The 144179-nt window shown below is 38.4% G+C and overlaps 1 protein-coding gene across 1 annotated transcript; it reads right to left on the bottom strand.

Moving 5' to 3' along the window:
* Positions 1-37005: 37005 nt before the first annotated feature.
* LOC131038233 (probable ribonuclease P/MRP protein subunit POP5) lies at positions 37006-142939 on the bottom strand. The gene is made up of 4 exons (XM_057970604.2): positions 142477-142939; positions 141808-142017; positions 116889-117026; positions 37006-37629 (listed from the first exon to the last, which is right to left on the bottom strand). Exons 2-4 carry the CDS (start codon positions 141983-141985, stop codon positions 37484-37486), a joined length of 462 nt encoding a protein of 153 aa, XP_057826587.2. The 5' UTR covers positions 141986-142017; positions 142477-142939; the 3' UTR covers positions 37006-37483.
* Between the last annotated feature and the right edge of the window lie 1240 nt (positions 142940-144179).

The raw sequence follows: 144179 nt of genomic DNA, 5'->3' as shown, positions 1-144179 counted from the left end.
AAACAGATAGGTCGTTTAGGTTTTACAATCCAATCGGTTCAATCTTGACTGTTAATCACACTACATCAAATACAACAATCTTGAACAGATCTCAAGACGTTCTCCAATGTTCATTCTTTGCCGCTTTAGGAAGCTAATAACTCATCACGCGCTCTCCACCATTTACAGAGACTTCACACATTCCCGAGGTAGATAGGATCACTCTCCATGCAAGATCCTCAAGGAAATCCTTCACGTGCATAAGACTGACGTGGCAACACTTATCTGGTCTTCATATAATGCTAAGTCATCACAAGATGGCATCGGTTGAATCGCACAAGCTTGGAATGCATCAATCGGAAACCTTGAAGCTGAGACTACCAATCGGTAGTCATGCCAAATGAAACCCCAATACAAAACTTCCATTTACCGATTCTGATACCAACATGCTGGTTCACCTTGAACAAACATACCGCTTCACTTTTTCACAAATACCAGTTTACATCATCATACTGGTTCTCTTCCAGTTTGCTTACTACAATATACCAGTTCATACTTCAGCATATTGACATCAATGACAACATACACTATCATCATGTCATCATGCTTTGCACATATGCCAACAATCTCCCCCTTTGGCATTGATGGAAATATACAAAGATATCTTTCTTCTTTTGCTTCACATCTTCTCCTCAATACTGTAGATATCTTCTCCGCTTCACATCTTCTCCCCCTTTGACAATAATGCCAAAGTGGAGGCATAGAAATCTATGTTCCACTATGCTGCTCCCCCTAAGGAGTAGCATCCTTTAACACACCAATCCTGAAAAAGATATATCAATGTAAGTCTTGACTGATGTGGAGCACACACCTTTAGTTCACCTCTTGAAGGGGAAACACCCCTAATTCACCTCTCAAATAGGTAAAGGTAGCCTTTGGTAGAGGCTTGGTGAATATGTATACTAACTGCTCCTTACTGGAAACATGTTCCAGTACAACCTCTTTGTTCTGAACCTTCTCCCTCAAGAAATGATACTTGAGCTTGAAGTGCTTGGTTCTAGCATGTAAAATTGTATTCTTGGAGATGTTAATTGCACTTGTGTTGTCACAAAATATACTTACTGGTTCAGATACAGGAACTTTGAAGCCATTTAATACATGCTTCATCCAAATTGTTTGGGTGTAGTTCATAAATGTTGCAACATACTCTGCTTTTGCTGTAGATTGAGAGATACAACTCTGCTTCTTACTCATCCATGAGACTAGTCTACCACCAAGAACGAATGCACCACCGGTTGTGCACTTTCGGTCGTCCACATTACTAGCCCAATTAGCATCTGTAAACACTTTCAGGTTGAAATTATTATTGTATGGATACCATAATCCATAGTCAATAGTTCCCTTCACATATCTCAGAATCCACTTGACTGCTACCAAGTGGGATTCTCTTGGGCTTTTCTGGAACCGTGCAGTAATACCCACTGCATGTGCAATGTCCGGTTTTCTATGTACTACATAGTGCAATTTACCAATCATTGATCGGTATTCTTTCTCATTTACCAACATTGAGTCATCCTCTTTTGATAATTTACAATCGGTCACCATCAGTGTACCAACTGGTTTACTGTCTTCCATGCCAAAGGTCTTCAACACCTCTTTGACATACTTGGATTGAGTGATAAAGATTCCGTCTTTCATTTGTTGAATCTGTAGTCCAATGAAGAACTTAATCTCCCCTATAAGTGACATCTCAAATTCCTTTTTTCATCTCATCTACAAAATCATGACGCATCTTGTCATCTCCTCCAAAAATTATGTCATCAACAAATACCTCACAGATTAGAATCTGATCTCCTTCTGACTTCAGATAGATATTGCTATCTTCACTTGTTCTCTCAAATCCAATCTTCACAAGATGGGAGTGCAAGCATTCATACCATGCTCTAGGTGCCTGCTTTAGTCCATACAAGGCTTTATGTAGCCTACACACCATGTCACTGTCTTCTGATAGGGCAAACCCATCTGGTTGCTCTATATACACCTCCTCTTCTAGTATTCCATTCAGGAATGCATATTTTACATCCATTTTCTATACTTTGAATCTCTTGAAGGATGCATATGCAAGAAGCATACGAACTCCTTCCAATCTAGCTACTGGAGCAAAGGTTTCTCCATAGTCTTCTCCTTCTTCTTGAGCATATCCTTTGCACACCAGTCTGGCTTTTTTTCTTACCACTGTGCCATCTTCATTCAACTTATTTATGAAAACCCATTTGGTGTCTATGACATTTTTATGCTCAGGTCTGGGTACCAAAGACCATGTACCATTCTTTTCTATCTGGTCAAGTTCCTCTTCCATTGCCTTGATCCAGTCTTCATCTTTATGTGCCTCTTTGAATGTTTTAGGCTCAAATTCAGAGATCATCCAAGAGTTTTCTCTCACCTTTCTTCTTGTAAGAATTCTTGCATCCTTGTCTCCTATGATCTACTTTGGATCATGATTCAACTTTACATACCTAGGAATGATCTTAGTTTTTTCCTCTTGCTTTTCTTCTTCATCCTCATCTTCATCAACATCAGCATCTACCGGTGTAGGAGCACTGTTACTAGTGCTAGGTTGTTTTGCAACTGGTTCCCAGAAGGTTACTACTAGTTCATCTCCTACTTGCTCACTGTCGGTTTCCTCAGGTTTTTCAGAGGTTTCATCAACTCTAACATTGATGCTTTCAACAATTCTCTGAGTCCTATTGTTGAAACATTTGAGAGCTTTTCTCTTTGTGGAATACCCTAGGAATATTCCCTCATCACATTTAGCATCAAACTTGCTTTGATGTTCACTCCTCTTGATATAACATTTGCTACCAAACACTCTAAAGTAGCTTACCATTGGTGTCTCACCGGTCCAATACTCATAAGGTGTTTTATCCTTACCCTTTTTGATGAGTACCAGGTTCACTGTGTAGACTGCAGTGCTCACTGCTTCTCTCCAAAAAGTGTGAGCAGCTTTTCCTTGGATCAACATTATTCTGGCTGCTTCAACTACAGTCCGGTTGTTTCTCTTTGCTAGGCCATTCTACTCTGGAGTCTGGGGGGCAGACAGTTGCCTCTTGATGTCGTTCTCTTCACAATACTTGTTAAATTCATCAGAAGTGAATTCTCCTCCTTTATCAATTCTCAGGCACTTAATCCTCTTACCGCTTTCTTTTTCAACCAAGGCTTTAAAGGCTTCAGACTTGTCCTTCAAGAATGTGACCCACATCATTCTTGAGCAATCATCAATAAGAATCATAAAATACCTATCTCCCTGCACACTCCTAGTTTTCATAGGACCACACAAATCAGTATGCACAAGATCAAGTAAATTGTCCGCAGTGAAATATTTACCTTTGAAGGTTGAGGAAGACATTTTCCCCAGTTGACACTCTCTACACAAAGGATTCTCTGGTTTTCTCAGCATAGGCAATCCTCTAACTACCTTGATCTTACTGGCCTTCATAATATTATCAAAGTTTACATGGCAAAGTCTCCTATTCCATATCCAGCTATCATCAAACTTAGCCATTAGACATGTACTGATATTAGCATTCAACTGAAATAGGTTACCTTTGGTCTGCATACCGGTGGCCATCAGTTCACCACTCTTACCTTTTATTTTACACACTCCATCTCTAAATTCCAGAGTGAGTCCATTATCATTCTTCTGGGCAACACTCAAAAGGTTGTGTCTGAGACCTTCTACCCAATACACATTGTCAACACTACTTTTTCCATTCAGAGAGATGGACCCTCTGCCTTTTACCATACATGGTGCATCATTACCAAAACCAACCACACCACCATCATACTATTCCAGAGATAGAAACTTACTCCAGTCACCAGTCATATGGTGAGAACAACCACTGTCAATAATCCACTCATTGGAATTATCAAAGAGGGAGACAAGAGCCTTCTTGTCTGACACATCTTCCTTAACTGCTACAAACACAATGTCTTCACTATCTTCATATTCTGATTCCTCATCAATGACACCTTCATCAACTGCTACAAAATAGTTTCTCCTGTTTCCTCCTTTGAACTTCTTGAACTTCTCCTTTTTTGTCCTTGTTATCACCATTAGGATAGTTTACAACAATGTGTCCTATCCTATTGCAAGAAAAAAATTTCAAAGGGAGCTTATCTCTGTATTTACCGGTTCCCTTAGGAAGTCTCTTGGCAAGAAGAGCTTCAAATTCCATCAGGATCTCCTCATCATCCATTTCTCTGCTTTGTCTTGGTTCACCACTGGTACTAGCTTCTTTTCCCTTTCTAGATGGTGCAACAAATGCTCTAAAGGTTGATTCAGTCTTCTAAATACCACCATCATAATTATTTAGCTCATAAGCTATCAACTTAGCAATGATGGAGTCTAGGGATACCTTTGTCTTGTCTATAGACCTCAACTCCTGAATAGTAGCAACCCTTATTGCATAGATCGGTAATAAGGATCTCAAGACTTTGCTAACAATAGTGGAATCATCTATTATACCACCTGCACTCTTGATGTCTCCAACAACAGTTTTGATTCTTATTCCATATTGTTGAATGGTCTCTCCTTCAACCATCCACATGTCTTCAAACTTTCCCCTAAGGATCTCTTCCTTAGCTTGTTTCACATGCTCATCATCACCATAGATAGTCTCAAGAGCATCCCATACTTCTTTGGGATTGTCTTTATCCTAAACATCAATAAACTCAATGTCAGATAAACTGCTGACTAGGGCTTCCATGACTTGCCCATTCTCCTGAATCTCTCTCTTTTGATAATCGGTGAGAGTACCGGTAGGGATAACATAAGCATTCTCAACATAGCTCTAGTGTTGAGCACCCATGCTTTTGATGTATATCTTCATTCTGTCCTTCCATATTTTAAAGTTGTCTCTATTGAACTTTGGACCTTCCCTCTTCATCATTTGAGTAGGATCTTTTCCTCAAGCGGTTAAGCTTACAACATAGAGGACCTGGAAGATTCTCTGATACCAATTGATGAATAAATGATTAACAGTTAGTATCAAACTGGTACTGAGAGGGGGGGGGGTGAATCAATACGGGCAAAAATACTTTTCCTGAATTGGTTTGACTGCAAACACTGCACTTGACTGGCAAGCACTAACACCGGTCTAAACTAGATTACTACTGGTAAAACATAGTGAGAATGTGAAGGACATAAACCGGTAACCCTTAGCTTTCCATACAATCTACTACCTCATTTCCACTTCACCCTTATGCATAAACAGGTAATCTATCATCAAAATATAATGACTGCTAGTTCAACATATTTTACCAGTTTGACATAAAACACTAAACCATCACATGAAAGCCATAACACATGACACACTGATTTTTCACGTGGAAACCTAACTGGGAAAAGCCACGGTGGGGTTGAATACCCACAAGCTATTCTTCAACTCTTTTGAAGTCAGATCTGTTAGGAGCCTAGTCCAGTTAGAGACTTTTACAATAGGTTCTACTAGGAACCGATCCTGCTAGGGATCACCCGATTAAGGGATGGCTAAATACCCGGTTAAAGGTTAGAACCCTGTTAAAGGTTACCTCACAAGAGGATTTGAAGAAATCATTGAATTGAGTCACCCTATTAAAGGATTTACACAAAATCCTGTTAAAGCTACCCGGTTAAGGGATTTTCCAACTACTGAAATGGTTAGAGTCATCAGGTAATACACTGATCTGATAACAACACTCAATGCCAAGGAAAATCCACTTTAGCTCCTTTTCTTCTGTAATCACACTCTACAGGTATCAACACACTTCTCTAGTCTGGCAAGATTCAAGTATCACTCACTGGGATACACACATACCATTTGCCAACAACTTCAAAATGAAAAACATCATCGACCTTATAGGAAACAAATAGGTCATTTAGGTTTTACAATCCAGTTGGTTCAATCCTGACCGTTAATCACACTGCATCAAATACAACAATCTTGAAAAGATCTCAAGACGTTATCCAACGTTCATTCTTTGCCGCTTCAGGAAGCTGATAACTCATCACGCGCTCTCCACTGTTTACAGAGACTTCACACATTCCTGAGGTAGATAGGATTACTCTCCATGCATGATCCTCAAGGAAATCCTTCACGCGCACAAGGCTGACGTGGCAACACTTATCTAGTCTTCATACAATGCTAACTCATCACAAGATGTCATCAGCTGAATCACACAAGCTTGGAATGCATCAACCGGAAACCCTGAAGCTGAGACTACCAACCGGTAATCATGCCAAATGAAACCCCAATACTAAACTTCCATTTACCGGTTCTCATACCAACATGCCGGATCACCTTAAACAAACATACCGCTTCACTTTTTCACAAATACCAGTTTACATCATCATACCGGTTCTCTTGCTAGTTTGCTTACTACACCATACTAGTTCATACTTCAACATATTGACATCAATGACAACATACACTATCATTATGTCATCATGCTCTGCACATATGCCAACACCATTGACTACAAGTTGTCTCTGATAGTCCCTTTCGATATTTCTCCCTTCATTAATCTCGTGCATTAATGCTGCCAAGGCATTCACAAAAGGGGCCCTTTCCATGTTGAATCTGCTCCATGTGTATCCATGAGAAATTTCTGATATAAGGACTCAAAATAACTTATTTTTTTGTTGTTGTTTGAGTTAGTGGTTTGATTTTTCATTTCTAGTTATATTTTGTTGTTCAAATGAACTATTATGAATCTATTTTCAAATTGGAATGAATAATAACCTGATTTATGTTAAATTACATTTGAATGAGCCTATATTAGAAGACTATGATAGAAGCATAATGCAACTAAGAATAATTAAAACAAAGCAATAAAATCATAATCTTTCAAGGGTGTGTATAAAATAAAAGTGTCAAACTGAAGAAAATGAATATGCAAAAGACAAGGGAACATGGCTGACCAACCAAGTGGAGGTGAAGATTCCAAGGCGTGGGAAAAATTGGAGAAACCAAAGCATTAAAAATAATATTGAGGAAAAGTGAATTATTTTTGCAAAGAGAAGAAGATAGAAGGGTGTGAGATGAGAGTGAAGAGACAAGGAAGATGATTGCTATAAAAATAAAATAAAATAAAAGATGTTAAAAGAGAGTTTCTAGATGCACACTATGAAGTTAAGAAGCCCCAAATGTTTGTTGCATACAGAGACAAAGAACATGGCTTCAACATGAAAGCAAGAAGTAGATATAGTATTATTTTGTTATGGAAATCAAGAAATAGATGAAATATATGGAATAAAGAACTGATGTGCAAGTTAGAGAAAAGGAAGAAGTTGAATGGGCAGAGGTGTTTGGTGAGGAGAATTAAAATACACTAGAAATTGGTATGACAACTATAGAGTATTCACAAGAGTTCATAGAGGAATGAGTGGAAGGTGGTGAAGAATGTAGTATTTAGACATCAAAATAGATATTGACAGAGAATTAAACTCTCTGACAAATTTGTTTTTTATTCTGGAAAATATCAATAAAACCATTTTGAAAATCTTCATTTTTTTTCCAAATCGTGTTTGAGTGAATTGAAGTTTAATTGAATCTTCTACAAATTTCCTCTGTCTGATAAGACATGGGAAGATTGAATTGCATCAAATGGTATTAGAGCACAAAAGAGCCTGAGAGTGTAGAGTTTACACTAGGACTTGTGGGTAGAGAGTGTGAAAAGGAGAATGACTCTATGTAACAAGTGTTGGACAAAATGTCTTAGAGGCAAGAAGAATGTTTGATGATGAAGAACGTGTTTTTGAAGCCACCCAAAGAGAAGAAAGAGACCATTCAGAGTAGTAATGTGTTTTAAACTATTTGCAAGTCAAGTGGAAAGTGTTGTAGAGTAATTGTGGACAACGATAGCATAGATAACTTGGTGTCATTAGAAATGGTCAAGAAGTTGAAATTGAAAACAAGGAAGAATCCTAACTCGTACTACATTTATTGGTTGTGAGGATATCACCAAATTTGGGTAAGTGAGCAATGCATTGTTGATTTTCAGATTCGTAGATACATAAATGACATTGTATGTGATGATATACCTATGGATATGTGTCATGTTTTATTGGGTCGACCATGACTCAATGATAGAGAATCTATACATAATGATAGAGAAAAACCTATAGCATATGAAAGATGGGGAAGAGTATGCCTTGAATCCATTATAGGATAAACTAGTGCAAGTGACAAAAGAAGTTGCAGCAAATACGAAGGATGAAAAGGAAGATGTGGACATCCTTGTGCAAAAGGATCGAGAGGAAAAAGAAGAGATTGCAACATAGGTTGAGAGACAAAAAGAACATGAAATTTGTTAAGAATAAAATGATTTTGTAGTAGTAGATGAGTTCCCTTTAAAGGATGTGAAGGTGTTGGAAAATGGAAGTTTAGTTGAGAGTGAAGATGAAGGAGGTGAAAGTACCTCACAAGTTGAGATAGAACATAAATAAGTTCAATAATTGGACAGAGTTGTAAATTTGATGTGAGAGTTTATGTGGATGAAGATGGTCTCCTGCTGAAAGAGTAGATGGGAAGCATAGAAAGTTTCTTTGAAAGAGAAATTGAGAAGACAATATAGTGTCATGTAGATGGTGTCAAAGAGGAAGAAATTGCAGTAGTGGTTGGTCCTTTGGAGTGTTGGTGTGAATATGGTTTTATCCTAACTAGTTCATAATTAAAACCTATTCACATATTAAGTTTACCTAGACATACATGATAGTTAGTTGTCATTAAATGTCATTTACACATTAATATTACTTAGGCTTAGGTTGTGTAAGTTACTTATTGTAAAGTTACTTTATGTAACTTGTCATTTGATATTGTTTATAGGATCATGTTAGTTATCCTAGGTGGCATTCTACAAGATATGAGACATGTCTCATTATTTAATATTTTCTTTAGGAATTTATTTATATTGCATCATGCATTTAATTTTGTATCAAGGGTAGTTGTGATTCCACCTCATCACCTTTCCTATATAAGCAAGGCTCATTTGTACATTGTATCAAATCAATTGCGAATAATTTTCATATCAATTAAATCTCATACTCATGCAAACTCATGTTGCAACATTATCTTATGAAAGATATATTTCTTGGTTGATCCTTTTAAGTATGTGCAACTTCATGATGGGTTCTTTCTTATTCCAACATGGTATTAGAATTATGGACATGTAAACCGCTTCCCATATCAAAGAATTGAGCTATTGATAGAATAGAGATTTTTTTATTTTTACCTTTTGAAGTAGGTTGTTCACATCAACGACTAGGAGTCAATCCACCTAGGACTTAATTTGCCCCCCTTTTTTTCATTGGACTCCTTATAGGTGGATTTTTCCACGGAGCATATCTTGGGCATACATAGTCAAAATTTTACAATCCATATATTATTGGAAAGTTGGTTCCACCAACTTTGAAATGGTGTAGATTAATCCACTCGATTTCATCATTTATGAGTGTTTGTTGCAGCTTGAAGTCAACCCTTATTTTTGGATCCTCGAGTTCATAAATTTTTGCCATGATCTCTGAATTTCATCATTCTTACACTGTTGAGGAGCTCTATCATTCAGTCCGCATACTTTTTCCAAATTTAAGACCAGGTACTATCTATTGAGTTTTTCCATATTAGAGCATTTCTTGATATTATAGATATCTTGACACTTGGAAATGTACAATTTGTGATGGGGGGCTTCATTTTTCAGTTGCACATCATATTTAGAGGTCTCTATAATCATGTGATGGTTATATCTTTGAGATTTTGAATAATTGTCATAGTCTATAATGGGTTTTTCATTTCATCCTTCATTGATTATCTTGAAGAGGGGGAACTACAAACAATGGAGAGATGGCATTATCACCCATTTTTTGATGGCTTGATGTGTTGTAACACTTATATAATCTTATTCATCTACTTGCACACCCAGTAAGATATTTGCTTGGAATTGCAAAAAGGGACCATGTCTTAGAAGTTATTTCTATGCATGTAGATGATGATGTTTTTTATTCTATAGTTGATTTTTAGTGTCCTCATGCTCTTTGGACTAAGCTTTGGAAGTTCTATGAATATATTGATATTCAACCATCCCTATATGTTCCTATTTCAAATTTCCATATACCTCTTCTCCCTTTAGAGAGGATACCTTATGATTGTGATACAATTAGGGAATTTGATACTTTGGAGTATTTGGAGACTTCAGATAAGGTTGTAGTTTCTTTAGAGATTCTCGATTCTTCTTCAATGATAGTTGATCCACCTTCACTTCCATTTAATTCTTATATAGAGTCATTTGAGACTTTCATCATTCTTGACCAACAATACCATCAATGTCTTTCAAATTTGGAGGACATATTCTATATTTTAGATATGTAGTTGTAGGATGGATTTCTATTTGGTATCTCAAACTTGGTTTTTCATTATTCTACTTTTGATTTGGAGGATACTTTTGAGTGGTTATCTCTCTTCCTTGATGACAACCATTGCACTCCTATTGTCACATCATATGTCTTTGTAGTTTATTCTACATCAGTTACCACATAGTTCTTGTGCCACCTTATTGTTTGATTGAGCAAGTACTTGCTTGGATTGTGGCATCATCGAATTTCATGTACAAGGAGACATACGAGTAGTTTTCGGACACATCATTATCATTCTTCATGCTTCCATATTTTCCAGCATATCCTGCATGCACAACATACTTGCATCTATACATGGTTTTGTTTATTCCTAAGGGGAGACAACTAGTTTGTAAGCATTGGATATTGTTTTGTTTTTAGACACTTACCATTATTGTAGGCAGTTATTCATTATGGGGGGATACATAGTCGCTCTCTTTCCCTCCTATTGGGGTGGATATCGATTGGACTATAATGATGGATGTAGTTCTTCGAGGGTATTGATGTTGAGACCTGAATACATCACTTCATCTTTCACTTGTACATGATTTGCATTATCTCTTTTTTAGAAGAGTTTTGTCCCACATGGTTATCTCCTTTTTTTCGTTTATGAGAGATTAGTTGTACATGGGTACCTAACATGGCATAGTTGTTAGGACCCATATTACATTCATTGTCATATTAGTCTTGCATCATTTGCATAATAATTTCACTCCCTAAGTTGCACTTAAGGGGAGGTGTTGGTGTGAATATGGTTTTATCCCAACTAGTTCATAGTTAGAACCTATTCATGTATTAAGTTTACTTAGGCATGTGTCATAGTTAGTTGTCATTAAATTTTATTTACATGTTAAGATTACTTGGGCTTAGTTGGAATAAGTTAGTTATCATAAAGTTACTTTATGTAACTTTTCAATTAATATTATTCATAGGATCATGTTAGTTATCCTAGGTGGCATTCTAGAAGATATGAGCCATGTCTCATTATTTAATATTTTCTTTAGGCATTTATTATATTGCATCATGCATTTAATTTTGTATCAAGGGTGTTGTGATTCTACCTTATCACCTTGCCTACATAGGAAAGGATCATTTGTACATTGTATCATATCAATCGAATCATTTTCATATCAATTCAATCTCATGTTCAAGCAAGCTCATGTTGCAACATCCTCTTATGGAAGACATCTTTATTTGTTGATCCTTTGAAGTATGTACAATTTCAATATGACTTCTTTATTATTCCAACATGGAGGACTTGAATAGATTGAAAGAAATAATGCAACATAATGCAAGAAAAGAAATGAAAACTGTTGATTTATATAATATTTTTGATGTAATAGTTGCAGATTGGTATGCAAATATCATAAGAGATTTGTATGATGTTAGTGAATATGCATATTGGAAAATATGGAAAGACTGTAGTGGGTCTAATTCCATAGAGGGAGGAAACGAAGATATTCTAGGCGGAGGAGGATGGATTACAGTGAGTTAATTCTCACAACAAAGAAAGATGAAGGTGGAATGTGGTGGAGGTGGTCGATTCATAGTGGATCAATTTCCACAAGAAAAAGTCCAAAAGAAGATGGATAATGTTTTGCAGAAAAGAAATTAACGAGGAGAAATTATGGCATAAAAATAGAGAGGTTGTTTCAGCTAGGTGTTGGAAGAAGAGGAAGAAGTGTTGTGACATAGTTACTTCAATGTTAGAATTCATTGCAAGTTGTCTTCAATATGAAAGGGTGGTTCAATCACCTAACTCTATTTTGTAACCTATTCTTACAAATTTCCTGCCCGGTGTGTCTGATGCGGGAGCATCTGGGTGGAGAAGCTATATGAATCAACCAAAAATAGCTTGTTTGTTTTTGTTGTTTGATTTAGTGGTTTGAATTTTTTATTTCCAGATATACTTTGTTGTTCAAATCTATTTTCAAATTGGGATGAACAATAGCCTAAGTAATATTAAGTTGCATTTGAACTCATATATTACAAGACTATGAGAGAAACATAATGCAACTAGGAAAAATTAAATCAAAGCAATAAAATTATAATATTTCGAGGTTGTGCAAGAAATAAGAGTTACAATATGTAAGGTGGTTCAACATCCCAAGTGCCCTCATAGGATCATGACTCTTCAACCTCCTTGGGTGTCCTAAACATTCAAAGACAAGTCAATAAGTCTCTCTAAGACTCTCATATGGATGCATACATTTAGAAGGAAAAACAATTGGAAATTTAGAAGTTTGAAGATAGAGAGTTCATCCACACATAGGAAACTAAGGTTGGTGCAGAGAACCTTCTACTACACCTCTATTTCAAGAACATGGTGGTGTCTACATGTTCATTTGTGATGTAATAATGGGTTGGATCAATGATCACCCTTTATGTAATTGAGTGCCTATTTGTATGGTCAATAATCTCTTGGGTGAGCATATAAACCTAGAGGTCTATTAGGCCATGAAGGCTTGGAATTTGGATTTTCAATGTTGGTGTGTCTAGGATGTTGTCTTAGGTGTTTGGAGTCTAAAAATGACAAATAATGACCTTGGATGTGTTTCCATAAGGTCTAAGTGGTTAATAACCAATGTTGTCCTAAGTTGCAAAATGTTGCATTTGTTGTCAAGCAACTTTTCAAAGTTGTCGGTAGGATGCCAACTACTTCTCCAACGGTCCTAACTATTCAAAATTTAGTTATGGACGTTGGAAAAGGTTGATATATGCTTGGAAAACCGTGGGAAAGATAGAGTAGAAATTTTTATAGTTTGGTGGAGAAAGTAAATAGAACAAGTCTGATTTTACCATAACAACAACATTTTTCCGTACTATCCGTACAAGGTATGAGATCCACTGATGAATTTTTGATTTGATTAGAAAGATCTCTGAAATAACCTTCCAATGCATTTGGTCTGACCTCTTGAAGTGAATTTTAGTGGAAGTTATAAGCATTTTACCCTCTGCAGGTCTAAAACCCTCCATTTTCAAGGGTTACAATGCAAATGGGAACCTAACTTGCAATCTACACTTTGGGATCCGATGGCCATTGGTAGAATGAAAGTTAGGGGCATGTATTTTGAGATTCCAGAGGGGCGAGGTCAGAGGAGTTGGTTGGAAACCTTACCACCAAGCCCTAGTCTAAACTGGTTGAGGGTTTAGATTAGATTAGATGAGTTTCATTGAACATACAATAAATAATGATGAGTTGAATTGATGGAATTGGAGTATTTGGACATAGAAGAAACCTCTCGAAGAGTTGGAACCTTCCAGTGATCCCATTCTCAAATACCTCCTTTGTAAAACTAGTCTAACTTGATCAATTAGGCCTGTCACCCAAGTAGGTGTTGGAGAGTGCAAGAATAGGGTGGAATTCCAATCTTTTGGAATCTGATAGTAATCCCAAAAGGGTGTCTGAAACCTAAATTTTTTTAGGGTGTTGTTTGGTATAATTTGGATAAAAATCCAAAAAGACAGTGAAATAGGGCTACTAACTGATAGGCATGTCTAAGCCTCAAAAGCCAATATTTGCCTTGTGCTCCAAAATAGCATTGTGGGAGATCTTGATAGGTCTTAGGAAGTGTGTAGAAGTATTGTGTCATCCTTGTTAGGGGTAAGAGTCTGATTTCACATTTGAGGTGTGATTGTAGCCTTGAGAGAGACTCAAGGTAAAGAAGACCAAGGTGTGTAGGTGGGTTTATCACCCTACTGCTACCAACCTCTGCATAAAAGGTTAGCATAAACCAACAAAAAATGAATAGTTAAAAAATCATTTTGGTGTTGATAATTCCTCTAATTCAAGATGCTCTTTCATCAAGTGTAATCAACATTAATCGCATGTACAAGTGAATGATGGAATAACACATTTATGGTACATGAACTATTGTACATGTGGTAGGACATGATATCATCAAGGATCAATGGATCAAATGTAACAGATTCTAAGAACACATTGAAATCCTTCCTACATGCATGAATGAGTACAAGGACAAGGGTTTATGAGAATTTCCTTCCTACATGTATGAATGAGTACAAGGATAAGGGTTTATGAGAATCTATGTTTAAGATGTAGCAATACAAAGCACACAATGGGGCATCCACAAAGTGGCAATCATCTAAGTGTCAAACCATAGATGAAGCTATGTATGACAAGGACTAATCAAATCTAAAATGATGCCCAAAAAATCAAGACATACAAATATAAAATGCACTCATGCAACATGCACCACCATCTATGTGGTAGCGTGATGCCACTAGGGATCATAAGTAATAAATTATAAGAACATGTTGAAATACTTGATATATGCATGAATGGAGGCTAAAGATGAGTTATGAAACTTCATGATTAAGATGTGGCAATAGAAAGCACAAAATGGGGGATCCACAAAGTGAAACCATTTATGGATTGAACCCTAAATCAAGCACTCAATGCATGAGTAATGAATCTAACAATGATGGGAAAAATGAAAACATACAAATCTAAAACTTAGAGAATACACAAATCTAACCCTAAATGATAGATGTGGAAGTTATGGTTTCACAAAAAAGTAAGAGAAATAAACACCCCCACATATATCTAAGCAAATAAATCAATGATATCTATCAATAGAATTTAAAACTTAGATATATAAGAGAGTTAGGAATGAATAAACTAAGATGAAAAATAAACACGTGTTTGAATAAAATTGGGAAAGATTAGGGATTACCTTGAAATTGTTACTATGGACTTTAATTGGTGCAATACTATGACAAAGACCTATAAACTAATAATTGATATTGAATTCTAGATCAAGTAGCTAAGACGTATGTGATGTAAAATTTGAGAGTTGGGGATGTTGGTGAATTCATAATCTACTCTAGTTAGTGCAATTTTGTCTCGACAACATGGGTTAGCTATTGCAAACACAAACCTTTGATACTTAAAAATGATGTATATCAATGTAATGAAATTAATGTGGTGCTAAGAAGCATCATTTGGAGCTTGTTATGTGAATGTCAAAATGTGTGACTTTTGTAACCCATAATTAAGCCCCTAAGATTGAGTTAACAATAAGAAAGAAAGATAAAGGGTGGGAATGAATGTTGTTGAGTTGATCATTGAATGTTGTTAAAGCCCGATGCAAGCAAGTGAATGTGTTTGATAGATAGATGAAATGCACTTTCAATAGTTGATTGTTGATTGTCATTGAAGCCTACTACTAGCAATGAGGACCAATGATTGATTCCTACAAAAGGAGAAGCACTTTGGTGTTCTTTTGATACTATATGATTGATATTTAATGATGTGAAAGTATCCTAGGATGATGCCTTTATATACACGACTCTAGACACACAACTTATAAAGCTCTTGATGCCCACGTCAACAAGTAATAGTTAGATCTCAAGATTGTCAGGCTTGAAAATGAGAATTTCAATTTAAAAAAGGGGGACACTACCATGCCTAAAATCCAAACCAAGGGGGAAACATGGGTGCACTTCCATCTAGGATGGAAAATTTGCTAGGAAATTAGTTAGGTTTTGAATAAAGGGATATTAGATAATAGTGTTGGGTTCAAACTTAGTGTTAGTGGACACGCTGAAAAGTGCCAAGTTATGTGCTAAAATTATGCGTCAAAGACATCCATGAAAACTCATATAAATTGAATTGGAAAATGTATAAAGTTATGCACTTTTCTCCTCTATAGTAGTACATATATTATCTAAAATTTTATTTAAGAAATAAATTTTTAATGATAGATAGTAAGCAAAGAAAACTTATTAAGATTTTTGTGAATTGAATATTGATTCCAAATATCTTGTCCATGCTTACAAGCAAACAGATTAGAAATCACTTATGAAAGATCAAGAGTCACTATTTAGAAGTCCACTTTTATTTAGAAACCACCTCCAGATTAGAAGTCAATTATGTAAGACCAATAATTCCACTTTTGACGTCCATGTAGGGAGTTGAAATTGAGTCCCCATAATGACAACTCAACATTTTAACCAATTAATCTCATGCCTTTGGACATGATTTTTATTTATTGATATTATTTGTTATTTAACATTAAGAGCTCTTCAATTAGTATCCAATTTTAGCTAAGTAGTTTTATCAATTGTACATTTATACTAATAAAAACAATATTGTTTTTTTTCATCTTATAATATTTAAAGTGGTAAACACTACCCATTTTTAAAACAAATATTAGTATAAAAATTAATATATTTGCATTATCATTATTTTAACAAGTTGAAGTTTTATTCTGAAAGCACACTATTTCAAAAAAAGTTGTATAAGTTGTATAACTATGGACACTGCCAATATAATTGATTATGATATGAGCCAAGTACAACAAACCAAATCATAAAAATATTGTTGGTAAGTTAAGTAAAAAATAAATTATTCTTGTTTAATAGCATGCTGATTTATTTTATTAAATAACTTGTGTAAATATCACACATGTTTTGATAGTCATAGAATTTACTAGTTGACAAGCCTTCATAAACACTAATTGTAGAGGGGTGATGTAAGCACCACAACTCTTCAATTAAGGACCCTTCAACAATTTAGTACATTTGAGTATATGTTTGATCTTTAGTATCATCGTTATTACATCAAGAGGCATTCTAGGAAGTCATTCATCTGTGTACACAAGATCATCTATTTAAATATCGCTTCTAATTAAAATTGTATTCATCTAACGCGAATAAACATGAATAAATGGAAATAAAGATATATTACAATGCGAATAAATATGAATAAATTGTAGATATTAACATTTGGATAGGGTGTGCATATGCTCATACTATTTAGTTATCATGAACATTTGCACAATTGTATTTGAACATACCAAAAGAAAAACACTATCTTGAACCATTATTTCGTATGATATTCAACAACTAAACTAGAGAACAAAGTGCCAAACAAATAATTGTAAATCAACATTGAAGAAAATGACTATTGCAACAAAAACCATCCAATAGCTATTCTAAAGCAAAAAATTCAATCATTTTTTCTTGTACTCTAAAATTGTGAAATAATTTTTAAATTTGTGAAGTTCAAATTCTATCATTACATTAATGTTATTAGAAAATAATGAAAAGGGTTGATTTACATTGTTGTATAATTATATGAGTGTGGATAAAATTAGATTGCTCCTATATTATTCATTGATATTGAGAACGAATGACATAGCTCATGGCAAATGAATTGTTTTTAAAAAAATCCCTCCCTTCACTTTTGATCTACAAATTGTTGGTATCATCGAACTAAATAACTAAAATCAATGAATTGAAACTTATTTGCATTCAATTCAGATTGCTCTTGAATATGCATACTTTGAATTTACCAATTTCATTCCTACCCCTATTTCTACACGAATGAAAGGCATCCCCCAAAGTTTCTATAGTAGATGATGTAGCTCATTGGCCCTTAGATTTGCTTTCAACATAGAATTAAATTATATTTTTCAAATATTTAGAATATTAAAAATGCTCTATGAGGTTAATAGTATTCTTCACAAGTGAAATATTCTACTATGTTTCACAGTAACTTCCTTTTCACAACATTATTAAAGATATATGTACTAGTTAAATTTACTTATTCAGAATTGTTATTCCGTCATTTTGATGGTTTGTACTAAAATCTGAAAGTATTGAATTGACATTACAAGAATTTGAAGAAAGTTTCACTTTCTTTGCCAATCATTGAGTGATAGGGTTCTCTCATCATAGAAAACTATTTTCTACTTCAAAAAGTTGTTAGGCGTTCCATGACTCAATAATACAAATTCCATGGTAAGTTATTTCCATTTCATCTTTCCACTTTTATTATCATTGTATGCGGGAAAATCAGGTGGATAGAACTAAAAATGTGAAAAATGGAGTTCTAGGGAGACTTGTCCACACACCCACAGAACTTCTTGGTGCAAGCTATGGAGTCATGAAGTATGGCTTAGCTTCCCAAGGTTGGTTCCATGGTTCTCTATCTCACAAGGTCCCTCAAACCAATGTTTTTGCTCTCAGATCACTGAGCAAAATGGTTTAGGGATGACAAATGCAAGAACGAGGGATGCTTTGATAGATTTTAGAATGAAATGCATCCTAAGCTATGCATGATCTTAAAATGCAATGAACTAGATTATAAGATGACAAGGTTAGTATAAATACTATCCTAACATGATATATTAGTCTATGATTGAAGTAAATGATAAAGAAAGTATTCTAAACATACATATTTAGACTAATTCCTAGTTAAAAGAGAGGCTTAATGATGAGCATAAATGATATATGAAAGCTTGAATGTATTTGAACATAAGTATGATGCTAAAGACTTGATCCTTAAAATGGAGGAATGAGAGCTCTATTTATAGCAAAAACAGGGCAATGGATGGTCAGGATTGAAAGAGTTAATCAAGGGCTAAGTTTGAAAGTTGGGGATCCATGTTTGTAATTGGCACCAATGAAATGGTGACAAATGTCAACATAGGGTGGGTTGAGAAAAGGGTTTGGAAGCATTAAATGCCTAAGAAGACCTCATGGTTATCCTAGGGGGTAAGGGTTAAGCTTAAGTTAGGGTTACCCATTGGATTAAGTTTTAATCAAAGGATAAACTCTTGTGCAAATGATTAAGGGATAACCATGGTCAAAGCAATGAATGCTTGATGAGACCCTTGGGTTACATGGAGGTTGAGTTAGAAGAAATTCTTTAATCATGCTAGAGGGTTGAGTTAACCATTAATGGTTTGGGAGACTTGGAAAGTTAAGTGGTTGAAGCCTTTAAAGATTTTCAAAGACTTTGAGGATTTGAGAAGTGACCTCCCCTTGCTTAGGGATGTGACAAAGTTTAGTAGATGGGTTAGGCTAATTAGAAGTGTTTAGAAGAGTCTAGAAGGGGGTTAGGAATAGGATTTAGGAGGCAAGTGGGAGATGTAGGATTTTGCAAGTGGATGGAGGGATAATAGGATTTAATTGAAATAAAATGAATTTACTTCAATTTGGTTGCAATTTGGGGAAATAAAATAAATTTGATTTATTCAATTTAGGATAATTATTTAATTAAATTTGAATTTAATTAAAAGTGGATAGAAAGGATTTAATTGAATAAAATGATTTATTCATTAAATAGTAAAAAGAAGTCTAGTGAATTTAATTTAAATAAATTGAGTAATTTACTTAATTTAAATAGAAGAATGTGGGTGATTTAATTAAATTAGATTTAATTAAATAGAGAAATGAACATAAAATATTCATTTAGGAATATGGTCATTTTTATACGTCTACATTTTGCCCCTCTTTGAAGTGACGTGTGTGCACATGTTAATTCAAAGAAAATGATGTGTCATTGTGATTTATGATCAAATAAAATTTTCATGTCCTTTTTAGATATGCCATGCCCCAGTTTTGGTAATTGATGTAGATAATGCCCCCTCGGGAGATGAATCAAATTTTTTTTTAGAAAATTTGTTTTAGATTTGATAATTGTTTTACATTGTAAAATTTTGACTAGGTGGAATGTGTAAATTGATTCATCTCCCGATAATTGACGCGCTTGAGGGTATGAGGGAGACCGCGAGCAAATTACATGCCCATTTCCCTAACCCTAATTTCATTTTTCTCCTATAAAAGGGGAAAAGTGCTTTGATTTGATTCATTTGTGCATTGTTGACTTTTGAGAAAGAGATTTTGGAGAGAAGTCAAAACGCCCATTCCTTATTTCAGGCATCATTTTGAGTGCGTTCGAAGGTATCGGAGGCCTGTCGCATATGGACCACCAATAGGTCAACCTTTTTGACCCCTTCTTGACTTTTTATTTTTTCGTTTTTTGTCAGGTTTTGATTTTGGAAATTCGGTTTCAACGTTTTAGCGCATAGGGGTCTTAGGTTAGCGCATACGAAAAATGTTGTAGCACATGGGGGTTTAAATTTTGGGTGCGTCCGAAATTTTAGGGTAGCGCATCTGTTTTCTAGGTTAGCGCCTTGGGTTCCTAGGTTAGCGCATGGTCTTGGATTAGCGCATTAGGGACACAGTGTAGCGCAGAAAGTGAAAAGGTTAGCGCGTCGGGTTAACCTAGCGCATAGGCTGCACAAAGGCTCGCATGGGTAGGGGGAAGTAGCGCGTAGGTTAGACATAGCGCATAGGATAGGTTAGATGGCGCATGGAGAAAAAAGGGTAGCGCGTAGAGTTAGTCTAGCGCATTGGGTGAATAGGATAGCGCGTGAAGAAAACAGTTTAGTGCGTGGATGTGTTTTAGCGCGTAGACAATCTATTTTAACGCATCGGGAAAAATTTTGTGAGATAGGGTGATTTTGTGAATGAGAAAAATTGATAGGATAAGGCCAGTTTTGTCAGGATAGGTGTAATTTGTTCGTTGTTGTGTCTGCTGTCATGGTGTTTGTTAGTTTGTCCAATATGAGTGTTGATATAACTTGTTTTGATTTGCGATATTTCAAGTTATGCATAGATATTAATGTGAAATTGATATGAATTTGTGGAGCTTGAGTTGTGTTACAAGCTGATATGGATTGGAGACTTGAGTTGTTTTACAAGCTGATGTGATGTGGATACTTGAATTGTGTTACAAGTTCGATATGATTTTTGAAAACTTGAGTTGTGTTACAAGTTGATATGGATTGAAAATGATGTAGAACTTGATTAGACTTTCAAAGTGTTCAAGTTTTTGTGATTTCGATTTTTGATATCTATGTTTTGATGAGGAAACTGATATTGGACTTGTTTTGCTATTTGACAGGAGCGATTGGGAGTGGTTCAGTCGCGCGAGCGATTTCCTAGACCTTGGACATTGATACCACGGTTGGCACAGGCTGACCTTGACATTGTTGAGAGATGCGGCCTGACTTCCCTATTGGATATGCCCCGGTTCACTGTGAACTGGGGTCTACTTACAACGCTCGCAGAGAGGTGGCACAGTGATACGAACACCTTTCACTTTGCCACCGGGGAGATGACAGTTACTCCAGAGGACTGTTACAGGATCCTGCGCATACCAGTAGTAGGTTCACTACTACCTTACGAGCAGTCGGAGGAGGGCGGGACAGAGGCACTTCGCCGTATATTCCAGGATGAGATAGTTTGTGGATATGAGATCCCCTGGTAGGAGTTCCTGGACTTGGATTATGCACCTCTTCCATCAGTACTGGCAAGGTTTATAGGTGGTTTTTTATGTCCCGACCGCAGGTCGAAGGGACTATCTGTGGGATGGGGGCTGGTACTAGAGGATATGGTGACACAAGGCCACAGGTGTGCGTGGGGATCGGCTATGCTAGCCCATCTATACAGGGATTTGCATGAGGTGGTATACCTGGGTCAGGACAGTTTGTCAGCTGGCGTGACGCTCCTACAAGTATGGTGTTGGGAGCACATTCCCGTAGCTAGGCTATTAGCGGACAGAGATAGGCTTGTTGGACGTGCCTATGCATATGGTTACAGGGGTCTAGTTGTCCAGCGGAAGCTGGGCAAATTGGAGCATTGGAGGAGGGTTTTGGATGACATTGATACGGTCATTTGGCGATCGTATACAGGTTGCAAGGTATGGGCGGAGGACAGGCTGGAGATGCCCTATGTTTTTATGACTCGATACTTGATAGGGAGGACCCCGTTTGTGATTGAGAGATTCGTGGTCACCAGAGTTTTGCGGCAGTATGGTCGGCAACAGGGTATACCACAGGGGACCTACTTGTATGCACGTCGGAGGCAGGACATACTAGATTGGGGTCCGACTATTGACAGTGCGGCGGCTGTAGAGGAGTTTGTTAGCTTAGCGGGCCAGATATGGGATTATGCCCCAGAGATTTTGGATGCTGGGATGACAGATGAGTTCGCCAGATTGTTCGCAGTGCGGGTGGTAGCGAGGATATCAGATCTAAAGGAGATGCGGCCTGCATTTGATGATGATGAGGATGAGGGAGGTGGAGATGATGAGGATGATGGAGATGGTGGAGGAGGACGATGAGGGATAGGAGATCGGGGGAGGAGAGGAGACAGAGGGTTGGAGAGAGCAGTTAGACGAGTTGTGATGGATAGAGGGAGAGGAGGGTTGACCATCAGAGCAGGTGGTGAGGGGATGGTGGGGGAGGTGATAGTTGCAGTGGGAGGGACTGACGAGGTGACATGACCAGTTCAGAGGAGGAGGACTAATGTGTTATCGCCTCTAGCACCGAGGACAGGCAGAGGGAGAGGGGATACCTCTTCATAGGTACCCCTATGGGTCCGGATCCCTACTCATGTGGAGGATGCACAGATTAAGACCCTACAGATGACGGTACAACAGCTGCAGGCATAGCTACTGATGCATCAGCGACAGATTGCTCAGCTGACCACTGAGCGAGACACGGAGATAGAGCGGCGGGGTCGAGCGGAGGAGCTTGCAGCGAGTGTGCAGAGAGCAGCAGCAGGTGGTCCGATGAGAGACACCCTGAGAGAGCTTTCTTTGAGAGCTCAGGAGGCGGAGTACTACCATCGTCATTATGAGGCTGCAGTACCTGGGGATCGCCGAGTACAGAGCTTTACACAGTCGAGATCTAGTCGATCTCGAGAGATCGGGTCGCGGTCAGAGAGCCGAGGTGTGACAGGGCCATCGAGACATGATCCTCCTGGAGATCCAAGGGCGGGGACTTCCATAGCGAGACCATCTCCGTCAGGAGATAGTCATACTTGAGAGATGTTGTCTCCGTTGTATTTTGATCATTGTATTTGTATTTGACAGAGACATGACATATGTTGTATTGTGATCATTTTTGGAGATATATATATAGGCGACACCATTTTCCTTGATCTTCATGTGATGTGTTATGGATTCATGCTTTCTATATGCTGTTTGTTTATTCTATGATGATGTAATGCTTTGATAGATGTAAATGCATGATGAATATGTGCTATGATGCTTGATTTATGAGATGTATCTTGAAAATGAGATGTATGATAATGATGTGCAACTAATGATATGCAACTATTTGTAAAATGATATGCAACTACGTTTTTGGAGCATCCTCATTCTGCATTTGTCATCCTGATATAACCATATGCTATTTGCTTTCGAGATAAGTATCATCATTGAGCATTGATTTGTTTGGGATATGTTGAAAATTTATACAAGCATAATGGTATAATTGAACCATAATGACCTGAGAAAACTTTACATGATTTTTTGATTTTGTAAGATAGCACAAGCGTCAAGGTATAATTGAACCAGGACGACCAGAGTGCGGATTGCATATAAACCAACAAGATTAAACCATTTGTATGCGTAAAGTGGAATCATGTCTTCAGTGATATTCGATGTATCACGTTTTGAGACAAGTATTTACACAAATGATCGCCTCCCATATAGAAGACTAAGAAAAATATTGGAGTTTCCCCATGATCTCTAGCTTTGAAGCATTTAGTGAGAAAATGCAGAGAATCCAATAATTGAAAAAGTTCAAATGCAAAAATAGTCAAGACTTTATGCAATAATGCAACATTTAGTACTTCAGAAAATCATCCATCTTAGCATGTTTGTGATTCTTGTTTTAGTGATCCAATGTTTTGCTCTGCGATGGAGTGAAGTTTTGGTTGTTGGATGTGATGTTTCTGAGTTTTGCAAATAGTTTTGATGTCTTGAATGTGTTGCAAGTGTTGACGATTTATTGCCCCTAGCTGAGTGTGCCTCTTGATATGGATACATTCAGTGATGACCAAGCCATGGTGGAATGTGGTAAAAGGATATATGGATAGACCAAGATAATGACTACGCTAAGTATTTTCCTGAATGGATATTTGCTAAGTGTCGGGTGATGGCTGATAGTGCTTTACTGCGAAGATAAGGATGTAGATATAGATAGAGGAGCTATCCTTTCACAATAGTGCCTGTTACCAGGTTTTCACCAGTTTCTTTTATTGTACTCTCTTTTTTCTTTTTTTTTTTGGCTTTTTCCGTACATTTGGACTACTCAAGTGTAGTATTTCTTCAGATGAATGTTGTTAGTTGGTTCTTTGAGCACATCTCCTTCTAAGGTTGTGAGCTGATAGGCACCTAATCCATAGACTGAGATGATGACATAGGGACCCAACCAGTTAGGTTCAAACTTCCCTTTCTTTTCTCGATCTTGCTGATTTCTTGGATTTTCTTTGAGGACTAGATCACCAACTTTGAAGTTGAGAGGGATGACCTTGTGATTGTAGCTCCTGCACATGCATTGCTGATATGCTTTGAGATGAGTGTAAGCATGCTGACGTCTTTCATCTAATAGTTCTAGTTCTTGCAGTCGGTTGACCCGATACTCTTCATCTGGGATTAAGCCTTTTAGAGAGACTCTAAGAGATGGAATTTCTACCTCCAGTGGTAAAATAACTTCGGATCCATAGACCAATGAGAAAGGTGTTGCTCCTGTAGGTGTATGGATGCTGGTTCTGTATGCCCAAAGCGTTGGGTTGAGTTGGATATGCTAATCTTTGCCTGCATCATTTACTATTTTCTTGAGAATCTTCAGTATGGTTTTGTTGGATGCTTCTGCTTGACCATTCCCCCATGGGTAGTATGGTGTAGAGAACCGATGTTGTATTTTGAATTGTTCACATAGTTCTCGGACATCTTGGTTTTTGAATGGGCATCCATTATCGGTGATGATGGAACTTGGAATACCATATCTACAGATCATATGGTTTAGGATAAAAGATGCAATTTGCTTTCCAGTTACTGTGGTCATTGGGACTGCTTCTATCCACTTGGTAAAGTATTCTGTTGTAGTTATAATGAACTTGTGTCCATTTGAAGATGAAGGATGAATTTTGCCAACCAAGTCTAACCCCCACTGACAGAAGGGCCAGGATGTTGTAAATGGTTGTAGTTCCTGTGCTGGTGCATGTATCAGATTGCCATGGATATGATATTTAGGACACTTCTTGGTGAAGTGGTAAGAATCTTTCTCCATTATAGGCCAGTAGTATCCCATCCTTAGAAGCTTTTTAGCAAGAGTAGTCCCACTTGAATGTGTTCCACAAATACCTTCGTGAAGCTCGTGTAAAGCAGAATCAGAATCATTACGATCAAGGCAACGAAGAAGAGTACCATCTAGACCTCAACGGTACAAAGTATCAGCAGTAAGGGTATACCGGGCGGCTTGTCGGATAAAATTACGTTTTTGGTTACGGGATAGGTCAATGGGTAAGATATTGTTCTTTAGATAATCATATATCGGTCCATATAAAGGAGAATCCGAACCAATTAAAGCGTAGATGACATGGGATTCAGAGTGGTCATAGGCTGGGGAGAACAGTTGCTCTACCAGGAACTCGTAACGACTCTGTTGCTATGGAATTTGTAGTAATGAAGTGATAGTAGCCATGGCATCGGCTGCTTTGTTGTTCAACCTTGGTATCTGCTCGAAGGTGATGTGTACAAAATACTGTTTGAAGTCATCCACCATTCGTTTGTAGGGTAGTAGCTTGTCATCCTTTGTTTGATAGTCGTTGTTGATATGATTGACGACTAGTTGTGAATCTCCATAGACCATTAACTCTGTGATTTTCCATTCTACGGCCATTTTGATGCCTATAACCAATGCCTCATATTCAACCACATTATTCGTGCATGGGAACATAAGCCTATATGATCTTGGTATAGTGTGTCCTTCAGGAGTGATGAAAAGAATGCCAGTGCCTGAACCATGTTGTGTGTAGGATCCATCAAAGTATAGGGTCCATTGTTTGGTAGAAATAGCAAGAACGTCCTTGTCCGGAAATTCAATCTCCATAGTTTGTTTTCCTGGTAGCGGTGCTTCAGCCAGCTGATTTGCAATTGCTTGTCCTTTGATAGCTCTTCGTTCTATGTAGTGGATATCAAATTCACTGAGAATCATGACCCATTTAGCCAATCGTCCGGTAAGAGCTGCTTTGCTGAGTAGGTATTTGAGAGGATCAATTTTTGCTACTAGCTTAATTATGTGTGCTAGCATATAATGTCGGAACTTCTGAGATGCGAAGACCACTATTAGACAAGCCTTCTCAATGAATGTGTAGTTGAGTTCATAGCCATTCAATGTCCTGCTGATGTAATAAATAGCCCATTCCTTTCCTTGTTGATTTTCTTGTGCTAATAGTGCCCCCAGTGATACATCTGTTGTTGAAATATAGAGAATAAGTGGCTTCCCTGCTACTGGTGGTACTAGAACTGGTGGATTCATCAGATACTGTTTGATTTGATAAAAAGATTCTGCACACTTGGTCTCCCATCGGAAAGGTACATTCTTATGGAGCAAATGATTGATTGGTAGACTTTTATCAGCTAATTGAGCGATGAATCACCTGATTGATTGAAGTCGTCCTTGTAGAGATCTGAGTTGACTGATATTCTTTGGTGGTGGCATCTCCATAATGGCTTGTACCTTTGCTGGATCTACTTCAATACCTTTAGCTGAGACAATGTAGCCCAGTAACTTTCCTGATGTAACCTCGAAGACACACTTCTTAGGGTTGAGCCGAACTTGAAATTTCTCCAATCGATCAAAGATCTTTGTTAGGATGCCGAGATGTTCTGCTCTGGTGAATGACTTAGCTAGTAGATCGTCCACGTAGTCTTCCATGAATGTGTGCATCATGTCATGAAAGATTGTTGTCATTGCTCTCTGATAGGTAGCCCTTGCATTCTTTAATCCAAAAGGCATAACATTCCAACAGTACGTTCCCCAAGGACAGGTGAATGTTGTTTTGTTTTGATCTTCTGGGGGTATTTTGATCTGATTATAGCCTAAGAAACCATCCATTAGTGAAAACATTGCATGGCCCGCTGTGAGGTCTATAATGATATTGATACTGGGCAGAGGAAAGTCATCTTTTGGACAAGCTTTGTTGACATCTCTGAAATCAGTGCAAATTCTGATACTGTTGTCTGGTTTTGATACTGGTACTATATTGGAAATCCATTTTGCATAGTCAATGGGTCGAATAAATCCGACATCTAATAACTTCTTGAGTTCATCTTTGACCATGAGTGCTACATATGGATTCATCTTTCATAGCGTTTGTTTGACTGGCTTAACTCCTGGAGAGATGGATAAGTGATGCATGATTAAGTGTGGATCAACTTCGAGCATATCAGCATATGACCAGGCAAAATTAATTTGCTTTTCTTTAAAAAAAAGGATAAATGTTGATCTTTCCTCTTCTGTCAGGGATTCTGCCAGGTGTATGTTTTTGACTGCTTCTGTGGTACCAATGTTGATTGATTGAGTGGGCTCAATCAATATGGGTGATCGCTCATGAAAGTGCTCTGGAAGAGTGTCAAGTCTCCCATCTTTAGGTGCCTTGAAAAGGTTTTCACCCTCAGATGTGTCCTTTATTTTTACTTTTTTGCGATCTAGAGCTGCCATTGATTGGTTTTCAGCATCAAATCTTTTACTTGGCTCATTTTGCGACTAAGAGACTTGGCACTCTCTGGTTTGCAGACATCGTTACTTTGTTCGCTGGTAGAGCCTATTTCCGGTTTAATGGTACATAGGTAATGGATAATAGATTTATCGTCTGGGAAAATTGGTATATCATGTATTTCGGGTTCATCTCAGTCAATGAGGTCAGGAAAGACAAGTGGTAAGGAATCATTTGGTGGATCAAGTTCTGCTACTGTAAGTGTCAAGACAGAGGTTTCATCGTAATTGGTCTTGTTTTTAAAGAAGTCAAGGATTTCGTCAAGGTCTTTGATGGTATTATCTTCCTTATAGACTTGTTCATAATGCTTTTGTTTGCTTTCCTTAGCGTCATAGATATGCTGCGGTCCAAATTCAAGAGGTCTATCTTTTGCGTTATGCTCTTCTTGAGAAAGGGGTATGGCGCCAGTATTATTAGGGATATCTGTAGTAGCATTTGAGCAGGTACCCCATTCATATTCATTGGAATCAGTTTCCGAGGCATCATCCCAGATTCTATCAGTGTTGTGAACAGGTATGTTATATGGTGAAAATAGATTTTTGATGATGGATACCATTTTGGTACTTTTTGTTGATTCGGTGTCAGATCCTGCTTCTACTTTCTGTATTTGTTCATAAACTGTGGTCCCTTGGGGAGGAACAATGGTATCAGGAGATGATATTATTAGTTCTTGAGATATTGGTGTTTGAAGATGAGCTACTACTGTAGATATGTCCTTCTTGTGGCTTAGAAGCTTTTCCTGATGTAACTTATGTTCTTGACGTTCACGTGCCTTGCGGATTGTTTCTGCTAACTCAAATAGTGCTTCCTACCAGGATTCTTCTTTGTACTTCTTCTTTGCTTTCCATTGAGGTTTTGCAGTTATGCGTGGTGTCTTTCTTAATAGGAAAGTGAATTTACAACCTAATCCGGTTTTGTCTCTATTGGGTTGTGAAGGAAGATCTATGGGTTCCGTGACTGCTTTGCGTTTTCCAATAGGTCCTTTACCGTCATATCCCATTTGCTGCATGATTAAGTATCCTTTTTCATATAGGTGTGTCGGTAGAACTATGTCCAGAGCAGCTGCTCTATTATCCTCTTCCTCATCTTTGTATAACCAGCTAAGAATGTCCTTATCTTCTGATTCATGTGCTAGAGTGCCCAGTTGGATGAAGGTACCATCAAATTTGGTGATGGGCTGAGTTACCAGATGCGTTGATGTAGTAGGCAATCCATGAGATCTGGGTGATGTTGGTAATTTGGCCAAACACAGGGGTTCCAAAGAGTATTCTCCCATACCGTGGTCTTTGATTTGCATTTGCTATTTGAAATTTCCAGATAATGATTAGGGCTTTGTTGTCTATAGATCTGATGTTGAGGATCTCTACTTTTCCCTATTATGGGGAACCAAACTGTCCTGGGCTGCCCCCATTGCATTGCAATGTTGAAATGGATTGTGATCAGCAGATATGGAGATCTCTTATCCGTTATAAGGAAATTTGACACACTAGTGATACGTAGAAGGCACTGCTTGCATTTCATGTATCCAGGGTCGACCTAACAAAATATTGTAGGTAAGATCTATATCTAAGACCTGACATATAGTATCTTTTTGCACTGGTCCAACTTGAATGAGCAACATCACGGTTCCTTTAGATGACCTTTCCTCATCATCATATGCCTTTATGGTAATCTTTTTACGGGGATCAATAGACTCTTCAGAGAAGCCCAATGCACGAACAAGTTTTAAGGTACAGATATTGAGTCTAGCTCCTCCATCTATTAATACTCTCTTGATTCTATGTTTATAGACAATGACTTCAATATGGAGAGGAGTATTATGTGGTTGGCTTAATGAGATATTGTCGTGCTCAAAAAAAGTGAGATTATGAGGCCCATCATATGAGCGACCATGGCTTGGAATTTGTCAGTATCCAAATCTTAAGGTACATTTGTTTCCAATAATGCTTGTTCCAATATGTCTTTGTGTTTTGGCGAAAGTTTTAGCAACTCTAGTATGGATATTTGAGCAGGAGTTTTGCGCAGCTGGTTGACTAGATCATATTGAAGTTTGGGTACAGTGTTTGTTGTTGACATATGTCCTTTCAAGACATATTTTTGAGCTTTGGTGGTTACGTTGACTGATTCATGATTATGTTGGTCTTGGATTGTGATGATGTTTACATGATTATCGACAGCTGATATATGATTAATGGTGTTATTGTAAACGTGATTGATACGTGCCCCACGGGTATCATTTGAAGTGGAAGCTCCATCTTTGTTATAGTTTGGAAGAGGATTCTTGAAAGCTCCATGGTCACCGTTTGTCTTGAGACCATCTACTGTTAAATCACCTCTATCAATCATGTCTTGAACAATGTTTTTCAATCTCATGCAATCATTTGTTTGATGACCTTTATTGCTATGAAAATCACAAAAGTGTGAGTCATTCCACCAAGGTGGTTTGATTTGTGGTTCGTAGTTGCTGATTACGGGCAAAGAGATAATCTTGTTTGCCAGGAGTTCTCTGAATGCTGACTCCAATGATTGACCCAGTGGTGTGTAGATGCGTTTTTTATAAGTGTTGGTAGTACCCCGTGAATTATTGTTAGGTCCTCGATTTGTGTTATTGGTATTCTGTTGATTGATATTAGGTGTGCAAGCATTAGTGTCAGGGTTAGCACCTTTGGGATTTTTTGTAGCTTGAGGATTTCCTAATAATGTGAGCACGGGCTGCTTGGATTTTGGATCATTTGGTTCATTGCTGCCTTCATTTCCATTGTTTTTATTTCTGGTCCAAAACCTAGATTTGTCTAAGTTGTTGTTGTTTTGATTGTTGTAGTTTGATGAACCTGTTCCTTCTTTGAAGAATTTTAGTGTTCCTTTCTTGACACATGCTTCTTCCACTTGAATACCGTTTTCAATCAGTTTAGCGAAAGACGGTATGCATTGGAGCTTGAGCCTGTAACTCATCTCACTATTCAAGTTGTCAATGAAAATTTCCATTTTCTCCTTTTCAGGAATATCGCGAGGATATCTTGAAACCATACGGCGCCAACGTTGAAGGAATGCCATGAATGTTTCATTGTTTTTCTGTTTGGTATTACAGACGTCTAGCATGGTGATAGCATGTTGAATGTTATAGGAATACTGTGTATAAATTTGTTGACTAGTTCATCAAATGATTTGACAAGAGGTGTGATCTTAGATAACCACTCCATTGTTTGTCCCCCCAAGCTTCTTGGGAATAACCTCATCAGATAGGTGTCATCATGAGCGAATTCAAGACTCATTGTGCAAAATTCTCGAACATGATATCGGGGATCACTTTTCCCATCGTATTTATCAAATTTGGGAACGTCTGAGTTTGGAGGAAAAGGCACCATGTTCAATCTTTTGTCAAATGGATAAGGACAGATTTCATTTAATGAGTACTGCACTGTTGTCCCTTGTTGCATGTCTTGCATTTGTCTTTGTAACATTTGCATTTGTTGAGTAAGAGCAACCAAAGGCGCATTATTTTGCCAAGGAAGAAACTCTTCCCTTGTATTAGTTCTCAGCTGAAAAGGTGTGTTAAATGGTATATTTTGCTCTGGAGTTTCTAGCTCGGGTATACGCATTTCTGGTATACGTTGTTCTGGAATGTGTTGCTCAGGTATGTGTTGTTCAAGGTTACGAGTTTCCTCTTCTCTTTGTTGTTCTTGATATGCATATTGTCGAGATCCGGTTCTAAAGATGTTTGCGTCTAAATCTTCGGGGAGTTTAACGCCTTTACTTGTGAGCATAAGTAGATACTTCTCTTTATCATTTTTCATGAGTCTTTCTACAAGTTTTTGAAAGGAAGTTCTTTCTTGACATTCTCGAAGGAGTTCTTCTGTGATCTCAGGTTCTTCTAGATGTGGTCCTTCAAATGGATTAGATAACCTTCGAGTCATGCTTGATTCTAGTGTTGCTTCGCTTTGTTTGTTTAGTTGAGAGCAAGTTACAGGCATCTCAGTAAAAGCTTTCTGTGACAAAGGGGACAAAATCCTCTTCAATATGTTGTTCTGGGGTTGGTGGTTCAAATCAGGGTGTGTTGTAAGTGATGCACTCATCGGGTAAGAATGTCGGATTGATCTTTCCTTTGTGATTAATTCGTTGATTGAATGTGGATTTTTGGCAATATGCTCTAGTCTTCAAAGGCTCCCTGTCAAATTCAGTGGATTTGTTCTCGATATAGCGTTGAACGTGATGAAGAAATGTTCGATGAGACTTGAAAAGTTGACTATTGATGTATAAAAACTTATTTCTTTTGAGGAATTTGGAAAAACTTGGTTGTTGTTTCTTCAACGTGATGTTACGATAAAGATTCTTTCTTCTCAGAATATGGGGATTAGTCATGCATAAGTGATTCAATGGTTTCCTTTGATTTGTTTGGATTTAGTTGATCTTGTTTTGAAAATTCAAGTCTTACTCTATCAAAGTGAAGGTTTAGATGCCCCTTCATGACAAAGCGTGTCAAATGATATAGATAAAAGTCTCCCGATATGGAAACTTGATTTGACAACCTGAAATTTTTAAACAAGTGTTTTTGAGATGAAATCCGTGAGATGGTAAAGGATTCTTTTGATACTTGTGATGAGATTTCCAGATTAGGATAGAATAGATATGTTTTACCGTGCGATTAGTTTCGAATTTTTACAACGTTTGTTTTGACACAAACTTTGCTCAAGAAATAGCTTTTAAAGTTTGTTTTTTGCTACTCTGCTTTGATGAAAAATGATGTTGATGGAAAAAGGCTTCTGAAGATGTTTTCCAAAATTTTAAAATTCCTCACTCTTTTGCCCCCTGTCTTTTTGCTTTTGGTCATGCGCTAAAACAAAGACAAAATGCGCTACCAAATTTACTTTACGCGCTAAAAGAATGACCACACGCGCTAGGCTGCCCCCAACCACGCGCTAAAGTTTTGACTATTTAAAAAAAAAAATTGTCTGTTTTGAAAGGCTATGCGCTAGTATGGGTCTATGATGCGCTAACTGTTCAACCTTACGCGCTAAAGTTTGGTTTTCACGTGCTAAGCTAATGCTTCAATGCGCGAGACTGTTTTCCCGATGCGCTAATTGTTTAACACTGTTTTGGAATTTGGATAAAACACTACTGTTTTGAACAGACACGCTAACTTGATGCTTGGATGCGCTAACAGAAATATCCTATGCGCTAAGGAGTTGTTCCCACGTGCTAATCTGCCCTGATTTTTCCTTTGGTTGGTTTTTCTGCAATTTTCGGATTTGATTGTGAGTTTTTCAGCCTTGATGGATGATTTTTTGAAGTAGTAAATGCAAGCACAGCACAAAGAAGACAACCATTTTTGCTTAATCTAACAAAAAGTGTATGTTCTGCGAGAATGTGTTCAAATCCTCAATGTTTTAACAGGTTTGGATACGAAAAATACACTTCAGATAGACTCTTTATTCAAAAGTCATAAATAACATCATAGCCCACTAGTTTCGATACTCCGTCAGTTCAAACAGTCGTATCACCCCCTAGAGGGCGTTCGTTTTTTTTGCCTTTTGCCAGAAATTAACTCATAGTGAGTTGCTTCACAATTGAGTAGTTATCTTGGAAGATATATGGTGAGTAATCTTGGGGGCGGATTCTTCCCCCACCCTTGCACTATGATGTTATAAATGTCTGGTTACTGACTCGGTTCAAAGTTTCTATTTCTATAGCTTTTAATCAGGCTTCATGTTCGGTCGTCAGTGATAAACTCCCTCAGGAGGCTTCCGACCTTTAGAACAAAGGTTTTACGTATCTCAAGGATACTAGGGGAAGGCTAATCGCTGCGCGCAATCGTTGAAAAGGACTTTCATCACTTTCCACTTTTGATTATAGTGGGTTGGAACACTTAGCATCAAAGTCGTTTCCCACTTAGGTCGTTCCCTTCACACCGGCCATAAATAGCTTTAAGAGTTGATTCCAACTTCTCGGGAAGGCAGGCCTACTAAAGGATGTAAATGCTTGAAGTACAGAAAGCTTAAGAGTGGTTTGGCTTTTTGATCACCCAGTTAAGGGGAGAGCATATACCTTCCACTTTCGAGACAAGGCAAACAAGGTTCTTTTTAAGCCTTCAATTTAGTGATTTGCTAACCTCTACTTGGAGATGTTGCTCCAAAAAAGCATGGTGTTAATTTTACTTCCCCAAATTACTGATTATTTAATCTAAGGAAATAACCGAGTCAACAAAGCAAAAGGTTCGATTTGGTCAACAAAAGAAAAATCGGTAAACAAAAGGGGAATAACTTCCCTCTTTGATTGCAACAAAACTTTTTAGGTGAGGTTCTTTCCTTTGCACAAAAATTGAAGATGAATCCTTTTATACACCAAAGGATGGTGAGGTTCCTTTTATAGCTCTATTTTTGCAAAAAAAAAATGTTTGTCTTGTTCTTTTTAGAGCCCAAAAATAGGTTTTCTCCTATGAAAGCAAGAAATGTTCGGTTTAGTGATTCTTTTTATAGCCCAAAGGAAATAAGTGAGTTCAATTTTTAAGAATAGAAGAAGTTTAAAAATTTAAACTAATTTAACTAAGTTAGTGAAAATCCTAACTATCTTAATATTTTTAAAATTTTAAGCTCCCATCTGCAACAGATTTGTTAGAATCCTGCAAGAAAACAATTTGAAAATGTTAGATGGTTGGTGGACTTCAACAAGTCTATTTTTTTATTCCTGGTTACAGATTTTGAAACTTTGATTTCTGTCTGTATTTGATGCGCTACAGAACAAACTGTACACGCTAAACAATAGCCATGATGCACTAAAAGGAGGTGGTGAAGCGCTACACTGTTGTCAGGATGTGCTACTCTGTGTGTCAAAAGCGCTTCTCTGTTTTTCTCTCGCGCCGAGACCTACAGGAAAATTTTAATATTCTTATGCACTAATAAACGGACTTGACACGCTAGATGATAGACCCCACACGTTGAACAGTGAACTGGATGCGCTAGGCTGTTGGCCAGATGCGCTAGGGAATGATTCCCATGTGCTGATTCTCGTTTTCCGCGGACCTGCAAAAGTGGTTATATTTCAAAACCGATTAGATATATGGGGTAATGCCCCATAGTGGGTGCCATAAATGTATGCAGGAAAATCGGGTGGATAGAACTAAAAATGTGAAAAATGGAGTTCTAGGGAGACTTGTCCACACACCCACAGAACTTCTTGGTGCAAGCTTTGGAGTTATGAAGTATGGCTCAACTTCCCAAGGTTGGTTCCATGGTTCTTTATCTCACAAGGTCCCTCAAACCAATGTTTTTGCTCTCAGATCACTGAGCAAAATGGTTTAGGGATGACAAATGCAAGAACGAGAGATGCTTTGATAGATTTTAGAATGAAATGCATCCTAAGCTATGCATGATCTTAAAATGCAATGAACTAGATTATAAGATGACAAGGTTAGTATAAATACTATCCTAACATGATATATTAGTCTATGATTGAGCTAAATGATAAAGAAAGTATTCTAAACATGCATATTTAGACTAATTCCTAGTTAAAAGAGAGGCTAAATGATGAGCATAAATGATATATGAAAGCTTGAATGTATTTGAACATAAGTATGATGCTAAAGACTTGGTCCTTAAAATGGAGGAACGAGAGCTCTATTTATAGCAAAAACAGGGCAATGGATGGTCAGGATTGAAAGAGTTAATCAAGGGCTAAGTTTGAAAGTTGGGGATCCATGTTTGTAATTGGCACCAATGAAATGGTGACAAATGTCAACATAGGGTGGGTTGAGAAAAGGGGTTGGAGACATTAAATGCTTGAGAAGACCTCATGGTTATCCTAGGGGGTAAGGGTTAAGCTTAAGTTAGGGTTACTTATTGGATTAAGTTTTAATCAAAGGATAAACTCTTGTGCAAATGATTAAGGGATAACCATGGTCAAAGCAATGAATGCTTGATGAGACCCTTGGGTTACATGGAGGTTGAGTTAGAAGAAATTCTTTAATCATGCTAGAGGGTTGAGTTAACCATTAATGGTTTGGGAGACTTGGAAAGTTAAGTGGTTGAAGCCGTTAAAGGTTTTCAAAGACTTTGAGGATTTGAGAAATGACCTCCCCTTGCTTAGGGACGTGACAAAGTTTAGTAGATGGGTTACGCTAATTAAAAGTGTTTCGAAGAGTCTAGAAGGGGGTTAGGAATAGGATTTAGGAGGCAAGTGGGAGATGTAGGATTTTGCAAGTGGATGGAGAGATAATAGGATTTAATTGAAATAAAATGAATTTACTTCAATTTGGTTGCAATTTGGAAAAATTAAATAAATTTGATTTATTCAATTTAGGATAATTATTTAATTAAATTTGAATTTAATTAAAAGTGGATAGAAGAGATTTAATTGAATAAAATGATTTATTCATTGAATGGTAAAAAGAAGTCTAGTGAATTTAATTTAAATAAATTGAGTAATTTACTTAATTTAAATAGAAGAATGGGTGATTTAATTAAATTAGATTTAATTAAATAGAGAAATGAACATAAAATATTCATTGAGGAATATGGTCATTTTTATACGTCTACAATCATCTAAATTTATAAAAGGCCAAGGTAAATATTTAATGGATAAGTGGTTTTGATCTTTTCTCTAGGGATGCAAAGCCATTTGTGAAAAAGAGTGGTGAGGGAGATAATTGTAATGATAAAGTATGCTACCTGTTCTAATGGGCCCATTAGGTATGTTTTATTATTGAGTGGTAGATAATGTCGTTCATTTGAAACTTGAAATTTTAGTTGATTTCATAATTATTTTTAAAATTTATGATTTTTTTTAGCTATTGTGCAACTAATTAAGAAATATAATTTTAATTTTAGTATCAAATTGCATGCTCAATATCATACTCACCTTTTTTTTTATCTCATTATATTAATACATTCTTTCTTGATTAATCTAAATACATATCACATGTGTATGTGCATTATAGAGCAATCATCAATGCATGTTTTCCATCAATGCAATTTGCATGCAGAGGTATTTCTTGATTTTTCTAGGAGAATGTGGTACACATGCATTTGTTGATTTTTTTTTAAGAGAATGTAGTCAAGAGTTTCTAAGGAATGTTTTTCTAGCCCAAAAAGATTTTAAATGTGTAATTATTAGTCATAAATTTTATTTCTATATTAAAATGTTTTATTAAAACCACATGAATTGCATGTTTACCAAGCATATTTATTGTACAAATTGCTTATTACACAAGCAGCACAAGGTCACAACTATGCATATACATGTTGCAATATTCATTGACCATAAAATTGCAGATCACATTATTTAGTGGTCAAATATAAGTTGGGAGTTTAATGACGGTTTAAGGGGCCTTTCATCTTTTGTTTTGAAATAACAAGTTATATACCACTCAAATAACTTGTCAATTCAAAAGCCTGCTCCAGTAAAACTTTTCAAGTGTATATGCAAGATGGTGGAAGCTGCCAAATAGTTGATTTCCTGTGTTTAATGTTATTGGTTCCAATTTGCTTCGCCGTATGTAAGAGAACAATTCTTCAAAGCTCACATGCTATTTGCATACAAAAGTATCAGAACATCCAAACATTTCTCCCCTCCTCCAGATGTGTCCAGGCGATTGTGCCTTTCGAAGATATATCTCTTGGAAAGCATCAGATACTAAACATGGCATAATATTAGAAAAATATCCTATACAAACTATAATATATGTTTCAATCTAGTCTAGGCAAGATTTTTAAGTTTTTCAAAACAATTATATACAAGTTTAAGAGTCTCCTCGGATTGTCTATCTCCCTGCATGAGCTTATACTGTTCGAATTTTGCTTTGTCATATTTAAGAGCGTATTTCCTGGATGCCCTTATGCTCCCTGCACATGAAAATATTGATAAGAAAGTTTTACTCGTAACGACAAACCAGAACTTTCTTGAATTGGTTTTGGCTTATTATACACAATAAAATGATGCATTAATACACCCTGATTTATAATCCACATTTCCAACAATGGAAAAAACTCGATCATATATATTTATTTGAGATACTCCATATGTACAAGTCAAAACATTAATAGCCTACATAAAGAGCTTATAACGTATAATGATCTAGATGCAAAGAGGGAGAGCTATGGGATTGGAAAACTATCCAAACTCTTTTTGGGCTTTTAGTGCTTCCATTGTACTCTCTGAGTGTGAATTGTGGGTCAACAGTGACTCAAAGTCGAAGCAAATTGAGAAAATTCAAAAATGCTTGATCAGAAGCAAGTTAAAAATTAAAAGTTTGGTTCCTTAAGATATCATGTTCAATGAAACAGGGACTGCTCCTATTGAAGAAATTACTATGGTGTATCTCATAAAATATTTAAAAAGAATAGAGCAATTGGAAGAAGGTAGATGACCTAGAGTTGTTTTCAATGAAATATTGTGCAAAAGAAAGAAGAATTGGATGTAGCAAAACAGTGAATGGATGAGTAAATGGAATATCTATTTGAATGTGTGCCCCACATAGTAAAGAAATAAAGGCTTTTGTTATGGATAAGTTCCACAAGTGTACATGGGGTAAAGTGTTAGAGAGAGAGACAAATTATTATATCAAGAAGTTCAATTCCACATGTTATCATCATCAAAAGCATACATAGGGGTTAATATTCCGTGAAGAGCCAAAATTCTTATTGCTCGATTAAGAACTAACTCTCATCAACTAAATTGTGAAACCAAGCAGTGGAAAAGGCCAAAAGAAGCTTTGGAAGAAAGAGTGGTTTTTTTCACTTCGATGCCGTGGAATCAGAAAGACATTTCATTTTTTAATGTGATGCCTTCAAGGACAGCAGAGACAAATATGTAAATATCTTGACAGCTGGTTCTTGGTATAAACTTCAGTGAGGGGACTGTTAAGAAGCTGGCGGCGCTCATCACCACGTTGTATAGGAAAAGGATTGAAATGAAGAAGTCAATTTGACCAGGCTGACTTTCATATAGGCTATTTTTAGCCTCATGAACGTTAAAATTTTTCTTTTTCTTCTATGTCATAAAATGATTTGGTACCATTTGGGTCCTTGATTGCGCCAAAAGGGTCAAATTCATGTTGGGATTATGCAAGATAATATCTCATGCATACAGTTACCATCAGAAGCTTTCTGTAATTGGTTTCTAAGACATTAAACAAGTTGCAGCTTGATTCCTTAGGTTTGTAATGCGATGCAATTAGAACAATCCAACCATATTGAACAAATAAAATCAATTTAGCATTGTAGGCAAGTTGAAAAACTGCTTAATGTAGAATAACAAAGCTTTATAAGGGAGGTTGTCAAAGAAACTCTAAGCAACATGAATTTATGGTAAAGTCTTTATTCACCAATTCTTGGTCCACTTTCAGAGACTTCAGGTAGGGCAGAATATAGGAATGAAAACTTATGTTTTATGGGGATGTGTTCGAGGCTTTTCCAGGCATCCCCACACCAGAGACATTTCGGAGAGAGGGAAACCTCAAAAACATCCCCAAGCCATCCCCTATTTTGAGGGTCATAGTGATAATTATTGTAATGGATGCATTATCTGATGAAACCAACACTCTGCATTATGCGTATGGGCACTTATATATATATATATATATATATATATATATATATATATCACAATAATTTTTGGTGCTATCAATTAGATTGCATCTGGTAAGGATTAGGTGGCCAAAGAGGAGGCTGGACAACAAAGGAGGTCAGAGGACTTCCACGTCTCAAGCTAGTTTCTTGCTTTGAGATGGTAGAGTGTTTAAGGAGTTCCATGACATTTATGCCCCTTCATGGAGGAAGGGGTGCTTGCCAGTTCTTAGCAATATTTGTGATAGTGTAACCTCTCAAATAGGTGGTGTTAACATAACTACACTTACTCCTTTTGTGGGTAGTGTAACTTGTAAAATAGGTGGGGTTAGCTTATCTACATTAGTTTTGTTTCTGCAGTACACTATAGGAGGGATTGGGTTCCCAAAACACTAAAGGGATATTGACACTTTTGAAGCAGAGTTGTTCTCTTGTTGTGCATTGAGGTGGGGATTTGTTCCCTCATTTAGTATCTAGAGGATTTACGAAGTTCGATGGTGAGGATATTTATTAATGCAATTAGTTTGGTGTGTTTGGATGCGTGGGAGATTTGGTTGAGGCGCTTCATCCAGTTTTTAGATGGGATGCTATGTTCAATCCATGTAGTATTCCATCCTTTGTTTGGATTGAGGAAATAAGGGTGAAAATGTTGGAAATATATTACATCTATGGTAAATAAGTTAGATAAATAAATAATAGATGTTAGTATGTTAATGTTAATTTATAAATAAATAACCATGTTGGAAAATTATTTAGTTATTTCCCAAATGTGATTGAATAGAGTAGTTGTGTAGGTGATTGTTAACAAGAATGCTTTTATAAAGCAAATAGAATACAATGTAACACCAACTTGGAGAAATCAATATAATATACAACATTCTATATCTGCAATTATGGTGTAAGCTTGTGTTTTGTGTTATCAGGTCCTTCACTTGAGGGTCTGATCCGGGTCCAAGTGCGGTGCCGATACACTCGAGTTTTCCCAAGGTATTGCCCGAGTGCCTGGGCAGTACCTTGGGTAAACCTAGGCATACCCACAGTCCGAGATGCCAATAAAGCCTGTTTTTAAACCAAAAAAAACGAACATTTTTAATTTCCTACACACCCCCCAAAGATGTAATTCACTCTAAAACTCTTCCATTTGGTGTTTAGAAGTCATTTCACAAACACAAAGCATCATAGAAAATCATTTTCTTACTCCAAGCTGCCATTGTTGGGTTTTGAAGGTTCCTTGATTTTTTTTCGAAGGTGAACACTATAGAGGAGTAAGACGCACACCAAAAGCTTAGAAATCATTGGAAAAGGAAAATTTAGCCATCAAAGGTGAGTAAATCTTTCATTTTTTTCAATAATTTCAACTGTTTTTTAAAAAATCAAAATATTTTTAGTAAGTTTTGAATTTTTTTTTTACTTCTTATGCATAACAAGAGGTTATAATGCCAATTTAAAAAAAAAATTAAAAAAATTGCATTGTTAATTTGTAATGTTTTTCATTTTAGGTTCATAGTTCATGCAAAATGGCTGGATTTCTAGATCACTTTCAAAATGAAGAGGGTTCTTTTAAATTTGATACAGTGTCACCTCTTTGGTGACATTCAACTTGAACAAATTTTTCTTTGGCGATGTAACCATTGTAAAAAAGAGTATAAGAGCTCATATTTTCGAGTGAAGGCTCACAAATAAAAGTTTGTCCAAAGCCAAATAAAAAGGGTTGCCAAAGGATCTAACATTGGCTTATATTAAAGAACAAGAGGATGGCGACATTGAGAAGTAATAGATCAAAGGGTCTTGCACATCCTCTTGCCAAGAAAATCTCACAGAATCCTCCTAGTGGCTTCACACAACCAGCTAGCCCATATCCTTTCATGCCAATGCCACCATCTTCTGAAGAAGATAATGTTTCGGTTTCACGAAAAAGAGGCCCATTGGACAAGGCCTTCAAAAATGAAATTAGAGAGGTTGTGGATCAGAGCATTGCTCATTGCATTTATACCAATGGGCTTCCTTTCAACATTGTTTAATCACCTTATTGGTAGGATATGGTGAAAATCCTTTTCAATACATCTCACATCTCCTGATTATGTTAATCTCAGGTATGAAATGTATGAACCACCTTATTGGCAAAGGAGAAAGCTTCAATAGAGACATCATTGAGAGTGATATGCATGGCCTAAAACAGGTGTGTCCATCATTTCTAATGGATGGGAAGATTGAAAAAATCAACCACTGATCAAAGTTATAACAATGAATCCTAAAGGGGTGATGTTGTTGAAGGTAGTGGATTGTGAGGGGCAAGTAAAAGATGCAAGTTTCATTGCCAATATCCTCATAGAATCCATTGAAATGGTGTGGCCTGAAAATGTTGTCCAAGTCATAATGGACAACGCTAAAAATTGTAGGGCAGCTGGGCCTAGAGTGGAGGCTACATATAGTCACATTTTTTGGACACCATGTGCAGTCTGCTCACTCAATTTAATATTGTGAAAGATTGACACGCAAATTGAATGGGTAAAACCATAGTTGAACTACTCGCGACTCGGCTCGACTTGCCAAGCCCCTGAGAAAAAAACTCGGCGAAAACTCTGGAAAAACTCGGAAAAACTCGGCAACGTAAAAACACGCTTAATTTTAATAAAAAATGCATTTTTTTTGCAAAATTTAATGAGAAGATGCATCCAATGAGTCAATAAATGATAACACAAAAGAAACAAGCTGATTCTAGATATATTTGATTGCAAAGTGTCTACAAAATCGCATCCTCATGAGAAATGCTGATGGCTGGAAGCAAAATAGTAAATAGTTTTTGTAAAACCAAAAGTAAATACAACTTCCTCTCCCCAGCTCTAGCTAAAACTACTTTCAAACTTTCATCATATTTGAAATTTCATCATTCATACTCATAGTTTCAAACTTTCAACTCAAAGTTGGGGTCAAGGGGCATCGCCGAAGGATCCTGAAATTTGACTAAGTCTGGAAAATTGAAGAATCCTCCAAAAACTAGATTTTGCATTATAACTCCTGGAGGTCCGAAACCACTCTCAAACATCCTGACAGTATATATGGAATATAACTTAAAGTATAAGAAAGAAGAAAGATATAAGGACTTATACTTAAATGTTATATTCCATATATGAATCCTGACGGATAGACCAAAAAACTCGGCGATTACTTGAGGGCATAGTGGGCTCTCAGGGTGGCCCTTCCAAGTGAGTTTCCCCCTTCTCAACCCAAAACCATATAGAAAAACAAAAAATGCATGTATTTTTGGCCCTTTTTTGCTGTTATGCTAACCCAGGCGAGTTTTTCTTTAAAACTCGCCGAGTTTTTGACAAAAACTCGCCAAAAACTCGGCGAGTTTTTGGCAAAAACTCGGCGAGTTTTCCTGGCGAGTAGAAGTCATTACTACTCGGCGAGTTTTTGTCACTCGCCGAGTTTTCGGCAAGTGTGCCATCTATGGGTAAAACAGTCTACATGGAGGCCATGAGATTCAAATGTTTCTGACTAATCATCATATGTCACAAGCTATATTCAGAACCTTCTTCAAGTTGAAGTTGTTGAAGGTAATTTATAAATTTAAATTTTATTTTTTAATATATTTTTTAAATTTTATTTTTGTATTGTTGATATGTGATGTGTATTTTTATACCATTTTAGGCTATTGAAACATGATTTGCATCTCACACAATCATCTAAGATGAATTGTGAAGGTGCAAAAGGCCTTGAATTCTATGTTCATCAATAGTTTGTGTAGTGTATGGAGGTAGTCAAGCACATAAAGAGCCTAAAAAGTAAAAGCATTGATCCTAGATGATGGGTGGTGGACATATGTGGAATATGTTTTGAATTTCTTTGAGCCCATCAAGAGCATGATTATGTATGCTATTATTGAATGCCCATGTTTGGGTGAAATTTATGATGGCATGGACTCCATGGTGAAGAAAATAAGAGCAATAATAGAGGACAAGGAACATGACCCAACAAAGACATAATTTCAAAATTGTGCAAAAAATTATCGTTGACCATTGGAACAAGATGACCACCACCTTATACCTCTTAGTGTTTGCTTTGTCACCAAAGTATTATAGCAAAGAGGTACTTTCATTGCCGAGAAGGGTGGCACCATACAGAGATGGGGAGGTTGCTACTAGCTATTGTTGCCGGGAATAATCATTATGTTATGTTGTCATATTATGTTTATATTGTCGTCGGTAATAATGAGTTACGGCGGTCAGTTAGTTAGTCGTCCTGAAGGGCAATTGGACACGACGGTTGGTCGCACCCCTTCGGGTATTATATATTGCGTACCTTTCCTTCGAAGTGGATCATGATAGTCATGTAAAATGTAATGTTATAAGCACTTGATGTACATGGACTGTTGAATTAATACAGAGACTGGTTATTTAATGTATTTCCATTATGTTCTGTGCATTTACTTTCTACATTTAACCATTCACCCGAGAGGGCAAACATTTGGCGTCGTTGCCTAGACGTACTCAGGAACGGAAGACACGGATGGCGCATAGACACAATGGGCTTACCCGTTGGTGAAATAAACCCAGAGGCCGACGACGCGCACACAGAACTTTACATAGGAGAAGACACGGCAACAAGAGAATTTTCAATTCTACTCCAGGTAGCCATCCAGACCTACGTCCGACGAGAGGCGGCGGAGGCGGAAATCCCACCAAGTGTCGTGTGGACAGCTCTGGAGGTTAGCCCAGCAGTAAACCAGTTGATGAACCACCTCCCCCGGTTGCTTGCACAGGCATCGCCGGCACAATAGGCTCACCTGGAGGAGATTGCCCAGGAAGAGCGACGCCAACAGATCCTTCGACACTACGAAGAAAACAGCCGACGGGAAACGGAACAGGATGGCGCCGGGCCAGGAGGGAATTGAACCTTGAACTTTTTATTTTCAAATAAAAGTGTCATTGACATGAGTTGTATTTGAGCAGATGAATTAATAAAGACGTGTTTTGATTTATGTATTGTGAGTTATGGAAATGTGCGACAATTAATGCCAAACCTATTGAATAAAGATAGAAATAAAAAAGCAGAAACGGACGAGTGGGAGGCCGCATAGAGGGCCTTGATTTTGGAGCAGCAAGTAGAACATAGACGGAGGTTGAGGCAACTTGCCGAAGGACGACCTACCGAAGGGTGGCCCGAGGGGAACCAAGGAGGTGTCACGGAGGGTGTAGAGGCCGACAAAAATTTCTGCGCGTGGCCAGATCATCGTAGGACATGGAGCCACGAAGAGTTTCTGGAAGAAACAAGGTTACGACGAAATCCAATCAAGGAGACTCGGGATCAGTTTAGAAGCTTATCCCTTACGCCACGGAGAGAAGATCACCAACGGGAACCAGGAGTGGTTGCGTGTGAGAGCGAAGGGGAGGGCAACCGTCCGGGTGTAGGTGCCACACACGACAGGCAAAACACCGTACCTCCAGTCGCCCACGCAGGACACACCACCGACACCACCGGAGGAAGCAGCGCAGGGTCACAGACATAGCCACAGCCGCCCCCAGGAAGACGACCTGGGATGGTGAGTAAACAAAAATTGCCATAGTTCATAGGGGACAGCAAGGAAGACCCCTTACGGCACTGCCATACATGTGAAACCATTTGGTCCGCCAACGGAGTGACAAACCAGGATGACTGGGTACAGCAGTTCCCAACCACGTTACGTGGAGTTGCCATAGATTGGTACTCCGATGTGGACAAGCAAAAAGTGGCCACGTGGGCCAATCTACAGAAGGAATTCACGGAGGAGTTTCGGTTGCTCCGTGATGACAATGAAATTGTAACGGAGATATACAGTACCAAACAAGGTACCAAGGAGACAATACGGGCATACAGCAAGAGGCTGAAGGAATTGCTGGGAAAAATGGAGAGTCAACCAGCAGATGGGTTGAAAAAGCGATGGTTCATGGAGGGACTAAAGCGTTCCCTCCGAAGGAAGATGAAAATCGTTCCACCTACATCATATGACGACGCCTATAATAGGGCGATGGACCTAGAGAGCGAATACAAAACATCAAAGAAGAAGAAAAGTAATAAATATTCATTTGATGATGATGAAGACTTTGACGGGGAAAGCAGCAACAGTGGCAAATCAAGTAAAAAGGTGCACGCTCTCCAAAAGGACATGGAACGAATGCTGAATGAATTCAAAGCCATGAAGGGGAGTACAAGTAAGACTCAAGAAAACGACGTGTGGTGTACCGACTATAGGAGTGACGGACACACCAAGGGGTCCTGCCCCAAAGAGGCTTTCTGCGACATTTGTCAGATTGCGGGACATTTGACAAAGGAATGTCCCTACAATATGAAAACTAGGAGCCAACAAGTTCTCTTCACGCAAGAGCAGCCGGCCGTCGGAACTTCATAAACCAACACAACGGCATCATCTGGAGGTTACCGAGACAACAGACGCGGCGGCAGAAGGAATAGCAACAATAACAATAACGGAAGCCGTATCTAGTATGACGCCAAGGGCCGGCCAATTATCCAATGTAGGGCCTGTAATCAGTGGGGGCACTTTGCCCGTGATTGCACAAAGGAAGCCACCCCTCAGCACCTCTGCCGATGGTGTGGGCCAAGCGACCATGAGGACGCAAATTGTCCACAGGCAGGGGTTAATCTCCTCAACATTGAGAAGACTGGTGAGAAAGAAATATTGGCAATCACCCGTGCCCAAACGAAAAAGGCCACTTATCCCGACCCCCGTACGGAGGACAGATTACGGGAGGCAAAGGCCAATATTGAACGTGAGATGACGGCCGAACGACGGGACAATGAGGTGGCGAGTACATCATCCCGTACGGAAGTGGAAAATAACATCATTGGGCAAGTACTGCAGATGGAAGTACCTATAAGGGTAAAGGACCTTCTAGAAACAATGCCACAGTTAAGAACCGCCATTTTTAGTTCCATACAAACCACTGCGCAGGCACCTTTGTGTGCCACACGAGCGGAAGTTCCGGTCAGCCCCTCGGCTGACCCAATGTTGTTAGCCTTAAATAGTGGTCAGCATCCTGTTGTAGTAGAGATGGGAATTCTCGGTGCTATCCTCAAAGACACCATCGTGGACGGAGGTTCAAGGGTGAATGTACTGCCAGAGGATACGTGGAAGAAGCTGGGGAAGCCAAAACTATGGCCACCCACGTTCAACTTGGTAGGTGCAGACCAACACGGCATCAAGCCACTCGGCACCTGATAGCCCAGCCGGTCACCATCGGCACGCAACCTTTCATACTAGATTTTGTGGTAATCCCACTCAAGAAGAAGGGGTACGACGCCATCTTAGGCAGAGGGTGGCTGGTTACAACAAAGGTGAACCACGACTAGAAAAAGAACACCCTTTCTATGGAGAAAGGGGGGTGGAAGTACACCATTGATCTGAGGACCCAGGTTGTTGACGAGGAACTGGCATCATCTTCGGAATCGGAGGATGAAGGAAAAGGCGACCCGAGGGACGAAGGATAGGGCTGCAGGGAGCCCAACGACGAAGGGATTCTCAAACTAGGAGAGTGCTCCGAGGATGAGACAGGGTCATTGAACGGGCTCTTCCATTGGTAAATGGACGATTACGAAATGTTCCAGAGCTACAGGCTAGAAGTAGAGGAACCAGAGCAAGCAACAGAGGAGGTGTACCTACCGGAATACAGAGAGTATTGGAAGGGAGACGCCCCAAACCTTAATAACGTAGATAATCCCAAGATTATTGGCAACGATTGGAACCCTGTGTGGAAGGCCGCAACCTTCAAAATCTTTATTATTCTTCTTTTTCTTATGTACAGGAAGGAGACCGTGGTCCCTGTAGAATTTGTGGTTCCAGGTCTTCGGACGGACATTGAAAATAGATTGGCCACCAACGGGTGCAAATTGAAACCCTACCACGCGAAGTGTGCAGGGGACCCGAGAGGCCGGTCGGACACTCGAGAGCCCGGAGGGGGGCCTGAGAGGATGGAAGGGGACTCGAGAGGCCGGGCAGGCGATTCAAGAGGCACAGGACCACAGCAGGAGACTCTCGGGCGAGGAAAACTGAGAAGGATGAAGGGCGATCCCAACGGCATGGGACCCGAGCCGAAGACTCTCGACAATTAGATTATAAATAATTTTTTTTAAAGACCACTGTATGGCTGCAAAAAAAAAAAAAAAAAACTCGCACACCAGGTGACCGTACAACATGGAAAAAAAAAAAGGTCGTGGGGCCACCATACGGTGACCACACCGGCGGTGGAACCACCAAAGGTGGTCACACCGACGATGGGATCACCGAAGGTGGAACCATCGTGCGGTGGTCACACCGACAGTGGATGCCACCGTGCGGTGGACACCCGCACGCTGCACTTGAAACCCGCACCACGCAGCCCACGCAAGGAAAAAGAAGAAGAAGGAAACCCCGCAGAGGTGTCAGTTCTATTGTTGACCGTACGGGGAGGTTGCATGGCCGGGATGAAAAAAACGACAACGACCAGATTGAAACGTTATTCGATGACATTTGGAGCCTGGACACGGAAAATATTGGAGTGTAGAAGAAGGGTTTTGACATCATAAAATATCACAGAAATGATGCGCGCCATGGACTTTCGTATGGTTCTGAAGGTTGTAAAGCTCACCAGACCCCGCGAGGGGCGCTGCCCCTCGGCCCCGCTAGGGGCATTGTCCCCAGACCCCCAGTTTATTTTTGAGCTACAGAATACCACAGGAAGTTTTGTGGTTGTCCATACTGTGAGAAAGAAGCCTGCAGCTAAGCATTGGAGGGGAAGCCATAAGCCGTAGAGGGAGACGGATTTGGAGGTTGGGAACAAACAGAGTTTGAGGGAAGGCATTGCAGGTCCGCGCAGTTGTATGACACCAGGGAGTTATTCAGTTCAGTTTTTAGCCTTTGGGGAGTGTGATGGAGGATTTGAGGTGTCTCCTAGCCTTTGTGCCAACGGGTTGTGGCCACCTCCAGGCATGAATGGTACGCTTTGAGGAACTTGGAGTATGTCTCAGCTGGACGTGAGGTTGCCTTGGTGGATGAAGAGAGGGCTCGAGAGGAGCTGACCACCAGGTTGGAGGCAATACTAGCGTGAGACATAGCTCAACGTACCCAGTAGTTGGATGCCGAAAGGGCAGCGTAGGTGGCTATCGAGGACAAATTGGCTAGGGAGACAGTATCATTTGAGTAGCTGTTGGTGGAGGCTGAGACTAAAAAGCGTGTTTCGCAGACAAGTTTGGTTTAGGCATAGGAGGACTTTGATGTCAAAAGAAGCAATAATGGTGAAATCCGCACTTGAGCATCGGATGGTAGCAGAAAAGGATTTTCAGGCAAGGACGCAGCAAGTGTATAAGTTCTGGGCTCCACTGGCGTCAGTAGTTCCTGCCATTCATCTCTATTTTGTATTAAGTCGTCCGGAGTCGACTTCTTTTCTTGGGGGGGATGATGTTGCCGGGAATAATCATTATGTTATGTTGTCATATTATGTTTATGTTGTCGTCGGTAATAATGAGTTACGGCAGTCAGTTAGTTAGTCATCCCGAAGGGCAATTGGACGCGACGGTTGGTCGCACCCCTTCGGGTATTATATATTGCGTACCTTTCCTTCGAAGTGGATCATGATAGTCGTGTAAAATGTAATTTTATAAGCACTTGATGTACATGGACTGTTGAATTAATACAAAGACTGGTTATTTAATGTATTTCCATTATGTTCTGTGCATTTACTTTCTGCATTTAACCGTTCACCCGAGAGGGCAAACAGCTATAAAGCTGCATTTAGAGAGATATATACATATGAAGAAATCCAAAGTATTGTCTTGAGTGAGCTTGGCCAATTCATAGCTTCAAAAAATCATGATGTTTCCGCTCTTCATATCAAATCAGGATAAGTGTTGATGATTGGTGGTATCTACATGGTCAAGGCTCCATTTTCTTGCAGCCTCTTGCAATTAAAATTATCTCCCAAGTATGTCTCTTTTTATATTTTATTTTTCCCATTTTTCATTCAACGTTATCATGCTATATATTATATTAAAATATTTTTATTTTATAATTATGTTTTAACTTTCAACTTTTGATTCTTGAATTATAAAATTAAGTATTAAATGTTGTATGCAAGCTCAACAGGTTGCAGGTTCTTCTTCAGTTGATCAGAATTGGAGTACATACTCCTTCATCCACTTGGTCAAGCACAACAACACAACAATTTGGGTGCAAAAAAAGAAGAGGATTTGGTTTACATACACTCCAACCTTTGTCTCTTAAGAAACCTGAATACAATGAGGGTTTGACAAAGAATTGAGATCTAGCCCCTAAGTGTGCTGATTTAGATGATATATTTGCATAGCTTGCTCAAGTCTCTATAGATGAGCCAACTTCTAAATTTGACGCAGCTAATGGGAGTGGCAATCCAATGTATTTTGGTTCAAATTAAATTGAACCAAATGTTCACCTTGATGCTTTCGATGAAGAACAATATGATTATTAAATATTGATTGTAATTTGAAAGTTCGTTGTACAATGACATATTGAAACTTGGGTATTATCATTTTTGCAAATTATGATATTGATATTATGAGATATTTAAATATTTTGTTTATTAGCAATTATGGATTTATGAGTAACATTGTTCTTACGATATATGATTTTGAACATACACGTGTGTGTATACCTGTCCCTATACCCAAGCGGGAAAAAAATTGTCGTACTGCCATACCAAGTTCTGGTTCTCATACCCATACCCGAATCAGCAACTCAGCTTGTGTTGTGTATGCTCTACCAATTCCAATTCAATGCAAAAACATTCAGCTTATCAAACGTAATGACACAAGAATTGAGATAAAGTTTTGTTGTGACCATTTCACACATCGCCCCATCAGGATGGGGACCCCCTCTTTTTCTTGGGTTTTGCTTTCCCGTAGCTAGGTTTTTTCTCTACTTGCTAGGTGTTTTGAGTGAGTTAGTGGTCGCCTGGGCTGGGTAGATTAGGGTTTCCTTCAAAAAGCTCATCTAGGGTTTCTTTCAGAGCTAAATTTAACCTGGGCTTGAGGAAGTCATATGTTGTTCACCTTGAACACTAGTGTTATCTTAGAAGGATCTTGCCTTTCAAGAGATGGAAAATGGATAAATTGTGCAAAAGGGATAAAAGTCATAAGTCAAGATAGGTCAAGGTTGTTGGTTTTCGAGTCAAAGTCTTGTATTCTGATGAATCGGAGTCGATTAAGCAGAGCCAGTGGCAAAGTGAGGATCCAGGAGGCGATTTTAAGAATTGTTGAGCGAATTGGCAAGGAAATGGATAAGTTATGCATCAAGGGATGAGTCTGGAGGTAAAGTCAGGTCAATCTTTAGAGGAAATCATGCCAAGGCTAGGATTTCGCTCCTGACCCTTCCAAAGGGTCCAGAGCGAATTCCTCCACAAGACACTCCATCCTGACCCAAATTCTGAGCTAGCCCATTCCTAGGCTTGGAGGAAAGAAAAAGCACTTGTTTGAATGAGTAAACATGAAAAATGAAGTCAGAATCATGGCCTAAGGGTGAATTTCGCTCCTGACCCTTCCAAAGGGTCCAGAGCGAAATCCTTCTTGACCTTCAATTTTAGCCTTGGCCATCAAAATGAAGATTTTGGAGTCAAGTAGATGGCAAATAGACTTGGATGAGGCGAGAGGAGAGCAAATTTGACCAAATTTTGAAGATGGATTGGGTGAAAGAGGTAGGAAATCAATCAAAACTAGAATTTCGCTCTTGACCCTTCCAAAGGGTCCAGAGCGAAATTCTTAGAAGAGACCTTTTTCCCCTTTGGTTGCACTAAAAACCTTGTTCCTTGGGCATAGTTGGAAGGAGAATGATGTGTCTTTGCCTTTTGTAGTAATGGAATGTAAAAGAATAGAGGATTTTTGACCAAGACAAGAATTTCGTTCCTGACCCTTCCAAAGGGTCCAGAGCGAAATTCATTTTTTCTCCATTTTGCTCTTTAACTTGACCATGTTTGGAGCTTCTAAGGAATGATTTGAAGAACTTGGATGCATATTTGCCTCGGAGAGGAGGTTTGAGGCGATGAAATGATGGAAATCAACCTGGAAGGAGAATTTCACTCCTAACCCTTCCAAAGGGTCCCGAGCGAAATCCTCCATTTGACCTTCTTTTTTGCCTTAAGCCCTAGGTGGGCCTTGTCTGGAGCTAGTTTCATGGTGGATTGCCTTGATTAGGATGGAAGGAAGTTGAATTGATTACATTTTGAGGAAGAATTGGATGAATGAAGTAGAAAATCAAGCCAAGAATGAGGATTTCGCTCCTGACCCTTCCAAAGGGTCCAGACCGAAAATCCCCATAACTCTCATTTTCTTCCTTGTTTTGGCCAAGTGTTGGTTTCTAAGGCATGTTGGAAGGTGGATTGATATGTTCTGGCCTTGAGAAGTGGTTGAAAACATTGAAAGATGAAGAATTTGCCTAAAGGATGAATTTCGCTCCTGACCCTTCCAAAGGGTCCAGAGCGAAATTCTTTATAAACCTCATTTGCTTCCCTGCTTAGGCTACAAACCTTGTTCCTTGGGCGAAGAGTGATGTATTTTTGCCTTGCAAAGAAGATTGGAGTTGAAAAGATGAAGTGTCAAGCCTAGAATATGGATTTCACTCCTGACCCTTCCAAAGGGTCCAGAGCAAAAAATCTTCATAACCACTCTTTTCTCTCAATTTTGTGCCAAGTCAAGTGTGGGTTAGGATGAATTAAGATTGGAGATGTCTTTAGGTATGACTTTGACTTGCTAGTAATCAACAAATTTGAAGGAATTGAGCAAAAACTAGGATTTCGCTCCTGACCCTTCCAAAGGGTCCAGAGCGAAATTCCTAAGATCACCTATTTTCCTTTCAAAACAAGTCAAACTTTTGGTTTTTATGGCTTAGAGAAGATTGGAGTAATGTTTCCTTGGCCTTTGAAGTGAGTTGAAGTGGAAGAATGAAGGAATGAGCTCAAGAACAAGGATTTCGCTCCTGACACTTCCAAAGGGTCTAGAGCGAAAATCCTAAAACCTATTCTATCTTCCAAAATTTGTGTCAAGACAAGCCTAGACCAAGGTGAGAGAAGTTGGGAGATGCCCCTAGGATTGCCCTTGAATGGATTTTGGCCACTAGAAATGAAGATTTTGAGCTAAAACAAGGATTTCGCTCCTAACCCTTCCAAAGGGTCCAGAGCAAAATACTAGATAGGTCTTGTCCCTGGCCATGATTTTGAGCGAATTTCCCCTTTCAGGCCTTTTGGAGGTCAAGCAAGTGTTGTCAGGATGAGAGATGGATCCAAATGAGGGAGTCAAGGGGAAACAAAGTGAGAAGCATGGAGCTAAGTAAGAGAAGACAAGCAAGGAATGAATTTCGCTCCCGAGCCTTCCAAAGGGTCCAAAGCGAAATTCTTCAAACCACCTATTTTCTCCTTGAGTGAAGCCAAAACTTTGATCCCTATGGCATGATTGGAGGAAGAGTGATGTATTTTTGCCTTGCAAGATGGATTGAAGTGAAGGAAATGAAATATCAAGTCTAAAACTTAAATTTCGCTCCTGACCCTTCCAAAGGGTCCAGAGCGAAATTCACAAAATATCATTTTTCCTCCCAGTTTGTGTTAAGCCAGGATAGTGATCAGGGTGGATTGGACTTGAAGATTGCCACAAGCTTGCATTTGAGTAGGTTATGAGTTCAAGGAGTAAGAATTTTGAGCTAAGGGATGAATTTCGCTCCTGACCCTTCCAAAGGGTCCAAAGCGAAATTCTTAAGATCGCCTAATTCACCCATGATGGAGGCTAAAAAATGAATCCCTAGGCTTTGGAAGAGCTAAGACTAGCATATGCTTACCTTGAAGAGCAATTCAGAGTGAAGGAGTGAAACAATTGAGACCTAATCATGGAAAGGGCGAAGTCCTTAGAGATCCAAATTTTTCACCTTAATTAAAGGCAAAACTCATGATGGCAAAAACATTATAAGAAGGATCAAGATGGTGGAATAATAATGAAAAATGGAGAGAATGGCAAACATTAAAAAACATCAATATCTCCTAGGCTTGCCTATACCCTCTCAAGAAATTCGCAAATTAAGCCATATTCAAGACACATTTTCCCTCTGATTAATTGCTAATCAAACCTCATTTGGATAAGTAATGCAAATCCGCCTAAATTAGACACTTATCAAATGGGTAAATTGATTTTTTAAGTCTTAAAATTAAAAAATTTATCCTTTGCCGCCCAATTATATTATTTTTTTAAATCTTATGGCTAGGTCGGCCACCTTGAAGATGATTTTTTAAATTTTATTTGTTTCTCTAAGAGGTCGGCCTCTTGAGGAAATGGAGAAATTGCCATATAAAGGGGAGGAGATTTGTGAAGTTTAATCATTCATTCATTTGTGTCTTTCCTAAAGCGAATTTTAGGAGCAGAAATAGCAGAGCAGATTGCAAAAAGGAAGGCGAATTTCTGATCCATGTAGGCTGATTAAGGGCTGAATCATCAAGGGCGAACCTGAAGTGCAGATCAAAGACTTTTCAAACTCTTGGAATACCACTTGGAAGGAAGGCGACCCCAGCAGAAATCTTCATTTTTTTATCCATCTTTTCAAATTAATAAATGGAAATCGAAGGTAAGGTGTTTAATCTGATTTTTTAGGCAAGGTATTGAAGATTTAATTCAAGTTTCTATTTTAAATTTTCTTAAGGTTAGGTCTTCTATATCTAGTTTAATTTCAAGGTGATGCCTAGTTTGAAAAATTCTTAATTTTTAAGGCTTTATCTTTTAAGGAATCTCAAGTCACTTAGATAAGATTCTACACTTAAACCTAACTGAAGCCTCTTTTTGTAGGTAGCAAATGGCGACCCCCAAAGCGAGTGGATCCGCTACCCGACAGGATCTCATCAAAGAAGTTCAAAAGAACGATGATTTGGAGACCAGGCTCGTGTCCAAATGGAGCAATATCGGAGACACCAACTTAGGGAACTTCAATGTAAAGAAGTTTTGAGAAGCACCCTACATCGGCAAGCCATCACCCATAGCCAAGAAGATAATTGAGAGTGGCATAATCAAGGCCGCAGGCTTCCCTCCTGCAGTCAAATGTCACGAGCTGATGATTGAATGTGCCCGGCACTATGATTCACATTCAAGGACAATCATAGCCGAGGATGGAACTATCTTAGCCTATCTTTCAGAAGAAGCTATAAGTGAAGCCTTTCATCTCCCGGAGCCGAGAGATATGATCTATAAGAGCTTGGAAGGAGCTAGGTCTATCTACGAAGATGATCTTGATACCTGTCTGAACTTCATCAATAAGAATTGGTTACTCAAGAGTAGGCCTCACTTGAACAAGATACCTAATACGCCACATAGAATTGATTTTCAAGAGGAATTCAAGGACTTGATAACCATGCTCAATCGGGTTATAGGTGCCTCTCAGGCCTTCTTCTTCGACAAGTGGATGTTCTTCTTTATTCAAGTGATCGTCCAAGGAAAAGGAATGCTCAATTGGGCTAGAATCATTAGCAACAACCTAGACGTGTAGATGAGGAGGCTAGTCCCTACTAAGTCATTCCACATGAGTTCATATGTTATATATTCTTTAGTCAGAAGTTTTGAGTATGCAGGGCTACCACATAGAGGAGTTGTTGGGAGAGGGACAGGAGAGATAAGAGCAGTGATTCTTATGTTCAACTGCATCATCCACCTAAGAATGACTACAAGCTAGTCAATGACACCTTCACAATGTATATCGCTAGGACATTGCAAGGAGGGATTCACCATCGACTGTCTCCGGAGGCACAGGAGCTCGTGAAGAAACATGGTGCATGGTTCATTCAATTTCCAAAATTCACCTATATCAGGGTCCATGGATGTCCTTCACCTCCCTATATGTTGCCAAGGTATCCTACAGACAAAATAATATTACTTGAAGTAACTAGACAGTTGGCAACTTATGCTAAAGCATTAAGACATAAGCATGGAAATGGTATCCCTGTACCTATTTTATTGGGAAATTCAATTAAAGTGTGTCCTAATTCTCAAGCAGCCGAAGATGCAGAAAAGGAATTGTCTCTGTATTCATTCACATCCTTTGCCTCAAGAGAAAATTTCGATCCTCATGGTCATATGGAAGAGACAGTTGGGAAGAAGTACAAACATGAGTTTCAAGTAGAGGACTTCTGGATGAATGTTCAAGATGATGTGGAGGTGAAAAGAAAGATGCATTCTAGATTACCCTTGGATCTTATTAGGAAATGTAAAGTTTATAGAGTAGTTGATCAAGCCCAGGACAATGGTAGATATCTCCAATCATCCTATGAGAAGGAAAATAAAGAAGTGAAGATAGATTGGAATGAGCAATAAGTTGTAGACCTGAGAGCATTGACGGACCCTGTTTTAAATTGCACTCGCAAATGGGTGGACCTACAGCATCAAAAATTGAAGAAGCAAAATATAGCCATGACATTCACCCTAGAAACATGAACAGAAGAAGGAGAAGCAAGTGTGAGGGAGAATACTTCTCATTCCAAAGGGTCGAAGAGAAAAGGACCTGAGAAGAGAGAACCCTCCAAGAAGAAACAAAAGGTGAATCCTGATCGTCCACTGAGTACTTCTTCTAGACATGAAAAGGAGATAAGTTAAGGAGAGGATCAAAGACAGATAGTGTATGAAGTTGATAAGTCTATGGAATCCATGGTACAGAATGATAAACAAGGCAAAGGACGAACACCTCAGCACTCATCAAGTCAATCTCTTCCTCTCCAGGTTGATGCTAATGAACAACAAGAAGAAAAGAATGATGATGAAGCAACATCTCCTTTTGGAGACGATAGACCTTTTCCTAAGGAAATACAGGTAAGGGAAAGAAAGTCTTCCATTCCAGATTGGCTAAAAGAAAGACTAACGAGGGTAGTTGTAGTTGAAGAGGAAGAACAAGTATTTGATTTGGAAAGTCTCATAGGAAATTCCCAAGAAGAAATCGAAAAGAAGGCTACAAAGATGGCAAAGGTAATTAGAGATGATGCAGGATCCAGGAAGATACAGGTAGCTACACCAGTAGTGGACAAGTATGAGGATGAGATTATGGCAGAGGAATATGATTTAGAGACATTTGATCTTGGTCCACTTACCTCCGAGCAGGCCATGCAAGAAGCGACTGATTCAGTGAGAGCACTTAATGATAAACTCAAGGAAGAAATGGAAAAGAATAAGAGGCTAGAAAGGGAGGTTAGCACTTGGAGGAATTATTTTAGCCACCTTAATCAACCATTAAGGTGACAGGATCCAGCAGTATCACCTTTGCATGCACTTCCTCCTGAATCAATAAATGAGGCAGAAAAGATGAAGAACTTAGCCCAACTCATGAGTTCATGGATTGATGAATCTTACAAGGTAGCCATTGAATTTGTAGCAAGAATAATGAAGACGGTCCACAGGGCTATCCAAGTCCTTGAGATCATTCATAATCTATTGATAACTGTGGATGCATTTACTCACACTAGAGATATTGTCATCCCGGTCTTACAAGTGATAAGAAGGACGCCAAGGCAAGTTTTAGCACAAGAGAAGATAATGAATGGAGGAACCCATAACCTTCTGCAATGGTCAACTTTGCTCCAAATGAAGGAAGTTCTATTCGAGGACATCGCTAGTAGATGCGGCCGAGTTGAGGGCACAATCCATCCTATTCAGGATAAGGTGTTTGATGTATTATGTACAATCCTTGACAGAGGGATAGAGATCGAAACAAATGTGGATGTCCAAGAATTGGAAGACAGGATAAATATTATTTTTTGCAAAGAGGAGAACATGGTCACAGATAAGCAGCGAGATCAGATGTATGCTACTATGTTCCTGATCGAGAAAACAAAAGAGCTAGAGCCTAGATGGGAGATGACCCTTCTCGCAGCTTTTGATCAAGTCCTTCACTTGGAAGAACAAATGAAAAACCTACATGAGATTCCCATTGTTGAGATTGAGGGGATTACGTCCAGATTCATTGAATATGCCAAAAAAGAACATAGAAAAGGGAACAAAATTCTAGATGAGAAGTTGTTGTAAGATGATGTGGCAACTCTATTCCCATTGGGCTATGTTTCCTCGTTATTTGTGCCAATTTCTTTTGGCTATGGATTGATAATGTTTATCTAAATGGGGTCTTTTTGGTAACAAACCCTAATTAGGGTTTAGGTGTCAAAATCTCAGCCTTTGATCTTCTTTTGATCCAAGTCGTTCATTGTATTTGAGAGTGCTATATGTTGGTTGAAAATTTTGTACACTTGGGGAGATATACAAAATTGTGGTTTCAACCATAGCGTGTGAGTAAAACTCTCCTAATTAAGGGAAGGCTCCCCCTATCTAACTACAACTTTGAAAATAAAATAGGATGAGACAACAATCTTTCTTCTTTCAAGAAAGACAATATCCTTTTCTCTTCACATAAAAGTGATAACGATTTGATATAAAACAGCAGTAACAACTTTCGAAATGAAATGAGAAAAAGGAAATGAAGTTTCTTGAAAGCTCAAAGACCTCTGTCACTTCCTTCGGGACGGGACAACAATATCAAGCTCAAAGACTTGATTATATGAAGTCCTATCTACCCTTTTCTATACTAACGCTATCAAGAACAAATTAGAACAGCTCAAAGACAGGAATATCTTATTCTTTTCTACTTAAAACAATGGGAAGTAGTATAAGCTCAAAGACTCACAGCTATTTCTCACAAAATCTGCTCCTAAATTCTCTTAAGAACAAGTGAAAGCACAAAGACTTATAGCTTCTCTCAACAGAATATTTATTTTAATCTATATTAACCTCAAATACTTGCAGCACAAAGACTGCAAATCAAATGTGATTAAGCTCTTTAAGAAACACTTGCAAGAAAGATAATATAGAACACAAACTCAAGTATATAGCACAAAGACTCAAAGCTTGAGCAATTTCCTTCTATTCTTTTCAATTCTTGAATTTACACATGAAAGCTCAAAGACTTCTTTGCTGTAAATTTGGCAGAGTTTTTTGCTTGCTTTCCAAAAAGATAAAAATTACAATAGACCCCTCAAGTATTTATAGAGGAGGAGCCTTGAGAAAAAGGTGGGAGGATCCTAACTAACTTGAGAGATTCTCTCAACCACCAAGACTTATTCAATAACTAACTAAGACTCATTCCAACTACAGTCCTAACTGAACACAACTTGTAGTTGTCTTACATGTAATTACAAACGTGCAAGTAATGACTTAACTTGCATTTTACAAAAAGACTTTTACATGTAACTTGTCAAAAGAAAAACTACAACTAATGAGGAAAAAGACAACTTAGTGTTGAAAAACACTTAGGCTGTAGCACGTGAAGACATGAATCCTTCAAACTTCTGGATGATCATTTGTAGTTCATCGGGATCCGGTTCATGGGTGTTCTTGGCAACAACCATGGTCTTCACAATGGTATCATGGCATCGGAGGAGCGCAAAGCTGTTTTTCTCCAAGATGGACTGGATTTCATGCAAAAAGATTTGGTGTTTCATCAACATTTGAATTGAAGTAGCTGAGAATTGTTCGCTCCTCCATTCATTATGAATCCTCATCTGTAAATCAGCAAGAACTTCTTCTTCTAGAATCAGTTCTCCATCCTGACTTATTATGTTGCAAGAGGCCTTTTCACAATGAGAGACAATATCTTGGAAAACTTCACCCCGTAATCTCATTGTATCACCAATCTCCTCAATGAGAGATTTAAGAACAAGGGTCTTATTCTCTAGAAGCTCTTCAAATTCCAAGTACATGACCCTGGAAGAGATGATGGCATACTCCTGTAGAACACTCAATTGTTGTTGGGGCATGGTACGCCAGATTGTCAAACTGTCTTCAACACTTTCCAGATTCTTTTTAAAAGTATCGGAAGTCTGATCCAGTTTCTCTTCAACGGTTTCCAACTTAGACATCATCTGAAAAATGTCTTTCATCACTTGTGCACATAGATCATGAAGCTGATCAACCCAAGAATCCAATGCTTGTACTTTTTGAGCAGCCCTTTCCACTCCACAAATTGATTCTTGGGAACCGGAAGAACCTATGGAATTACTCCCTTCAGCAGCAGGTTTTGTGATTTTATGAACAGCTGCCATAAGTTGTCGGTTTTCCTCTTCTAACTTGTCTTTCTTTGCTAGAAGTTGATCACACCGCTATACCAGTGAAGCTACAGAAAACTGAGCATCATGTTTAATCACCTCATGTGTTTGCTTGCCCAATTCTATCCTTGTAACTTTGTAATCAGCAGCTGACATTTCTTCAAGTGGCTTATCTGCAATGGGTTCAACAATTTCAGCTACCTTCATCTTGTTGCTGTCAACAGTTACTCTGGAGATGGTCTTGGCCTTTTTAGCAACCTTGGATCTAGATTGTTTAAGTTGCTGATAATCAAAGGCATCAGGTGAGATCTCTCGCTTCTTCCTTTTTGGAGTAAAAGAACTAGGCCATGGAGGTATAGCCATCAACTCTCCTTCAGTAGCAGTTGTAGGCAAAGGAGAAGCAGTTTCTGTTTGAATAACCGTGGTCATCCTGGGAGGAATATTTGTTTGGATGGCAACCACGGTTTGCTCAGTAACCAATGGGCATGAAGATTGCCTCATAAATTCTTCAAAACCAGTGTGATAAATACAGATTTATCACATTATGTAAATTTGTTAAATAATGTAATATACTAAAAGTAGAAATAAATCACTAAATACCGCCAATGTAGGTTAAATCATTTATTTATGTAATATTAAATCATTTATTTATTAAAGTTAAATATAAATAAATTAGAAAAGCATTATTAATTTAAAGTGAAGGAAGGACATTATATAGAAAAGCATTATTAAATATATTTAATATGTAAAAGGGCGACACCATGGTGCCCCCCCCCCGGCGGGAAGTGGTGGGACTAGGGTCGCAGCCTAGGCTGCGACCACCATCACGCCCCTTCCTGCGGAAGGGACCCCGTGGTGGGTCGCAACCCTCCCCCTCCACGGCGTATTAAGAAGGCCTCCATAAGAGCACAAAGGGGGTAGCGAAGAGGAAGGAAAGGACTTCAACGGAACTGCAGACTCCCATCTGCGGACGATGATTACAATGTGCGGACTTCAACAGCAGGCTGTGATCTGCGTACAGGTAAGAGGTTAAGAGTCATAAGGTATATATGTGTGTGGACGTGTGTACCACACACACACATATATATAATGCATATTTATGAATACATACATTACTAATGTTTACTTATATGAATGTAGCAATAAAGATAAGTACCCATGTAGAATATGTATGTATATTTAGGATCATTAAAAAGATTAAAGAATATGTAAATGTAGACGTAAATTATGGAATGGAAAATAGTAATGAATCGTAAAATGTAATATAAATGTGATTATATGATGGAGGCTATAGGGAGGAAATTCCCTTAGCCTAATGGAGGGATTATGATAATCCCTGGTAGGCGGTATATACTAAATATCTATTTGCATATATGTTATGACTTGGTTGACAAAGTTCATCCAAGAAGCGACGGATCTGGCCAGTCCTCTCTGGTAGACTTGGATGATGAGATGCATCATCCAAGGCAAGGAATTGATCGTATATGATGGTCTTCCTTGATATGACTTGGGTGTAAGAAATTACATCCAAGACAGGAATCGAATTAACCTTCGATTTCCTAGATGGCTTGGGTGTAAGAAATTACATCCAAGACAGGAATCGAATTAACCTTCAATTTCCTAGATGACTTGGGTGTAAGAAATTACATCCAAGACAGGAATCGAATTAACCTTCGATTTCCTGGTATGGCTTGGAACCAAGATGGGTTCCAAAAAGGTGAGCTTCACAGCCGCCTAAGGACATCTCTCAGTGCTGCACTCGTATCCTTTTTAAGAATTGAGATTAGTGTTAATTAAGTAATTGAACTTTAATTACAAATTAGATTAGTTATGTATATATTTTTGTTGTGTTCTAACAATCTGTTTTGCAGGACAGTGATCTCTAACTAGTAGGGACATTACAACCAAAAGTGGAGGTATCAATCTCTGATAGCTGGATACAAGCAGGAGTATCCTCAGGAACTTCCGGCACACTCTCTTGTTGATGATCAGGAGGTGGCTCATATGCCGAAATAGAAATGGCATTCTGAGGAGATTCATCCACAAGCAAGTCAGGAGGAGAAAGGGGCGTCTCAATGGAAACTGGGGGAATGATCTCATGAGGCAAGTCCGATGCTGGAGACATAGGAGCATCATCAGATTGCTGCCCTTCTTTTGGATTGTCCAAATCGATCACCTAAACATGAAACTGTGACTTTTCCTTCCCACGAACTGTCGCCTCCTCAGGAGGAAGCACTACTGCCCAACTAACTCGCAATTTGATCCTTGTGCCCGAAGATGATGCGCCTTCCTTGTTGTCAACCTGAATCTCAAACTTACGTCCAAGAGGCCCTGTAGAATCATCTTCTTTTCCAATCTTGATTTTTATGAGTCTAACAGCATTACTTTTCAGCCAAGCATTGGTGTTAGCCAAGATAGGCTGAAAACTCTCAAGAATGGATATGCACTCCTTGTGTGACCATTGGATTAAAGGAAGTGGAGCTTCCTCAACCCTTCGTGAAATATATTCAGGATCAAGTACGTGCCCATCGTCAATCATCCCTTTTGGAATATCCACCAAGTTCAAATCAATAACTTGCTCAACAGTGAGCCTACAGTAATCCATCTTCAGAACCTCGATCTCTGTACGGAGATCTATCTAGATATCCTCAATGCAATGCACGTGCACGAAGGACTTTTTGATCTTCTCCTTCATACCCCAGTAATCAAAATCAGCTCTGGACTTAAACCTTTTGAGTTTAATTTCCTGCATTTCGGTCTCCATGGCCCTGGCTTTAACGGATGTGAAAAGAGAATATTGGCCAATTTTTAATGGGTTTGTTGTAGAGATCCCCATTCCAACCTTATGTCTGATGGAATGATGAGCGTGGACAGACATAATCTGTCTTCCCAACTCCATAAGAATAATCTTATCAGTTGGGGGTATCTAGGGAGCATATATGGTTGCCCACTATAGCATCTAATTCTCATATAGGTAAAGGTCGGGAATTGAAGAAACAAGCATCCATACTCACTCACCCTTTCCCATGCCTCATCTGATACCCTTTTGTTCTTCAAAGTTCTGTCAAACTGACACATGAAGTAACCGAAGAATGCATCTTGGACTCGTCTGAAATGCAATCTGCTGGGTCTCAAAGGCAACTGATCATAATATTCCCAAACTCGTATAAGCGAGCGATCACCCTTGGTAGAAAGACCTAGAAAATGTCTAAGCGATGCTGCCAAGTACACCAAATATGAGTTCATGTAGAAAATCATGGTGGAAGAGACTGCTGAAAGTTGTTCACACAAGGCATCGCTGATGACTTCTCCCCATGATATATGATGGGACTACCTTATGAACATGATGAACTGGTACATCCAGGGCTCAAAAACAATAGAATGTTCAAGGCCCATTATCCTACTGAGGAGAGTTATGCTATCTCCTATTTCCCATTTGAAGTCACAGCGGTACAACTTAGCTGTAATATCCCAGTTTTTTTTTTTTTGAATTTTTAGGCCAACAATAACATCAACAAGAAATTAACCCGTTAAGGTTAGGAAACCTAAACTGAAACCATACTGGAAAGTAACCCTTCCACTTTCTGATCACCAAGTGCCCAATGTGGGAAGGTGGGAGCATACCGCAATATTTCAGTGGGAGGACTGCAATTACATAATAACCTCAACTCGACCGCTTATGCAACGGGAGGACCATTACACATAGCTATCACTCGACCACTTATGCAGTGGGAGGACTGAAAATTACAAAGTTGCTTGATATTAGGCAGCAAGCCAGCCTCTTCCACTTTTTTAGTGGGATGAGAGTTACAAACAGAACTGGTTAGTAGTACTACTACTTAACCTTACATTAATAGAAATAAGATGAGGAGAGAAATGCAGATTATAACACTAAGAACAATGAATTTCTGCTATATCCAATCTGCAGGCTGGAATTACAAATCAGCAGCCTATGAAAATGCTAAAAAGCTCATAACTCCCTCAATATACATCCAAATCAATTCAAACCAGTCCCAATCCCACAATATTTCACTTGCAACAACAACCAATCAACAAAGCCACAACCCAAACAACCCCTTATCAATTTTGCACGCATCCCAATGCAAAATAGAAACCCACGCTATACCTAGGAATTTCAATTTAGCATAACAAATTCAAAACTCAAACAAACATGCTATAAACTCACAAAGTTTATCGCCAGTGCTGGGAAGGAAGAAGGAGATGATACCCATAATTGTCAGTCGCTTCAGCAGAGAGGTATGATCGAAAAGGTACTTCAGCCACAGGCAAACCAGCAAGTCTCCAAAATCACTTCAACACCAAAAATGTCTAAGACCAACTCTGAGAATGTCATAGAATACAACACGTAGCTAGGTACTATATTTCAAGTACGAAACCGGGAAGCACTAGGGAGACGCACTCCGAAGCCTCAAGTTCTGTCGCCAAACCGACAACATAACATTACAATTTTTCAAGATGATGCAAATGGGAGCCCAAGGCTCTTATTTATAACTTTTCACCATCAAACCCAACTGCAAATTCCTTCAAACTCAACTCCTTTCATTTGCCTTTCATTTCACCACATGTGGACCCCAAGTGTAGCGCCATTTCCCACAAGTCAAACTTCACGCCAAAGGCATGGACCCACGTTAAACACTTTGGCAAATATTAGAGATGTAATAAAAAATAATATTCCTCTAAGTGATTTTGGCATCCCTTATCACACATGAATTTCACCAAACTTAGGAGATAATAGACATTAATCCCCAAATTCCATAAATCAGTAGCAATTAATCAGATTAATTATATATTAAACCTTAGGATTAGGAAATAATATTTAATTGTGTTACATATGACTCCCATACTGATTACTGTCAAAACCAGGATGAAACTGACCCAAGAAGACCATTGAACTGCTGCAGGATCATGAACCTGTCCAATGCCAGAAATAGAATTATGTCATACTGCCACTTACTAAAAATAGTAAGTCAAGAACTAATGCTCCGAAAAGCATGATCTTCGCGCCCAGTGACAGAGCATGGAGAGCTCAGTAGGACAGTGTCATCAAATTAGCCATTCCCTGACTTACTAAAAATAGTAAGTCCTTGCTTCATCAATGTTGGACCCTCATTCTTCATTCCACCTAGCCTACGGGTCTCAGGAATAGGCTAATGGACCACTAGAAGGTCGTCAATGAGAAGGGGACATTACAGTCCACCCTCCCCAAAATTGCTTGTCCTCAAGCAACTGTAAGGCTGGATGCAGTAAAATCTCCTCATTTTCCCACGTAGCATCCTCTGCTGGTAGATTCTTCCATTTGATCAAATATTCCCTGATCACTCTTCTCCTCAAAGATCGTTCCTTGAATTCAAGGATAGCTTCAGGAACCAAAACCAACTCTCCCTCATCAAGCGGAGGTAACTCAGCTGAAACAACAACATTATGTCCTAAAGCCTTTTTAAGGTGAGACACATGAAAAACATTATGGATCCTGCTGCTTGCTGGCAATTCCAACTCATAAGCCACTTCTCCAACCCTTCTGCTGACTCTAAAAGGCCCATAGAATCGTGGCTTCAATTTCTCAACCCCATTCTTCTTGAGAGTAGACTGTCTATAGGGTTGGAGCCTCAAATAAACCATGTCGCCCACCTCAAAAGTGCGCTCAGTTCGCTGCTGATCAGCATACAACTTATGCTGATTCTGTGCATGCTGGAGATTGCCCCTCAGATTCCTCAAAATATCCTGACTTTGTTGCATCATATCTTTTGCCTAAGGGGTTCTGCTATCACCAAACACCAAATCTGCGAAGCTAGGAGCTTCATAACCATATAGTGCCATGAATGGTGACATCCGGATGGACATGTGATAGGAGGAATTGTAACAATATTCCCCTAGTGAAGCCATCTCACCCATGTATTCTGCTGCTCCGAAACATAGTTTCTAAGATAACCTTACAACCACTTATTCACTATCTCGGTCTGCCCATCAGTTTGAGGGTGATAACTGGTGCTTGGAGTGAGCACAGTACCACACAATCTGAAAATCTCCTGCCAAAAAGCGCTTAGGAACTTGTTGTCCCTATCACTCACAATGTTCTTCGGTAACCCATGTAATCTGAACACCTCCCTAAAGAACACTTCAGCAACTTGTGCTGTTGTAAAAGAGTTGGTGATGATGAAGAAATGAGCAAACTTTGTAAGTCTGTCCACCACCACGTAGATACTATCCTTCCCTTGAGCCCGAGGCAAACCCGTGATGAAATCCATGGAAATACTTTCCCATTTTTGACCGGGAATAGGCAAGGGTTGTAACAAACCAGTTGGTAGAGTGTGCTCATCTTTGTTCCTCTGACATGTATGACACTTCTTAATGTACTTCAAAACATCACTTTTAAGTCCCTTCCAAGAGAATCTCTCCCGGATTTGCTTGTATGTTTTGAAATAACCTTGGTGACCAGCAAGGGGGATGTCATGGAAAGTCTTCAAAATCTTCTCTTTAATCTTAGATTCAGCCACTATGAAGATTCTTCCCTTGTACAGCATCAATCCCTCAACCAGTTTGTACCTTTCATCATGAAAAGTACCTTCTATAAGGCTGGTTGCAAACTGATTTTTGGCATAATCAGCAAGCAACAACTCTCTCCAATCAGCAGTAAGCTCGCAAAGTGAGCTTAAATGGGGTCTTCTGGATAAGGCATCTGCCACAACATTGTTTTTACCCTTAACATACTCAATATCAAAATCGTAAGCCTGGAGCTTACTCACCCATTTCTGTTGTCTCTCATTCAAATCTTTCTGATGCATGAAGTGTTTGAGACTGTTGTGATCAGTCTTAACAATGAATTTACTCCCCACCAGATATTGTCTGAACTTCTCAAGGGCATGCATTATGGCAAGCATTTCCTTGTCATAAATTGAATACAGTCTCTCAGGACCCCTCAATTTCCGGCTCTCAAAGACTATAGGATGCTTATTCTCCATGAGGACTGCACCAACACCTTCTCCAGATGCATCACACTATAGCTCAAATGGCTTGGTGAAATCAGGCAATGCTAAAACCGGGCAAGAACTCATGATCCTTTTAAACTGCTCAAATATTGTCTGTGCCTTTTCGGACCATTCAAAAGCTCCTTTCTTTGTAAGATCTGTGAAGGGGGCAGCCAACTAAGAATATCCCTTCACAAACCTCCAATAAAATCCACACAATCCCAAAAATCCCCTCAAATGTGTTATGTTTTCGAGAGTAGGCCAATCAATGATGGCTCTAATCTTTTCAGGATCCACCTTCACACCACCTGCACTGATAATGTGACCAAGGTAGAGCAACTCTTTCATCCCAAACTCACATTTGGACTCCTTGGCAAACAGGGATTCGGATTCCAATATGCTCAACACTTCATCCAACTGCTGTAAATGTTATTTCCAAGACTTGCTGAATATAAGTATGTCATCAAAGAATATCAAAACAAACTTCCTTAGCTGCTCTTGGAAGATTTTGTTCATGCATGACTGAAATGTAGTTGGAGCATTAGTCAAGCCAAAGGGCATGACTAGGAACTCAAAATGCCCAAAGTGGCATCTGAAAGCAGTCTTCTCCACATCTGATACTCTCATTCTAATCTGATGGTACCCCGACCTGAGGTCAATCTTGGAAAAGAACATTGCCCTATGTAGCTCGTCAATGAGCTCATCAATCCTCGGAATAGGATACCGATTCTTGATGGTTTTTTGATTCAGGGCTCTATAATCCACACACATGCGCATGGCTCCAACCTTCTTTCTCACCAAAACAATAGCCAAAGCAAAGGGGCTTTTGCTAGGCTGTATGTAACCCATGTCAAGCAATTCCTGAATTGCTTTCTCAATCTCATCCTTCTGCTTCTTAGGATATCGGTAAGGAGTAGTCATGACTGGTTTAGCTCCTTCTTCAAGCTCAATAATGTGTTTGGCACCTCTTTCAGGAGGTCTGCCAAGAGGTGGGTTTTCGAACACCTTGCTTCTCTTGGTTATCAAAGCTTGAATGGCTTCGGGATAGTTCCTGTGCTCTTTTCGTGGTTCGAAGGCATGACCATGATCTTGCTTCTATCCTTGATCATTGCTAAAATATCTGAGGAATAGCTGCCCTTATCTACCAATGGATTGGAAGGCATTATCAAACACTCTGCTGCCCACTCCACCTGATTATGGCGGATCAGCCTTTCCATTCTTTTCAAGGATACCACTTTAAGTCCCCCATGCGACATTCCTCTCAACACTACCTTCTTCCCTTTAGACATGAATTTCAGCTCCATGGTTTGTAGGTTTAGTGTGATCTCACCAAGAGATCTCAGCCATTGAATCCCGAGGACTGCATCATCAGTCCCTCCAATGCTCACCAAAAAGAAATAATCTCTGATTTCATGATTCCCCAACTTCAGAGACATGTTGGAAATCATTCGGTTACAAGATATAGTGGAGCCATCTACTACCATGACTTTGAAGCCCTGTTGATGTGTATTTTGTACACGACCAAACACAGAATAAAATACCTAAAGGTACCTTATCCTCTCTTGAATAAAGCTCCCGCTTATGTAGGATCTCTACTCGCGGATAAGCTCTTTGTGGTATGATGTGATTTTGCTGGAATCACAAGGGGACTTACCCTTGATGACCTGAACGTCTGATTTGCTAGAATCACAAGATTTCACTAGCCTAGATTTTTGAAAAAGGGAAAAAGGGATGAGGGTGAGGGAAGGATCTAATTCTGACACTAAGAATGTAGGAGCAACGAATGATCTTTGATGAAATTCTAACTAAGTCTTGTTTTGACATCCCAGGACCATCTCCACAAGATTAGTGCGATCTTCGGAGGAAAGCTTTATGATGTTCAGATCATCGCTACAGGCATAGACACCTTCAGGCTGATGCATATCAGTGAAGAAGCGACAATTGAAGTTAAGCTTAAGCTGAATGATTCCAGTTGACTACACAAGGCAAGTCTGCAATCAACAAACTGCTAGTAGTATGGATATACAAATTTCACCATCAATCAAACACATTTCTTCAACTCATCTAATAACATGAAATCAAATCTGAGAAGCATAAAGACCATGCAAATTGTTGAATCGACCCATAGATTTCACCATTTCTTCAATGAAGTTTACAAGCCTTTTACAACAACATCTTGGCAACAATCTTTGCCTTCTCTTTCTATTCTACTTTAATTACTATTCTATCAACTGACTATTCACTATTTCTAACTACTGACTAACTATTCTCTATTAGCTAACCATTGACTAACTATTCTCTGACTATTAGCCTTTACAAATGAGGAGCCAGGGCTTATATAGCGCCCTCAATACAATTCAATGGCTCAGATCCACTTAAGATCAATGGCCGAGATTTTACAATGAAAACCCTAATTAGGGTTTGTTACAACAACTCAATTCTGGCCACTGAAATAATTGCATTATTTGGACACATGTCTTCTCTAGAATATTCGACCAATGGATGATCAGGGTAGGTACATCGAAGTTTGTGCCATCTCCAATGAGAGGGGTACATTGAATTTGGACACGCTAAGGTGGACCAATCTGACTGGAGGAGTGATGACTAGGATGCCACCTTGTCTTTCCTTCAAATGTTGGACTGGAAGAGGTCGTCCTTGATGAGGCTGGGCTGGAGAAGGTCGTCCTTGTTGATGCTGGGCTGGAGAAGGTCGTCCTTGTCCTGGCTTGGTCTTCTTTCATCTGCCAAAACAAACCAAAAGATGATTAAGGACACATGATAAATTCATTTCAACATAGCATTTTCAACTTAAATCATCAACAAAAAGATATTAACATGAAACTTGCCCAAGATTTTCTCCAGGAACAGACCTTATAAGGATTTCGCCCTGGACCCTTTGGAAGGGTCAGGAGCGAAATTCCAACTTTAGCTCAAAATTCACATTTTTGAAGGTCAAACATCTTTCCAAGGCATTCCAAATAGCTTTTCTCACCCTAGTCCAGGCCTGACTTAGCACAAAATTTGAAGAAAAGGATGGTTTTAGTGATTTTCACTCTGGACCCTTTGGAAGGGTCAGGAGCGATTTTCAAGTTTTGAGCATGTTCCTCCATCCTTTCAACTTCAATTCTCCTCCATGACTAAGGACACATTGCCTCACTCCTATCTAGGCCATAAAAATCAAAATTTTAACTTGTCTTGCAAAGAAAGTAGGTGATCCTAGGATTTTCACTCTGGACCCTTTGGAAGGGTCAGGAGCGAAATCCTTGGTTTGGGCTAATTTCCATCATTTTTCAACACCAACTTCAAAAGGCAAGAACATGTCTCCTCGCACCCATCCAAGCCATGAAAACCTAACGTTTGACTAGACTTGCAAGGAAAATAGGTGGTTTTAAGATTTTCGCTCTGGACCCTTTGGAAGGGTCAGGAGCAAAAATCACTTTTTGGCTCAATTCCTTCAAGTTTGATAATCATTGTTAAGTTAAAGTCATTCCTGAGGACCTCTCCCATCAAAACTCGCCCTTGTCAGCACTTGGCTTGGCACAAAATTGGGAAAAAAGTGATTTAGAGAAAATTCGCTCTAGACCCTTTGGAAGGGTCAGGAGCGAATTTCTTAATTTAGGCTTATTCCTCCATCATTTCAAGTTGCATTCACCTCAAAAGGATAGAAAACACTTCTCCTCTCACGTCCAACCCAAGTTTAACTTGATTTTGCAAGGCAAAATAGGTGATTGAAGGATTTTCGCCTTGGACCCTTTGGAAGGGTCAGGAGCAATTTTCATCATTTGGCCTAAAATCATCATTCCTAGAGACAACAATCAACTCAAGGGCAATCTTAAGGGCATCTTTCACCTTGGTCTAGGCATAGCTTAGCATAAATTTGAAAGGAATAGGTAGATTTTAGAATTTTCGCTCTGGACCCTTTGGAAGGGTCAGGAGCGAAAATCTTGTTTTAGGACCATTTTGCCATCCTTTCAACTTCAAATCTCCTCCAAGGCATAGAACATCTTGTCTTGATTTGCAAGGAAAAAGGGGAATCTTAGAAATTTCGCTCTGGACCCTTTGGAAGGGTCAGGAGCAAAATTTTCATTAGGCTTCAAAATTTGCATCCTTGGCCACCAAAATCCACTCTAAGGCAATCCAAATGCCTTCTCACACCCTTGTCCAAGCTTGGCTTTGTTCAAAATTTGGAAGAAAAGATGATTTTAAGGATTTTTGCTCTGGACCCTTTGGAAGCGTCAAGAGGGAAAATTACTTCTAGACTCAATTCCTTCATCTTTCATGGTTTATAGCAATTCAAAGTCAGTCTTAGAGGCAACTTCATTTTGATTTTACCTTATCCCACACTTGATCTAGTAAAAACTTCATAGCAAAAGGAGGTTTTGAGAAAGATCGCTCTGGACCCTTTGGAAGGGTCAGGTGCGAAATTCTCATTCTTGACCAAAAATCATCATTTTTTTCAACTTGAAACTTCTTTGCAAGGTAGGATTTCATCTTTCATTGCCCTAGATCATTTTGGACTCTCCATCAGGATCATTTTATGGAATATAACATTTAAGTATGATTTCTTATACTTTAAGTTATATTCCATATATACTTTCAGGATGTTTGAGAGTGGTTTCGAACCTCTAAGAGTTATATTGCAAAATCTAGTTTTTGGAGGATTCTTCAGTTTTCCAGACTTAGTCAAATTTCAGGATCAGGACATTCCAGACTTAGCCAAATTTCAGGATCAAGACATTCCAGACTTAGCCAAATTTCAGGGTATTTGAAGATCAGGATGACATTCCAAACTTCATCACTCACCAACTTGACCTAGCTCGGACCTTCAAGAATGATACTCACTCACCAAGCAAGACACATTTAGCAACAAGAGCAAAACCAAGCCCTAAGAAAGACTTTCAAAGAAACCCTAATTTCGGGGCCCTGTGGACTCACCCTGGCTCAAGCAAAGCTTGCAATCCAACGATCCCCTCAATAGCACTCATCCTGCAAAGGCTAACAGACAAAACCCTAAAAGACCTAGAAAACAAACCCTAGAAAGCAAAAAGCAGGGGTCCCCATTTGCAATGGGGCGATGTGTGAATACGTCACAACAAGCCCTCAACTTCCTCTGCCACTAGTCCCTTTTTTGCAACAATCCTCTCATCAATGAAGTTGTGTGTTGCACCTGTGTTAATGAGAGCAATGACACGATGCTCTCCGATCACACCCTGAACTCTGAAGGATTCATTTTTGTGAATGCTTGAGAGTTGAGCAACCACTCCTCTATCTTCTGACCCAAATTCAGGCCCTTCAGGAGCCTCTTCATACTCGTTGTCCTCAACTTCAGTTTGCTGTTCTGAAATTTCAGAATCTGATCCATCTACAAAATGGCACTCCATCTGATGCAAATTCCCCTTTCCATGACACTTATGTCCGAGGGCCCAAGGTTCTCTGCAAGAGTAACAAAGATTCTTCCTCTGGAGCTCTTGACGGAGCTCATCATCCATTCGAGGAGGGAACCTCTTGGTCTGATTCGTGAACTTCTTATCCTTTCTAAAAGGAAAAGGCTTGGATTGAATTTTACTCTTTGGGGCAGCCAACTCCATACTTCTAGATTTTTTAATAGCTTCTGCCAGGGTGGGCGGATCAAAAGCTTTGACCCATCCTCTCAAAGGTTCCTTAAGTCCTTCAGTGAAAAGGACAACCAACCGCTTCTTTGAGATGCTACTCACCATGACTGAAAGGTTTTGGTTCAGTCACGTAAGTGTCCAATGAACCTTGTTGCCTGAGTTGCGCAAGTTCTCTAAACTTCACCTCTGGATCCCTGGTGTCGAATCTCTCAATCAGCTTGTTGGTGAAATCAACATAGGTGGTGATTAAGTTATGACCAAGGGTGACCAACCCATGGTACCACCATTCGTGGGCCACTCCATCCAAGTGCAAGGTAGCAAACTTGATGGCATCCTCCTCCAGCATAGGCCTCAAGGACAAGTAATTGTCCAATTTCTGTACCCATGCTCTAGCTGTACTCTTAGCGCTTCCATCAAAGTGTGCTAAGGTCACTCTTCCAAGAGCTTGTTGATAATCTCTTGGGGCAGCAGACTTATAGTCATTCCTCCTTCCTCTCTTCATTTTCTGATTCATAAACTAATCCAGAGTTAAGATATCTCGGATCTCACCAGGAAGAGAAGCATAATCCATGTAGTTGTTCCTTATTTCATCAGCTGTGGGTATCTCTGTTTCAGCTTGTTGTACTTCTCTTGGCAAAAATACAGGTTGTAAAGGCCTTGGGGCTGAACCTCCATTGTTACTCCCCTTGTTACGCGCATTTCCATTGCCTACAAGAGCGTTAGAAGTGTTGGCTTCCAGTCCATTGTTGGGCTGATTAGGGACCCCAAAAACATTCTGGTTGAGCTTGGCCAGCAGTAGAGACATCATGTCCATGATGGCATTGAATTGTCTCTCTGCCTTCTTATCGGGTGCCTCATTGGGTTTTGTAGTCTTATTGTTGTCCTCAATTTTTGATTTCAAAAATTGGACTATCACATGGAAATTTTTATTAAAAAATGAAAAAATTTACTCTATGGCACGCTTCTCGAGGCAGATATTCGCCTCATCCTTGGACTGGATCGATTGTTGATCCATCTCCAAGCTACGTTTCGAATTTCGTCGTGTTTCGAGTCCGTTTGCTATGTTTTTGCTTCAATGTAGGGGAATTTTTCAATAATTACCAGTAACTGGTAATTTGTTTTTCAAAACCCCCTTGAAGCTTTTGGTCTTGTAGGGGAATTTTTCTCCAATTACAAGTTTTTGGAAACTGGTAAAAAGGGTTTTAAAACCCCCTTTTACTAGTAGAATGACTTTTAAGTGTTTTGTAAAACTTGTAAATGGGTTTTTAAAACCCCTTTACATGTTTTTATGACTTAAAGTTATTTTTAATTTTAAATAGAACTTGTAAATGGGATTTTAAAATTCCTTTACATGTTTTAAGTAAAATCACTTGTAAAGGGAATTCTATTTCCCTATTACAAGTAATTTAACTTGTATTTCCTTTTCTAAAACCCGAAATTTGCCTTAGAGGCAAAAATATGAACATTTTGAAAACTTCTTGTTTCATTTCTAAAACCCGAAATTTCTCCCATGCCTTTGCAAACTGATTTGGGTTTGAATTTTTTGGAGGAAGGATAGGGATTCCTTCCAAATGCGGATTTGCTGCAACTTTGAAGGATTCAAACCCTTGTTCTAGGCATCTATCAAACTGATTTTCGCCATTTGTCTTCTTCAACGTTTTTTTTTCTGAATCATGCATTTGTGCCATTTGCCATGGTTTGGAGGTTTGAATCTACCCTTTCCTAAGGCGTTTTTGATTTAATCATAAATGTGTTGGATTTCAAGCTTCATTCAAACCGTTTTGTGCGCATTTTGGGGAATCAATTCGCAAAAACGCCCTAAAAACCAGTCACATTTTTTGCAAGTTTCGCACCTTTTTCATTCAAGGTATGTTTTCAATTCTAAATCATTTTTGCTTTCTCTTGTATTTAATGATGAATCAAATCATTTTCGAACTACTTCCTTGGCATTTTTCATGGCATTTTTATAGCAAATCGGTTTTTTTTTGGTCACCATGCGTGGCTAAGTTTCTTCCTTTGTTTAAATTCTATTTAAAGGGTTTCATCTTCTATGTTTGGTTGACTCTACAAGCTTGGATCTCTCCTCATCTTTGCAAGGTAATTTTTATTTTTGTATTTCTTTCTTGTTTCTTTCCTTGCATTTTCTTGTTTAAGTTTTGGTTTTGTTCATGTTCATATTGGGTTTATGAGAGGAAATTCCCCATTTTACAAAGAAATTTGTAAAGTAAAAGTTGTTCTTCCCCTTTGAAAATTCTCTTTCTTTACTTGCATTCGAGTTTTAGAAACCCGATTGCAAATAAGAGGAAAATATGTGTTCTTCCCTTTTTTTCTGGACAAAGACTTAACCTTCTTTGATCCAAAAGATCAAATTTCAAAACAAGAAAAATGTGTTCTTCCCAATATGTTCGTCCCAATTTGCAATCTTCCCAATTTGCAAAGAAATTTGCAAGTGTGAAAAGTTTTACCTCAAGATGTGTTCTTCCCTTTTTGGACAAAGACTTAACCTTCTTTAGTCCAAAAATCAAGTTTCAATGACGAAAAAATCAAGTTCTTCCCAATTTCGGGTTTTGAAATCCGGATTGCAAGTTGAAAGTCCTTCCCATTTTTGCATGACAAAGTTCCAAGTGATCTTCACGAAATTCATTTTTACCTATCCGCTTCCAATTCCCTCATCCGTACTTATCATCTTCGTCATTTCCCGCATGCCTAAATACCTTTTTTTCGTCCATTCCTTCAATTTTCAGTTTGTGAATAAGTTTGCATTTGGATTTAGAAAACCAATTGCAAATGTGTTCTTCCCAACTTCCAAACTGAAAATTCATTCTCCTTCCATTTATTCATGCTTCGTGTTTCGAAAGTATAATTGCATTCGGAATTTAAAACCCGATTGCACGTTTGTACTTCCCTCTTGTGTACTTGCGAAACATGTTTCAAAACCCGAAATAAGTCAAAAGCTTGTTTTTCCACCTCTTATATCTCCTCTCACAAAGCCAAAATACGAAAGTTGAACTTTCTCATTTGGAGGAGTGAAAATGTCTAAAGATACTGACTTTGATATTGCCTTGATACTTTTGGATTTACATTGCAGCATTCCCAGTTGTTTCCAGATGACAGATGTATCATCATCTCCCACTCCAAAAAAGATGAAATACAGGTATGATAAATACCAGAATGAAGTTCCGCAGTCACAGATCTCCTCCTCCCTTGATCATATCAAGGATACTGAGATAGGGCATGTTGACATGTCCGAATTCATACAAAGGATTGAAAATCCGAAGGAGGGTGATATGCAACGGTTGCTGGACAGCCATATCCATCATGCTGCATCCTTTCCAGTGGCTGCCCTAGAACCAGAATTTATTCTAGCATGTGCTCATCATTTTGACAAAGAGTCACGAGTCATTAGAAATGATGATGGGGAAGTGATCATTCACTTGGATGCAGAAGCTATAGAGAGGGTTTTTAAAATACCTTTCGAAACTATTTATATAGAGATCTCCAAGCAAAGTGCAGCTAAATACTTTGCCAAAAGGGAGAAAGACTGTAAGCATCATATCAACAAATGGATTCATGAACCTCGCACTGCGCTTACCAGATGGGCAAAGTTATATCGGTCTAATTTCAAGAATGAGATCGGTGATACTATTACTCTTCTTAGCCGTATGATGGGATTGGAGCATTCCAATGTTTTTGAACCTTGGATGTACCAATTTATTATGTTAGTAAGGCAGTCTCAGCATATCTGTTGGGGTGAAATCATCAATGATGCTTTGTGTGAGCAACTTGAAGTCGTCCCTACTACCTTCACCTTCTACATGAATTCATATCTCGTGTATATTGCTGCGTCACTTAGACATTTCCCAGGTCTTTCCACCAAGGGTGACCGCATGCTTGTACCGGTTTGGGAATACTATGATCAGTTGCCTCTAAGATCAAGTAGGTCTCATTTCAGAAGGGTTCAGGACGCTTTCTTTGGTCATTATTTGTGTCAATTTGACAAAAACCTGAAGAACAAAAGAGTCTCAGATGAAGCATGGGAAAAGGTGAAAGAATATGGTTGTTTGTTTCTCCAATTTCCAACTTTTACCTACATGAGAGTTGGATGCTATGGCGGGCAGCCTTACATGCTCCCACGGTACCCAACAGATAAGATTATTCTCATGGAATTGGGAAGGCAGATCATGGCTATGCATACACACCAGTCAGTTAAGCACAAGGTTGGCATGGGTATTTCTTCCAACAACCCATTGAAGATTGGTCAATATTCTCTAATGACTTCAATCAAGGCCAGGGCTATGGAGACTGAGTTGCAGGAAATCAGACTCAAAAGATTCAAACCTAGAGCTGATTTCGATTACCGAGGCATGAAGGAGAAGATCAAGAAGACCTTCATCCATGTACACCGGATAGAAGATATCTGGGCTAATCTTCGTACCGAAAAGGAGATTCGCAAGATGGATTACTGCCGACTCACTGCAGAACAGATTGTGGATCTAAACCTCGTGAACATGCCACAAGGTATGATTGATGATGGTAACGTTCTTGATCCTGAGTTTGTCAATCAGAATGTTGATGAGGCTCCGCTTCCTTCTATCCACTGGTCCCACAAGGAAGGCACTTCTATCTTGGATAGATTTCAGTCAGTTCTTGCCAATACCAATATCTGGCTTAAGAATAATGGTGTCAAGCTCATTAAGATTAAGGTTGGGAAAGAAGATGATTCTATAGGTCCTCTTGGGCGGAAGTCTGAAATTCAACTAGACAACAAAGAAGGTGCATCCTCTTCTAGTACGAGGATTAAATTGCGAGTCAGCCGTGCAATGGTGCTTCCTCCTCAGGAAATAACAGTTCAAGGCAAGGAGAAGCCACAGTTGGAAATTCATGTGATTGATCCTGAAGCTTCAGAGAAAGAAACTCAATCTGATAATGCTCCTCAGTCACTTTCTACAGAGTCTCCACATAATTCTCTTTCTTCACTTCCTATTGAGGTACCCATGTTTCCTCCTGTGATAGATGTGAGCTCTCAATCTACTCCTTCAGTTTTAGAATCTCTGCAGAACATCCTCCCACTTTCAGCAGCAGAACCATCTCAAGGCCATCCTCAGGAAAATTTGTTGAATATCTTTTCGGAAGATCCTTCATATGTACCTGTGTCTGATATTGATACTTCTATGACCTGTTTTGATGAGTTCATGACATCTTCATCACATCCTGTCGTCACTCAGCAGACTATGGTGGCTATCCAGACGGACACTTCTCCCAAGGTCACCACTGTTATTCAAACAGAAACTGCTTCTCCCTCTATTCCAGAATCAGAGTTAATGGCTTTACCTCCATGGCTCAGTTCCTTCACTGCAAAGAGGAAGAAGCAGGTGATCTCACCTGATCCCTTCGACTACCAACAGTTGAAACAATCAAAACCTAGAGCTGTTAAGAGGGCAAAGACAGTTTCAAGGGTGATCGTTGATGAAAACCGGATGAGAGTGGCAAAGATTGTTGAACCAATATCAGATAAACCAGTTGAAGAAATGCAAGCAGCTGATTATCGGATCACCAAAGTTCAACTGGGTAAGCAGACTCATGAGGTTGTCAAGCACGATGCTCAACACACAGTGGCTACATTGGTACAACGGTATGATGAGGTGTTGACCAAGAAAGATCAACTGGAAGTAGAGAATCAAAGACTCATGGCAGCTATCCAAAGTATTACTCAACCTTCAAGTGGAGAAGGCCAAGTACCTATTTCTTCCAGGGTCAACGAACCAATCCAAGGTATCGAGAGAGCCGCCCAAAAGGTTCAAGCCTTAGACACTTGGGTTGATCAATTGCATGACTTATGTTCACAAGTCATAAGACAGGTATTTGAAACGATGGTTAAATTGGAGATCATTGAAGAAAAGTTGAATCAAATCTTGGGTGCTTTCAAACTAAATTTGGAGAAGGTTGAGGGAAATTTAGTTTCTTGGCAAAAAATGCCTCAACATCAGTTGGGCATTCTTCAGGTGCATGACGTGATTCCTTCCAGAGTCACGTACATTGAATATGAGGAACTTCTGAAGAACAAATCTCTTGTTCTCAAATCACTCATTGAAGAAATTGATGAAACCTTAAAGTTGCGTGAAGCAGTCTTTCAAGATGTAACCTCCCATTGCAAAAAGGCATCCTGCGACATTTTAAATCAGAATGATGAGCTGCTGCCCGAGGAAGAAGCTCTTGCAGACCTGCAACTCAAGATTCATGATGAATGGAGAAGTGAGCAATTCTCAGTCGCTTCCATTCAAATATTGATTAAGTATCAAACTGAGTTGCAGGAAATCCGGTCAGCATTGGAAAAAGGGAATTCCACACTATGCTAATGCCATAATGTCATCGTAAAAACTAGGGTGGTGGCTATGAACACTCATGAACCAGATCCTGATGAATTGCAGAAAGTTATTCAGAAGTTCGAATTGTTCGTGTCTTCAAGAGTTGCAACTTAAGTTTTTAACACTTGTAAAATTTTAAAATTGTAATTTCAAAATTGTAGTTTTCCTTTCGGCAAGTTGTCATCACTTGCATTTTTGTAATTGCAAGTTGTCATCACTTGCATCTTTGTAATTACTGGTAAGGCAACTACAAGTTGTGTCCGATTAGGACTATAGTTAGAATAAGTCTTAGTTAGTTAATGAAGTCATAATTAGTTGTTGAATAGGTCTTGGTGGTTGAGGGAATTTCTCAAGTTAGTTAGGATCCTCCCACCTTTTTCTCAAGGCTCCTCTCCTATAAATAGAAGAGAGGGTCCTTTGTAATCTTTATCTTTTTGGGAAAGCAAGCAAAAACTCTGCCAAATTTACAGCAAGAAGTCTTTGAGCTTATGTATGTGAATTGAAGGTTTTGAAGAATAATAAAGAAAGATTACTCAAGTTTTGAGTCTTTGAGCTACAAGTTTGAGTTTCATTCTTTTTATTATTCTATGCAAAGTGTTTCTAAAGGAGCTTAGTCCAATCTGATTTGAAGGCTTTGAGCTGCAAGTAGAGAAGATTAATTAAAATAGGAAATCTCTAGAAGGAGCAGCAAGTTTTTGAGCTTGCATCTATTCTTGAGAAAAAATTATTGTTTGATAAGAAATAGCAGCAAGTCTTTGAGCTTGCATTAGTTCTTGTCTTTGTGTTAAAAGAATAAATTATTCCAGTCTTTGTGCTGTCGTCTTTTATTCATTGTAAAATTTAGTATAACAAAGGGTAGATAGGACTTCCAATAGTCAAGTCTTTGAGCTTGATATTGTTGTCCCATCCCGAAGGAAGTGACGGAAGTCTTTGCGCTTTCAGGAAACTTCATTTCCTTTCTCTCATTTTACTTAAAAGTGGTTATTACTGTTCATATTCAATTGCTATCCTTTTCTGTGAAGAGAAAAGGATATTGTCTTTCTTAAAAAAAGAAGGAAGATTGTTGTACCATCCTGTTTTTATTTCAATTTTAGTTAGATAGGGGGAGCCTTCCCTTAATTAGGAGAGTTTTTACTCGTGTGCTGTGGTTGAAACCACAATTTTGTATATTTCCCCAAGTGTACAAAATTTTCAACCAACACTTATCTGCCATTGAATCCACTGAATCTGAGGTATCTAGATCCTTCCCTCTGTTTCTCAGTACTTCTGAAAAAATGTCCTCTTCCGGCACTATAGGAATCTAAAACTGTTGTCTCTTCTGCTCTCTGTTGTAGTATCTGACATCTCTATCACTCATGGAGACTTTTGAACCCACTGACTCTCACAGGCTGGCAGGAAAACCAGCTCTGATACTACTGTAATATCCCAGTTATTTTTTTTTTGAATTTTTAGGCCAGCGATAACATCAACAAGAAATTAATCCGTTAAGGTTAGAAAACATAAACTGAAACCATACTGGAAAGTACCCTTACACTTTCTGATCACCAAGTGCCCAATGTGGGAAGGTGAGAGCATACGGTGTTGAGGGGATCATTAGCTTAAGAAAACTGAAACACAATGCAATGCTTGGGCAGCAAGCCAGCCCCTTCCACTTATCCAGCGGGAGAACAAGGAAACTTGGCGGTAAACCAGCCAAGTGAGATACACAAAATAAGAATCACTCAACCCCAATATTTCAGCGGGAGGACTGCAATTACATAATTACTTCAACTTGACCGCTTATGCAACGAGAGGACCATTACACATAGCTATCACTTGACCACTTATGCAGTGGGAGGACTGAAAATTACAAAGTTGCTTGATATTAGGCGGCAAGCCAGCCTCTTCCACTTTTTCAGTGGGATGAGAGTTACAAACAGAACTGATTAGTAGTGCTACTACTTAACCTTACATTAATAGAGATAAGATGAGGAGAGAAATACAGATTATAACACTAAGAACAATGAATTTCTGCTATATCCAATCTGCAGGCTGGAATTACAAATCAGCAGCCTATGAAAATGCTAAAAAGCTCATAACTCCCTCAATATACATCCAAATCAATTCAAACCAGTCCCAATCCCACAATATTTCACTTGCAACAACAACCAATCAAATCCACAACCCAAACAACCCCTTATTAATTTTGCATGCATCCTAATGCAAAACAGAAACCCACGCTATACCTAGGAATTTCGATTTAGCATAACAAATTCAAAACTCAAACAAACATGCTATAAACTCACAAAGTTTATCGCCAGTGCTGGGAAGGAAGAAGGAGATGATACCCATAATTGTCAGTCGCTTCAGCAGAGAGGTATGATCAAAAAGGTACTTCAGCCACAGGCAAACCAGCAAGTCTCCAGAATCACTTCAACACCAAAAATGTCTAAGACCAACTCTAAAAATGTCGTAGAATACAGCACGCAAGTAGGTACTATATTTCAAGTACGAAACCGGGAAGCACTAGGGAGACGCACTCCGAAGCCTCAAGTTCTGTCGCCAAACTGGCAACATAACATTACAATTTTTCAAGATGATGCAAATGGGAGCCCAAGGCTCTTATTTATAACTTTTCACCATCAAACCCAACTGCAAATTCCTTCAAACTCAACTCCTTTCATTTGCATTTCATTTCACCACATGTGGACCCCAAGTGTAGCGCCATTTCCCACAAGTCAAACTACACGTCAAAGGCATGGACCCATGTTAAACACTTTGGCAAATATTAGAGAAGTAATAAAAAATAATATTCCTCTAGGTGATTACGGCATCCCTTATCACACATGAATTTCACCAAACTTAGGAGATAATAGACATTAATCCCCAAATTCCATAAATCAATAGCAAGCAATCAGATTAATTAAATATTAAACCTTAAGATAAGGAAATAATATTTAATTGCGTTACATATGACTCTCATACTGATTATTGTCAAAACTAGGATGAAACTGAGCCAGGAAGACCACTGAACTGCCGCAGGATCAGGAACTTGTCCATTGCAAGAAATAGAATTATGCCATACTGCCACTTACTAAAAATAGTGAGTCAAGAACTAATGCTCCGAAAAGCATGATCTTTGCGCCCAGTGACAAAGCATGGAGAGCTCAGTAGGACAGTGTCATCAAATTAGCCATTCCCTGACTTACTAAAAATAGTAAGTCCTCGCTTCATCAATGCTGGACCCTCATTCTTCATTCCACCTAGCCTACGGGTCTCAAGAATAGACTAATGGACCACTGGAAGGTCATCAATGAGAAGGGGACATTACATTAACCCACTTGAGAAGGCGGCTCGTGGCTCATGGGTCCACTTGTTGATATGTCGTTTTTAGTCTTTTTCCCTTTTCACATAATACTCAGTTGCACTCTCTTTGGAGATTTCCATGTAAACAGGTGCAGGAGGTATTCTAAAGACTTTCTCAATTGTGTCTGCATCAAGGCGGATTATTGCTTCGCCATCGTTATTTTTAATGATTCTTGTCTCCTTGTCAAAGTGATGGGCGCAAGCGAGAACAAATTCAAGTTCTAGGGCAGCCACTGGGAAAGAAGATGCGTGATGGATATGGCTGTCCAACAGCCGTTGCATATTGCTATCATGTGGATCCTCAACCCTCTTGACAAACTCTGACATATCCACATGCCCAATTTATGTATCTCTTATGCAATCCAAAGAAAAGGAAACTTGGGAAGGCGCAACTTCATTTTGGTACTTGTCATATTTATACTTCATCTTTTTCGGAATTGGAGATGGCGGCAAATCAGACATTGATGGACAACCTGGAATACTGTGATGAAGACTTAAAAGTGTTAAGGCAACATCATTTTCAGCTGCAACTAACATTTTTCCTTTTTCAAATGGGAAGAACTTTGATTCTTGCACTTCACAATTTTTGTGAGAGAAAGAGGGGAAATAAATGGGAATGGGGAAATCTTGACTTTGACCAATTTCGGATCTTGGGGAAATTTTTGCAAGTATACAAGTTGGAAAGAGCATACATGCAATCGGATTTTTAAAACCCGAATGCAAGTACACTTGTAAATTTGCAAATGGAGAAATGGGTGGAAAATGAGATTTAGACTTGCGGAAAATGACGAAAATGGAAAGTACGGATATGGGTGACATGAATGGATAAAAATGGGACGATCCGGGAATGTCATTTTCATGAAAATGGGAAGAACTTTTCAACATGTAATCCGGTTCTTAAAACCCGATTTTGAAAGGAAGGGTATTTCACATTTTTTCAACTTCGAATTTTAACCAAAAATGGTTAAATTCTTTAACCGTAAGGGAAGAACAAAGATTTCCAGCCAACTTGTAATCGGCATTTAAAATCCCGAATACAAGTAAAGAGGGAAAATGGGGAAGAACAATGCAATCCAAAAATCGCTTATGAAGGGGAAAAATCTCTCTCACAAAACCGATTTTTGGGGCAAGAACAACATATTTACAAATTTACAACTAGAAAGGAAAATAGGAAAACAAGAAAACAAGAAAATGAAACAAGAAAGGAAAAGAAAACATACCTTGCTTTAATCTGAAATGCCTCTTCAAAAAGATGAAACAATCTTGGAATGAAGAAGAGAATCCATTAAATAAAGACAATCCGCAATGCCAAACCCTTGCCACGTTTTTACAAAAACGCCATTTACATAAAAACGTGGTGATCAATGCAAATAAAATGGCACGAAAAGTGGCCAAATCTCCCTCTAACTCCAACGCATAAGCAAGAGATGCAAAAACGACTTGGGAGATTGCTGCTTCGTGGAGTAAAGATCCCTCAAAAAGTGGATTCAAGGAATCACGTGGTAGGTTTTGAAGGAGAAAAAAACAGCAAACAAAAACCCCCAAATGACGTGAAAGATGTCTACAATTGCATGAGAATAGGAAGGAATCCTAAACGCCTTCTACCTCCAAAAATTTGCTTAAAATTCTCAAAAAACGTTTTTCCTTGCTGATCGGGTTTTTTGGAAAGAATAACAAGTTCAAATTTGCATGAATTGGAGAAAATCGGGTTTTGGGGATGCAATAACAAGTTTAAAATTGCACTTTATCTCATTCCTAGGCAAAATCGGGTTTTTTGGGCAACATGACAAGTTTAAAATGTCACTTTTCCCTCAACAAGGCAAAATCGGGTTTTTAAAATGCAATTACATGTTTAAAAATTCACCAAAATGCACTTTAGAGAGAAAATCAGGTTTTGGAGAGAGATGTGCAAGTTTAAAATTACTTGTAAAGGGAAAATAAAATCCCTACAACAAGTTTTAACTCACTTGCACATATGTAATAGGGGTTTAAAATCCCTATTACAAGCAAAAACCATTAAAGTAGGGGTTTTAGAAAAGAATTACAAGTTTACTTGTAACTTAACCAAAAAATCCCTATTTTAACTGAAAAAGCCAAAAAGCATCAAGGGGGAAATAAAAAGCAAATTACAAGTTCTTATTTTTAATAAAGTGCACTTGTAATTAGCCTAAAATTTCCCTACAAAGAGCAAAACAATGGAAATCATTAAAACTTGCAGTTCAAGGAAAATTCTCCACTTACAGTCAGGGAGAAAAAAGCCGAAATTGAAGGAAAGACATAGTAAACAAACCCAGAATGCGACGAAATTCGAAACGTGGTTCGAGGATGGACTGAGGATTAAGCAAGTCCAAGGATTAGTCGAAATTATGCCTCGAGAAACATGCCATAGAGTAAAATTTTCATTTTTTCACAAAAATTTTATGTAATGGTCTTTCATTTTTTAAAACAAAAATGAGGACAACACTATATAAGCCCTCACTCAATTCATTCTAAAAGGTTAGAGTTAGAGAAAAAAGAGAAAAAAGGATTAAGATTGTCAGCAACAGAAAAAGTAGTGAATAAAGAAAGTTGAACAATTGTTGTTTTATTTTGCTATGAGATCAATGAAATATTGAAGTTATGGTGTTGTATTGTAATCCCTGTGGCTATTTTCATGGTTGTTTATCTTCTTGAATTACTCTTAGTAGAGATAGTACTTAAGTTTTAGAATTAGATTGAAGGACGAATGTTGTGTTTGATCTTTGGTAAAACTCATAGTCCAAACCACTAGCTCCTTACTGATTGTAAGCACGCCTTGTGCGGTCAACTAGAGATATTAAGATTGTTTAAGAGTTCAATCATTATTGGAGATATTGATATGTATCTTAGTGATAGTATCTATCCCATTGATGATTCGAAAATCATTGAATCCCCTTAGAAGATCGCACCAATTCCAATAGAGTTGTCATCTTTTGGCAATACTGAAATTGGTAGAGTTTTATCAAGACCAGTCCTCATTTAGTCATTCCTAGGATTAGTTTAGTATCGCCTCCTTAAACCCCTTATCTTTTGCCTTTTTTTGAAACATCAAGTTGTTGTCCTCATTTTTGTTTCCAAAAATGAAGGACCACTACGTTGAAATTTTTGTGAAAAAATGAAAAAAATTACTCTATGGCATGCTTCCCGAGGCATAATTTCAACTAATCCTTGGACTGGCTTAATCCTCAGTCCATCCTTTAACTACGTTTCGAATTTCGTCCAATTCTGGGTTCGTTTGCTATGCCTTTCCTTCAATTTTGGGTTTTAAAAACCCCGACTGCAAGTGGAGAATTTTCTTCAAACTGCAAGTTTTAATGATATTCATTGTTTTGGTCTTTGTAGGGGAATTTTTGACTGTTTACATGTGCACTTTTATTTCAAATATGTTACTTGTAATTTGTTTTAAGTTTCCCCTTTGTTGTTTTTATCTTTTTATTGTTTTTTGGTCATGTTTAGTTAAAATAGGGATTTTTTGGCTCAACTGCAAGTAAACTTGCAGTTTAGTCAAAAAACCGCTACTTTAATGGTTTTTACATGTAATAGGGATTTTAAATCCCCATTACATATGTGCAAGTGTTTCTAACTTCTTGTAGGGATTTTATTTCCCTTTTACAAGTATTTTAAACTTGCAGTTTGCTCCAAAAAACCCGATTTTGCCTTGCAAGTGCATTTTTGACAATTTTAAACTTGTCATTTGTCCAAAAAAACCCGATTTTGGCTTGTAAGTGGAAAAAGTAAAAATAAAACTTGCAATTTGTCTAAAAAAGCCCAATTTTGGCTTGTAAGTGGAAAAAGTGAAAATAAAACTTGTTATTTTCTCCCCAAAACCCGATTTGCATGATTTTGGGTAATTCGAACTTGTTGTTTGTCTCCCAAAACCCGATTTGCATGAAAAATGGATTTGTTGAAGATGTCAAAGCGATTTTTTGGGGAGATTTGCTAGAGATGCAAGGCGTTTAGGATTCTATCCTATTCTCATGCATTTACAAACACATTTTTCGCCATTTAGAGTTTAATATTACTGGTTTTTGGAGCTAAATCAGCAAAAACGTGGTTCTTTCAATCCACATTTTGGGCATTTTTTACTCCATAAATCTGCAATCTCCTAAAGCGTTTTGCCCTCTCTCACCTAGGCATGGAGTTTGGGATAAGATTCGAGCCATTTAATGATCCATTGATGATGCATTGAATACCACGTTTTTAGCAAAAACGTGATTCCTTTGGTTGCAAATTTGAAGGGTTTAAATGCCACGAATCTTTGATAAGAGGAATCGTTTTTGCTTTCCAGTCTAAGGTGTTGGGATTTGAGGAAGATTCGACCTCTTCTTGTGCCTCCAAGTTTGCATTTTGCTGCCATATAAGACATTCTTGCAAAAACGTGTAAAGGGTTTGGCATTGCAATTTTGGGTTTGTTGACCGGTTTTGCTTCTTCATTCCAAGAATTGTTGCATTATTGGAGAAGCATTTTGCATTTTTAAGAAAGCATTCCAGGTTCCCAATCAATGTCAGATTTGCCGGCATCTCCAACTCCAAAGAAAATGAAATACAAATATGACAACTATCAGAATGAGGTTGCACCTTCCCAGGTTTCTTCTCCTTTGGATCGCATCAGAGACACGGAGATAGGGCACGTTGATATGGCTGAATTCATCAACAGGGTAGAAGATCCACAAGATAACAACTTGCAGCGGTTGTTGGACAGCCATATCCATCATGCATCTTCCTTTCCAGTGGCCGCCCTAGAACCTGAGTTTGTTCTTGCATGCGCCCATCATTTTGACAAGGAGTCAAGAGTCATCAAAAATGATGATGGTGAAGCTATAATTCGTCTTGATGCGGATACAATCGAGAAGGTCTTCAGAATACCTCCTGCACCTGTTTATATGTAAATCACCAAAGAAAACGCAGTAGAGTATTATGTGAAAAGGAAAAAAGATTGCAAGCGACACATCAATAGGTGGATCCAAGAGCCACGACCTTCCTTCTCAAGGTGGGCAAAGTTGTACCATTGTGATTTCAAATGGGAGATAGAAGACACCATCACTCTTCTCAGCAAGATGATGGGCCTTGAGCATTCCAATGTCTTTGAGCCATGGATGTATCAATTCATTATGTTCATACGACAGTCACATCACATTTCATGGGGGGAAGTCATCAGCGATGCTTTGTGCGAACAACTTGCAGCAGTTCCTACCACCGTGACCTTCTTCATGAATTCTTATTTGGTATATTTAGCAGCATCACTTAGACACTTTTCAGGTCTTTCTACCAAGGGTGATCGCTCGCTTATACCAGTTTGGGAATATTATGACCGGTTGCCATTGAAACCCAGCAGACTGCATTTTAGAAGGGTCCAAGATACATTCTTCGGATATTTCATGTGTCAGTTCGACATGAATCTCAGGAACAAAAGAGTATCAGATGAGGCATGGGTCAAGGTGTCTGAGTATGGGTGTTTGTTTTTGCAATTTCCCACCTTCACTTATATGAGGATTGGATGCTATAATGGTCAGCCATACATACTTCCAAGATACCCAACCGATAAGATAATTCTTATGGAGTTGGGAAGACAGATCATGGCTGTTCATACTTTTCAGTCTGCTAGACACAAGGTTGGAATGGGGATCTCTACCACAAACCCATTAAAAATTGGTCGATACTCCCTCGTCACATCTGTGAAGGCTAAGGCCATGGAGGCTGAATTGCAGGAAATCAAGCTTAAGAGGTTCAAACCTAGAGCTGATTTTGATTATAGAGGTATGAAGGAGAAGATCAAGAAATCCTTTGTGCATGTTCATCGCATTGAAGACATTTGGGTAGATCTCCGCACAAAAGCCAAAATTCTGAAGATGGCTTACTGCAGGCTCACTGTTGAGCAAATTGTTGACTTGAACTTGGCAGATATCCCACGAGGGATGATTGATGACGGGCATATACTTGATCCTGAATACATTTCACGGAGGGTTGAGGAAGCTCCACTTCCTTTGATCCAATGGTCACACAAGGAGTGCGTCTCCATCCTTGACAGATTTCGGCCTATCTTGGCCAACACTAACGCATGGCTGAAAAGTAATGCTGTTAGACTTATCAAAATTAAGGTTGGTAAAGAAGATGATTCTATGGGGCCTCTTGGACGAAAGTCTGAGATTCAGATTGATAACAAGGAGGGTGCTTCATCTTCGGGCACAAAGATCAAGTTAAGAGTCAGTCGTGCAGTAGTGCTTCCTCCTGAGGAGACGACTATTCGTGGGAAGGAGAAATCACGGTTCCATGTTCAGATGATCGATCTGGATAATCCAGAAGAGGGGCAGCAATCTGACGATGCTCCTAAGTCTCCAGTTTCAGACTCGCCTCACAAGGTCATTCCTCCAGTTTCCATTGAGATGCCTCTTTCTCCTCCTAATTTGCTCGTAGATGAGTCTCCTCAGAATGCAGTTCCCATTTCAACATATGAGCCTTCTCCTGATCGACAACAAGAAAGTGTGTTGAAAGCTCCTGAAGATAATCCCACTTGCATTCAGTTATCAGAAATCGATACTTCCACTTCTGGTTTTGAAGAATTCATGAGGCAATCTTCATGTCCATTGGTAACTGAGCAAACCGTGGTTGCTGTCCAAACAGATGTTCCTCCCAGGGTGACCACGGTAATTCAAACAGAAACTGCTTCTCCTTTACCTACGGCTGCTACTGGAAGTGAGTTGATGACTTTGCCTCCATGACTTAGTTCTTTCACCCCGAAAAGGAAGAAGCAAGAGATCTCACCTAATGCCTTTGACTACCAGCAACTCAAACAGTCCAGATCCAAAGTTGCTAAGAAGGCCAAGACTATCTCTAGGGTAACTGTTGATAGTAACAAGATGAAAGTAGCTGAAATTGTGGAACCTATTGCAGATAAGCCACTTGATGAAATGTCAGCTGCTGATTATAAGGTTACAAGGATAGAATTGGGCAAGCAAACACATGAGGTCATTAAACATGATGCTCAATTTTCTGTTACTTCACTGGTGCAAGGTGTGACGATCTTCTTGCAAAGAAAGACAAGCTAGAAGAGGAAAACCGACAGCTTATGGCAGCCATTCATAAAATCACAAAACCTGCTGCTGAAGGGAGTAACTCCATAGGTTCTTCTGGTTCCCAAGAATCGATTCGTGGAGTGGAAAGGGCTGCTCAGAAAGTACAAGCACTGGATTCCTGGGTTGATCAGCTTCATGATCAATGTGTACAAGTAGTAAAAGACATTTTTCGAATAATGTCTAAGTTGGAAGCCATTGAGGAGAAACTGGATCAGACTTCTAACACTTTCAAAAAGAATCTCGAAAGTGTTGAGAAAAGTCTGACAATCTGGCGTACCATACCCCAACAACAGCTGAGTATTTTGCAAGAGCACGCCATCATCTCTTCCAAGGTCATGTACTTGGAATTTGAAGAACTCATGGAAAACAAGACCCTTGTTCTTAAATCCCTCATTGAGGAGGTCGGTGATGCAAGGAGATTTCGGGATGAAGTTTATCGAGGTATTGTCTCACATTGTGAAAGGGCCTCTTGCAATATAGTAAGTCAGGATGGAGAGCTGATTCCAGAAGAAGAAGTTCTTGCTGATTTACAGATGAGGATTCATAATGAATGGAGGAGCGAACAATTCTCGGTAGCTTCAATTCAAGCATTGACGAAACACCAAGCCTTTTTGCATGAAAACCAGTCTATCCTGGATAAAAACAATTCCGCGCTCCTTTGCTATCACGACACTATTGTGAAGACTATGGTTGTTGCCAAGAACACCCATGAACCGAATCCTGAGGAACTACAAGCGAGCATAAGGAAATTTCAAGGATTTGTGTCTTCACAAAATGCAACTTAAGTGTTTTTCAACACTTAGTTGAATTTTCTCTCTTTTGTAATCTTTAGTTGTAATTTTGTTTTGACAAGTTACATGTAAAAGTAATTTTTGTAAAATGCAAGTTACACATTACTTGCACTTTTGTAATTACATGTAAGACAACTACAAGTTGTGTCCGATTAGGACTGTAGTTGGAATAAGTCTTAGTTGGTTAGAGTAACTCTTAGTTAGTTAATGAAGTCTCAGTTAGTTATTGAATGAGTCTTGGTGGTTGAGAGAATCTCTCAAGTTAGTTAGGATCCTCCCACCTTTTTCTCAAGGCTCCTCTTCTATAAATACTTGAGGGCTCTATTGTAATATTTATCTTTTGGAAAGCAAGCAAAACTCTGCCAAATTTACAGCAAGAAGTCTTTGAGCTTATGTATGTGAATTGAAGGTTTTGAAGAATAATAAAGAAGGATCACTCAAGTTTTGAGTCTTTGAGCTACATGTTTGAGTTTGAATCTTTTTATATCTTCTATGCAAAGTGTTTCTAAAGGAGCTTAGTCCAATCTGATTTGAAGTCTTTGAGCTACAAGTAGAGAAGATTAATTAAAATAGGAAACTCTCTTGTAGGAGCAGCAAGTCTTTGAGCTTGCATCTATTCTTGAGGAAAAATTATTGTTTGATAAGAAATAGCAGCAAGTCTTTGAGCTTGCATTAGTTCTTGTCTTTGTGTTAAAAGAATAAATTATTCCACTCTTTGAGCTGTTGTCTTTTATTCATTGTAAAATTTAGTATAGCAAAGGGTAGATAGGACTTCCAATAGTCAAGTCTTTGAGCTTGATATTGCTGTCCCGTCCCGAAGGAAGTAACGGAAGTCTTTGCACTTTCAGGAAACTTCATTTCCTTTCTCTTATTTCACTTGAAAGTGGTTACTGCTGTTATTCAATCGCTATATTGTCTTTCTTGAAAAAAGAAGAAAGATTGTTGTCCCATCCTATTTTATTTTCCAAGTTGTAGTTAGATAGGGGGAGCCTTCCCTTAATTAGGAGAGTTTTTACTCGTGTGCTGTGGTGAAACCACAATTTTGTATATTTCCCCAAGTGTACAAAATTTTCAACCAACACAAGTAAAGTTAGGAGAATTCACTTTCCTCATTGAAAAGTAGTTGCAAGAACAAGCTTTCTTCGAAAGTATGTAAGGCCCCTTGTAAAACAGCAAACACAACGACCGCCGGTGCTTATCCACGAGTAGAGAACCTCCATAACAGAACCTTGGAGTTTCTCCGATTGATCCTTCTGCGAAATCTTCAGCATTCGGGGAGCTTTATTCAAGAGAGGATAAGATACCTCTGGGTATTTTATTCTGTGTTTGGTCGTGTACAAAAGACACATCAACAAGTACCCTAACGAGGGGCTTGCAAACATGTTTTTTGGCATTTCATTTCACTCTTTTCTTGTCACTATGGAGAAACGGAACTATTTGTCTTGGAAACAAAGGATAAAGAATCACTACTTTCCATAGGATCTATTGTCCTATCTCCATGTACTTGTTCCAAAGACAAGCAACCATGAACAAAGACATGCTTGGTTAAACTACAACAACACGGTTTAGGACCAATATGTTTCATATTTTCTAAGGACATCTTACATCACATAGAGCACATTGATTGCGCTATTGTTGCCATGACCATAATCAAGCAATTGTGTGGACATATTGAACCTACAACAAACTATGATGCTCCCTATGAGAACCTTCCACATGTGGATGAAATTGAAACAATCGATCCTCTTGATTCCCCATCTGCATTCATTCATACTTACACCACAATGTAAGTTGTTCATGGGATGTGTAGCATAGTCATTCAAAATGCACTTGTTCATACTTAAGCATTTGATGTGGACGTCTTGTGGAATGAGCATTGTAGTATAACGATATCAATATGCATTATTATTCCAGCACCACCTCCTATTGACACCATAGTTTCATGTCACTTCATGGTTCAAAGGTGCTTCACTAAGGACTTCTAGTGATTCTTCACAATAGAACATCTCATGGGATGAGCATTGTAGCACACTAGCATGAATTGAGATTTCATGCTCATACACTAGTTCCTTAGCACATGCTGCACATCTATTTCCACATTCTAACATGTACATTGGTAGAGTCTAAAAGAATTTTCTATGCCATCCATGGTTGCTACTGGTGAGATTTCTACAAGAGGAAAGAGGAAGAATAATGAGTGATTGAGGACAACTATAGGGTTGTTGAATGTGCACTCTAGGAAGTGATAGATTCTTCGATTGCCAATTTTTTCTTTGTTCATGCCATCCTATTTCACATGGCATGTTCTCCCTATTTCAAACAAATGTTGAAAGATAAAAATGTTGTTGATCCCTCATATGCCCCTTGAAGAACATAAACCAAATACCAACCTCTGTGATGAGCATTGATGTTAATTTGTTGATGGAAGTCGGAAGGCAAACTTGGCTAAGCACATACAGCTCTATAATCATTGACAAGTGAACTTATATTAGACGTTGGTCACTCATCAATATAATAGTCACATGCACATCTAGCTCTAAGTCAACAATTGTAAGTCCAAACATGATGGTGAAGGGTGCTTACAAGTAAACATTTTGGACCCCACGTTGCATTCATGCATTAAACAACACATTGAAAGACGAAGAAGATAAACTGGATGAAAAAGAGTGGTGGAAAAAGCAAGAGATATACATATGTTCTACCATCCTGAAATTTTCCGAGCCAAATTTTTCGTTTTTTCAATTGCAAGTTACAAACAAAACGTACCCGTTAAGGTTAGCTCTAAACCAAAACGATGCTGAAGCAACTCTAACCAGAATGTACACCAGGATCCCGATGTGGGCAAGGTGTGAGCATTGGTCAGAGGATCTGAAAGAAATGCTGATACAAAGAACTCTAACCAAGAATGCGCCGGCGAACGACGAGCATGTGGTCAGAGGATCCCTACCAACTAATAAATTGAAATAACTCGACGTCAAGAATGTGCTTTCCAAACCGAGATGGAATGGGAGCTACCATATGACGGAGATACTAAGAATTACAATGCAATTACAGAAAATAAGCGAGAATGCTAAAAGTAACTCAACACCCAGAATGTGCTTTCTGACCCGGAGTGGGAAAGGAGCTACCATAGGACGGAGATGTAAGATATTACAAAGCGATTACGGAATGTAGAGATGAGCATTACAAAATGATAAAGCAAGATTATGAACTACTGTCAGTACTACTGCCAGCTTACAATATGATAGATAATGCCTTGCTATCAATGTGAATCAAGAGATGAATAGAGTTGCAACAATATATATTGAGTTTCCTTCACTAAGTAAATAAGCTTAAATCAAAACTCTATTATTTAAGCCAACCTAACAATCTGATTTGTGACAGCCCTGTTTTCCGCATGCATGAACAGCAGCCCTGTAACTCACAGATTCACTCACAACTCACTCCAAACTCAACCAAATTCCACCAGACGAAATGCAATATGATCCTATGAAGATGGCGACCAAGATAGGACACTGAAAGCTGATCAAAAGTCTATTTAATTTATGCACGAAAACCAAGACAAGCAAAAAGGTACGGCCCAGCAAGAGGAGCGATTTTACTTTAAAAAATCCCATGCTTCTCTAAAAAATCTGAAACTTAAGACAAAGGTGCGCCCTTCCTAGACAAAAGGATCTAAACAATACCCAGAACGATCTTTTTGGTATTTTTTGACTTATGAATGAAAAGACAACCTGCTGTAATGAAAATGCAATTTCCAGAATTTCTCTAATATGCATAAATCTGAACTAGAAAGCCATAAGCTGATTACAATGCACAAATCCCAATACAAACTCTCAAAACTACACTATCTCACCATTAGTCGCTATCTTTCAAGCGAGAAGCAATGCCAAGCTAGGAGGCGTACATTCCTCGAAGCAATCCCAAAGCCAATCCGGCAACATAACATTCCTGTAGACAAAAAAGATAAAAAAAGAGAACCAAAGGCTTCCTTTTATAATTTTCCGTTGACCTTCTCGAAACCCTAATCTTCCTTTCAGAGCCAAACCCTAATCTTCCTTTCAGAGCCAAACCCTAATCCTCCAATAGATGGCGTCCCTTTCTTCAAAGCTTCAATTTTGACTTTTTAATTAAATTCATCACTTAAGTATTGGCGTCCAACTTAAGGCTTTAATTCAACCTTAATAATTATAAAATAATCTCAATGATGGCGCCACCCCTTAAAGACCCCTTTTAAAACAACATTAAGTTAAAAGATTAGGCCAAGGGGGGAAATATAACATTAAAATATAATGTTATTTAAGTGAAATGAACTTATCTCTCCGAAACTGCATTCCCAAGGCCAAAATTGAATAAACCAATTGAGTCGACTGAAGAGGAAAGTCAACTGTGCCGAGACCAATAGGATCACTGCCAGAAATAGAATTTACTAAAAATAGTAAATTCCAGAAAGTGCTCAGAATGCCAAGAGAAACATATCACTGCGAAGCCCACAGAAAACCCAGAAGGAATCCGCAGTTCAAACACCAATTCACGACCAACTGCAACCTCCACACAAGAAACCCTAATCAAACCATCCGAGTAGCCTACGGGTCTCCAGAATAGGCCAACGGTCATCTAAGAAGATCATGCTCGAGAAGGGGACATTACACATCCCCTACCATCCTTTTCCCATCTTGGAAGGCACCATGGAATATAAATGAAAATAAATTTATTCACCTTGAGTTTTAAACTCCAATGCGAATGACAAAAATATTAGAAATAAAAAAAAAATCCCTTATTTGAGATAGAACCCTCAATATTGATAAGTGGAACAGAAAATAACCTACATACTGAGTTTATAACATAAGCATTATATATCATAACATGATTTGCTTCCATTGAGGGCCTTCGTTGGACCATACTTACACTACCAAATCCCATTATAGCAAACTATCGTATCATGAAAGGTTGAATTCAGGTTTGGATTATGCACAATAATTGATCAAAACGTTCTAGTTGTAATTCGTTTATAACACATGAATCAATACTAATATTTCACTGCTCCATTAGGTTTGAGACCCGATGCAATTATAACACTCAAACCATATTAACCAAGCAAACTTGAATCTTGAGTTGTAGCACACGTTGATATTCTACATAACATAAAATAGAGAAGCTAAATTAGGGAGTTTACGAAAGAAACTCTAGCAATATGAATTCATGAGAAAAGCCTTTGTTCACCAATCCATAGCATACTTTGAGAGACTTGACGTAGGACATAACATAGGGATGAAAAAATGATGTTTTGAATCTAAAACAAAATTATAAAGCGAAACTTCAGAAATCTGCCTAGGAAGGACATTTCCACTGCCACATTCAAGCATACATTGACACAAACCTTGATTATTTTTTTTAACTTACAAATCAATATTAGTTCAGACTGATATAACTTTCTTTTTGCATCCATCTCATACTCAAGCAAACAACATGAATACAAAACACAGGAAGCGGGACATATCAACAAATTTCAAGTCTAAAATTATATGGGTTTAAGCTACTTATCAATGGCAAGTAATATTGACGAAATGCATTATAATACAATAAAAGAAAAAATATATTATTGTAAGTATTCAAATTTGTGAAAAAAAGCTTCAGCTAATCCTTCTCTATTTAAAATTTTTTAAGCATTACTCTTATAGTCATTACACCAACACTATTTTTTTAGCTTTTTGCTTCTTATAGCTTAAAGATGTAAAAGAAGTAGAGAATTTTAGAGCCTTTAAACTCTTTTGACATGGAATATTGCACTAAATGTTAAGCCTTGTCTTTCACTTCCCATATATTGACGGTTGCTTTACTCAATGTTCGGACACGTGATTTGTGAAAAATCAATGTCTATGCAAGTTGTTAAGGTAATTGTCTTTTCTTTACTAGTGGGAAATCCAGGAACAATCCTTTAGGATCATGTATTCCAATCTAACAATTTTTGTGTAGAACTCATAGCCAAGTGATTGAGAAACCAATCATGTTGTAAAGGAATTTTTGAGCAGAGTCAAGAGGGAAATGAGATAAAGAAGTGGAAGAATGCCCATAAATGACATTTTCAGCAGTGTAGAAAATCATTCAACGGTTAACAGTGCACAAATTCAACATGATGGGAGTGGAGTGCAGCTGTCAGTTTCAAATAGTAGATGAATTCATCCCATATGGGACAAAAAAGCACAACTGAAGACTCATACAGGTATTTGAATTGGTTCTTTTGAGTCTCTGCATGGAAGACACTCCATTCACTCTTTTGACTCAAGTATCCATTCTTCATCACAAATAACCATTAGGGGTATGTGCCAGAGTATTCTTCCTTCATGGAAAAGCAAGGAAGGATTGTAGAGATAGAGTTTTCTTGAGTATGGTATTCCAGTTATACTAGCCTTAGGATTATTGGCAATTAAAGTTAGCAGTCCACTGCCATGTTTCTTGAGATTGTATGACTGGATGTAGCCACTGAAGTTCACTAAATTAAATACAAGTGAGAGGATGCTAGAATGATATTCTTGGTGGCCCAGAAAGGGAAGATTGTAAAATTGATTTTGATAGTAATTTTTTTGTTGGATTTTTTCTCAAATTGGGTTTCTCCAAGGCAATTCTTGTGTTATCTTTTGCTTGTGTTGTTCTCATTTAATTGCTTCATGCTATATTTGTACAAGTTGCTTATAAAGATGTTCTGCAGGAACTTAGTTCCATGTTATGTTGATGGAATGTTGCTTAAATCAAAAAAGATAAAACTAACAGAATTTTATCAAGAGCCATATGAAGATAGAAACAGAGTCCCATTTAGATGGAAAGATAAAACAAAGAATTGATGTTCTTACTAATATTTTGACGGATAAATGAAATTCCAAAGGCAACATGGACCCAACTAATCATTCCCAATGTGTATGCATCAGATATAACCCCCATGGACACAACTAAATATGGCATTGTTCGTTCTGTCAAACAAGTCAAGGTCCAGACGCACACCCTACTCAAGTGGCATCTCAAATGATATTCACAAGTATTCATTTGTGTGGTTGCAATTTTTATAGTGGTAACAAAGCAAACACAAAAACGAAACAAGTGAAACAAATTAACCAATGCAAATAGGTCATATCAATGTAATAATTATGCCAAAGATGTGTACTGTTGTGACCACATCACACATTGGCCCATCAAGATGGGGACCCGCCCTTTTTTAAGGATTTGCTTTCTCTAGGAGTAGTCTCTCTATGCTCTTTTCTAGGGAGTGGAGTGGAGTAGGTCATCAAGTGTTGCAAGATTGATTCGTAGATGAAGGACTTGAGTATTGAACAAACCAAGCAAAGTCAGGTGAAAGAGCTAAGTGAAGAGTCATTCATAAGGTTGTGTACCTTGCCCAAACTTGAGAGCAAAATTTTCATTAAGATTGTGCACCTTGCTCCCTCATTGGAGCGAAATTTGCCTAAGTACCTTGACCCCGCACCTTGCTCCAGTCTTAGAGCGAATTTTTGATGTACCTTCCAAAGGATCAAGAGCAAAATTCTTTCACCAAGTTGCGTACCTGTTGTGACGTATTCACACATCGCCCCATTACAAATGGGGACCCCTACTTTTTTTGCTTTCTGGGGTTTTCTTTCTAGGTGTTTAGGGTTCCTCTATTAGCCTTTGCATTTTGAGTGTCGCCAGGGGATCAATAGGATGGTAGGCTTTGCTTGAGCCAGGAGAGTCAGCAAGTGCCCCAGAATTAGGGTTTCTTTGAGAGTCTTCTGTAGGGCCTGGTTTTGCTCTTGTTGCTAATTGTGTCTTGCTTTGTGAGTGGGTATCATCCTTGAAGGTCTGAGTTAGGTCGAGTTGGTGAGTGATGAAGTCTGGAATGTCATCCTGATCTTCAAATGCCCTGAAATTTGGCTAAGTTTGGAATGCCCTAATCCTGAAATTTGGCTAAGTCTGGAATGTCCTGATCCTGAAATTTGACTAAGTCTGGAAAACTGAAGAATCCTCCAAAAACTAGATTTTGCAATATAACTCCTGGACGTCCGAAACCACTCTCAAACATCCTGAAAGTATATATGGAATATAACTTAAAGTATAAGAAATTATACTTAAATGTTATATTCCATAAAATGATCCTGACGGAGAGTCCAAAATGTCAAATTTCGCTCCTGACCCTTCCAAAGGGTCCAAATTGAATTTCGCTCCTGACCCTTCCAAAGGGTCCAGAGCGAAATTCTCCATAAGACATTCTACTTTGACCAAAACTTAGAACTAATGCATTCCTTGGCTTGAATGAAGGTAAAAACGCTTGTTTGAATGAAGAAATGTGAAAATGAAGTCAGGGTCTTGGCCAAGATTAGGAATTTCGCTCCTGACCCTTCCAAAAGGTCCAGAGCAAAAATCTTTATAACTCTTGTTTTCCTCCTTATTTTGGCTAGGCGTTGGCTTGATGGGAGATGAATGGGTATGTTTTTGCCTTGAGAGGGAGTTTGATTGATTTTGAGGAACAAGATTTTGGCCTAAAGGAGAATTTCGCTCCTGACCCTTCCAAAGGGTCCAGAGCGAAATTCATCATAAACTTCATTTGCTACCTTGTTTGACCTTGAAACCTTCTTCCACAGGTGGAAAATGATCTAAGTTTGCTTCTTGAAGTGGTTTGAAGTTTGAAAAGTGAGTAATCTAGCCTAGAATGAGATTTTCGCTCCTGACCCTTCCAAAGGGTCCAGAGCAAAAATCTTCTTAAAGCTCATTTCTCCCTAACTTTGGCTAAATTTTGATGTGTAGGGTATCTTGGAAGGAAGGTTGGACATTCTTGTCACCTTTGAAGATTTGAAAGCATGAGAAAATGAAGAATTTTGGACAAGAAGGGAAATTTCGCTCCTGACCCTTCCAAAGGGTCCAGAGCGAAATTCCCAAAAGCTCTTATTTTGCATTAAAGAAGGTTAAGTTTTTGACATGGATGGAAGAAGAATGACTTGTTTTTGCCTCTTGAGGTCGTTTTGAACCGAAAAAATGAAGGATTTAGCCCAAATGGAGAATTTCGCTCCTGACCCTTCCAAAGGGTCCAGAGCGAAAATCTCTATAAGAGACATTTCTTGCTTGGTTTGGTCAAATTGAGGTGTCCAAGACATGATGAAAGGAAGAATGAACATATTGAAATCCTTGGGCATGTTTAGAAGTTGTGAAAATGAAGAATTCTGGCCAGGAAAGGAAATTTTGCTCCTGACCCTTCCAAAGGGTCCAGAGCGAAATTCCTTGTAAACCTATTTTTAGCCTTTCTTGGACATGAAACTTTATTCCTAGCACAATGAAACATGAAATCCTACCTTGCAAATAAGTTTCAAGTTGAAAAAATGAAGATTTTTGGTGAAGATTGAGAATTTCACTCCTAACACCCTTCCAAAGGGTCCAGAGCGAATTTTCTCAAAACTTCTTTTTGCTATCAAAGTTTTGCTAAGTCAAGTGTGGGATAAGGTAAAATCAAGAAGGAATTGCCCCTGGGAGTGACTTGAAGTTGCAAGAAATCATGAAAGATGAAGGAATTGAGCCTAGAAGAGATTTTCGCTCCTGACCCTTCCAAAGGGTCCAGAGCGAAAATCCTCAAAGTCATCTTTTCTTCCAAAATTTTGGACAAGACCAAGCTAGGACAAGGGTGTGAGAAGGCATTTGGATTGCCTTAGAATGAATATTGGTTGCCAAGAATGCAAAATTGAAAGCCTAATGAAAATTTCGCTCCTGACCCTTCCAAAGGGTCCAGAGCGAAATTTCTAAAATTCCCCTTTTTCCTTGCAAATTCAAGACAAGATTTTGGTTTTTATACCATGGGAAGGAGAAAGACAAGATGTTCTATGCCTTGGAAGTGATTTGAAGTTGGAAGGATGGCAAGATAGCCCTAAAACAAGATTTTTGCTCCTAACCCTTCCAAAGGGTCCAGGGCGAAAATCCTAAAATCTCCTATTCTGCCTTGCAAAACGAAATCAAATTTGGATTGGGTGAAAGAAGAAAGATATTTCCTAGCTTTCTGAGGTGGATTGAAGTTGGAACGATCAAAAATGAGCTACAAGAGGAGAAAATCGCTCCTGACCCTTCCAAAGGGTCCAGAGCGAAAAACCCTAAAAACACTTTTTCCTTCAAGATTTGAGTAAAACCAGGCCTGGACTACAGTGAAAGAAGCTATTTAGAATGCCTTGGAGAGATTTGGAACTTCAAAAAATGTGAATTTTGAGCTCAAGAGAGAATTTCGCCCCTGACCCTTCCAAAGGGTCCAGAGCGAAATTCTGGATAGGTCCTGTCCCTGGCTAGGTTGTTGAGCGAAATTCCCAAAATGCAATGTTTCCTTCAAAATATTGTTGAGCCTAGTCAATGGTTGAGATGAATGGATCCCGGAGATTGCCTTGGAGAAGGTCAATGATCAAGCAAAGGTGAATTTTGACCTAAAAAGAGAAAATCGCTCCTGACCCTTCCAAAGGGTCCAGGGTGAAATTCTTGAAAACACCTATTATTCACCTTGTTCAGGCTAAGTTGAAGGCAAATTGCAAAATTGTGATGGCAAACCTACGTTGTGAAGATTTTGATTCATGAAGCAAACAAGCCTAGATGAGAGGTTCAAATAAGCCTTGAAATAATTTAAGCCTCCATCACTTTGAATATTTTAATGCCCAAGGAAAATGAAGATTCATCAAGCCTTAATCAAGCTTTAACATTCCCTAAACTAGCCTATAGTCTTTCACTAAATTTGCCTATTACAAGACATTTGGAAGACTCAAACAAGTTCGCATAAATTAAGGCATTCATAATTTGATTAATTAATTTCTAGGCCTTGAAATAAATGAAAAAATCCACCTTTGAGCTTTGGAATTAATTTAAAAAATTAAAAATAATGCTTGAGCGCTCAAAAATCATTATTGTGCCTTTACAAACAAGTCGGCCAATCCTTTGAGAGGAGTTTTATTTTATTTTATTCCCTATTTGCCAAGTCGGCCTCGAGGGAAATCAAGGAGTCAGCCTTGAGGGAAATCAAGGTGAGCGCCCTATATAAGGAAGGTGTATTTTAACAAATTCAAATCATTCTTTCATTATCTCTCATGCGAACTTGAAGAGCAGACTTGGAGGTGCGAAATTGAGCAAGTTGGAGGATAATTTCCAGATTTTGGAAGGTGTTTGAAGGCGAATTTCCAGATTTTGAGAAGCTCGTTGAAGGCGAAATTCTTTTTGAAGGCTGATTGAAGCTTAATTCATCCAAAGGAGGACCTAAAATTCAGATCAAACGCCCTTGTCCAGCAAATTCTCATCTCCCTTCATTCATTTTTCAAGGTTGATAGCTAAAAATTCAAGGAAGAGGTATGAAGAATCAGATTCTTGAAATTTTTATTCAAAATTTAGTTGGATTTTCCATAGTAATCCTTTGGAAAATGAAAGTCTTGTACAATCTGATTTTAATTTAATTTGAAAATTCATAATTCTTAGATTTATCATCATTTTCAAATTAATATTTAGTTATTTCCTTGAAAGGTCTTGAATCCTATACCTTAAGATATTATGCTCAAACCCTAACTTTAAGCTTTTGGTGTAGGTATCAAATGACAACCTCCACAAGACCAGACCAAGACAAGGACGACCTTCTCCAGCCCAGCATCATCAAGGACGGCCTTCTCCGGTCCAGCATCATCAAGGACGACCTCTTCCAGTCCAGCATTCAAAGGAAAGGTACACCATCCATCCTGCACATCAAAGACAAAGGAGATCAGAGAAAGGGTCCATTGGAGAAGCAGACAGTTTCAAAAGAGTTAACTAAAGTTAGCTTCTCAGTAGCATCAAATTGAGCATCAACCAAGTGTCAGACAAGGTGGCGTCCCAATCATCACTCCTCCAGTCGGATTGGTCCACTTCAGCATGTCTAGATTCAATGTACCTGATTCATCAAGAGATGGCACTAACTTCGATGTACCTACCCCGGCTATCCATTGGTCGAATATTCCAGAGAAGACATGTGTCCAAATAATGCAATTATTTCATTGGTCAGAATTAAGTTTGTTGTAACAAACCCTAATTAGGATTTTCATTGTAAAATCTCGGCCATTGATCTCAAAGTGATCTGAGCCATTGAATTGTATTGAGGGCACTATATAAGCCCTGGCTCCTCATTTGTAAAGGCTAATAGTTAGTCAATAGTCAGAGAATAGTTAGTCAATAATAGGTAATAGTTAATAGTTAGTAAATAGAGGCCAGAATAGTAGAATAGCAATTAGAGTAGATTAAGAAGAGAAGGCAAGACATTGTTGCCTTAATTGTAAAGACTTCTTTTCATTGAAGATATGGTGGAATATGTTGTTTCTTTGCAATGTGCATGGTCTCTTGTTGAATCTTCATTTTTGATGATAGATGATTAGATTGAGTGAAGAAAATTGTTGAATGCACCTATGTGGAATCTGTATAGTCCATACCACTAGCCTCTTACCGATTGTAAGTGCGCCCTGCGTGGTCAACTGGCATAAAATGAGCTTAATCTTAAGTCATTACACGTCTATTGTTCATGCATTATCTTGAATGGTGATCATTGTCGGATGGTGTACGATTTGAACGTATTGGAAGCATCCCCAGAAGATCGCACTGAGTTGGTGTTGAATTGTTCAACTTGATGGTGAGACCCAGCCCAGTAGGACTCAACCTAGTCATTCATCCATCTTCTCGCATTCTAGATAGTAGAGTAGACTTCCTGAATCTTGCATCTTTTGCCATTTGTTTGTCTTCCAGTTAGTAAATAGGACTCGTGATTCCAGCAAATCAGACGTTTAGTCATCAAGTGTAAGTCCCCTTGTGATTCCAGCAAAATCACATCATACCACAGAGAGCTTATCCACACGTAGAGATCCTACATAACAGAACCTTGGAGTTGCTCCGACTGATCCTTCAGCGAGATCTTGAGCAGTCGAGAACTTTGTTCAAGAGAGGATAAGATACTTTGGTATTTTATTCTGTGTTCGCATGTGCATAAAAAACACATCAACAGTACCTTGCTGAGGTCCTAGAGCGAAAATTTCACCAAGGACATGTACCTTCCAAAGGTCACAGAGCGAATTTCCTCCATGGGTGTTCTTAAGGGTCAAATTGATGATGCTTTCATGAGGAAAGAGTGGAGAGTTTAAGGTTAAAACCAACCAAGTGAAAGAAAATTTTGAAGTCATGTACCATGTACCTTCCAAAGGACAAAGAGTCCGCAGGACAAAGAGCGAATTTTTTTATCAAGATTATGTCCTTGGAGAGGTCCTAGAGCGAATTTTGAATTATGTCCTTGGAGAGGTCCTAGAGCGAATTTTGAATTATGTCCTTGGAGCGGTCCTAGAGCGAATTTTGAGTCATGCCCTTGCTAAGGTCCTAGAGCGAATTTCATCTCCAAGTCATGTCCTTGCTAAAGTCCTAGAGCGAATTCCATCTCCAAGTCATGTCCTTGCTAAGGTTCAAGAGCGATTTTTTTTAATCAATCCATATACCTCCCAAAGGTCCAAGAGCAAATTCATCAAAGGCAAGCATTTTTTGAGCCAAAATTCCATTTAAAATTCGAATCGCTAAAACGGAGAGCTCTAATGTGTTAAGTCAGCCAGCATTAAGGAAGGCAATTTATTATTTGCTTTTGTCAAAACAAGTCGGCCTTTTTACCCAAAAGACACATCCTTTGCCCTAAGCGCATATATAAGGAAAGTAAATTAATCATTTTAATCATCTATTCAAAACACTTTCTTTTCTCCATCAGCAGCAGGTCAGCGAATTCCATCAGAATATTGGCGAACCTCATCAAGCAATAGCGAATTTCATCAGCATAAAGGGTGAATTTCATCATTAGAGTTGCAGGTCTGATCTTTTGGAGCAGGCAAATTCATCATTTAAGCATCAAGAAGCAGCGAATTTGCTTAGCAAAGAAGCCTATCAGATAGCGAATTCATCTTGAAACAGCCCAGATTTGCCTTTAGATGTTAGAATTGCATTCCAAACAGTGAATTCATTAATTAGTATCAGTCTTTTGATTGAAAGGAAATCATCAAAATCAGAAGTAAGGACTGCATTTAAGATCAAAAATCCGGTCTGATTAGAGGCAGAAAATCATAATTCATTCAAGTTAGGATGCATGTGAAGAGTTAGATCAGTCTTATTAAGCATTTGATTATTATTGTTGGTGTAATTATTTATTCATGTTGGATATTATTACACCTTACTTAAGTTTACTTAGGTACTGTTGTGACCATTTCACACATCGCCCCATCGCAAATGGGGACCCCCTCTTTTTTGCTTGTTTTTTGCTCGTTTTCGCTTTCGTTTTTAGGGTTTTGTTAGTTAGTTAGTTGTCTGGATTTAGGGCCAAGCCTTAGGGTTTTAAATTTTGCCTTTTTAAGCCAAAATCCAGTTGTTTTTTGAGAGCTTTTCGAGCTTCTTTTCTAGAATGCAAATTTTGAATGCAATGATTTCGCCAAAATGGTCTAATTTTTCAATTGGAATGTTCATGCAGAGCTTAAATTTGTCTAAGTGTTGACCGTCAATGTGAATTTTTGTCTGATTGAATATTTTGACCAAATTTTGACTTTTTTATTTTTTGATCCCGGGCATTGGAATTGATTTGTTTTCGTCTCGTGAAGTGTTAAAATGTGAAAAATCTTGTTATTTTGGCCTGTAGGAGCAAAATCGCTCCTGTCCCTCAGTGAAGGACGGGAGCTCATTTTCAAATATCTCATCATCCTTGCAGAGTCCAGACAAATTTTACGTTTGAAGTGATGGAGAACGACAAGATCTTTCCATTGAATATAAATTGAAGATTTTCATGAGCACAGAAATGCCTCCAGGAGAAAAATCGCTCCTGTCCCTCTGTGAAGGACCGGAGCTACAATTCAGATTTCGTATTGTCCTTGCAAGATTTCGAAAACTTAATGATTTGAGGACGTCCAAGGGAAGATGCTTTGCCAAATGAATATAATTTGAGATGCAAAAACGAAGGAGAATGACCTATATTAACCAAATCGCTCCTGTCCCTCTCCAAGGGACCAGGGCGAGGTACCTTGTAGCTCTCGTCCCTCTCCCAGGGACCAGAGCGATTTCCTTCATTTTGCAAAATCCAGACAAGGGTCAAGGCAAGTTTACGTTCAAAAGCAAAGGAGAACATGAGATGAGCGCATTGAATATAAATTGAAGATTTTTGGGACGTCCATACCAGTGTTAAATGCCTAGTTCGCTCCTGTCCCTCAGGAAGGGACCAGAGCGATTTTTAATATAATTGCCTTTCTTGCAAAGTTACAAATGATGTCGAGGCATGGACGGATAGAGGGAAGAAGGACGAGTCCGTTGAATATAAACTTGGAACCTGGCAAAGTGAGATGAAGGCCACAAAGGGAGGATCGCTCCTGTCCCTCTCCAAGGGACCAGGGCGATACAATGGTGATGATACGTCCCTCCAAAGTTCAAGGTCGTTCCTCCAAGGTTCAAGGCCGATCCAAGTCAAGACGAAGGGTGGCGAAGACATTTCAAGGCATTTCCATCAAGCGCAAGGTTGTAAAGGTCATCACATGGAAGGATTTGCGCTCTAAGACCCAGATCGCTCCTGTCCCTTGGGAAGGGACCAGAGCGATATCTACATAATAGCATAAATTTCAAAAGGCGAACAAGTTTCGAGCAACCAAGAAGGTCGAAAGGACGTCATTTCACGCAATGAAGATGGTTACAAGTTGATACAAACAAGAACAAGCACATAATGATGAACTTCGCTCCTGTCCCTTAGGAAGGGACCAGAGCGATATTAGATGTATTGATCAATTCATGCAAAATTTACGTAAGGACAATATATTGCAATGTTCTGGAGGGTCCATGGTATGACAACAAGATGATAAACAAGAGTTTTGAACGTCCAAACATCGCCAAATGGTGTAAAGGCCCCACATCGCTCCTGTCCTTTGGACAAGGACCAGGGCGATCCTATCAAAAGCGCTCATATTCCTCCAAAATCGAAACAAGGCGAGGTTAAGCGAGACAAGGGACGGCGTTTGGAAAACATCACAATGAAAGATCGAAGGTCAAAAATGCATAGTGAACGTGGAAAAATCAACATCGCTCCTGTCCTTTGGACAAGGACCAAGGCGATACTATCAAAACACTCACGTTCCTTCAAAGATCAAGGCGAAATGAGGTTAGGAAATGCGAAGGACGACGTTTGAAGGACATTGCAAAGGAGATCGAAGTTTAAAAGTCGCCAAGATCAAGGAGAAATAATGGATCGCTCCTGTCCCTCTCCAAGGGACAAGGGCGATGGTCCCTTTAATACATCCAAACACATAATAAAAGCAAAGGGAAATAAGCGCAAAGGACACGAGCATGGATGTTGTTCGCCTTACAATGATATTTCGAAGGTCAAAGATACAAGGTGAACGTGAAGACATGGAGATCGCTCCTGTCCCTCTCCAAGGGACAAGGGCGATGTTAGATAAAACACATGATATTCTTTGAAAATCAAGGACGCACAGGGTTTTAAATGACATTTGGGAGATGATGCAAGGAAAGGATCGTACCAAAATGGAGAATTTCAAGCAAAAACATGGAGATCGCTCCTGTCCCTCTCCAAGGGACCAGGGCGATAATGATCATGAGATGCATTTGCTCGCACAAGAAAGAAATTCAAGTTCGAAGGACCACCAGATGATCGATTTGGGACATGGAAATGAAGGAGTTGAACGTTGAAAATGCAAGAATCTAGACCAAAATCATGGATCGCTCCTGTCCCTCTCCAAGGGACCAGAGCGATGAGGTACGTCCCTTTATTTTCATATTTTTGGCGCCAAATTAAACAATTCAAATTTTCTTTAAATGCTAAATCAATTTAAAAAATTGAAAATCCATTTTTTTATTGGCATTTAATATGGCGTTAGACATTTATTAATTATTTTGCCTTTATTAAAATCGAAATTTGCAAATTAAAAAACGCAAGGCATTAATAATTAATTAATTAATTAATAAAAAATCGATTTGAGCGCTCATTTAAGGAGGTCGGCCTTGTCATTTCATTGCAAATCATTTAAAAAATGGTTTTATTTTTTTATTAAGTCGGCCTAAGGGGTGAAGGATGCAAGCGCTATATAAGGGGGGGGTGGAATTATCATTTTCTACATCATTATTTTACCTTCCTTCATGCGAATTGAGAAGAGGCGAATATAGTGCGAGTTTCATTCATCCAAGGGTGGCGCGCTTAGTTATTAAAGGTGGTGCGATTTCAAACCAAAGGTGGCGTAGACATTCCCAAGGTGGTGCGAGGCGTGCGAAGTGTGTTTAAAGGAGGTGCGAATTCCATCCAAGGTGGCATAAGCAATCAAAGGGTGGCGAGAATTTGAAGATCACACCAAAGGCGAATTTGAAGATCCATCTAAGACCACGCCAAAGGGGAATTTGCTAAGGACTTGGAGATTTGTTAGTGCGAATTTGAAGATCCATTTGAGACCACGTCCAAGGCGGTAATTGAAGATCGCATTCTATCCAGAGGTGGCGAAGTCAATTCTGAGGAGATCATATTGAAGATTATCTTTATACCTCAATTTTGCCTAGGCAAATTTTGTTTTTGCATTCTAGAGTTAGCTCTCTATCAAGGTATGACGATTTATTATTATTGCTTTATTCATTCATCGTCATATTTCAAATTTTGAATTTTTTGAATTTTTTGAATTTTAAATCTCTTGGCTCGATCGTTGTTTTTTAGGAAATGATAACTCTAGAGACTTATCATGAGGTTTCCTAAAATTTATCTCTCTTATTTACATTATTTATTGCAAAGTCTATTTCTTATAATGGAATGTTGTGTAGGTATGGCGACCCCAAAGGCGGGAGCATCCACCAGTCGCTCGGCTCTCATGAAAGAGGATCAGAAGACCGAAGAAGTGGAGACCAAGATCGTGTCCAAGTGGAGCAACATTGGAGATACAAACTTGGGGAACTTTAGCACGAAGAAGTTTCGAGAGGTCCCTTACATCGGCAAGCCATCACCTGTCGCCCGGAGAATAATAGAGAGTGGCATCATTAAGGCGGCCAGCTTTCCTCCAGCTATTCAGTGCCACGAATTGATGCTCGAGGTACCCGACAGACAGAATTGTGTTACTTGAAGTAACAAGGCAGTTGGCAGCATATGTGAAGGCATTCAGACACAGACATCAGAATGGAGTTCAGGTACCTATTATTTTGGGTAATTCAGTTGAGGTATGTCCTAATGTCTTAGCCATGGATGACGCAGAGAAGGAGTTAGCCTTGTATCCTTTTTCATCTTTTGCTTGGAGGAATAGTTTTGATCCACATGGATATTTAGAGGAGACGGTCGGTAGAAGATTTAGACATGAGTACCAAATTGAAGATTTTATGATGAATCTCCTAGATGATCTCGAAGTGAAACGAAAAATACATTCTAGATTGCCTTTGGATTTCATCAGGAAATGTAAGATTTACAGAGTAGCCGACCAAGCTCAGGACAACGGCAGGCACATCCAATCTTCATATGATAGAGAAAGTAAAACAATTAGTTTGAATTGGAATGAGCCCGAGGCCGTGGATTTAGATGATTTGATGGCACCAGTCTTGTCTTGTACTCGCAGATGGGTAGACGTTCAGCATCAGAAGTTGAGAGAACAGGGCATAGCCATGTCTTTTACTTTGGAAGAAAAGCCAGCCGAAGGTGGAGCCAGTGTTAGTGAAGGCAATCCTAATCCTAGGAATTCAGGAGAAGGTAACCTTCGATGTGCCAGTGAGGGCAATCTCCATTCGAGAGGTTCGAAGAGAAAGGAAAGATCAGAAAAGAAAGAGTCTTCCAAGAAAAAGCAAGGTGCCAACAAAGATCAAACACCAGGTACTTCTTCTAGACCAGAGGATAGAACAGTTCGAGTGGAAGAGTCCATGGAATCGATGGTACAAAATGATAGACAGGAGGAAGGACAGGCACAGCATGTTTCATCCGATGGATCTCTCCAAGACTATGATTTAGATAATGATAATGAAGTAACATCTCCTCCCAGACAAGAAGAAATAGTACACAAAGAGATTCAAGTTCAAGAGACAAGATCAAATATCCCAGATTGGTTGAAGGAAAGATTGACTAAGGTGATCGTAATTGAGGACGAGGACAGTGCAATTGATTTAGAGAGCCTTGTTGGACGTTCACATATGACAATAGAGAAGAAGAAGGCTACAAAGATGTCCAAGATGATTCGAGATGAGACCGGATCTAGAAAACTGCAGATAGCTACACCGGCAGCAGACAAATATGAGGGTGAGATCCTAGCAGAGGACTATCATATACAGACTATTGAGTTAGGACCTTCCACAGCAGAGCAGACTTTAGATGATGCCACCGATACATTTGAGGCATTGAAGGACAAGCTTAGAGAAGAAGTGGAAAAGAATAGAAAGCTTGAGGGAGAGGTCGGTGCATGGAGGGCATATTTCAGTCACATCAATGAACCTTTGGGACGGCAGGATCCAGTTAGATCACCATTGCAGGCATTGCCCCTTCAATCAATCAATGAAGCAGAAAGATTCAGGAACCTGGTCCAGCGTACATGTGGTTGGATGGATAGATCTCACACGGTGGCCATTGAGTTTGTTACAAGGATGTCGAAGATCACCCATCAGGCTATCCAAGTTCTTGAGATTATTCACAGATTGATGGCAACAGTAGCTGCATTTGCCCATACCAAGGACGTTGTCATCCCTATCTTGAAAGTTATAAGACACACATCCAGAAGAATTTTAGCACAAGAGAGGATCTTAGAAGGTGATTCTCACAGTTTGTTTCAGTGGTCAACCTTACTCCATATAAAGAGTGTTCTCTTTGAGGACATCAGTGTTAGATGTGGTCAAGTTGAGGAGGTGATCAATCCGATCCAGGACAGAGTGTTTGAGGTACTTCGTACCATTCTTGGCAGAAGGATCGAGGTCGAGACAGATGTGGATTTACAAGAATTTGAGGATAGAATCAAGATCATCTTTCGCAAGGACGCAGATGTTACAGATGAGCAGTATGATCAGATGTATGCCACCATGCTCCTGATTGATAGAACAAAGGAACTTGAACCTACTTGGGACATAGCTCTTCTAGATGCATTTGATCAGGTTATCCACTTAGAAGAGAGTATCAAGAATCTTCCCGAGATTCCAAGCACAGAAATCGAAGGAATCGTGACAAAATTCATTGCATATGCTAAGAAAGAGAATTGGAAAGGGAATAAGATTCTAGATGAAAGGTTGTTACAGATGACATGACATCTTATTTTTCATTGGTTGATACCTCCTAGATTTTTGTGCCAAATTTAATATTTGGCTATGTATTTAATATTGTTCAGTAAAAAGGAGGTCATTTGTAACAAACCCTAATTAGGGTTTAGGTGTCATGATCTTGTCCATTGATTTACTTTCAAATCTGGACCTTTCATTGTAACTGGGGATGCTATTTATACCCCCATTTTTCATTTCATTTGGGTAATAGTATGTTAAGAGTTAATAGTGAAGAAGTGTGAGAGAGAATAGTTAGAGTTAGAAGCAATTTTTATTTTGTAGCAAGATTGAGTCTTGAAGAGAGAAATTCAAGCAATTGTTGTATATGATGACTTGGAAATCAATAAAATATTGAAGTTATGGTGTTTTGTTGCAAGTTTCTTGAGTTATCTTCATGGTTGTTGGATGTACTTGAATCACGCTCAATCGAAGTAGTTTGTTAATTTGAAAGGCTAAGTGTGAGATTTGATATTTGGTAGGATTCGCTATCCAAACCACTAGCTTCTTGCTGATTGTAGGAATGCTTTGCGTGGTCGACTGGAAAACATTTTGAGTCCTTAACCTTCAAGCATTTTCGCATCTAGGATATGTACCTTCATAGTAGTGTCCTTGGTCTTTGATGCATTGAACACCATTATTACCTTAGAAGATCGCACTAATTTCAGTTGAGTTGTTATCTTATGGCAAAATTGAAGTTGGTTGAGTCTTGCCAAATCTCATTCATGCTAAGTCGTTCGTAGGGTTAGGCTAGAATAGACTTCCTTAAACCCTGTCCTTTTTCCATTTTTTTTTGAAAGTTCCTTTTAGATTAGTAAAATCTTCGAGCATTTGAATCCGTAAGACGCCTTGAAGGAAACAGCAAATCACATCATACCACTAAAAAAGCTTATCCACACGTGGAGACCCCACTAAAAGAACCTTGGAGTCCATCTAACTGATCCTTTTTGCAGATCTTCAGCAGTTAGAGACTATTTTCTCAAGAGAGGATAAGATGCCTGTCGGTATTTTATTCTGTGTATGATTGTGTACAAAATACACGTCAACAGGTACATGCATATCATGGTAGTTTGGGTATGAAACACTTGGGTGTTTGTGCCACATTGGGATAGTGTGTGTAGGAGAATTTCCACCTTTTGTGGTCTTATCTTGTTGTTACATTCCACCTTCGGTGGGTGATCCACCTCATGTGGAATATTTTATTGTTTCTCCTACCTACCACACCTATTTCCTACCTACCCTTGTTTCTTATTGAGCCACATGTCATGTTTGTGTGCTCACATATCCATATAGCCTTGCCTATATAAGCAGGCTCATATTCATTGTATGTAACTTTTGATGATCCAGTTGATCAGTATTTCATCTTGATAGAATACAGTTTATCCCTATCAATATTTTTTTCTCTATTTTTTACTTTTTATTGAGCTCTTGATCTTGGCAAAATCTCACAATTATCATTAGAGTGTAGGACTGGTTTAAATCAGTATTTCATCTTTATTCTAAGGTTTTGCAAGCCTGGAGTCAATAGTTTTAATAGCTTTGTCAAGACCCTAACTCGAACATCTTTAATAGGTGAATGATGGCAGCGCCCAAGGCAAGTGGATCTACCTCCCGATAGGCTCTCATCAAAGAAGATCAAAAGAACGATGACTTAGAGACTAAAATCACATCCCGGTGGAGCAACATTGGAGATACAAACCTTGGGAACTTCAATGTGAAGAAGTTTCGTGAGACACCATATATTGGCAAACCATCACCTATAGCCAAGAGGATAATAGAAAGCAGCATCATCAAGGCAGCCGGCTTCCCTCCTGTAGTTAGATGTCATAAACTAATGATTGAATGTGCCAAACACTATGACTCACACTCAAGAACAATTGTGGCCGAGGATGGAACCATTCTTGCTTACCTATCAAAAACAGCTATAAGTGAAGCTTTCCACCTACCAGAACAAAGGGACATGACCTATAGAAGCTTGGAAGGAGCTGAATCAATTAATGAAGATGATCCTGATGCATGCCTAGCAGTCATCAATACGGATTGGTTGCAAAAGAGTAGACCTCGCTTGAATAAGATACCTAATGGGCCACACCGAATTGACTTCCAAGAAGAATTCAGGGATTTGATCACCATGCTTAGCTGAGTTATAGGTGCTTCTCAAGCCTTTTGTTTTGATAAATGGATGTTCTTCTTCATACAAATAATCATCCAAGGGAAAGGAATGATCACTTGGGCAAGAATCGTTAGTAATAGCCTAGATGTACAATTGAGAAGGTTAGTTCCCACCAAGTCATTCCACATGAGCTCATATGTCATATATTCTCTAGCAAGGAATTATGAATATGCGGGACTATCACATAGAGGCAGAGTCAGAAGGAGGCCCGGAGAGATAAGGGTTTGTGATTCCTATGAAATATTGCATCACCCACCTAAGCAACACTATAGAACAGTCGATGATACTTTCACTATGCACATCATTAGGACTCTGCAAGGTGGAATCCATCAAAGATTGTCTCCAGAGGCACACGCACTTGTCAAACAATATGGTGCATGGTTCATTCAATTTCCCAAATTCACGTACATAAGGATCCCAAGGATGTCCTTCTCCTCCTTATATGTTGCCACGTTATCCAACAAACAAGATAGTACTACTTGAAGTGGCAAGATAATTGTTATCATGTACCAAGTCATTAAGGTACAAACATGGAGGTGTCATCACTAATTCCATTTCACTTGGGAATTCAATAGAAGTTTGTCCTTCCCTTCAAATAGCTGAAAGTGTCGAGCAAGAGTTATCTCTCTATTCGTTTACACCATTTGCTTCTAGAGATAACTTTGATCCCTAAGGTAATATAGAAGAAATGGTTGGAAGAAAGCATGTGTTTCAAGTAGAAGATTTTTGGATGAACGCTCAAGATGACTTGGAGATAAAGAAGAAGATGCACTCCCGGCTGCCTCTTGATCTCATCAGGAAATGTAAAATTTATAGAGTGGCCGATCAAGCACAAGATAGTGGTAGATATATCCAATCTACCTATGAGATGGAAGATAAAGGAATAAAGATTAATTGGGATGAAAAGGAAGTCACGGATTTGAGGGAATTGATGAATCAAGTCTTAACTTGCACATGCAGATGGGTAGATATTCAGCATCAGAAATTGAAGAAGCAAGATGTAACAATGACATTCAATTTGGAGACAAGGACAAAAGAAGAAGAAAGGGCAAGTGTAAGTGAGAGCACTTCTCATTCTAAAGGATCAAAGAGGAAGAATGACCAGGGGAAGAAAGAGACATCCAAGAAGAAGCAAAAGACAAATTCTGATCAGCCTCCTAGCGCTTCTTCTAGGCATGAGAAAGAAATAAATCAAGGCAAGGATCAAAGGATAGATGAAAGCATGGTCCATGAGGTGGATGAATCAATGGAGTCTACAATACAAAATGATGGGAATGATAGACAAGATAAAGGAAAAATGCCACAAGAATGATCAAATCCAACCCTTCATATCTAGATTTGTGATGATGAGGAACAAGGAGATAATAATGAAGCAACTTCCCCTCCCAAAAATGAGCCATTGCCTGAAGAAGTGCAAGTAAAAGAAGGAAGATCTTCTATCCTCGACTAGCTCAAGGAAAGACTTGCCAAGGAGGTAATAGCGGAAGAAGAAGAACAAGCATTTAATTGGAGAGTCTTCTAAATGGACCTCAAGAAATCACTGAAAAGAAGAAAGCTTCAAAGATGTCTAAAGTAATAAGAGACAATACAGGCTCTAGGAAGATACAGATTGCCACTCCAACAGTAGATAAATATGAGGATGAGATTATGGCAGATTAATATGACTTGGAGACATTTGACTTAGGTCAACTTACTTCTGAGCAAGCCATGGATGAAGCAACCGATTCAGTGAAGGTGGTCAATGAGAAGCTAAAGGCTGAAATAGAGAAGAACAAAAGGTTAGAAAAGGAGATAAATGCATCGAGGAGCTATTTCCATCAGTTCAAGGAACCACTAAGGCAGCATGACCCAACAATCACACCTCCACTAATGCTTCCTCATGAATCAGTAAACCATATGGAGAAGATAGCAAACTTAGCACAACTTCTAGATGCATGGGTCAGTAAATCTTTCACAATGGCTAATGAGTTTGTGAGAAATATGATGAAAATACTTGGTAGAGCCATTCGTGTTCTTGAGATAGTTCGTAACCTCATGGTGGCAGTTGATACCTTCACTCATACTAAAGATGTCACCATCCCATTATTACAAGCAATAAGGAAGGCACCTAAACAGATACTGGCACAAGAGGGGGTAATTAGAAAGGAATCAACTCCTAATTTGTTACAATGGTAGACTTTGCTTCAAATGAAGAAACTCCTTTTTGAAGACATTAGTAACAGATGTAATCAAGTTGAAGATACCATCCATACTATTCATGACAAGGTAATTGAGGTGATGTGTGTCATTCTTGATAAAAAGGCAGAAATTGAATCAGATGTGGTGGACATTCAAGAATTGGAGGACAGGATAAAAGTCATCTTTTAGGGAGAAGGTGGACTAATCACAAAAAAACAGTTGGATCGTATGTATACCACTATGTTCCTTATTGATAAGACAAAAGAACTTGAGCATGGATGGGAGATAACACTCCTTGCAGCCTTTGATGAAGTAATCCACCTAGAAGAATGAATGAAGAATCTACTTGAGATTCCAATTTCTGAAGTTGAAAATATGACGTCCAGATTCGTTGAATATGCCAGAAAGGAAAAAGAGAAAGGGAACAAAGTTCTAGAAGAAAGTTTGTTATGATCCCACTTGGCATTTCATTTTTCTATTGGAGGATGCTTCCTCGATTTTCGTGTCAGCACATGCTGTCTTCTCATTGGTTGATTCATGATGATGATTATCTTGATAGGGTTTTCATTTTTAAACCCTAATTAGGGTTTAGGTGGCAAGATCTTGGCCCTTGATCTTCATTCAATCTCGGCCCTTCATTGTATTTGGGAGTCTTATATAAACTCCACTCATTTCATTTGTAATGGTTAATGAGAATAGCTATAAAGTAGAAGAGGATATAAGAGAGAGTAATAGTGCTAGAATAGTGACAAGAGAAAGACTTGAAGAATTGTTGTTGTTTGGCTATTGGATCAATAAAACATTGAAGTTATGGTGTTTTTGCTCAATCCTTGAAGCTTATTGCATGGTTCTTTTATCTTCTCAAGTCAATCTTTTGATGTTAGTTTAAGCATTAGATTAAATGATGGAATGTTGCACTTGATATATATATTGTGAAGCTCATTATCCATACCACTAGCTTTCTTGCTGATTGTAAGCGAGCCTTGTGTGGTCAACTGGAACTCTTAAAATTGCTTAAGTTTGATTATTGCTCAATCATTGATATGCATTCAACTAATGGTGTCTATGATTAGTAGTGATTTGAGAATCCCCAAACATCCTTAGAAGATTGCACTAGTTCTAGTGGAGTTGATCATGTATGGCGATGCTATAACTAGTTGAGTTTCACTTGTGTCATTCTTCATCCATTCATTTTAGGATAGCTTTAAAACTAATCTAAACCCTTATCTTTTGTCATTTTTTTGCAAATCATTCAATAGTGTTAGGAAAGAACTTCATTGCATATCATCCGCAAATAACTTCATGAAATCTTTTCGAACCATAAATGCCCCTAGATGAAACAACAATCACAACAACTAACAAAGCTTATCCACACGTAGTGATCCTACATACATGAACCTTGGAGTCTTCTCGAATGATCCTTAAGCTAATCTTCAACATCCGAGAGATTTTGTTCAAGAGAGGATAAGATACTTAAGGTATTTTATTATGTACTCGCATGTGCCTAAAAAATACATCAACATGTACCACTCACATATAGGAGGTCATGAATCCGAGTTCACAAAATAAAAAAGAAACAAATATTATTTAAGATATTTTAAATATTATCCTATATTTTAAAAGCAAGATGGAATTTAGATAATGGGATATTAAATATTTTTAATTAATTAAAATAATTTAGAGAATAAGATAAGATTTTTAAGACTATTTAGATTAAGATTAAGATTAGAGAATATGATAAGATTTTAATTAAGTTAGGGTCTAATTAGGGTTAGGATTGTAGTTCAATCAGGGTTATGATTTAAGTTCAATAAAGATTATAGTTAGGGCTACAGTTAGCAATAGAGTCCAATGAGGGGTATGATTCAAATAAGGTTATATATAAGATTCATATAGTACAAGTATAGGTAAATTAGATCATAAAATACACAACTAATAAAATCAATCTTTGCGTCTCATAAGATTTTTATCGTGTATAAGTTTGAGGAAAAATTTTAAATAACTCTTGCAATAAAAATAATGTCAAGATTTAGAAAGAACAATGTAAATAAATAAAAATAGGTGTCTCCATAATGATATTCTTTGACGTTTTTTACACAGATTTTTCTGAATATAGGTATGCTAGTAAATATTCATCTTTCATCACATTTGGATAAGTTCAAGCATAGCAAATAACACGATGGAACAAACAAATCACATCGAGAGCTGCTTAATATTGGTAGCCACCTTTAAATAAATTCAATTGCACTTTTATTATTAAATAATTGAAACAAAATCTACTAATTTAGTTAAAAAGGTTGTGAGCTACAATACAATAGTTCTATTATGATTAAAGTAAGCAAAAATGTAAAAATGATTTAAGTTATTACAAGCACAAACACAGAGACTAAGAGTTCTGTTGAAAACTGATTTAAATCCAAGTTATCTATGAAACTGAATCTGCACTTAAATATCTATAATGTGTCAACGTTAAAAGTTAAAAACATTTCATAGTACTCAACAACTGGCCGTTTATATTTATTACCCACTTTCTTTATCAATTAATGGTGGATTTTAAACTCCATCTATTCATGCTGTTATTGCATAGACCAAAAGAAAGATGGAAAATAAAAATAATTGTACATACCGTTCAAGTCCAACAAATTAAAGAAAGCAGAGCAGCGTCCAATGCTTGTAATTAAAGTAATTGCACACCAAACTTTCTGGTGTTCCCTTCGCAAACATCTGACAACGCACAACTTTGTAATTGGATTGAAATATTGAACTGCAACCAAAGCATCCATAAAAAAGTCAGAATTCGATCCTATAATGACTTTGGCTTCATGACAAAAGAACTGTAGTGTGATATGAATAATATACACTCTGATATCTACAGTGAATTAGAAGTTAAGTGTTTTGTATTGTACACAGTCTTTCTTTATGTGAGAATGATGCCACCAATACAGATTGTGTCTTACCTGAAAGGGTTAATATTTGTGTAAAATAACTAATTCATTCTTCATGGATAGTAGTACTTCAGTTGTAACACTGTGACCAGTTGATGAGCATAATCCTGCATATGATGGGTGTAATGCATAATTAAAGTATGTTTTCCTAAAGTAGGAAGCAGTGGACCTATTGTGGCTTGTTCCCACAATGTCCCAAGTTTGTAAAAACTTGGCACCTCTAGAAAAAACTTCTATGCTTGCCCTGGTTTTACTCTGTTTCCTTTCCCTATTAAGAGTCCTGATTTGTTTTGGCTTGTGTTATCCAGTAATTTCCAAGGATTTATTTGAATTCGGGAATAAAATCTATATTACTTTCCTTAAGACACGGTAATATTTTGTAACAGATAATCAGGTTAATTCCCAGGTAATGCATGGTAATTTAAGGAACTTGAGGAATGGTTCATTTTTAATCTGGTTTATCACTGTTTAAGCTAACCTTTATTTGTTTTAACTTGTAATCCATTTGTAGAGACAGAACACAAGGTGGAAAATCTGGCCTAAAAGGGTATATACATAAGAGTTTTTGAAAATTCGCATCCAGATCCTTTTGCACCTTGGATGTTTCATTTTCTACCTTCAGTTGCTCTGAAGAAAATTGGAACCAACGTGGGTTCAAAATATGGTTTAAACAGTTTTGTTTTCAAATCCATATGGTCCAGAATTTCAGCACATAGCACCCAATAGCACAACGAATGATGCAAGATCATAACATGTGATTTCAAGGTTTGGGTCATCCAAGAAGCTAGTCGGAGAAATAAAACATGGATCCAAAAAGTTTGTACAACAGGTTTCGTAAGCAAGTTTGCATCCGGATTCTTTTCACATTATGGGTTAGTAATTTTCTTCCTGGATGTTTCTGAGATGAAACCAAATCCAAAAAGTCTATAACTGGATTTGATAGCTTTTAGAACCTGGGCAAATCAATGTTTGACAGCTGGCAGAATGGATTTGATAGCTTTTAGAACATGGGCAAATCAATGTTTGACAGCTGGCAGAATACTATATCTAATATTTTTACACAAGCTATGCAAGTGTTAACTAAAGTTTGAAACATAAAACATAGATTCAAATTTATGATAAAACAGGTGTAAATCCAGATTTAAATTTATGATAAAACAGGTGTAAATCCAGATTCAAATCTCGATCCTTTGGCATAAAAAATTTGGCAAAAAATCACTACACTGCTCCAAGCATAATCCAGGTCCAAAAGTTTTATTCACACCCGATTTATACTTTGCTTCACATTCAAAAGTTTTCTTCGCATAAACTAGAAAAAGAAAAACTCATTTGGGGTCTGAGAGAAATCCTGATCCAAAAGTTTACATATCCAAGTTTTATAATATTTTAGTCCAGGTCAAGTTTAATAGTTTTGAATCATGAATAGGTTGCGGTGCCAACACCTGTTTCTTGCAAAATCCAAGGTAAAGTCAAAGATATCAGACGAAACATTAACATCCAGGAAACATTAAAAGTGAAAGTGAAAGTGCTGCAAGATATAGTCTGAGACAAGGACAAGTGTCAAATTTGGATATTCCTGAGAATTTAAATGCAACTATCAAATTTAAAGAAAGGGGGATATGAGGCCAGTAATCAAACAGGTAATGTGGCAGAATCTAAAGGTTTAATAACCAGTTTTTAATCCATTCCAGATCCGAACTTGTCTTGTATGAAAACAAAAAATTTGGCTCAATTTTGTTCCAAGCCTTACTTGGATGCGAAATTTTCTCAATGTAGGTAATTTCAAGTTTGCATCTTAAAAAGCACAATCATGAGAATATGTAGAAATCTGGATGCAAAATGTTATATAATACAACACAAAAGTATTTTGGATCTGGATTCCTATCACATCATGATGAGTTTATTTCTGTTCAAGATAGCTTCAAAAGGTTAATGAAACCGGGGAATATTTTAAACCCAGTTTTATTTAGATTTAGGTCCAAATTTGCATTAGAAACATCCAGGGTTCTTTTGGAGATGAGACAACTGTGGATTAATCAATAGATCTTCAGAGATAATAATAACCATCAATCCACTTCAGGCTCACAAACAAGTTAATCTTGTTATCATAGGGCTCAAGATTTTAGATTTATGAATTTAGCCCACATTGGCAATGGACAGAATCATTAAATTGCTTCTGGATTTGACTGTGTCCATCTTTTTTGGCATCAACGTTTCGGATCACACTCTGTAATCCATCATCAGGATGAGAGAGAGTGTCAAGAGATGGATCACAGAGTGTGATCCAAAACGTTGATGCAAAAAAAGATAGACACAGTCAAATCCAGAAGCAACTTAACGATTTGATTATGGATTGTGGAAATTTGATAAAATTAATGGACAGAAGATAAACCAGGTAATGTGACTTAATTTTGATTATTTAAATTCTAATCCAACTATTTTTGGTATGCAAGACAATTGAATGGAGTCATGGACCATGAATAGAGAAGATTCAAACAAGGATTGCATGGAAGAAAATAAATAGCAAGACAAAAGGAATTTTACTAGAATTTCAATTAAAACAAGTTTACCAGGATTAAATCAATGAATGCAGGAAGTTGAAGAAAATAATGCAAAGACACCTCAATTCAACCAAAAGTAATAGAGCTAATTTGAGAGGCATGAGAAGAGCGCCCAAAATTGAAAATACAAAAGATACCCATAAACAGAGAAGACAATTGGATGGACAAGGATTGAGGCCATGTGTCAGCCAACTAAAATAGGGATAACATGCATTTTGAAAAAGAGAGAGAAAATCAGATAATTATCAAATTTCATCTGGATCTTACACCATAGGATATTAGAATATTAGAAACAAACTACAGTTAGATTTTTACGTACATTATTTTTAGATGATTTATTTCAAGTGCTGTTGATCTAAAGATAAGGGCCAAAAACTTAATAAACCTCTTTCGTGTTACTATCATTTTTATCAAATAATCAGTAAGGAGACTATGAATAGTATTCATAGTTGCTAGTTTTGTGAATTTAATCCTGTCTTTGGTCAACTTGTTTTGTATTGAGTTATAGAGTTAACTACTATTGTGGTACCTTTATTCATCAGTATTGGTTTTCAAAATTGTGTTCAGGTTCAAATTTAATGTTTTGTTGTTAAATTTATAAAAACAAAATTAGTTTAGTGTAATTGAGTATAATGTCCCCTTTTCCCCAGTGACCACACGAGAGTTGATTAGCCTATTTCACGTCATCCCGAAAGGTTAATTAGGAGATATAAGGGATGATATGTTGGTCACGTCATTAATTTCTATTGGTGGAGAAATAAAAGGTGGAATATTATTTTATCCAGGATCTTATATTATTATTTGGTGAGAAAAGTTACTTTATGTTATAAAATAAAATTATAAAAGTAAAGTGAATTTATTTATAAAAATGATAATAAATTCATAAAGTGACTTTATAAGGAGTAAATAAAATAAAGTGATTTTTAATCCCACATTGAGAGTGGAAGCTCACCAACGGTTTGGGAAGTCTTTATAAAGGAGCCTCGTCCTTCTCCAAAGGGGACATTATGTGATTGTTTGATACTTGTTATTTCTCCTTAGTTGCTGGTGTGACAGTGACAGCCATTTCTGAGGACGTTTGTAGGTTGGACGGAAACCCAACTCTACTTGTGAGGTGGATTCATTTAGAGTTCATCATTGAGCTTATTTGCAGAATTTTGGGCAGATTTGTGGAAGTTTCAGCTAGGGTTTGGACACAATAATGGAGCCATGTTGCTGGTTGAAGGTTTCATGAATTTATATGATATTTCTAGCTTGGGCAACCCCTTGTAGGGCATGTTTGGAAACAATTGTAGAATTGGGTATGTGTTGCATGTATTGTTTGTAAATTTCTGAGTAATTGCAGCATCAAATGCTATTATAATAAGTGCCAAAATTCACCATTCCAATAGTAATATACAAGGGATTACAGTTCCATTATGAAAATTTTGTTATTTTCATTTATTGCACGTTCTTATTGTTGCATGCACGAGAATATTAAAGATATGGAATAAACACCAAGCATATATCTAAACAAATTCATAAATTCCATTAAAATTCAATCAATAGGATATTTCAGTGGTATCAGAGCTGGTGATCTTGCCAGCCTGTTGGAGTTTCAGCGTTGCATGTCAATTTGGTGAATACCCAGATTAGTGCATGTCAATTTGGTGAACTTGCATGTTAGTTTGGAAACTACCCAGATCTTGCATGTTAGTTTTGGTGACTACCCAGATATTGCATGTCAGTTTGGCGACTGCCCAGATAGTTGCATGTTGCTTCTAATCAATTGCATGTCAATTTGAAATAAGTTGTTTCAACCACATACAACAAGTTTATAAAAGGTCACAACAATGGGTAGAATTATAGATAGAAGATTGCCACCTACTTTCCTTCTGAAATCAACATCACATACAGAAGGTGTAAAAAAAGTTACAACAATGGATAAAGGCAGAACAAGTCCATCAAGGTGTTGTTTTGTAGCTAGGTCCGATCCCTTCTAGGGCCGACCTAGTAGATAAAATGCTAAGTGGCCTATCGGCCTTAGCATTTTGGCATATAACCCTATTTGGGCGATGGGTGTAACTGTTGATTTTAGGCAATCAGATGTTAATCTGGTTACTTAAATTATAAACAGACTAAGAATAAGCAGAAATAATAATAAAAGCACACAACACAAGACACAAGTACCCTGGGAAAACCTCCCTCTTGGAGGAAAAACCCAGCATCAAAGATTCAGATCAGTTCCTTTATTCATAAGCAGATTACATGAATCAGATTACTTATCTGTTTGAGTGCCAATTTAGGGCAGACTAAACCTAGCATATGCAACTGTAGTATGTCTTCAGAGAGAGCAGAATATCGACACCACTTGAAGAAGGAGATCACTAAAGTATAGAGCACCACCTTGCCCAGCAAGTTGTCCAATGGATTCGCTCAAGGATCAGATAGACTTGCAGCAGTATGAAGATATGGATCGCTCTCTACCTTCAAGTTTTCCAAGTCGGCTTTAACCAAATCTCCTTTATTTTACATATTTTAATTTGCACTTTTGGCGCCCAAGTTGGGGCCTACATAACTTGTAAGTTGTGAAACGTTTCCTTTTGGGCCTAGCCCTATTAGACATGAATTGCTTAACCATACATTACATTTGGGCCCAGCCCTATTAGACATAAATCGCTTAACCTTATTACAATAAGATAATATTTTAATTGCCACAAGGCAACATTAAAATATGATCTGAACTAGCTAACCATTTCAACAGTAACTTGTATAACTGGTTGTTATATGTAACTTGTAATAATGATATAGGTCAAGACCTACTCATATAACTTGTAAAGCATTTGAAATTATATTGTATCTTGGAGCAAAAATACACAAGGCCAACCAAGGGTTATTGTATGTGTCATCTCCTATATATGAAAGGTGATTTGAAGATCATAAGCAATCAATCACAAGCGAATTCACTCTCATATGCGTCTAATCTCTGCACTTGTGAATCTTCCTAGGGCAGCGAATGCTTGTCTTTGCATCAGCGAATTTGCCTAAGGTGGAGCGAATCTATGTTACTGTTGGTGAGGTCATTATAAGGCCGAGCGAATACTATCCTGGGCTGCCGAACTTGTCTCAGACTGGGCGAAGTATCTTAGGACTGTCGAATTCAGTCTCAGAATAGCTTACTGTAACAACGACCTGCATATACATTCAGTCCTCTATCTTCAGATAAGTTTCGCTCTAGTTGATGTGTGCCCTAAAGGAGGGTAAAGATTGTAATGTACTACTGTGTTTATTCTAATCAGATCTGAGACATTTCTTGCTGGGTTTTTCACCTCCAAGAGGGAGGTTTTCCCAGGGTATAACTGTTTTATGTGATTGCATTTGTGCTTTCTATTTGTTTACTTTCAATCTGATTGCTAAAATTAACATGGTACCAGAGCTTGGTTCGAATTAGGTGTAATCAGATTGACAGTAATTATTTATCTTCATTCTACTCTTATCACTTCTTCAAGATGGTGCACAGTCTCAGGGTTGAAGATAGATTGGATGGTGCTTCCAATTTCACGTCATGGAGATTTTGAATTATGCTTGCTTTGAATGGAAGTGATCTTGCAAACTTTGTGGACAAAAAATCCACCGAGCCTGAGGCAGAAGAAGAAAAGATTCAATGGAGGAAGAAAGACATTCAAGCTCAAAAGATACTAGTTGATTCGGTGAAGGATCACATTATTCCCATAATCTCCAAGATGAAGACAGCAAGCGATATGTTCAGAACCTTGGAGGAGATGTACGAAATCAACAACACTAGTCGTGCCCTAACCTTGAAGCAGCAGCTTCATCACATCAAGATAGAGAAAGGAGAGTCCGTTATAGCATACTTCATGAGGATTTCTGATTTGAGAGAACAGCTCTCTTCTATCGGAAATGTTGTTGATGACAAAGACTTGACCATGTTAGCCCTCAATGGTCTTCCGACATCTTGGGAGTCTTACATTCAAGGAATTAGTACAAGGGCAGAACCTCCCATGTTTGATCATTTAAGGGCAGATTGCATACAAGAAGAATCAAGATTGGCTGCAAGAGGAGTTATCAAAAGCACTCATGGAGAAGGCAATCATGTTCTTGTTGCCCAATCCATCAAGAAGAAAGGAGGCTATTGGAAGAAGAACAATTTCAAGAGAAATAGAGACCAAAGGTCTGATCCGGCTCCTGATTCAAAGAAGAAGAAGAATGATCTTTCACGCATCAAGTGTTTCAGGTGTGACAAGCTCAGTCACTATGCTAGGGACTGCTTATCCCAGCCAAAGCAACAAGGAGCAAACATAAATGAAGTTTCAAATCAGAATGATGTTGAAGACTTCCTCTTCATCTCTGCCTTGTCAAGCAATGTTCCTACAAACAGTCATACATGGTTGATTGATAGTGGAGCATCTAGACACATCACCGGCTACCGGGAGCATCTTTCAGACTTGGTGGAGGAGTCCAACCTACACGTGAACATTGGAGATGATGCACGATATTTTGTAAGAGGTTTTGGTACTACTTCCTTTAACTTAGATTCTGAAATTTCTCTTCACCTCAGTGATATATTGTTTGTGTCAGGAATCAAGAGGAACCTTATCTCCATGTCAACATTGGAAGATGAAGGTTATCAGAGTGCATTTTCTGAGGGAAGAGTTCTTGCATGGCCTAAGAAGTCTAGCATCAAATCAGCTCGTGTCAATGGAAATCGGTATGAGAGCCTATATAAGCTTTCAGCTCATCCAGTTCAAGCTCTCATTCATGAAGCACCTAAGTCAAGCAAGCTATGGCATAGAAGACTTGGACACCTTCATTTCTGAGCCCTTCCTACCCTAGAGAAGATGGTTAAAGGTATGCCTAAACTTAGTCATATTCATGATGATACATGTAAAGGTTGTGCTATGGGTAAAAACACTAAGAGTCCATTTCGTCAAAGTGAAAATAGGTCTAAAGAGAAATTAGCTCTTGTGCATTCGGATTTATGTGGACTTATGTCTGTTGCTTCTCCAAGTGGATTCTTGTATTATGTAATCTTCATAGATGACTACTCTAGGAAAACGTGGATTTACTTTCTAAAGTCAAAAGAATCTGATGAAGTCCTATAGGTAGATTCAAAGAGTTTAAGGCCTTAGTTGAAAATCTATCTGGGGAAAGAATTAAAGTTTTAAGGTCTGACGATGGAGGTGAATACACCTCGAGTAATTTTCATGATTTTTGTATTGAGGCAGGAATCAAGAAGGAGTTTAGTGTTCCCTACAACCCTCAACAAAATGGGGTTGAAGGAAGAAAGAACAGATCTATAGTTGAGGCTGCGAAAGCTATGATTCATGATCAGGACCTGCAGACTTTTCTTTGGGCCGAAGCATCTAGAACAGCAGTATACATTCAGAATAGATGCCCTCACCGTGTATTGAAGGATATGACTCCAAAAGAATCATTTTCAGGGATCAAACCTGACATCAGCCACTTGAGGATCTTTGGGAGTCCTGTATATGCTCATGTACCCAAAGAGAAGAGAACCAAGTTGGAAACTTCTGGAAAGAGAGGACTTCTTGTGGGCTACAATGAAACCTCCAAAGCATTCAGAATCTACATTCCAGGTCAGAAGTATATTGAGGTTAGTAGAGATGTTACTTTTAAAGAAGATATTGCATTCAAAAAGTCTTAAGGTTCAAGTATGGAGATTGACAATGAAGTTCACGATAACCCTCAAAACTTGGATATTGATCATGATACTGAGATTCAGAGGGTACAGAACCTAAAGAGCATGATGATCCAGTTGAGCCTATGGATCCTACTGATGGGCCTAAAGATATTACTGCGAGCAAGAAGAGACCCCTTTGGGCAAGAAACATTGTACAAGAGGCAGAAAAGTTTGCAGCTCCAAGTGGCACATTCGGAGAAAGTAGGAGACCTCAGAAGTTCTCCAACTATGTTGCATTGATGTGCAAGATCATTGAGACTGAACCTTCCAGCATTGAAGAGGCCATGAACCTTCAGAGGGAGTCTACAAAACTTGAAGAGCATGATGATCCAGTTGAGCCTATGGATCCTACTGATGGGCCTAGAGATATTACTGTGAGCAAGAAGAGACCCCTTTGGGCAAGAAACATTGTACAGGAGGCATAAAAGTTTGCAGCTCCAAGTGGCACATTCAGAGAAAGTAGGAGACCTCAGAAGTTCTCCAGCTATGTTGCATTGATGTGCAACATCATTGAGACTGAACCTTCCAGCGTTGAAGAGGCCAAGAACCAGCAAGCATGGAAGAATACTATGGATGAAGAATATCAGTTTATCATCAAGAATGATGTTTGGGATATTGTGCCTAGACCCAAAGGTTGTTGCCCTTTGTGCTTGTCCTTGATGACAAAAAGGACTTATATTCTTGACAGTGAGATTGGCAGTTTTATCATGATGATCTGATTTTTACTCATGTGCAGATTTGATTTCTTTGGTTACTGATGATTTGGGTTATGTGCAGAGGTGGGTTGGTCATTTGATCCTTTGTACAGATTTACGTGTTTATTACATCACCACAGGTTCATATGTGATTTGGTTCAGGTATATATTGTTATACATTGAATATCACATCTTGGTATTTTGTTACATATTGAGTCTATTGGACAATAATCTTCATTGCACACAATTTCTTGAGGATCACATTGATGGTTTGGCATTGATCATATTTTGTTTGAATGGCATAAGCACATATGGTACTCAATACAAGGCATTGATTATATTGGTTTGTGAATTTGGCACACAAAGTTCTCAATGTAAGATATTTTTATTACTCACATGGCACATTATAGTGCATGGGCAATAAGTTTTTAACTTAGCACTTTGTGGTGCCTAGTACTTTTGAAAGTCATTGAGTTTATTGTGCATGTCAAAGGTTTGATTTGCAAAGCTTATCAGCATTTATGCTTTGATTATTGCTTAGCACATTTATATTGTGCCAATCGGTATTTGAGAGACCGACTCATGGTTAAACGTTTATTTTGTGCTTTAAGCACTTAAGCTCGACAGTGCATTTGCACTTCATTGTGTCAACTTGACAAATACTTGATGGCTCTGCTCTACATAATCACATGGTTTCATTTAGATTCTATTCGAACTACTTTGTTGACTTGGCATTCTATGATGACATGGCAATGATTTTGCTTGGTTGACTCACAGATTTCAAAAGTCATTTCATTTACTTTTAGGGCTCGAGTTATAATGACAAAGGGAAAATCATTATGTTTGCTCATTGTTGAAACCCTACAGTCGGACTGCCGCCATAGCAAAGAAGAGGTAATTACAGTGAGCATTCTAGCCGGATTTCTCTTGTGGGTTTTAGATATGATGTTCTTCAGACATTGCAGATTTTGTTGGTGGGTTTCGTTGCCGGTTTTGTTGGAATTTTTGGCTGATCTCGAGGGATCTTCATCTTCAGTTTTCACCTTCAAATCTTCACGGGTAATATTGTTCTTGTTTCTGAAAAAGGTGAAAAGTAAGTCTATGTTCATTAAAATGTTACTCTTCTTCCAGTAAAAAAAAAAAGGGAAAATCAGTTTTTGTTTTACTGTTTTGTTACATTTTTCAAAAATGATGGAAACAAAGAAGGGTTTCATGAAAAATGGCAAAGGGTTTATTAAATGTCATTTTCTTGTTGATTCTGCAAATTTGTTTTGTTAGAAACCCTAACTAGGGTTAAGATACCCTAACTTGGGGGTATGCTTTGAAGACACAGAGGCATTTAATTTGATATAAAAGACATATCTTTTGGTTTTGAAGTTGTTGACGAAGTAAAAAAAAAACAAATACAGTGATATATTGAGAACATTCTTGAATTTGATAAAAGGTTTTGCATTGTTGAAAACTCTTATTTAAATACAAAGTTCTTTATATAAATTGTTTGTAAATCTTTGATCATTGTAACAGAGATTCTGAGAGGCATTTTTGTATTGTGTTAACAGTACCTTGAAATTGGAATCATTGAGTATTATTGCCATATCAAACTCGTTCAATCACTGGCAATGTTGTAATTGCAAAGATATAGTGCAATTATAAGGTTATCAATGTTTGTAACTTGAGATTCTATTTGCATTGTATGAGATATAGGGGTTGGTGCTCCTTGAAGTTGATATTTCTAAATTCATTGTTCAGAGTTGGTGCTCTTTGAGTTAATAAGAAAGGAATTTTACCGAGTGGTTTTTCTACCCCAAGAGGGTTTTCCACTCATGAATATCATGGTGTCATATGTCTATTTTGTTTCTTAATGTGTTCCATTAGTTGATGCTCTGTTATTTCAGTTCTTTTGTTATTTCATGTTATACACTGCTGTCCTTGAGTTCATATTTTGTTTACAAGTTGTTATCTCTGCAATACACAATTTAAACTTGTTGAAAAGACAAATTTATTCCTATTTGAAAGCATCAAAAAGATTATTCATCTTGATAATTGAATGATCATATTTACATGCTTTAATAACAGTTTGGTTGTTAAATGGTTAAGTCACATTGGTTCAAATTCTTCGCTTGCAAATTCACAGTCACTCATCAGTCTCAAATTGTTAAACAAGGTTGTCAAAGAGTAAAAAAAAAGTTTCATAGTGTTTGTTGAGTCAAAATTCATTTACTCTAATTCAGCCCCCACCCCTCTCAGAGTGATTGCACTTCCAACAAAGGTAAGTCAATTGTATCTTCCAAATGGTTGTTTAAAATTAAACATGCTGCTGATGGAAGTATTGAGAAATACAAAGCTAGGTCTGTGGCTCATGGCTTCTCTCAAAAGGAAGGCATGGATTATAAGGAAACCTTTGCCCCTGTGCCTCGATACACTTCTATCAGAACTATCATTGCTATTGCCGCAGCTAAGGGATGGAAGTTACATCAGATGGATGTAAAGATAGCTTTTCTCAATGGAGTTATTGAAGAAGAGGTTAACATAGAGCAACCTGAAGGCTTCGTGATCCATGAGAGAGTGTCTCATGTATGCAGATTGAAGAAAGCATTATATGGCCTTAAGTAGGCTCCCCGTGCTTGGTATGAAAGAATTGACAAGTACTTGGTAAGCTTAGGTTTCTGTAAGAATGATGTTGATCCAAATCTTTACTTCAAGGTATTCAATGGTGAGATGTTAATTCTAGTTTTATATGTTGATGATTTATTTATGGCTGGAGAAGATCATCTCATTCTTAGATGTAAGAAAGAACTAACTTCAGAATTTGAAATGAAAGATCTAGGTCTCATGCATTTCTTTCTAGGGTTAGAAGTATGGTAAAGACCTAATGAGATTATTCTAAGTCACGGAAAATATACCATTGATATTTTGAAGAGGTTTGGAATGTTAGATTGTAAATCTATGTCTACTCCTATGCAATCTAACTTGAAGTTGAGTGAATCTGCAGCTAGTTCAGATCTTGTGGATCCTACTGAGTATCGGCAATTGATTGGATCCTTGATGTATCTAATTAACACTAGACCTTACATTTGCTATGTCGTGAGTGCTCTCAATCAGTTTATGTGTGAACCTAGACAGATTCATCTAGTTACAGCCAAGCATATCTTGAGATACTTGCGTGGCATAGTTGGATATGGATTGAAGTACTCTTCCAACACAGTACTGAACTTGGAAGGTTATTCTGATTTTGATTGGGCAGGAAGTGTCACTGATCGTAAGAGCACTTCTGGAGTTTGCTTCAGCTTGGGATCTGCTATGATTTCCTGGTGTAGCAAGAAACAGTCTTCAATGGCATTGAGTACTGCAGAAGCAGAATACATTGCAGCATGTGTGGCAACTAGAGAAGCAGTGTGGCTTCGAAAACTCCTTGCAGGATTGTTTGGACAACCTTGGGAGCCTACAGTTATCCATAGTGATAACCAAAGTTATATGAAGCTTTTTGCCAATCCAGTATTTCATGACAGAACAAAGCATGTGGAAATCCAGTATCACTATATCAGGGATATGGTGCAAAGGAATGTTGTTCAGCTGAAGTACATCAGCACTGATGAGCAAACAACATATGTTCTCACCAAGCCTCTTGCTCGAGTGAAGTTTGCGTACTTTCGAGATAAGCTTGGAGTTGTGGAGAATGAAGCTCTAGCTGAGAGGGAGTCTCGGCATCAGTGATACATTGAAATGTACCTTCCACCCTCTGTGAGTAGGCATGGTGGAACCACCTTTTGCGAGTAGGCATGGTGGTAATGCACTCTTCTTTGGGAGAAGTTTGAGGTGAAAGCCCTCTTCCACCCTCTGCGAGTAGGCATGGTGGTAATGCACTCTGCGAGTAGGTATGGTGGATGTCATGGAAGAAATTCCATGATGAGCTTGTTCACCCTCTGGGAGCAGCTATGGTGAACGTCATGTTGAGATGACAATGAGCACTTATGTTCTCCATCCATGGGAGTAGCCATGATGGACCCACCCTCTGGGAGTAGCCATGGTGGTAGTCACTATGTGAGTCAATTATTTAGAAGGTATCCTCCCTAGCTAAGAGGGAGTGTTGTTTTGTAGCGAGGTCGGATCCCTTCTAGGGCCGACCTAGTACATAAAATGCTAAGTGGCCTATCGGCCTTAGAATTTTGGCATATAACCCTATTTGGGTCAGGCCCTATTTGGGTGATGGGCGTAACTTGTATAACTGGTTGTTATATGTAACTTGTAATAATGATATAGGTCAAGACCTATTCATATAACTTGTAAAGCATTTGAAATTATATTGTATCTTGGCACAAAAATACACAAGGCCCACCAAGGGTTATTGTATGTGTCATCTACTATATATGAAAGGTGATTTAAAGATCACAAGCAATCAAACACAAGCGAATTATCACTCTCATATGTGACTGATCTCTGCACTTACAAATCTTCCTAGGGCAGCGAATACTTGTCTCTGTATCAGCGAATTTGCCTAAGGTGGAGTAAATCTATGTTACTGCTAGCGGGGTCATTCTAAGGCTGAGCAAATACTATCCTGGATTGCCGAACTTGTCTCAAACTGGGCAAAGTATCTTAGGACTGTCGAATTCAATCTCAGATTAGCTTACTGTAACACCGACCTGCCTGTACATTCAGTCCTCTATTTTCAGATAAGTTTCGCTCTAGTTGATGTGTGCCCTAAAGAAGGGTAAAGATTGTAATCTGCTACTGTGTTTATTCTAATCAGATCTGAGACATTTCTTGTTGGGTTTTTCACCTCCAAGAGGGAGGTTTTCCTAGGGTATCACTGTGTTATGTGATTGCATTTGTGCTTTCTGTTTGTTTACTTTCAGTCTGATTGCTAAAATTAACATGGTATCAGAAGAGCTTGGTTCGAATCAAACTATGTTTCAGCATCACGCCATCATGACTCGTGGGTGGGGCATAACGCTTCAAAAGAGGAATTTGGTGAATAAGGGGTCAAGGAGGTAGCTGATTTTGAGAGGCATGACTTTGAATGCAAATCAGAAAAATAATTCTCTAAGGCAGCCATAGCTGTGGGGCAACTTTCGAGATGCAAATTTCAGTCATGATATAGGTGCTACAACTTTAGGATCACTCAGCAATGAGGTGCATAAGAAGGAGCTCGTAGATGTAAGTTGCTTGAAAGGTATGACTACCCTTAGTAAGTTTGATATTCCTTGTTTTTTACACATGATTAAATTGGAGGAAAACTTGTTAAGATCACATGAGGCATATTGTCTTAGAGAGCTGATTATAGAGACTAAGAGATTGCCTAATAGGAAGATCTTACAATTTGATAATGTTTGGTTTGTTTTGCATACTACACCATGGAGTTGGTTAGTAATGAAAAACAGATCAGCTTTAACAGCTAGGAATTTATGTTATGCAGCAGGAGACACCTCATAGACCAACACTCATGGAGGAACAATCTTCCCTCAAAAATGATACAAGAAAGAGCAATGAAGACACCTTGGAAAGGTTCTGGTTTTTTGAGTTGGGACAGCGATCTTGTGATGTCACGTGCACAAATCCAAGAAGGATAGTGGTGACAAGAAGTGTAGCATGGTAGACATTCATGAGTGGATAGATAAGTATGAGGTAAAGGTTTGTTGTGACGTTTTCACACATCGCCCCATTGCAAATGGGGACCCCTACTTTTTGCTTTTTAGGGTTTGTTTTCTAAGTCTTTTAGGGTTTTGTCGGTTAGCCTTTGCATTTTTGAGTGCTGTCAGGGGATCACATGGATAGCAAGTCCGGCTTGAGTGATGTCCTGATCTTGAAATTTGGCTAAGTCTGGAATGTCCTGATCCTGAAATTTTGGCTAAGTCTGGAATGTCCTGATCCTGAAATTTGACTAAGTCTGGAAACTGAAAAACCTCAAAAAACTAGATTTTGCAATATAACTCCTGGAAGTCTGAAACCACTCTCAAACATCCTGAAAGTATATATGGAATATAACTTAAAGTATAAGAAACTTAAATGTTATATTCCATAAAAATTATCCTGGTAGAGAGTTCAAAAAGTCAAAAGGCGCTCCTGTCCTTCACTAAGGATCCAGAGCGAAAAGCGCTCCCGTTCCTCGCCAAGGGTCCAGAGCGAAAAAGCACTCCTGTCCCTCTCCAAGGGACCAAGACAAAAGTGCTCCCGTCCCTCACTGAAGGACCATGCCACTTTTTCAAGTTTCTCTTCTTTGTTTGATATTTTATGGCAAAACTTGACTTGGATGGGAAGGACGAATGATGTTTTATGCCTTGGACGCAATTGAGAGGTTTAAAGAACAAAAAAGTATGCCAAAAAGTCAGAAAGTGTTCCTGTCCCTCACCAAGGGACCAAGACAAAAGTGCTCCCGTCCCTCACTGAAGGACCATGCCACTTTTTCAAGTTTCTCTTCTTTGTTTGATATTTTATGGCAAAACTTGACTTGGATGGGAAGGACGAATGATGTTTTATGCCTTGGACGCAATTGAGAGGTTTAAAGAACAAAAAAGTATGCCAAAAAGTCAAAAAGTGCTCCCGTCCCTCACCAAGGGACCAAGACAAAGTGCTCCCGTCCCTCACTGAAGGACCAGAGCGATTTTCTAAAAATGCAAATTTCTTGCAAGGCTAAGGCGAGTTTGTGATTGAAATGAATTAAAGAAGGCAAGATTCATCCATTGAAGATAATTTGGAAGACTAGCAAAGGACGAATTGGCTTGGAATTGCAAAAGTGCTCCCGTCCCTCACCAAGGGACCAGAGCGCTTAACATGTTATCTTGCCTTTCTCACCAATGTTGGACAAATTGAGGCCAAGGCGCAAGTTTGAGAAAGTGTTTAAAATGCCTTGAAGTGGAATTGAGATGCGAGAGTTGCAAATTTTGACGACAACTGGCAAAAAGTGCTCCCATCCCTCACCAAGGGACCAGGGCGCAATTTCCAAGTATGACCATTTACCTTGCATTTTGAAATGATATTTTTATTACCAAGGCTCAAGATGGAGTGAAATGTGATATTCTACGCCTTGAGGGTAAATTGAGGATTAATGTGATCAAGAATTCATGCAATGGACTCAAAAGTGCTCCCGTCCCTCACTAAAGGACCAGAGAGCTTTTTATGAAAACAACTAATTCCCTCCAAAATTATGCTAAGGCAAAGTTGTATGAGATGGTAAGGATCTTCTAAAGCATGGTAAACAAAGGTTTGACTTCAAAAAAAATTGAGAATCCTAGCCTAAAAATGAAAAAGTGCTCCTGTCCCTCTCCAAGGGACCAAAGCGATTTTCCAAAAGGTGCTCCTGTCCCTCTCCAAGGGACCAGAGTGAAGTTAATGGCATTCATTATTTTTTTGCCATATTTCAACGTTGATATCCTCCATATCGCATTACATGCCAAAATTGCCAACTTCAAAATATTAGAAAAAATTAATTAAATTGGCATTTAATAAATTAATTTTGGGCCTCAAAAAATCAAATTTCTATTATAAAGGCATTTAAAATTAATTTTTGTGAAATTAAAAATTAAAAGTTGAGCACACAAGGCATTATTTTGCCTTTATTTGACAAGTCGGCCTACTCCTTTTGAGGTTTTATTTATTATTTCACCTTTTATTTGCAAGGTCGGCCTCATGGTTGAAGAAGGTGAGCGCTCTATAAGAGAGGAGTGTTGTGGACAAATGCAAATCATTCATTCATTGTTTTAAAATGCGAATTCGAGAAGCAAATTGGAGAGGCGAGTTTCTACTAAGTGTGGAGACTAAAGAGGGCGAAATTCATATTGAAGGCTATTAGAGAGGTGAATTTCTTGCTAGATTGGAGGATAATTTCCAGATTTTTGAAGGCATTTGAAGGCGAATTTCCAGATTTTGAAGAAGCTAGTGGAAGGTGGAGTTCTTTTGAAGGCTAAAGGAGGCGTAATACATCCAAGGGAGGACTATAATCTAAGCTTGCCCAACAAAATCCGGTCCTCTTCCTTCTTTTGCCAAGGTTTTGTAAGTTAAACAATCAAAGAGGAGGTATGAAGAATCATTTTTGAAGTTCTTATTCAAGACTTATTGTGATCCCATTACAATTTTGTAAAATCTAAGTCTTGAAGATCCAAATTCCATTCATTATTAATTTGAAAATGTGTAATTCTTGATTTATCATGACTTTTTTCGAATTAATATCTTAAGTTTTACCTTTGAAAGGTCTTAAATTTCATGCTATAAGGTTTGATGCTCAAAAGACTAACTTTAATATTTCGTGTAGGTATCAAATGGAGATCCCGGAAGTTGGAAAATCAAGCTAGATCAAGGACGGTCTCCTCCAAGAGGATCAAGCAAGGACAAGGGCGACCTCCTCCAGTCAAGCATCGACAAGGATGGCCTTCTTCGGACTAACATCATCAAGGGCGACCTCTTCCAATCCAGCATTACAAGGCGAGGTACATCATCATCTTGCACATCAAAGACAAAATAAGTCAGAGCAAGGGTTCGTTGAAAGAAGCAGATAGTTTCAGAAAAGTTAATTAAAGCTAGCTTCTCAACATCATCGAATTGGATATCAACCAAGTGTCAGATGAGTTGGCATCCCAGTCATCACTCCTCCAGTCGGATTGGTCCACCTCAGCATGGCCAGATTCAATGTACCTAACTCATGGAAGGTGGCACAAACTTCGATGTACCTACCCCGGCTATCCATTGGTCGATTTTTCTAGAGAAGACATGTGTCCAATAAAATGTAATTTTATCATTGGTCAAGCATTAAATGTTATGTAATGGTTGTAACAAACCCTAATTAGGGTTTTTATTGTTGAATCTCGGCCATTGATCTCGAATTGATCTAAGCCATCGAATTGTAGTGAGGGCACTATATAAGCCCTGGCATTTCATTTGTAAAGGCATATAGAAGCAGTTGGAAGCAGTTAGAAAGGAGTTAGTGAATAGAGAGTAGTTAGAAGGTGATTAGAATAGCAATTAGAGTAGAGTAGAGAGAGAAGGCAAAGATTGTTGCCAAGATGTTGTTGTAAAAGACTTGTAACTTCATTGAAGAAATGGTGAAATTTATGGGTCGATTCGACAATTTGCATGGTCTTTATACTTCTCATATTTGATTTCATGTTATTAGATGAGTGGAAGAAATGTGCTTGATTGATGGTGAAACTCGTATATCCATACTACTAGCAGTTTGTTGATTGCAGACTTGCCTTGCGTAGTCAACTGGAATCGTTCAGCTTAAGCTCAACTTCAGTTTGTCGCTTCTTCATTGATATGCATCAACCTGATGGTGTCTATGCCTGTAGTGATGATTTGAACATCATAAAGCTTTCCTTCGAAGATCACACTAGCCTTGTAGAGATGGTCCTGCGATGTCAAAACAAGACCTAGTTAGAATTTCATCAAAGCTCAATCATTGCTCTTACATTCTTAGTGTTAGGATTAGATCCTTTCCTCGCCCTCGTCTTTTTTCCTTTTTTTTCAAATCTAAGGCAGTAAGATCCTGTGTTCCAGCAATATTCAAAGCAAATCAAAAGTTCAGTCATCAAGTGTAAGTCCCCTTGTGATTCCAGCAAATCACATCATACCACAGAGAGCTTATCCACACGTAGAGATCCTACAACGAAGAACCTTGGAGTCATCCTGATTGATCCTTTTTCGCGATATCTTCAGCAATCAAAGGCTTTACTCAAGAGAGGATAAGGTACCTTTAGGTATTTTATTCTGTGTTTGATAGTGTACAAAATATGCGTCAACAAGGTTGAAACGTCAATTTGCCAACAATCTGTTTTTTTACCAGCAGTTGAAGAAGGGCATGAATCAATTTGTGATGTTGACAATTTCATTGAGGTGTATCATGATTTTATGGGTGATATGTTTAGTGGATCAACCATTCATGCTTTGACTTTGGGTATTAATGGAGACAACTACAATACAACTATGGAATTGTCACCTATTTCATATGCTTATGCAGTTGCATATTCGTTGGGTTGTGACATAATTTTCATGGATTCATGGTTGACACGTGGCTGTCCTACATGGTTGTACATAGCATTTTCAGATTTATCTGGGTCTACATCAGTTTTTGGGTTGGATTGGAGTTTATGGAGACATGTTCACTTGATAGGTAAGTGTTGACATAGCTAAAATCGTATTGCTACAACTCTCTCCGGCCAACGCAGAATAGAATGTTCTAGCTGAGTATCCTATCCTCTCTTGTATAAGGAAGCCCTAATGTTGTTTAGTTGATCAAAGGGGACAACCTCAAGGTTCCAAATGTCAGGTCATGACTGCGGGATAACTCAATGGTTGATGTGTTTTGCTGGGAGCACAAGGGGCCTTACGTTTACAACAAGTTAATCTGCTGCGATTTTCGAACTGGGAAATAAAAGCAAAGGAGAAGGGTTTAGGAGACCTAAAATTAACAAGACTAGTGTGTGAGTAGAGGGATTCAATATAACCAATCCCTGCTTGGCCAGAATAACTCAAAACCTCACAAGAATGGTGCAATCTTCAAGGGAGACTTAGAAGATTTTCAAACTGCAAATGCATGCCTAAGCACCCAATTTTGGCGCAGCTCATATGGACACCTGCAATTGAACTAAACACAATTTTAAAGGCTCAAGCTAACCATACACAGGGATACACAATCAGCATATCCCCAATGGTATGAACCTGAATCCATCAAATACCTGCACACCAAAAGGATCTATCTAATTTGCTGAAGGAAACCATGCAAACAAAATAAAACCAAGATGATAAACACCAAATCAATGTCCATATATTGATTTCAGGTGCTATTACAACAATTTCTTCAACATTTCTACTCTATTCCTAACTACTAAAATCTAACTGTCTAACTCTAAAAAATCTAACAATCTAACCCTTTACAAGAGAAAGGCCTCCTGCCTTTTATAGATTTTACAATTTGAATCGATGGCTACGATCGATTGCATCCAACAATCCTGATCTGCCTTCTAGAAGCCTGGCAACTTTAACCCATGCCCATTCAATCCTTAGTTATCCCTCCAACCACATTCCTCAGCTACTGACCACTATTTGACATCAATTTGGTCAATCAGGTAGCTGGAGATAACTAACCTGTGTCCCTTGTTTTGAATACATTAGGTAGGGCCCATAGGCAGTTATATACAATAAAGCATTTCAATTTTTTAGACTGATTTTTTGGAATTTCTTCCAGCTGTGCATTTCTGAGAATGCATATTTGTAGCATTCTGTGTTCTTTGTCTTCGGTCTGGCTAGTGGATTTCAACTATGTGGTCCAGTGGTGGCACGTTTCCCCATGCTTCATCGCTTTGACCTTGCGCTCCGCAGCGCGCTCTCATTGGCAGTGCTCGGGACTTGTCGTTTTCGTCTTCCGCTTCCTAGCACTGATCGCAATCAAGTCCTCACTTTGCGCTTCAGGTTGCCACTTTAGCTCCTTCCAGTGGCGTCGTCCTACAAACAATGAATTCCACTTTTAACAATCATTTTGAAAAATTAAATAAATTAATTTAATCAATCATATTAAATTTTATCTTTAAATGCCCCTTTTCTCCAATATGAAGTTCGATCCTTGCTCTTGAGGCTATCATGGAGCAATTTTGGAATTCTATTCTCCCTTTTCGGCCCACAACTCCTTGCGCAATTTAAACCCTATGGAGATTTTGGCTGAAGGCTTTGGATGATCTGAGTTTAGAAGCTTTCAGCTCTATGAGGTTTTGCGTGACTTTGAACTTTGTTTGTTGGCGCGACTTCAAGCTTATATCATTTTCCAATGCCTGACCTATTTAGCGCAACTTCAAGATTTTGCTTTCTCGGCCTAGAACATGAAAATGCGAACTCGAATCTGATGGCGTGATTATGAACCTTTCATCAATTTCGGCCTACCAATGCTTTTTGCGAGCTCGCGTTGTAATTTCAGCTTCCAAGCCAACTTTGCGCGATTTTGTGTTTAGACGCCCTCCTTCTCTTTTTCGGCTTCTTAGCTGATTTTAAGGGCTTTGACGTTTTACTTTTTTTGCGCAATAAGTTGTTTTGTGAGCTTTGCTCATTTCGGCTAAATGGCTTGCTTTTGAGAACTTGGGAGAACTTTGTATTTCGGCACTTTAAGCTGATTTGTGAACTTTGTCTCACATTTCGGCCTTGGAGGCCGATTTTAGAGCTTCTAATTTTGTCATTTTGGCCTTAGAGGCCAATTTTTGAGAACTTTAAGTCACTTAGAGGCCTTAGAGGCCGAATCGCGCAACTTGAGCTTCTAGCCGGTTTTGTGGGCTTTCGAACTTTGCTTTTCGGCATTTTAAGCCGATTTTGGGAGCCCTGGTTGTTTTTCGGCCTTAGGAAGGTTGGGGGTTCTATCGGTGATTGAAGGCAAAATGAGCAAACCTATTGTTGAATGGCCAGAAAATACTTTCACCTCCCTTTGCAAACTTGACACTTTGAAATAAAATGCATGATTTTGCGTTTTCTTCATCTCGGGAGACTTTCGTTTTTCGGCCTAAAGGAGGTATTTGTGCAAACTCCGACTTGCCTTTTCAGCCCAAGAAACCTAATCGCACGAATGTGAACTGTTAGTCATTTTCAGCTTACAAGCCGATTTTGCAAGTTTTAAGTGTTTTGTCTTTTCGGCTCAAAAGCTTACCTCTTCGCGATTTTCGTTTGCTTTCTAACTTCGGGCTCTAAGACCAGAATGCGCAATCTTTGAGATTTTCGGCCAAATGGGACTTTTGAAAGTTTTTAAGAATTTCGGGCAAATGAGAGGATTTTGCGAATTTACCCTTTGAGTCCTCTCATTCTCGGGTAGACTTCGAAAATCGGGGGTCCCTATCAACAGGACGGGGATGTGGTGGAATACGCACAACAGTAAGGTGTATGAGATGGGTTTCTTTCTCATGCATGGGTATGTAGACTTCATTGCCTTCACTTTAGTTGCTGGTCTGATTTATAACAGCAGCCTTGAGGTGGAAAGTCTGACAGCTCTTGAGAGGAGTTCTTAGTTTGTCACACACCTTGGGACATCAGCCTATGATAGCATATATGAAGGCAAACTTGGAAGATAAAAAAAAAAGGTGAGTCTCATGTTGATGATCAGCCATCTCCCATCTTTACAAGGTTACAGGCATCTTGTTGTTATGCAAGAACATGCGATAAGAATTGAAGAACCACATTGCATACAAGGTTTGACTGTTGACATTATACCTTTGTTACATAACAATATCATTCCCTGATCACACTTGGAGAGTATATGTGGTAAACGAAGAAGACATCATGGAGCATGTAGAGGACAGTAGCACTTCATGTTCAAACCTTTGGGTTTTGAGTTACATCACAAGGATAGAGGGTTGTTCTACATTTCTAAGCATGGAATTTTCAGCCATAGTTCATTGGGTTAGAGTTCTCACAATGGTGATAGATGGTTGTTTCACACTATTGATCACAAAGACTTCAAATTGGTTCTTTAGGACAGCAGGTGGTTGGAGGATTTGGAAAGATTGGGATCATTCTTCCTTTGTTGGAGGTTGGTATAGTGATGAGATTCCATCATCGTTTGTCATCAGAGGTACTTGCGACATCATTTTGAGTAGGATTTCCATCAGCATATGGTGGATTGAAATGATTGATTGTGCACTTGTAATGATAATTTCTCACATCCATGGGAACTCATTCAAATTTAGATGGACATTTGGCATTGGTGGCATGATAAGAGACATCTATTCCTCCACTTTTCGTTAGTGTGAGAGCGTGCTGAATTGGGATCTTGGCATTGGCATGTTTGGTGCACTACTTCATTGGGATCATTATGAGTTGCTTCACAACTTTGGGCATAATGATGTCTATATCAGAGTGGAGCAATGGAAGCTTAAAGGAGATACGCATGGGAAGACATACCAAGGTCCTAGATTAATTTGGGATCTAGGTATTGGCTGGAATATTTGAGCTTAATGCAGAGTTGATACATGTGATTGTTTGAGGACAAGCAATCTTGGGGTGGGAGGATTGTAATGTCCCCTTTTCTTCGAGTGATAATTAATTAATTAAATGTTAAATAGTACTAAGTCCTATGGGATTATTTAAATTTAATTAATCGGCAACTGGACATACTTTATTTTATAAAGCGACGTTATAATAATGTCAATGACAAATTATAAAGTAAAGTCACTTTTGAGGGGAAAAGTAAATTAAGAGAAATAAAATAAAGTATTACTTTCAAAAAGGAAAAGTATTATAAAAGGAGGAAAAAGTGTAATGAGGATTCAATCTTGAGTTGTTATTTTCAAAGAAACTTTTCCTTGAGAGCTTGAGAGCTTTAGCTTGCAAGTTCAGTAAACCCTAGGACGGAAACCCTAGAGGTTTTGGCTATTTGGATGGAAACCCAGATCAGCCCACTTGGTGAATTCATCTCAGGATTCACAGTTGCACATCATTGATCAATTTCCATGGAGATTCGATGATCTGTCTTGAAGATTTTCATAGGGTTTGTTATTTTATGTATGGAGGCATTCTGAGTATGTGTTACTTGATGGCATTAGGCATCTTTTGATTTGTAACAGCAGCATGCATTTGTAAAGAGTAATACTTTTCTATATCAAAGAATACCCTTGGCTTATTTAGATTCTTCGTATTACATTGATTGATTTCCTTGAAAATCTGTATTGTTAATCTTGCATGTTCAATTTGCATGTTTGCATGCCACAATATTATATTATGATGAACAAAATATGAGCAAAAATGAAAACCCATATCAGATTTGAAGCAATATCCGAGTCTGGGATATTACATTGAGTTGTATGCACATCCATGGCCATTCTTTGAGCTAAGCTTTCTTCAATCATGATTTGAAAGTTGAACTTAGTTATCTTACTAAACTTGTATCACTTAGTGGTGTGCTGGTGCATGCATGTTTAGTTTGGTTCTCTTCAAAACAAGTTTTTTTAACCTTAACCCTTCTTATCATTTTATATTTTTATTAAAATCTGTGTTAGATTTCAATAAAAATTAGATTTTTTTTTTGTTGTTCTTGAGTTTAACAAATTTCCAAAGAAATCTTAAACAGTCAAGGACACTAAATGAAAATCAGGATACTGTAGCCCTTTGTAAGCATAAAATACTTTGCACACTCAAATTTCCAGTTAGTGACTTATAAAAGATAAGCAAGGACCTTTTCAAGAGAAAAGAATTTTTCCGCACATTAAAGTTCCTTTGCACAAAACACACGTGAACAGGACCCACATGTTATGTAACTTATGTTCAATTATTTGTGATAGTGCAGTACCACTGGGAAATAAAGGGGCTAAAAACAAAACAAAAAAGTTAGAGTTAGTGCATTAATTCTACTGTCTGATCACTAGTCTAAGCTCATTGGCACGGTAAGTCAATTGTGTAGAACTATGATATCTGGTCCAATCTGTTTCTTCCAACATAAACAACAATATTTATGTGAATCTACTAAATTTGCAAAATCTTACACCTATAAGCCAACAATGCAATAAAATATTCAAATATCATACTTTTTATTTCACATTTTTTGAGAATGAAAGGACTGACCATATATTTTACACTCGAAATTTTCTAATCATCAACTATTACAACTGATGAAACCCCAAAGAAGATATTTTGGACCTTACGTTGGAAAAAAACAACCAACACTTGTAAAGGGTTTTCACAATACCTTGCAGACGATTAAGAGAGGCTGCTAGTCCATATTCCCCAAAATTAACTTCCAAGCTCTGCTTGATGGCTAGAGTAATTCCATGTTCACTGAATGTAACCTCATCCTCCCCTTTTCCTTCTCTATCGAGATTCACAAATATCTCAAATAACATGTATCTATGCTTGAATACAACCATTGGTGGAAAACTGCTAAAAATGGAAGTGTGTACTGCAAACAATCAGAAGAAGAATGTTTTAAGTACAAATGAATAGAGAGTAAGGAACGTACAGGAGTCAAATGATATCATTATGTGTGTATTTTCCGCAAAGGAATATTGCTCAATTTTGTTATTCAGAATAACAGATGACTTGATTTGTGTTGCAATGTTTCTTGCATACAGAGATAAAGATTTCAGAGTTTGGCCTTAGTTTTAGTAAACATCCTCATTGCTAGGTATATTGTATCAAGTTCCAATGCATTCATGTACCATTTAGGGGATGATAAATAGATGTAAACAATGACCAAATTCTAATTTGTATCAGGCTGGATCTTCAAATCAATTACATTTAATCTCAAATTTACAAAGCAATAATGAGTCATTTGGTCAAACAGTTTACAATCATCCGAATACAAACTGCTGTTATTAAAATTCAGAAAACAGGAGGACTAAAATACTCCAGTTCTAACCTTAATGAGCAGCCTCGATGTTTGTTTGGGCAGACTTCTTCACCGTGTATCTCTACAGAAATGATACCAAATATCGCGTATGCACAGGAAAGTGGAGAAGCGGCGTCCAGGCTTGTTCAAAACACTGAAGTAAACGATGATGAACTGGAACACTTAGCCGCAGCAGCTAAGCAATTAGTGATTTCTTGATCTGACGCTGTAATAATTTTATTGCCAATATCGTGGGCTTGAAACTCCACGCACTTGAACAGAGGATCCTCACGCATCAGCACACCCAGGAAATCTCTACGATAGGGATCCTGAATCTATACTCAATCTGCGGCAATCACCATATGTTCGATACTCCCAGTCTGGTTCGCGCTAGAGGTTGCAAATGCTACAGGATGCCTTACAAACTCCCTGCGCTGCACTCATCGACAGTATTTAGAGTTAGGAATGGTGTCAGGATATGTAGTTAGAGTTAGGATTAAGTGAGATTAGTAGTTTGATATTGCATTGTTGATTAACTTTTTAAATTTTATAGATTTTATTAGTAAAAATTGTCATCATTTTGTAATTTACAATTTGTAAACTTAATAGTTGAAAGATACATTAATTTTAGAAAATTAAAAATAATAGAAAGTTGAACCTTAAAAATAAAATTAAACTATATTAAAAATGTTAATGATAAAATTTCAACTTTTATATTAAAACTTACAAATAAAATTGAATTTAAAATGTTAAAAATAAAATATAACTTATTAAAAATGTAAAAAATAATTTTAAAATTTTTAACATTTAAAATTTATTATAAATAAACAAATATTTATATTTATAGAAAATAACATATCAAATTGTTATTTTCTATTTTAATGATAATTATAAATTATATGTAAAATTTTAAAGTTTAAATTTTAATTTTTATATAAAAAATTACAAATAATGATTATTGTTGAAGTTAAAAATATTGTTTATTTAAAAAAAATTTAAATAATAATATTATTAAAATTTTCATTATATATAAATCAATTATTTACAGATTATACATTTTATAATATAATAATTATTTAAATCTTTAAAATAAAAATAATATATTAAAATTTCATATATAATAAATTATTTGAGAGGAAGTAAGGATGAAGGGAGGAATGGAGTCGAGCGGGCGGGAGTTGCAGAGGGCCGAGCTAGGGCACTGATGCCCTAGCTTGTGAACGATCATCTGTGCAGGTGCGTGCAGGGTGTCGGGTGTGCGCAGTGGAGGTCTGCGCAAAGCAGGGAGTAGTCGAGGGAGTGGGGAGTCGTGCGGTGGGCTGCGGGAGGGTGCAGGTTGCGCAGCTTGGGAGTTTTTTTGAGCAGGCCGAGGGTTTCCAGTGGGGCTGGGGGCCTCGGTTGGATCTCCATCCCAGGGGTGCTTGGGAGGGGTGGAGTCTTGGGTGTCGTTCATTCTAGCGGGCCCCTTTGGGTGTGGGTTCCTTTCTTCTTGAGATCTAATGTCGAGTATTGGCAATGAGGCCTCGAAGGTACCGCCCGCCATGGATTTTTCGTGTTGCGGTGGGCTCAAAATCCCCATCCCAAAGCATGAAGACTTTTAACAATAACCTTTTCTCCTCAGATTCAGGGCCTGATAGTGCTGGTAGCTCTCGCATTATGAAGGTTAATGGTTGCTTGGAGAGATGCAGTGAGAGGCCGAGGGTGGTTATTCCTCTAGATATGATAGCCAAAGA

The sequence above is a fragment of the Cryptomeria japonica genome, chromosome 10 (assembly GCF_030272615.1).
Source record: "Cryptomeria japonica chromosome 10, Sugi_1.0, whole genome shotgun sequence".
In the NCBI taxonomy this organism is placed as follows: Eukaryota; Viridiplantae; Streptophyta; class Pinopsida; order Cupressales; family Cupressaceae; genus Cryptomeria; species Cryptomeria japonica.
This window is presented reverse-complemented; position numbering and strand designations above follow the sequence as displayed.

Bases quoted from the DNA above. Each gene is read 5' to 3' on its own strand.
- LOC131038233 (XM_057970604.2), bottom strand. From the start codon at position 141,985: ATGGTTGTATTCAAGCATAGATACATGTTATTTGAGATATTTGTGAAT. The intron at 117,027-141,807 runs GTATTGTGAAAA...CTTTGGTTGCAG, and splicing joins CTCTCTTAATCGTCTGCAAG to TTCAATATTTCAATCCAATT. The intron at 37,630-116,888 runs GTATGTACAATT...TTTCATGTGCAG, and splicing joins TAATTTGTTGGACTTGAACG to GGAGCATAAGGGCATCCAGG.